Source organism: Lithobates pipiens, unplaced genomic scaffold, assembly GCF_037356315.1.
Source record: "Lithobates pipiens isolate NorthernLeopardFrog02 unplaced genomic scaffold, aLitPip1_a1.2 Scaffold_18, whole genome shotgun sequence".
Classification (NCBI taxonomy): domain Eukaryota; kingdom Metazoa; phylum Chordata; class Amphibia; order Anura; family Ranidae; genus Lithobates; species Lithobates pipiens.
In genome coordinates this window covers 456,072,415-456,216,593 of record NW_027507758.1, presented here as the reverse complement: position 1 = coordinate 456,216,593, position 144,179 = coordinate 456,072,415, and positions in this window count along the sequence as shown.

The window sequence follows — 144,179 nt, the reverse complement described above, 5'->3', positions numbered from 1 at the left end:
CTCAAAAGTCTGAGAACAAAACATTTGTCATAAGGGCAGACTTAACTAGTGGAAAGGGTCATTAATTATCAAACTGTATCAGTTTTTGAGCTTATTCAGTTAATTTGACAAAATATAAAGGGCTTCTATGTGCAAAAAAAGTCTTTTCTCTCCTGACTTTGTTCTTTTGATTTTTTATAGATCAAAGGGAAAATAAGGGTAAAGAAAAATTGGCAGGCAAAGATATACATTGTTCTAGTGACAAGATGACTATCCTGAGGAGAAAGCTTGCTCCATCGGAAGTGGCTGCACAGAGAGGCAAAAAACTCACTTACCCATCCTCCCTAGACATTGTCTTGGAGGCTCTAGCCATACAGTAGGTTGCCGTGGCAACGCAACCTGCTGCTGCTACAAAGTTTAAACACTGGCAGCTGAAGTGACTGGCGTTCGGCGCAGCAGAATAAACAATATTTTGATTCATTGGAGAAAAAGAAGGTTACAAAAAAAAACACAGAATGAATGCTGGCATTGTCCGGGCCTTTCTGAATCTGATTTACCATATCATAACCCCTAGGAAGAAGAAAACATCAATATCCCTAAGGAATGGAGATGTTTCTATGGAAAACCTAGGAATTTTAGCCCATAACAGATCTGGTGTAAAAATCAAAGAGATCAAAGGCAGAGCTCCCGGGAGTATAGATGCGTTTCTGAATAAAGATGGACTATGTAGACTACAAAGTACCACGCTCTTTATTCAGGGCTCTGTTCAATTTCAAGGGAGGCGCTGTCCCAACATCCTATCTGAAACAGACAGGCAGCATTGTACATGCCTGCAAAGGGTGATAAAATGAAAATGGCAACTCATTTTTTCTCGACCTAAAAAAAAAAAAAAAAAAAAAAAAAAACTAAAAAAAAAATAATGCGTATTTGTTTAGGAACTTATTTTAAGTAGTGTTACTTTCAATTCCAACCATAGTTATGGGATCTGCTGTGTGATGTCTAGGTGACATAGTTGGAAGAAGAACCCATCTAGAGGTTGAGAGGGATCTTCTGATCTTTACAGAGGTCAAAGCTTGTAAAGTGACATCTTCATATCTACAGGGAAAAAAAAAAAGGAGCTGGAAGGTGTGCTCACATCCAATATACAATTTACTGCCAATTTCCTCTTATTAAAGATGATTTAAAAAAAAAAAAAAAAAGAAATACATTCAAGAGTTTACATTTCACTGAGAACGTTTATGGCAAACCATTTGATGACTAACGTCTTCTAAAATAATTACATTTAGGTCTTCTATAGGAGGAAATAGAAAAAGGGTGAGTTTGTAATAGAATGTCAGCTCAAGGAGCTATTATATAAATTAAATACACATTATATACAAAAAAAAATGATCTTGGGAGAGGCTGCATCTCTATACTGCTAATTAAAAAATAAATATTTTGATAATATTTCACATACTTGATGTATGTTATTTACTTGTAAAAGCATCCCTTGTGTAGACATCCAAAATCCCAGAGACGGTTGTTGGACGCTACCATCTTAGATGCGATCACCGATGGGCAGTCCATAAGGAGCGCAGGGGCACCGCCTCCCTAATCTCCATGTGCTGCCACCTAATCTCCATGCTGGGCAGTGGCTCATAGGTTTCTATGTGTTTTGTTTTTGAAGCACACGATTAGAGCTTGAGGTTCTAATTGGCTTCAAAAAGGTTGATCACTGCGTCCCAAACCCACCCACATGTGACATTAGCAAATCAATATTCGCTATTGTCTTCTAGTTCTTCCAGGAGAAGCCAGGTAAACCATGACCTGGATGGGGTAAGTGCAGACCTGGCGGGGGGGGGGAGCACCAGCCGCCACTGGATGTGATGTCAGAAGTCTCAATAGACACAAGTGATGCTCTGTAGCAGTTATTCTCAACCAGGGTTCTGTGGAAACCTGGGGTTCCTCCAGAGGTTGCTAGGGGTTCCTTGAGCTGTGGCTGATGAACCACCTATTTGATGATGCCTACAGAGTTCATGGTTCATCACCACTTAGCAAAGCCAGCAGCATGACACCAAATATCTTTTTAGCTGTCTTTAACCACTTCAGCCCTGGACCATTTTGGTGGCCAAACACCAGAACACTTTTTGCGATTCAGCACTGCATCGCTTTAACAGACAATTGCGTGGTCATGCGACGTGAATTTTTTTCCCCACAAATAGAGCTTTCTTTTGGTGGTATTTGATCACCCCTGCGGTTTTTATTTTTTGCGCTATAAACAAAAATAGAGCGACAATTTTGAAAAAAAACGCATTATTTTTTACTTTTTGTTATAATAAATACCCCCCAAAAATATATAAAAAAACATTTTTCCCCTCAGTTTAGGCCGATACGTATTTTTCTACATATTTTTGGTAAAAAAAAATGCAATAAACGATTATTGATTGGTTTGCGCAAAAGTTTTTTTTTTTACTAGTTATGGTGGCGATCAGCGATTTTTATTGTGACTGCGACATTATGGCGGACACATCAGACATTTTTGACACATTTTTGGGACCATTGTCATTTATACAGCAATCACTGCTTTATAAATGCAGTGATTCCTGTGTAAATGACACTGGCAGTGAAGGGGTTAACCAGTGGGTGGCAGTGTAGGGGTTAAGTGTTCCTAGGGGTGTGTTATTAACTGTGGGGGGCTGGGCTTTCATTTAGTGAGCACTGATCTCTGCTCCAATCACATGGACCCGAAATCAGAGTCACTAGTTGCTAGGCAGAACGGGGAGATGCTGTTTACAATGGCATCTCTCCGTTCAGCCGCCCCGTGAGACGATCGTGGGTATGCCCGCTGCGATCAAGTCCGCGGGACCCGTAACCGGACTCACGGGGGTCCCGACCAGCACGCAGGGTGGCATTAAAGATTGGAAGTACCTGTACGCCAATATGCCTGCCCGTGCCATTCTGCCGACGTACATCGGCGTGTGCTGGTCGGGAACTGGTTAAGGGGGACATTCTTCCTATTGACCACTAATATAAGGAGCATTGTTCCTATTGATCCCTGATGATTTGGTTTAAGTAAGGGTTCCTCAAGACATGAAAAATATTTTTGGGGTTCCTCTAGGGTTGAAAGGTTGAGAAAGCCTGCTTTATAGTATTCACCCTTGCTCTTCCCCAGGCAGATATATAAAAGGTTATAAAGGGAGGAGAGGGGAGGGACAGAGGAGCTGGGTCAGCATAGAGTAATTAGACACTCTCAGAAGAGGAGAGGACTATGACAAGCAAGGCAGAAGGGTAGTCATGTTTTCTAGCAAGCTAAAAGGCACTTTGCAAATGAACAAAACATAATTTAAGGAAAGGAAAACATTGCAAATAAAAAAAATTATAACTTTTTTCTGCAATTTGTTAAGTTGGTCAGGGTCTCTTTAACTACTTGACGACTGAATATTGTACATATATGGTGGTAAGGTGGCTCTCCTGCACAGGATCACATATCTAGTACGTGATCCTGCACTTCCAGGTCTGGGGCGTGCATGCGCGCCACTGTCGACCCTCTCACGCTGTGATTACACACCGCAGGAGCTGATCTGCGGGCACCGCAGAGTCAGTGTCCGCTGGCACCCACCAATCATTCATTACAGAGCCAGAATGGCGATCTGCCTATGTAAACAAGGCAGATTACTGTTCTGTCAGCAGGTAAGGCTTTGAATCTGTGTTCCTTCAAAGCAGGGACATGGATATTTGCCTTCCTATAGTAAAAACACCTCCCCCACAGTGAGTAAGCACATGTTAGGAACACATTTAGTCCTTTGATTGTTCCTGATGTTAACCCCTTCCCTGCCACTATCATTAGTACAGTGACAGTGCATATTTTTAGCACTGATCACTGCATTAGTGTCACTGGTCCCCAAAAAAGCATTAAAAGTGTCAGTTAGTGTCTTGATTTATCCACCACAATAACACAGTCCCACTGTAAGTAACTGATCACCGCCATTACTAGTAAAAAAAAAAAAATCCATATATATATCCCATTGTTTATAAATGCTATAACTTTTGCGCAAACCAATCGATATACACGTATTGTTTTTTTTTTAACCAAAAATATATAGCAAAATACATATTGGCCTAAATTGATGAAAAAAATTAGATTTTTCACATTTTTTTTTATTGAATATGTTTTATAGCAGAAAGTAAAAAATGTATATTTCTTTTCAAAATTGTCAGTCTTTTTTTGTTTATAGCGCAAAAAATAAAAACCACAGAAGTAATCAAATACAACCAAAAGAAAGCTCTCTTTGTGGGGAAAAAAGAACATACATTTTATTTGAGTACAGTGTCGCACGACCGCGCAAGTGTCAGTTAAATTAACACAGTGCCGTATCGCAAAAAATGGCCTGGACATTAAGGGGGGTAAATTCTCCAGAGGTCAAGTGGTTAAATTTAAGAGTTGGGTTAAGCTTAGGGGAAGGCATAGGGTTAAGTAAATGATTAGAGTCATTGGTGAGAGGACTTAATTAAGTTAACTGTCGAAGGTTACACTTCAGACGTGGGTTAGGGAGTTACTTATCTTAGTGCCTAAGATATACAGAGAAGCTTAGGTTAGGGATTATCCTACAATGTTAGCAAAAGTCTAAAGGGATAAGCATGGAGGGTAGATTAAAGCTGGTTACACATAGAATTTTTTTTTAAACAGATTTACCTATCCATGCACAAATGGATGAATCTCCTGCTGTGGCTATTGTCTTCTGACAGCTGCAGCTAGTGTCTGGCAGAACACCCCAACAGTGGCTACATTTGATTGGATGCAGCTGCTGTTTTGGATGACAGTTTTACACCTAGCTCCTTGAAAGGCAGCAGATGGGAGGTGGCCAGCAGGGACACCCACATAACAAATTTTATCTGATTTTTAAAGCGTAACTTCAGTCATTTTTCAACTTTCCATCTATTAAATCTTCTGCCTTTGTTGTTTTAACTTTGCATAGTAAAACACTTCTTTTCTGCCAGTAAATACCTTATACAGCCCAATTCCTGTTTCTTGTCTGGTAAAAAGCCTATACTTATGAGGTCATACACAGCCCTCTCTCTCTCACTCTCATGAGTTTGTCAGGAAAGGAGGGGGGGGTAAGTCATAAGAGGACCAATGAAAGCTGCAGAGCTGGAGGTGTGAACAGGCAGCAGCTTCAGCTGTCCACAGTCAAAATAGATGCAGCCAGACTCAGTGGAGGGAGATTTCTGCAGCATATTTGGCAAGTACAGAATCATGGTATATATAAAATAATATGCAAAGTGATTGGAGGGAAGCATCAGAATGGCAAAGATGTTCCTATTACAAATTATGTGAGCAGACTGCAGTTCCTCTTTAAGGAAACAACTGAAATTCCAATAGAGTGTACCCAGAGTGTACCCAGCTTCAGGTTTAAAGTAATTGTAAAGTCTTGTTATTTTTGCACAGAGAAGCCCAGGTTCCCCTTTTCTTGGGTCCCTCTTCTGTGCTCCTGGCCCCTCCCTCCTGTTGCGTACACCCCCCACAGCAAGCAGCTTGCTATGGGGGCACCCAAGCCGAGTCACAGCTCTCTGTGTCCATTCAGACACGGAGCTGCAGTCCAGCCCATGCCCCTTTCTCTCCTGATTGGCTGACAGACTTTGATTGACAGAACCGGGAGACAATGGCATCGCTGTTGTGTCTCAGCCAATCAGGAGGGAGAGTCTCGCTTGACCAAAACACTCGTAGAAATCGCTGGACAGAGATGGGGCTCAGGTAAGTATAAGGGGGTGCTGAGGGGCTGCTGCATTGAGAAGGCTTTTTATCTTAATGCATGGAATGCATTAAGATAAAAAAAAACCTTCTGACCAATTCCTTTAAGGCTAGATAGAGAGAGACATTAAAGTGTATTAACCCTTTAACGTTCTGCTCCACCGTTTGGTAGCACACATTTTGAGGCACTCTAACTCATTGAAAAATGTGGACTTTAAAGAGTTAAAGCCCCAAAACAAAAATATTGCTATATTGCATCTTATCAGTTCTTAGTTGTGGTGTCTGTTTTAGTTTTTCTTTTTTATGCTTTTTATCTTTATGTCCATATAGCCATTAATAAACTTCCTTACCTTGTGTGATAATGCTCACTCACTGTACTGTATCTGATGAGGGAACGGGGTTCTCACCCTAGATTGCGCCTCTGATTTGGACTCAAACTCCTGCCCGTAAAATACAAAGGAGTTGTTTTGTCCTTCCTAGACAATAGCTTAGAAGGCTAATAACATTGTTTGGATGTCACTTCAGTGCATGAGAACTTACAAAGATGCAGAGAAGATCAACTGGTATTTTTCTGTACTTGCACAAAATGTAGAAAACTGATGCAGCCACCACATCTAAAGCCTTGTATATACAACTAGAATATTGGACGAATAATTATCAGTTTTTTTATTGCATGCTAGCCTCAATTCGAAAATGAAGAAGTTACTAAAATTATGACAATTCTCATATGACAGAATACAACTTTGGAAGTGATGTATTGTGTCGTATATTATTGTAATTTCTTTTGTTTCCTAGCATGCGTGGTCTTGCTTTTCTGATTTTTTTTGGACGAATACTGTACTGTTTAAACAAAAATCATACAATCTGGTATCATTTGAGAAAAATGTTTGTGTTTGTGCCTTTGGATAGTTTCGGATGAATTGTCGTTATTAGCTCTCGAAAGCTGTGTACAAATGAAACTGTATTTTTCGTCTGATTTTCTGATCGTGTGTACTAGGTATTAGGGCTGGTAAGCTGCAAAGCATTGCAATTTTATTCTTTAATTTAAATATCCTTTAATTGGAATGTGTGAAGACGATGCTTGGTATACTTTAGTGGTGCAACTACTCACATAGTGGATACACAAGAACATTCTTTGGGAACATGCTGTTACTAGTGGCAGATTTCCTTTGCCTTCTCCCTAGCTGTGAGTCGATGTATTGCATTAAGAGCTTCTGGTCAACCTAATCAGATCTTTTTAATATTAACCCTATATGTCTGACACAGTATTCCAAAGGCTAAGTCCCAGCGTGCCCCCTCAGCTAAAAAGTGATATGACATTTGAGGTTGTAATTCTGAAAATAAAAGCTACAGTTTAAAGAAGTTCACATTTAGTTTACAGAACAAAGTGTACATAGGGACACTAAGTAATATACTTTAATAAAAAAATAAAATAATATACTTTTTTTTTCCATGTTTACTGACTAATAAACAGAAATATTCAGCACTGGTGTGGCTGGGGTGATAGGGGCTTAGAATTTACACTAAAGCCCAAAGATTTTATACTCTTCGCAGATCGCTTGGTACTGAAAAATGCTGGTGAGCTACTGAGTAGCTAAAAATAAGATTAAATATCAGTTCTCTTCACTGCTTCCCTGAACATCTATACCCATAGCTCTGTTCCCTACCAGTTCAGTGACTAATGCCCCGTACGCACAATCAGAAATTCTGCCAGCAAAAGACCGATGAGAGCTTTTGGTCAGAAAATGTGATCGTGTGTATGCTCCATCTGACTTTTGCTGGTGGAATTTCGGCCAGCAAAAGATTGAGAGCATGTTCTCAATTTTTCGGTTGGAAAAAGTTCCTATCCAAAAATGCGTTCATGTGTATGCAATTACAACGCGCAAAAACTCACGCATGCTCATATTCAACTATGAGATGGAAGCTATTGGCTACTGGGTATTGAACTTCCTTTTGCTAGTCCCATCGTATGTGTTGTAAGTCACCACATTTTTGATGGTCAAAATTTGGTGTGACCGTGTGTATGCAAGACAGCTTGAGCGAAATCCTGTCTGGAAAACCATCAGAGCTTTTTTGGACCAAAATTTCCGATCGTGTGTATGTGCATTAGTTGTGAGCTCTCTGGCTGTCTGTCCTTAATTTAAATATACTTTATAGACCGTTTACATTATTGTCCCAATTGAAATTGCCCAGTGCTGGTACCCCATCACAATTTTTCTATGGAGCCTCATAAATTGTAGTTGAAACTCTGGTATAGCTAGCCAGAGTGATGGGTGATTACAATAAAATGTAGGGCTGGTATAAGCAAACCAAAAAGTCCATATTCAAATGTCCAGTTCCAGGTTTCTGGAAACCAAATGTACGATACCATTACATAAGATATGCTACCATTACAAAGTAATTAATGTGAATTAATATTACATTATAACATAAACCATGACATTGACTGATGCTGGTATGTCGGATTAGTGAATAGCTGCCCCTTTAAATGCTGTTTTTCAGTTGATGCATCAATGCTTATTTACTAAGGGAGTACAATTTTTCATTTAAATAAGTGAAGTTGCATTCACTTAAAATATCCCATTATTTACAAAGAAAACTTTCAAAATTCTTCAGTGTGTCATTGGATGTTCATAGTGGTTCATTTGGCTATATAAAAAAAAAATTACTTCTTTAGAAAATCACGAATCGATTCCTTAATATGGTATTTACAATACAATATATGGGCTTAAATACATGGATTCTAATTAGAAATGAATGGCCCAGTGATGCAATGTAATGTAAAGCAGCAGTAAAAATACATTTTTTCCCTCTTTGGTGTAACAAATTTACGTCTTTGTGTCGTATTGCATCACTTAGCATCTAGTTGCATTGGGTAGCTTTAACCTGCTTTAAATCATATAGAAGCCAATTTACTTGAATGCAAACTTTAATGCATTCTTTGAGATTTTCTTATTGTATTTGCATTGTTAATGTAACATTTAACTGAAACTCAGTTTCAAGGGGACTGTTATATTTACGAGCTTGAAGATCTTTATTTTGATGACTGTGTCATGAATAGATTTATATAATGTGTTTCTGGGGGATATGTCTTTATTATGTCTTTATTAGAAAGAGTTATTATCATTTACAAATAGAAAGGAACAGTATAGCGCACTTACTGAGATGAATTTATTAACAGAGTAGAGACACACACTTTTGTGAATATGGTGAAGCTGTGTTGGTTTTTAAAACCCAATCAAGGAAAAAATAAATCTTTTTGCTTCAACACGATTGGTTGATGATAAACCCTGTTTTACCCTGTTCTTTAAGCTACGGTATCATTACCTTTGGAAAAAGAAAATATTCTACCTCTGTGGTAAATCAATGCCATATTCACATGTAACTTGGCACTAGAGAGCAGTATTTTCTTCTTAAGTAATATGTAGTGATTTGGTATATATACATACATACATACATATATATATATATATATATATATATATATACATATATATATATATATATATATATATATATATATATATATTGATTACATTTAGTACTAAAAGTATTTTTTGGGTTATCAGGAAATATTTTAATTAATATTTCGTCATTCCTAATTCCAGCTAACAGGTGCAGCTCTAGACTCTTTTTCACATGTTTATGAGGCTAATCTTAACTGATTTGCTAAAAAAAAGTATGCTTATTAAACAACTGAATAGATGACATAGATAGATAGATGCATCCTTGCCTCCCTTCCAGCTCTAGGCAGCTCTGTATGGCATTCCAGGTTTAGAAGTCTCAAAATGTGGGACTATTACTTGACTTTCTCTTTCAAAAACCCTGACTGCTTTGTTTTGGTAATATAGGTGAATTCTGAATTACATTTTATTTTTTGAAGACTGTATACAAATACAATTGACTCCAGACCATTATAGTTTTCCTTTCTTTCATGCATATTTTATTTTAAAAAGTACCATGGCTGCACTTCCTTGCATAAATCTCCAAACCATGCCCAGGGAGGGGTATCTTAGAAGTGGAGTTTAACAAATATTTAAAGATAATCAATTGTCAAACATAGAACTTCACAGTTATCCCTTGTGAGAGAGAACAAGAAATTATGGTATGAGCATATTGCAGGGCTTCTTGCCTTCTTTGAGACAACAGCCATTGCAGAAGCTCTAATACCAAGGTGATGTCATTCCAAGTGATGTTTGGATCAATTCAAACAAACCAGCATCCAACCTGAATTGCAGATATGCTGGATAAATGAATGTGCTCTTGGTGAACTAGTAAAGGACTCTTTATCAGTTCACTTAGGGCAATGGTCTCCAAACTATGGCCCTCCAGTTGTTCAAGAACTACAATTCCCATCATGCCTAGTAGTCATGTGTGTGAATGTCAGAGTTCTACAATGCCTCATGGGATGTGTAGTTTCCCAACAGCTGGAGGGCCCTAGTTTGTCTTAAAGCGGGAGTAAACCCAGTTTCAAAAAACACTTACATTCCCGGCATGCCAGAAATGTTAACTTTCACATTGGTTGTTCTCTCAACCAAATGTTCAAACCATCCAATAGCTGGTGTCATAACTGATCACATGTACAGCATTATGGCAGTTGAAGAATTATTAGAAGCCAAGATGGCAGCTTCCTTGACTGAAAACGATAGGAGGGTTTACTTCCACTTTAAGTAAACTAGTAAGAGGTCTCTTGCACTGAATCTCTAGCTGCTAAATGTAAAAAAAATAACATAATTGAGCCTATAGTTGCTTATTGTGACTGAAGACTTCATCAGTAGGATTTTGTTGTAGCCAGTACAGGTAATGGCCCCTCCAGGAATACTAACATTATAGTGATACCCATTCTTTTCCCATGGTATATATAATAATGTGTTCTACTTAAAAAGAAAAAAAGTGAACAATATTCACATTTTAAATACTTTGAAAATGATTTCCATGTACGTTGTATGACAATAAATATATCAGTTTATGATCTCTGATGTCCCTTTCCACAAATTATCTTCACAGAACATACCCCACTTTAGCCTGTTTTTTTTTTAAATAGTTCTTTGTTTATAAGAGCAATCATGCAGAACATCAAAATCATATGACAAATGAACATTGCATGGAAGAGAGTTTAACCATAGTCTCTAAAACCTTTAAAACATCAATAATGACAGGTTATATTCTATATTGAGGTGGAGGGTTCCAAGTGTTTCTATACAAAATGCTTTCTTTATTATACATTTTCACAACCATGTTTAAAACCAAGAATAGCTTTTAAAATCTGAAATCTCATTTGGGAAAGTGAGTGATCTTTCTCCATAATATATGCAGGAGCTGCCCAATTAACCAATTTCTTCTGAAAAGCAGACTTATATGATCCTTAACAATTTTAGGTATTACTATAAAAAAATTAAAAAGTCATAGCAGTTCACTCAGTGAAAAGTGCATGTACATTTGTTCTGTGCAAATGGCGCAAATAGGCTATTTCTTATGCTTATCAGATGTTTTTCATTGTCTTAAATCAGAAAATACACATTTGGTTGCTAGATGGTGCTAAGTATCATAGGAATTCCCTATAATATTTAGCACTATCCAGGGGCCAAAGAAGGTATTTCTGGTTTAAATCAATGAACACTTGTCCAGCCCGGGAAATAGTCTAATAACATTTATTTCTTCCTCATTCACACACAACCCAATGTACATACACTATGTGTAAAGTCTTGCATTTTGTTTTATAAATACACCCCATTGTGTCAATTATTCAATTACAATATATTACATAACAACTTTTCAAATATGGAAACCCTTGATATTACTTGGAGAATGTTTCCATAAAAAATGTGATGATAAACTATGCATGTGCTCACTCTGACCAGACAATATCAAATAAATAAACCTAAAGCTAGTAAGTTCTTAGGTAAAATTTAGGGATTTTTTCACCAGAGTGCTAAGGGACACAGCAGCAACAGCAAAAATATTAACAGGCACTGAAGTTCATCAAAGTAGACAGGTACAATCCACAAATGACTATAACAAACAAGAAGAACATAGAGTGCACCAATCAAGGGCAATACCAAATTGTAACATTATTAAATAAAAATAGAGTAATTTCACTCAAAAAATATGCTGTTTATGAGCCTGCAAGCAGCACAAGAATGTGCAGGGCAAAGAAACAGGTTCACTTCAATGGCAGCCCCACCAGGTAAACCTTTCCTATTTGGAAGCTAGCCTTATGTTAAGGTGTGACACAGAGAACCAGCAGCTGCTTGGCTGCCATCAAACAAACAAACTGTATTAACAACTCTGATCTATTTATAATTAGTAAAACTAAAATGTGCATTGGTGGAGCAGTTTAGTGAACAGATAAATTCCCCAGCACACATACCAGCTACTCTAAATTGTTTCCATAAATTACATTATTAGCAAAAGTATTTGTTGTTGCAAATACACGTGAAGCAACACAGGTGTCCCAAAGTACCCAAAGTGTGGTCCCTAATTCTAGTTCAACAGAACATATATAACATGAATAAACTGAGAAATGTATGCCCTGAAGGAGTCGTTGCATTTTTTATTTTGCTTGTTGGCTTTGCTGCAGATACATGCTAGTGATCTTTGGATGGCATTAAGCAAGTGCGGACTTCCAATGTGTCCTTGCACCTTTAAGGATGAATGGGCTACCCTAAGGTACACCTGCTCTTAATTTTTTTTCATTGCTATGGATAGGTTGGAGCCCTGTTAGACTGGAATTAGAGATTACACTTTGCAGAGGCATCCTTGTACAACAGTGAGATTGTGTAAAAGTATTTTCAAAAGTTTGCAGCAAAAATCTCTTGTAACAATTTCCACTTTTGTGCTGAATAGCTGATAAGTGTGCCTGAGATTTTTTTTATATTGTTCTTTGACTAAAATGCACATGTTCAGTTTATAATGCAGACTTTAGAGAGTATAGTCAGATCTGATAATGTTTTTGTGTTTGAAGGCACCTTAATGACTCTGGTTGATGTTCCCTAGTAAAGCCTGCTTCATAGATGGATTTTCCTGGTTATTTGATAAAGCCGAGTACACACTGACTGTTTTTTTTCATTCAATCCCAAGGGTTGAAAGTAAAAAACTGTCTGCTCCTGTCAGAGTCACTGTACTAATCATGCATAGTTAGTTCAGCAATCTCCCCCGCTGAAAACTTTGATCAGCCGATGGCCGATAGCTGATGGCTGAGAGCGCTGATCAGGAGTTTGTCGGCTGGCTTCTGTCGGACAGACCAACATAAACAGGCCGAATGTCAGACATTTTTTTTAACTGCCCATTTTCTACCGACTTTCAGCCCATGTGTACCCGGCTTTAGAGAAAGGCTGGCACCTCCCCCCGAGCCCTCTTCTACCTATGTAGACACTAATATCTAATGATGCTCAATATGAATTTACTAGTTTTTAGCAAAATCTATTATTTGATTGCTAAGAGGCCAGCTTGTGCATTTATGGATACTGTCCATTTAATATTTTTAGGTGTTGCTCATAGTATTTTGCCTAGTAATCTGTTTGGTGTCCACATCATTTTATATTATTTTTTTTTTACATAAAGGTACCTTATTAAATCCAAAACTGGTTTAGAGGCACTCACGGGTGTTGCAGAAAAGAAAGATCAAAAACAGTAGTCTTTTTATTGTCAAAATTTCGATGAAGCTCAGTCCATCTTTCACAAGACACTACAATATGGAAGTAAACAGGCTTATAAACCCAAAGCTTCACCCACCAACAACACCCCCTAGTGATGACCTCACACAGCGCAAGGGTTAAAAGACACATGCAGAACCCTTAGCTGCAGCAATTAGACTACACTCAGACATTTAAGGATGAAAGTCAGGTAGCAAGAGTTTAAACTTTCACTCTTTGTGAATGACATCCTGCTAACACTTACAGAACCCCACACATCCTTACCGGTCTTGCACAACATCCTGAACACTTTTAGTTATTTATCAGGCTACAAAATCAATACTTCCAAAAGGTAAGCTCTACCACTAATCATTTCTTAGTTCTCTTTGCTGCAGAGCAACTATGCTTACCATTGGTGTACCCACTCCATCTTGGGCACACATATAACTCAAAGTTATTCCCTTCTGTAGATCCGGTGACGTCACTGACATCAATGTCACTGGACTCCTCCCCCCTTCCCCAAGTGCCTCTGTCTGCTAACGAAGGGAAGGGGGAGGAGTCCAGTGGCGTCAAAGTTCTGATTGAATGTAATGCGTACGGGGAGGAGCTATGCACAACGTGACCCACTGTTGCTTTACAGAACTAACATGATTGCCGGCTTTACATGCTGTGTTTTTATCATCTTTATGAGAGTAGTTTGTGTTTTATTTTTTTTTATTTTTTATTTAGTAGTATGCGACAAACAATGCAGAGGTAACTTCACAGGATGTATGATACATATGGGTACATACTGACAATCATAGTGTGTGGGAAACAGAGCCAACAGTAAGGAAACCGAGGGGAAGGACATATAGACAGTTGTGTGGGCTAAGTGAAATGGGATTACTGCATCATCCCCTGAGGAACCCCCTTTGCTTAAAAGGTCATAGATCGCAGCTCTGTAATCCCCGGAAAACCTGGATAACTGTAGATAGGGGAAGAGTATCGCGCAACAATCAACTGGGGTCGGAACATACCGTATTTTTCTTGTATTAAGATAGGAAAGAAAAAGCAGGATTGAAAAGCGGGAGAGGGGGAGAGAGCAGAGCGGGGGCTGAAATGGCAAGAAAGGATAAGAGGGGGTAAGGGAGTAGTGGGGTGTAGAGTGGGTAGGGCTGAGTCTCCTCTCAGGGAGCAAGAGACCTCCTCGGCCCGCTAGCTCAATAGCTGGACGTATTCTGGGGCTGCAATCTCCGACATTCATCATGAGCTTGCTAGACCCCGCTGAAAAACGAAACTGGGTCCAATAGAACCATCTGTTCCCATGCTCCTCCGTTTTGTCCCTCATTGTGGCAGTCAGGTCCTCCATGCATTCAATGTCATTCACCCTTGCGAACCACTGGGTCACCGTTGGAGCAGATTGTTGTTTCCACTGACTGGGAATGCAGGCCCTGGCTGCATTGAGGAGATGTTTAAGTAAAGACTTATGATAGCGCTTGCTCGACATGGGAGTTAGATTTAGAAGAACTGCTGCGGGATCGTTGTCTAGGGAAACATCTGTAAACCTGTGGATGAGTCTCAGTACCGATTGCCAGAAGGTTTGTAGTTTAGGGCAGTCCCAAAAAATGTGGAGAATGGTGCCAGCCTGTTGCGCACAGCGCCAACAGCGGTCAGATTGACCGGGGAAAATTTTGGCTAACACTACCGGTGTGCGATACCAGCGTGTGATCAGCTTATATGATATCTCCTGGTATTTGCTGCATAGCGACGATTTATGGGTGAAATAAAGTATTCTGTCCTGCTTTTCGGAGAATGTAGTTTGTAGGTCCCTTTCCCATTTAGCCAGGAAGGACGGATCCGTGCAGGAATGTGCTTCCGTCAGGATTTTGTAGGATCTAGAAAGGGACCCGCGAATTGGGCCGGCTTCTAGGCATAGGTCCTCGAGGGGATGGAGTTGTCTAGAAAAGAGCGAATAATTAGGTAAAGATCCGAGGAAGTGGGCCAGCTGTCGAGCTCTCCAGCTATTCAAAGCCACTGGTGCTTGCTCTCGCATTATGGTGCCCATGGGAATCCAGCCCATCGGTCCCATAAATAGGTAGTTTGTGTTTAAACACAAAAATTAAATCTTATACTTAAGCGGTGAGCACTTAGATATTTTCTTTCTACCCATGACCTGGCGTCCTTGCTGAGATCTAAGGAGACGTGAGAGAAATTTATGGTCTGTGTTAACCCTTTTGAAACCCACTTGCATGACCACCTGTTTGCACAGGGGTCCATGCCATAAGGTGAGAGTGATTAGTTAGACCGGAGGTGGAGGGATTGTCACGCTACTGCGGAAAAAAAATGTACTTACGTCAGTGCTACAGTTTGAATTTAAACATATTTGTGGGAACTGTGAAGTTAAGTCATGGATTGTGGAAACTAGTGTCGGGTGATTGTATATAGTGTATACCACATTTACCACTGACTAATGCAGAGTTGCAATGCAAGGAGATCAGCTAAAAGTAGTTGGATCATTATTTGCATTATAATTAATCAAAATTAGTCGATTAATTGATAAAAAAAATCGATTAAGCGAACACGAAAATTTTAATCAGTAACAGCGCTATTTTAAAGGACTAAGAACTCAGAGTCCTAGCCTTACTCTGAATCCTACATTAACTGTAGATCACCATACTGACTTTGAACACTTATGTATGCAAGGTCCAAATCAGCCACATTTAATATCCACGCTATACAAAATTCTTCAGGTCACTTCCACTCTGGAAGAAGATACACACCTGTATATGAGAAAATGGGCTGACTTGCTTCACCGGCCAATATCTCTAGTTTACTGCCGGATGATCTGGGAAGCGGCCTCCAAAACTTCTAGATGTGTAACTTATAAAGAGAATATATACAAAGTCTTGATGTATTAGAATAAGACTCCGGTAATTTTTCATGCTATAAACGCGCTATTCCTGTAACATGTTGGAGATGTTTAGGGGATATTGGTTCCATGGCTCACAATTTTTGGTACTGTCTCCGGATACAGAGGTTCTGGGTTACAGTACAGGAAGTACTAGAACAAGTCCTGGACACTACATTGCCCCTTGACCCTATACATTACCTCTTGGGTCTTCCTTTTAAAGGCATTAAAAAAAATTATAAAAAGTTGAGCTTAAATATTTTGACAGCTGCAAGACATCTGATCCCCAGGCATTTGAAATCGCTATCGATTCCCTCTCAAAATCACCTCATTACAGCTATATCTGAGATACAAGCTATGGAACACTTGACTGCCCTGAATGAGGAATAGCTTAAACAATTCAATTACATTTGGGACAATTCCAGTTTCGGTTCGGCCCCCATATCTAAACCTACCTTTACACAACCCTTCATTACATTCTAACGACATATATATTCTTAGCAGGTCATCTTTTATCATGCTGTGTGAGATACATGTTGGTAACCACTGGCTGGCACCTATATGTAGACTTAATCTTTCTCATTGTAACAAATTGATTCCTTTTGCAACTTTTCTCTCTTTTCCTGCTTTGCCTTAAATATGTCACATGTTTAAGTCCTGTATTCTATTGCATACTGATTTTTGAGCTAAACCTGCCTGTCTGTGCTACAGACAGGCCAAAATTTTGAATTGGAATGTGTGTATCAGAATATACGTAAACTTCTATATCACTATGACATGTGTAAGGTGGCATTAACCTTATGTATAATACCCATGTTATTATGTTGTGAATATCATGTATAAAATCTCATTATTCTTTAATAAAAAAAATTACAATAATTGAAAAAAAACACACATGCAGGGTTGAGGTCACAGAAAGATCACACAAGGAGCAAATCACAAAAGTTCACTGAAAAGCAAAATATACAAAATCCTAGCTTAAATCAAGTTATCAAAAATAGCTCCTACATAGCTTTATTTAAGCTAGGAGTTTGGATATTTTGCATGTAAAACAAATAAAATTGTAGGATGCATCACTAGATGGGTTACCAGCAGGAGGAAGCAGGTCCTAATTCCGTTATATAGATTTAAGCCTGGTATACACTAGATGTTTTTGTTCGCTGAACCCATCGGGTTGAACAAAAAAAACCCAGAGACATTGCTGTACTAATACAAGTGATGTTAGTGTGGCAATCTTGACTGCTCCACCTTTGTGTTCTAACAGGGAGACTACCCCCCTGCCAGAACACACTGGTCAGCGCTGGCAGCCATCGGCTGGCAGAGCTGATTGGATGCGGGTCAGATGCCGGTTTTCCAGCATGCATGTTCGACAGGAGCCAGTTGTGAGACCAGATTCTGTAGAACAGATAACTGTGCACATGGGCTGAAAGTAGGCTGGTTCCTGCCTAACTGGCCAACATCAGTTGCTTTTCGGCCTATGTGTACAAGGCTTTAGTTAGACCTTATTTAGAATACTGTGTCCAGTTCTGAGGACTCACTATTCTGATAAGATTGAACAAGGATGGGAAACATAAATGGTGAAAGATCTGAGGTAAAAAAACATATCAGGAGAGACTTCAGATATTTAAAATGTACAGTCTGCAGGAAAGAAAGAAAAGGGAGACACAATTAAAACATTTAAATACATCAAAGGGGTGAATAAAGGTCAGGAGGGCAGGATTTTCAATATGAATCCAAGATCAAGAACATGGGGACATGACTTCAAAATAGCAGGAGGAAAGTTCAAAACTAATCTTAGACTATTATTTTACTGAAAGAGTAGATGATGTTGTAATAGACTTCCAGCACAAGTAGTGAGTCAGTCAACAGTAAGTGGATTCAAACATGCTTGGGACAATGATAGATCTACACCGAGGCTAGCCTTTTCCAGATCTACACTTAGACAAAAAAGTTAAAAACAAAACAAAAACAAAAACATATATAAATAAAAGAAAACAGAAAATAAATGGGACAGACTTGATGGACCACTTGGTCTTTTTTCTGCCATCACTCTTCTATGTTTCTGTGTGAAGCAGTCTATACGTTTATAGATGTAAGGCTTGAACTTTCTATTTAGAATTTTTGAGATCAAAAACACATCAGAGCTGCTTCCAAACCACTTTCAACACACATCTGTTTTATTGCTTTAGAAATAATTTACAAAAGGGCATGAGTTTTACAAAAATTCAGTGAACCTCTTTTCACATAAGAGTCCCAAAAGGGTAAAAAAGAAGTATAATTTTTCTTGTAACATGACTAAAGGAAAGCATTGGTTCAAACACATACATCCAAGTTAAAATAAGCTCTAAACATCTTAGGAGCATCTTGCTCTCATCTTGTGTTCCTGAACAGAATTATAAATACAGCAGTCAGCTCACTAATCACATATGACTTATCAACCTATGTCGCTTCTGTGCATTTTTTATAGATTTACTTAAAAAACGGACAACGATGATTTCAGGGCAGTGAAACCATGAACTTTTAAAAGTAATATTTATTACCCATCTTGTTTCCATATCCCTGCACGGGTTCTGGAAGTAATCATTGTGCCATAATGGTGCCATGCATGCAAATTTTACTAACAGTAATAAAAGAAGTGGACACAGACTTCTCTGTTAAATGCAGGTATTGTTGTTTCCATAAAGGCAGATTACAAATTTCCTATAAAAATTCTCTTTTTACAGATATGGAAATATAGGTGAATGTCAAAATATGATTAAAAGAACAATTGTGGTAGATGACAGGAATTCCACTTTCCCTGGTTAGAGCTGGCAACACACATGCATGTTTGCCTAAATATGCCTCAATGTGTTTGTACATAGAAATGATTAGGAATGGGAATTGATGATTTCCTTTCAACTCCTGTGGTTTGCCAAGTCTCTATAAACCCATAACAATGTTTGCTGGCATGTGTGCTTCATATCACAGTGGTACCTTTAACTTAGCATTACAGCATAGACTGTGTATTTCCACTATAGCCTGAATTTTCAAATGATTTAGGATTTAAAAACCACCCAAAATAATTGGCACCTAAAAGTTTCTTAGATCAGCCTGTTTCATGTATATATAGTACATCATGTACATTCACCAAGACTTTAGCAAGTTGTAAAAATGTTACATTTTATTCATTTGTATGTCACTGTGTAGACAGAAAAACGAAAACATTTGTAAACTAGCAAAAGCAAATCTTTAGTAATTTATAATACCAATGACTAGTCACATGACAAAAAGATTGGTCTATCTCGATCTTAGTGTCAAAGTTAATCATATAGAGAGGATATCGTTTCCTAATGAACAGATCTTTTGAAAACAGTTTTTTTTATAGTTAATGCATGTTTGCTACTCAGCCAGGGCCATTTTCCCTAGACCATACAGGAAAGGAGGCCTACCATAACAATTACAAGTCAACTTGCCCCATAATTTTGTACAGGGTTCTCATCTCCAAGATGCTCTAGGAAGCCAAAAGATACGTATTTGGAGGAGTAGAATGACTTATTTTTAGCAATTTGTATTGAAATGTTTCAAACTTTAATTTGTATATATCATGTTTGTTCTGTGCATAATATTTAGATCCTAAAAATAGGGAAAGTAAACGGTATACTCCATATTTTTGTTATTGCATTACATTTTCATCTTGTAGGTTTCCCTTCAACCTAAACCTCAACATTGAACCCAAAAACGTAATATAAACTTAAGCAGATTTCATTTTAATAGAATAGATTTAATTCTAATAGATTCCTACAAAGATTCCTACATCCATGCTGAACATTATGATAGCTGACACACACCTGCTATGGTATTCGGACAGCCAGATTGGATGCAGGCACTGTTCGGCTGACAATTTTTCAATCCGCTCGTTTGACAAAAGTTGAATTGAAAAATCAACATTTATCACAAATGAGCAGCTTGGCAGCTTTTATGCTGACACCTAATACTTACCCCTACTTTAACTCTCACACTTAAAGCAGAGTTCCACCCAAAAGTGGAACTTCCACTCATTTGATTCCTCCCCCCCTCCGGTGCCATACTTGGCACCTTTTGGGGGTAGGAGGGATAGGATAACTGTCTTTGACAGGTATCCTTTCCCACTTCTGGGAGCCTCAGCCATGGCTATTGACGTCATGGCTGGGAATCACTCCTCCTTCCCCTGTCGCCGGGCCAGTAGGAGAGAGGAGTGGGCCTCATGCATGCTCAGTAGGGTTCCCAGCGTGAAGCCAAAACACTACACTGCCAAGTACCCTTACCTGCAATGGCGGCGGCAGCACCTGACAGCCGATAGAAACATCAGCTGCGGTGCCAACATCACTGGACTCCAGGACAGGTAAGTGTACTGCTGCAATATATGTAGCTGCTGATTTTTCTTTTTTTTTTTTTTTGGGCGGACCTCCACTTTAAAGTAGAACTATTGGCAAAACCTTTTTTTTATTTTGAATGGAGTAAAGTAAGGTTATAGTCTCTAACAGTTATTTTCTATGAATGTGCCAGTGGGGAGATTTACCTTCACTTACTGTCCCACAGCCAAAACAGAAAGGTGGGAGGAAATCCCTGCAAATTAGGGGAATCCATTGGGGCCCCCAGGTCACATAGACACATAGTAAAGTGACAGCAGAAAAGGGACCGAGTAGTCAATCAAGTTTTTTGTTTTTATTTTTATTTTTTTGTTAACTTTTTTGTCTGAGTATAGATCTATATTTTTCCCAAGTTGTCAGTTTTAGGCCATGTCTCTGTGTTTTTAATTTTGGTTTAAGATTGAAAAGACTGCCCTCCTGAACCTTATTCACCCCTTATTGTTGTTTAAAGGTTTCAATCAAGTCTCCCCTTTCCCCTCTTTCCTCCAGACTGTACATATTAATACAAAGAATTACCACTCTAAGGTAATGACTTCTCCCAAAACAGCTGTCTCCTCAATCCCACAGGGTGCTGGCTCTGTTTGCAACAGGAACTGAAGTAGAAAAGATGTAGCTGGATAGCCGCACTCTGAATTATTCAACTTTATTTAAAAAATAAAATTAAAATCATAGCATCTAGGCTGGTAAACAGACTAACTGCACAGCCGCTGACATGTTTCACACCGAACAGCTATGACTAAGCACCGTGTTCGGTGTGAAACATGTTAGCAGCTGTGCAGTTAGTCTGTTTACCAGCCTAGATGCTATCATTTTAATTATGTTTTTGAAATAAAGTTGAATAATTCGGAGTGCGGCTATGCAGCTACATCTTTTCTATTGTACATATTAAGTTCCTAAAGTCGCTCTCAATATGTTTTATCCCCCAGACCTTTCACCATTTTTGTTACCTGTCTTTGGACTCGTTCTAACCTATTAATATAATTTTGTAAATTAGGTCTCCAGAACTGGGCACAGTATTCTAAAGGAGGTCTCACTAAAGATCTATATAGGGGAATTCGAACCTCCTTCCTCCTGCTGGTGATCACTCTTGCTTTTGCCTGTTTGCTCATTTTGCAACTGTCTGAAATAAGTGCCCCCAAATATTTTTCTTCTGTAGTGCTGGCTAACACTGTACTCTCTCAATTCTATTTCCTCAGGTGCACAGTAGTTCACCAGAACTAGTGTTCCTATTGGAAGATTTCCCATATATTACTGTTGTGGGGACAGCCCAAAATTTGGGGATTTTTTATTATATTTACTTTTGATGATAATGGTAACAGGACAAATAGAGAGGGCGAATCCCCCTAACATGGGTAGAGGTAGCATTGAAAACCTAATAGATGTTCTTATCTGTCTTCACTCTGTCCAAAACTAAAAATAAAAAAGGTTTGCCTTTAGTTATACTTTAAAATTGAAGCTCAATTACTTATCACTTGAAGCAGAACTTCGGGCAATTGTTTTTACATTGGTTACTTGCTCATTTTGGTCTATGATTTTGGTCTACTGTGGTCTACTGTTTCTTTCAACCAGAATATGCAACTATGTTATGAGCAGAATTATCTTTTACATAGAAAAACATTTATCTTCCTTGTAATCTGTGAAGTTTTGTGGTTGTACTTAGATGCATTATGCTCATTAATTGCATTTAGCAACACCTGGGTTTGAATTTGTTGACTTTGCTCCAACTTTCGTAGTTGAACATCTATTGAGTTGACTTACACGCAGCATGCATTACCTTGAGATTCTGATGTTTAGTAAGGTCTAATTGATGGTTATCAGCTTCTCAGACAGTGAGGGATGTTAAAGCTCTGCAAATTGCTGTTGTGATGTAACAATGACCTAGGATATCCATTATTGTCCTACTTATTACAAAGGAGGCTGGCAGAGCATGCTGGGGCTTGTGGTTTACCTAAACCTGGGGAGTTTAGGTTCCTTAGCCTGAAATGATGACATTGGCCATATAATGATTCGTTTTGGAAGTGGTCTATGTTACCATTTTGTATTCAGTATATCAACAGGAGAGCAGTGTTTAAAATGATGTGTTTATAATGTGAATACTGGACTTCCTACTGTAAGATATTAGGATAGTAAAGATCGTAGAGGGGTGCCACAGTCATAAATAATTGTTGTATACATTTGTTATATACTGTAGAGTTTGGACATTACAGTGCAAATTAAGTAAAATATTGCCATATTTCTCAAAGCAAACTTTTGGGGCTTTAGTTCAGTATTAAAAAATGACACACAGTTACTGTTTTAATAATCACAGTTAAACCATATTAAACCATGATGAAAATAATAAAAAAATAACGCATTTATCAAGCAACAGAAATTCCAAGCAACAACTGCAGTACTGACAGTTTTCTTGTTATTCGTGGAAAAGGAAATTTCTGTAATGGACCTACAGCCATGGTCAAACATTTTAAGAATGGCTCAAATATACATTTTTACAAAGTCTGCTGCCTCAGTTTTTATGATGTCAATTTGCATATACTCCAGAATGTTATGAAGATTAATTTGCAAAGTCCCTCTTTGCCATGAAAATTAACTTAATACCATAAAAAAATAAAAATTCCACTGCATTTGTGAACAAGGCTTTAGGGAACCAAAGTAAGTCCAGCTAGTGCCAGGACCATGTCCTACAGTTGATTCAGCTGCAGGATTGGGGCATCCCCAGTGCAGAACTTGCTCAAGAATGGCAGCAGGCAGATATGAGTGCGTTCACATGTACAGAGAGGCAAAGGAGGATGGCCTGGTGTCACTTCTCTCCAGGAAAAACATCAGAGACAGACTGATATTCTGCAATAGGTACAGGGATTGGACTGTTGAGGACTGGGTAAAGTCATCTTCTCTGATGGTTCACCCAGTCATCCGGAAAAACCTTGTGTTTGGAGTTGCCAAGAGAGTGAGCTAACTCACAATTTTGCCTAAGAATACCATCATACACACGGTACAAAAACATCCTCCGAAAGCAATTTCTCCCAATCATCCAAGGACAGTTTGGTGAGGAACAATGCCTTTTCCAACATGATGGAGCACCTTGCCATAAGGAAAAAGTGATAACTAAGTGGCTTGGTGAACAAAACATCACGATTTGGGTCCATGACCAGGAAACTCCCCAGACCATTAGAACTTGTGAAACCTTGTCTCAATCCTCAAAATGCGGGTAAACAAAAAACCCACAAATTCGGACAAACTCCAAGCTTTGTTTACGCAAGAATGGCCTGCCATCAGTCAGGATGTGGCCCTGAAGTTGATTGACAGCATGCCAGGGCGAATGGCAGAGGTCTTGAAAAAGAAGGGTCAACACTGAAAATAATAACTTTTTGCATAAACTTCATGTCATTGTCAATAAAGGCCTTTTACAGGTATAAAATGTTTGTAATTATACTTCATGATACCATAGTAACATCTGACAAAAAGATCTAAAAACACTGAGGCATCAGACTTTGTGAAAATTAATATTTGTGTCATTCTCAAAACTTTTGGCCACAATTGTACTAGATGCTCATGCAGAATACAGTATGGTAGATTAGAAAAAGTAATGTAACAGAAATAGAAATACATCTGGATGGAGTACTATGGACTTATTTGTTAAATGGAGGATTTTTGAGGTATCAATACAATCATTATTACAATCACAATCAATGATAAAAAATCATATATCTTTTATTTATGATATTAACTCATGAAAAGTTTACTCCTTAACCACTTAACCACAGCCCCAGTGTCCCTTTACCTAGGCTATCATGCTCAGGGGTGGGAAGGTGCGCCTGATCACATGACCACTTTGATTGGCTGTCACAGTAAACTCTCTCTTTTCACTATTTATAGCCTTACTCAGTTTTGTAAAAGCCAGTTGTCCCAAATTGATATAAACTGATCCTGTATGTTAAAGTCAGACTCTGAGCAAACAGAAAAAATACATTGTTAAAACCATAAATTCCTTTCACATACTCCAGGGAGAAGGCTCTGGGAGGCAGGTAACATAGGAAACTGACACAGGAAGAGGAATTGCTTAATTAGGAACAGTGCATGCCACTTTTTAGGCAGACGGTGTAGAAAATGTCTGTAAATCCCAAAATTGACTGTACCGAACAACAAATCCCTTGGCTGGTATAACTGTAAACATCTACATAACAGCTGTTTATTTGTAGCTTTGCTTTAAGTTAAATGTGACTTTATTTAAATGTATTTTTGAAACCATTCACCATAATGTTTCAATAGAAACTGAAATATTAATCTTTTTATTAAGCTTTGTGAAGTTCCTGTTCCCTCTTACCAACCATTTTAAGTTAACTCAAGGTTATCCTCTGTTGACATGAAGTGTGTAAGAAAATGTAACACCCATTAAAACCAATTCAAGAAAAGCCTATTCAGATAAATACATGAAAAATAGGCATATAAAAACTGCAAAAGGCAGTAAAGCAACTCTTTTGCTATTTAAAAAAAGTAAGACTAAGCAATGCCTGCAAAGAAAATGTTTAATAATAACCCCTTCCTCTGCCTATACCACCAAACTCCACTGTTTTTGAGAGTGATCTTGAAAAATCCTAAGCATCTGACACACTTCCAGGTGTGCTGTATGCCTGGTCCCCTACAGCATTCTGTGGTTCCTTTTGTCAGACCCTACGTCACTGCTGTGTCCTAATACAATCAGAGATCAAAGTGGAGGGAGCAGGCATCTGACACCCCTGGAAAGGTTGGGCGCAAAAGATTTTTCAGCAAGCCTTTGATCTAAAAGACAATAGGGTTCCGCAGCCACAGTAATGGGAGTGGAAAGTATAAAACCCTTTCTTTTCAGGCACTGCTTAGTTTTACTTTTTTTGTCTAATGGTGACAGAATCTCTTAAATCAACTTATATTTTAGGGTTGCTTGCACTTTAATGATTTTACTCTTTTGTGACGGGGAATAATAACTGTATATGAGCAAAAAGTATATTTTTTTAGGCTAAAAGTGTATATTTTATTTTTCTTTATTATATATTGAGAGTGCTTGTATACAATGTACAAATGATAAAGTGTGATTGTTCAGCAAGCATTCAGGTTAGATCCGTTACTTAAAGGGACCAAAATATGTGAAGAAGCAATCCTTTCCTCACTGCTTCTGTGGTCGAATTCTGCTAGGTTTAGCTTGCTAAAATACCTCCAGAAACTTGCACTGGAGTGTCATATGCTGATATATTTACCTGCACTCTGAGGCTTCTGCATATTAACAGCACACAAGATTGATGTAGGGGCTAGGTGTAGGAACATTGGAAGATGCAGACTCTGACACTTTTGTGTGCTGGATGCTAAATATCGTTCAGCATGCTGCTTTCTTTAGGTTGAGTTTGGCAGCACAGGTAGTGGGACAGGTAAGTATGAATTGAATACTTTCCAGGAATTATGTCGTTTAATCTTTTTAAAACACTGATGGAGGCGATTTTTAAGAACAGCTAGTAATTACTCTATTATTTATACTAGCTTGATCTAATTTATAATGATACCGTGTTTTTTCTCCTACTAAAACTAGTAGAGGTGCCTATACATACCGGAAGCAGCCTCTATCACTTTGACTTTACAACTGAATGCTGACCTTCTGACAGGCAAATATCTAACACTTCAACATAGCTTTGAGCTTGCCTGCTTGCTCCCTCCTGCCCCTACTCTGCCATCTACCTATGGTAGGCCCAGTGGGATTATACGTGAGATAGGAAGGGGTGGGTAAATTTCATTAGTACAAGGAAGTTCCAAAGGCAGAATGGCCTAACGTGTAAATGCCTATGATTTCTACCAGGCAGCAGTATCTGTGTTTAAGCATAACAAGTTTTTTTTGATCACCTAAGAAATGATATTATATTCTTTTAAACTAAATTTTCATTACTGAAGATGTCTTGTCCAGTTTTTCCAATGCCAAGATTCAATTTAGGATGAAATCTGCTCCACAGAAATTTGATCTGCCATAACTTTAAAAGAAACTCAAAACTAGAGACGACTGAAAAATTTAGATATTACAATTTAAACATGATTGTCCTAAGTTTCACACTTGTAGGCCAGGATGACTTTTATTTTTAAATGTACTCATCAAAATCATTTAAATAAAAGATGTGGATACTAATGATGTATCAAGTCTTGACCTCTACTATGAGAAATATGTTTGTAAAAATAAATAAACATTTGTAGTAAAGAAAGCTTACATGAAGTAGAACAGTGAATGTAAAGAATGTCATATATAAGAGTTATTTACCTTACGTTTCATTTTTTCCCCCCTAAACTTTGGAGTCTTTCACATTCTTCTTACAGAGAAATACAGATCCTCTACACCTCTTATGGTTAAGGTGTGTTATGAAATATTCCAATAAATACCCATTATACCCTTGTACATAAAAGAATTAACTAATACTAATAAAAAATGTTTTGCCTAGTCTGCCAGAGTCCAGGTTAATTCTTTGCTGTAACACAAGTTAACTCTTTGTGCACTCACTTTGGTTAATATTCTCTAGTGTCCATTCCAGAACTCTCAGTTACATTCAGCTTTGGAATGGGGATTTAAATAAAAGATGCCAAAATCTAACTCTAACTGCATGTTTTCTGGCAATAGAAACATTCTTCACTGCTTTAGTTTGCTCTATAATATTATGATCCTGCTTCATTTGTACCAAATTTTCTTTAAAAAAAATTAAATATATTTTGAAATATGGTGTTTGATAAATACAAAAAGCTATTTCTGAACCAGGGTTTTTTGTCAGCCTAGCTAGGCTGACAAAAATACCCTGGTTCAGAAATAGATTTTTTAAATTTTAAGTTGGCTGTTAAAAATCATTACACATTTATTTAGCCAACATAAAACTCATTACCCATAGTAAATGACTCTTTGGTTAAATTTTTTTCCCCACAACTCAACTGTTAGAATTCATCAAAAGTTTGCTTAGATTGTAAAAAAAATTACTCTGAAAATAAAACTTTACATTTTAATTGAATTGACAAATCTTTATTTGTTATTTCTCACCTATATGAATACACAAACTATATACAATATACTGATATATTTTACATTTATCCTGATTTGTATGTGGAAAATGATACTCTTGTTGTCATTCACTCTTATTATTAGAGCTTAGAGCTAGAAAAAAACAAGAAGTAATATCGGAAAGTCAGTTATTTGTTTTGTATCAATGCAGAAATAGTGTACACTGTTAAAAAAGAAAAGCTAATTATAATGGTTTGATAAGCATATGTATTAGAAGCGAGTCTTACACAGGGGTCAGAAACAACACTAAGTAAACAGAACTGGCAGAAGAGTGAATCTTTTGTTGTGGGTCCCCAGCTGTCCAACCTCCTATTATCCAAATAAGACTAGCTGCATGTTCCCTGCTGCCCCCTCACCAACTCAATGCACAAAAACAGATTGGGATGTTCTGCATGCATGCTCAGCATTGCTGCCCCACTCCCCTTTTTACTGGTTCTTTTTCAGAAGACAAGAAACTCCAGACATTTTTTGTGGGTAACAAAGCATGGTTGTAAAACAGAATGGGGAAGAAAGGATACCAAGAGAAAAAAAAACTTGTCACGGACAAAAAAAGCATAGGAAGTAGAAAATAGAAATACGAATGAATGTAAGAATTATCCTGTTAAACACTGGCTCTTTTTGTTCATAGTAGTCTTTGTGCAGGGTTGTAAGTATCATGATGTGGAACAAGTGCCGTCTCACACACTCTTTAGCCAGGACACACTGGCTGGACACTGACAGCTTATTTTAACCATGAAAAATGGCAAGTTTTTTTTAAAGTAAACTTTAAAGTTTGCTTATTTATCACTAAAATATTTAGAAGCACATATATAATACAAACTCTGGTATAGGTAAAGCATCAAAACACTAAAATTTGCTTTTTTTTAGGCAATGCAACAAATAATTTCATTAAAACAACTTTTTTATGCAATAACATTTACAATTGTTTGCAACACATACACATGGCAATAGCAAATAATTTAAATAATACTAAGAAAGCATTTGCAAATTTAAAAAAAATATATATTTTTGAAGAAAAATATGAATGACACATAGTAAATAGTAATGATATTATTTTCTGCAATTGCAAAAGAAAAATCGAAAAATAATAATAATAATATTAGTAATAATAATGATAACAATAATACAATTTTCAATCAATCAAAGTATTTGATAAAATGTTTGCAGAAGGTGTTGCCATAATGAAATGTATATTATGTGCTATAGTAAAATGACAGGTGTTGTGCTTGCAGTTTGTGCAAACAATAATCATATTCCTAAATTCTGCTCCATAACACTTAATCTACAGTATATTATGACTGTTACTAAGCAATCAGATTTTTATAGTGTGCATAACAAGTGTTATATTCACACTATGCCAGTGATATTCTCGCCAATGAAACACGCAACATCATAGAAAAAAACAAGCAAAATAAATAACATTTCTGCAATACTGCAAAACTCTTTTTGACTAAAGGCATAACCATTGATTCTCTAGTAAGTTTGTTATATCACGTTGAGAGAGTCAGTGACATAAGAAAATAAGATACGTTGCCAAAAGGAATGACAAAAATGCATATATTTCCATTAAGTGTTTGCTGTTTACAATTATCTTCTTTTATTTCTAGGTTGTAAGAAAATATTGGTTGCTATTAAATCAATACATGCAATACCTTTTAAGTAGGATGCTGATTTAATAGGAAATGTATTCATTTTCAGGAGAATCTTTTAACTGCAAAAGAAAATTTGGTTATAAAGCAAATTCTCAATTAAAAAAATAAACATATTTTTGCTGGCCTGTCAATGTCCAGAGTGTAACAATACATTCATAATGCACTATTCAGTAGGGAAAAAAAGCTATGTTGATTAATAAGGAGTTTATCCAGAATGGACTAAACCACCTTTTTCACAGCTTATTTCTCAGAAATGGCAGTTTTCTGCAGTTGAAGATTAATAACTGTACTGTATCTAGAAGGAGCAGGATTGTCACTCTAAGCCCTTGTACACACGGTCGGACATTCCGACAACCAAATCCGACGGATTTTGTCCGAAACTGTTGCATGCACACAGTCGGACAAAGTTGTCGGAAAATCCGATTGTACATAACGTGATGATGTTATTTTGTTACGACGGGACTACGTTCAGGCTAGTAGCCAATAGCTAAACAGTCCGATGGAGACCACACACAGTCAGATTATCCGACAAAACGGGCCGATAGGACACATTCCGTCGGAATCTCCAACCGTGTGTACAAGGGCTTAGACAGAGAATGTGTTAGGACTACATAATTCCTTCCTCTCTCCTTTCCTTCATAACATAGAGGGATCTTTTTTGTAACTGATAAAAATCTACAGAGGCAGAGAGCACAGAAAGTTATCATCTCACAAGATCTATTGCTGAACTGTATGAACGATTATTTTTGCACATGTTGAACAGATATAATAAAATGGTTCACATTTTATATTTAACAGACCATGGGGGAGCAAACAAAGACATTTATTGTTAAAGTTTACATACACATTAATCATTGAAATTAACACCATAATAACAGCCAATGAAAAACATTCAATTGAGAGTCAATCTTTAAAATGCTGTAAATTTCACAAAAGCATGATTTGCAACAGACTAAGGTCTCCAGAAAAACTAGCTGGTGAAACTTGAACTTGTTGCCCGTTCTCCATCATATATTCTCACCTGTCCATTTTTTCGTATTTTACAAATCTGTTTTCCTGATTGTCAGATGTATAAAATCTAATGTGAGTTTAGTTGTAACACATATGACATTCTCCATACCTTGTTCTGCTATCTGGCCCCTTTACATATGATTTTGTAAACATTAGTCTTATTTAATATACAGGATACATATTACATGAAAAATATTGTGGGAAGAAATAGGCCACAAGTCTAGTATACAATTTTGTCTATATATAGTCAAAAAAATAAAATTGATTGAAACTTTTTCTCATTGAACATTTAAAGCAAAGGACAATCAAAGGCAGCATGAGCAAATTTTATTAACAACCGTCCAAAGGATTGCCATACCGCTTTTACAAATATACACTAATCCATTCCATGTTATGCTCAGGAAAAAAAATATAAAATACTACCTAGGTAGTATAAGGACCTAGCATCCATACACTGTATTTTCCTGGCTTCTTCTGACATATGGCGGGAATGTCCAAGGGTCAACATCTTTTGGACCAAAACATTTATAATAAAATTTCTCCACTGTCAAAATACAAAGGTTAGCGGCCACAGCTGATTTGCTATAGTCACTGATTGACAAAGGTTTTCCAACATTTCTGTTAAACATAATTTGATTGTGAGATTGACTTCTGTCGAGGATGAACGGTCTTAGATGGATTGAACTCCGGCCATCCAGCTATGACCAACTTTACAAGTGAGCCACTCAGACACACATTCAGGTAATATAAGTTCCTATGAACTGTCCCCTAAATGCTTTAAAGTAAAGCATATTTTTATAGGTACATAACACCTATATGTTTGCTACTGCTGATTTACATATACAGTATCTTGAAAAAGTATTCGTACCCCTTCACATTTTCCACATTTTGTCATGTTATAACCAAAAATGTCAATGTATTTTATTGGGATTTTATGTGATAGACCAACACAACGTGGCACATAATTGGGAAGTTGAAGGAAAATGATGAATGGTTTTCAACAATTTTTACAAATAAATATCTGAAAAGTGTGGTGTGCATTTGTATTCAGCTCTCTATTACTCTGATACCCCTAACTAAAATCTGGTGGAACCCATTGCCTTCAGAAGTCACCTAATTAATAAATAGAGTCTACCTGTGTATAATTTAATCTCAGCATAAATACAGCTGTTATGTGAAGCCCTCAGATATTTGTTAGAGAACCTTAGTGAACAAACAGCATCTTGAAGGCCAAGCAACACACCAGACAGGTCAGGGATAAAGTTGTGGCAGGGAGAGCACTAATCAGAGAAGCAGCCAAGAAGCCCATGGTAACTCTGGAGGAGCTGCAGAGATCCACAGCTCAGGTGGGAGCATCTGTCCGAGGGACAACTATTAGTCATGCACTCCACAAATCTGGCCTTTATGGAAGAGTGGCAAGAAGAAAGCCATTGTTGAAAGAAAGCCATAAGAAGTCCTGTTTGCAGCTTGCGAGAAACCAAGGTGGGAGACACAGCAAACATGTAGAAGAAGGTAATCTGGTCAAATGAGACCAAAACTGAACTTTTTTGGCCTAAAAGCAAAACACTATGTGTGGCAGGAAACTAACACTGCACATCACCCTGAACACGCCATCCCCACATGTTGGTGGCAGCATAATGTTGTGGTGGTGCTTTTCTTCAGCAGTGACAAGAAATCTGGTCAGAGTTGTTGGGAAGATGGAGAGAGCCAAATGGAGGGCACTCTTAGAAGAAAATATGTGGGGCGGAGGTTCACTTTCTAGCAGAACAATGACCCTAAACATATAGCCCGAGCTACAATTAAATGGTTTAGATCAAAGCATATTAATGTTTTAGAATGTCCCCGTCAAAGTCCAGACCTAAATCCAATTGAGTCTTGAAAATTGCTGTTCACAGACACTCTTCATCCAATCTGACAGAGCTTGAGCTATTTTTCAAAAAAGAATGGGCAAAAATGTCAATCTCTAGACATACAAAGCTGGTAGAGACATCCTAAAAAAGACTTGCAGCTGTAATTGCAGCGAAAGATGGTTCTACAAAGTGTTGACTCGGAGGGGCTGAATACAAATGCACGCCACATCCACTTTGTCTCCGACCTCTATTATAATAACCTCCTTATACCATTCACATCACTGCAAAAAGTCCTCATTTCCCCCTCATTGATGGACTACTACTAATACAAACAAATAACCCACTGTCTGGTTCGTAACACTCACCTGCATACAGATGTCCACCCGATCATGTGGAAATAACTTTCATCTTTCATTTGTCCACAACAAACATCAAGGCATTACACTATTCTACAACATGCTAGGGGACAAAACCTCATTCAGTAAATATTTACCATTACTTAAATGGGAAAAGGATATTGGAAAATCCTTCAGTGAATCCCAGTGGCAAACAGCCTTAAAAACCAACTTCAAAGCCACTAGGACCTTTAACCTTCAGGGGTTAGTTCACAAAATTACTCTTAGATGGTACATTACTCCATCTCTGATTCACACTTACAACACTACCACACCACCCCTGTGCTGGAGAAACTGCTGAGAAATAGTGAATCTATACCACCTTCTATGAAAATGCACCCAAATATCTAAATTCTGGCACGAGACATTCCAACTTATCACAGCAATGACAGAATTAAAGCTCACTCCCTCTCCAGAACTTGCCCTTTTAAGCATTGGTATGGAAAACATTCCCTACTGTTTCAACGCTATAATGACCCACATTCTCTTAGCTACAAGACTAACAATTGACCGCCACTGGAAAACTCCAGATATCTTAACCAAAAATTAAGTAATAACCTTGGTACACACCCATGGTTCTTACGAATGCATGTTTGCTGCATGCGAGGGTTGATTACCTTTAGTTTAAAAAAATGGTCAAACTGGCTAGACTGGCACGAAAAAATGAACACCACCTAATATACACAATGTAAACCCAAATGGGATTGGCAACACTGTATTTCTTGAGCCTTGAACCCTGGTACTCTATACACAACTGGAATCATCTTGTAACTCTCCATATATACCTCTATACCCCCATATACGCATATGTCAATATGCACACATACTAGGTAACCTTATATTGTTATAACATATTTACATTTATTTATATTATTGCATGTTTGTTTTAAATAAAACCTACTAGATACAGGATGTGTTCCCTTCCCTCCATGACGAAAAATGCTCCCAGATGGGGTGTCTGGAGGTGGAGGATAATATCACCCACCTCACAATTAGCATTTGAAATACTGTAGGTTCAATTGTTTTTCCGAGACTGTTACTTATGTTCTGCCATATATATCCTTGTACCTCCTTATTACGACTTGATGTCTGGCCATTGCTGTTATCCTTTTTTATGTATTATTTGATACACCCAAACCTTAATAAAAACATCGAACATTGAAAAAACAAAACAAAAATATTGCACATATATATATATATATATTTATTTGTAAAATCCCAATAAAATACATTTACGTTTTTGGCTGTAACATGACAAAATGTGGAATATTTCAAGGAGTATGAATACTTTTTCAAGGCACTGTAGTTGTTACATCCAGTTCAACCTGTGTGGGTGTGTGTGTAAGTATTATGTCCCTACCATTTCTCATATCTCTGAATAATCTGTTCAATAATATCTCCATCTAAGATTTTTTTTAAATTAGCTACATTTCCCTCTATAACCACTGATTGTGGAAGTAAATTTTACATCCTTACTGTTCTAAGGACTGATTTACACTTCGTAACATGGCTTCAGACAGGCTTTTTTAAAGCTCTCTGAACGCCAGTCAATGCACCTGTCACTGAATATAATGGTTAGCTTACAGTCCTGTTTACACCTTGTGTTTGCTTTGCTTCAAAATTTATACCCCATGTCACTTTAGTGGTGCTTCAAAGCATCGTCAAAGCCTCCATAGAAGTCTATGACGAATCTCAGTTGAAGCACCTGCAGCTTTTAAGAGGCTTTAATTCAGCTTTAGTTTCACTTTGTTTTGGAGGTATTGCAGGTATGAGGTAGCAACACACACACGTAGGGCACTTGTCAAGCTCCATTAAAGCTTTAAAACAGCACCACTGAAGCATCATCAAAGTACCCATGAAGCATCACAGAAGCATCTAAAACACATAAAAAAAAGCATAGTTTAAATGAGCTCCAACAGTAAATATCCCCTAACACAGTGTAAGGTTGAACCATTTCTTGGCCACGGCATACCCATATTTAGTATGATCTCCTGCTTTGTGTCTTTGAGGTACTTTGAGGTACTTCAACAAGAAGATCTACCATGGAAGAGCAGTGCAGGGAAGCAGCTGATATGTAACATCACAGATCAGATCACCTGACCAAGTACAGGGCACATGCTTTGAAGCATCCGTATTCTTTGTGCTAGTTGTGAAAACAAAAGTGGCAACTGCTCAATTTAATTAATTACTAACCTTTTAAAGTGAGGATCACACGGCCAGGCATTTCACATAACAATACCATACAAATATTGTCCAGCATAAGTGACAGCTAGTCAGCAAGAAAAAAAAAAATCTTCAGAATTTGCATTAAAACACAGTTTTTAGTTGCATATATTTTCTGATTCATGTGGAAGCCACATGTTCACTAAATGCTAAGTGTGCCAGGAAATGTTTGTATTTTATTGTTTGATGCTGGTCATCAACAGCTCTGCTGTGAGAGATGCTAAGACTGATGTGATACCTACTAATATGCCCCTGGTACCTCTTGTAAACGTCACCATGCACAGTATATAAACTGTAACCTTAACATGATTGCTATAATAAAAACAGACTTTTAATAGCATTTTATTGAAGAGATAATCTACCAAATACCCCATAAATGCATATATAGGAGTGCCTTGAACTGAGTAAATTTTGATTACATCAATACATATAACAGAATTACAAAATTACAAGTCAGAACCAGCTGTACATTAAAGTTTAAGGCTTGTCTCCAAAGCCCATTCTAATGGATCCTTTCTATATTATTGATCAATAAAAGAAAAAAGTCTGTTTTATAAAACATTGGCTTTTGGAGTTAGAATTCACCAAATATATATCTGGAAAATGATGAAAACGATTGTATATAAATATAATGATAAAGATCTAAATATTAATTAAACAAATATACTACAAAATAAATACATAATTTTGCATGAATTGAGGTTTATTATGGAGCAGATTATATACCTTAAATTAACTGTATTTTGACCACCATGTTGGTTATATCATAACTAATTGTAAAGCAAAAGAGCAAAAGGTATTGCAGAGGAAAAAGTAACAGCGCAAAACACAATGATTTCTTTGTAAGAGTTGAGACATGGTACATAGGCAGTCAGGATGCAATTGCTTTATCCAAGATTTAAGTGCACAAAAACACTCACTGGCCACATGAACATGGCTTGCAATTTACCCTTTAAATAATAGATGGGGTTAATAAATGAACTAGTTGGTAGCCTTGTACAACTGTGTTTAGAAACACCTGATACTGTCTACGAGGATTTAAACAATTCAAATTTTTACGAATCTAACTGGATTCCTAATAGACGAACACCAAACTAATGAAAAGCTGACCATACATATTGCAATCAGATTCTATAATATCTTTAGATTTACTAAAACTATTTACTATTAGAGCTTACAGAAGCAACACATTCAGCACTTTTCAAATCAGCTATGTCCTTGAAAGAAAGAGCTGGATGCACACCTCTCAAAGCCACCTGTTAGGATCTGATGAATCCAGGTGCCTGCCTGGTCCGCAGCCAGAGAAATCCAATCGAAACAGAGAAAAATGGTGACACATCCGTAAAAAAAAAAAAAAAAATGTAGTGAAAGTCCTTAAAATCAAGGGAACGTGACATACATCAATCCAATAAGGTGTTCAGTGGACGCGTTTCACACAAATGTGCTTACTCATCTTCTCTCAGGTCTGATCAAGTCCACCTAAAAAACTGACAGGTGGATCTGTCACAAGCCCGCCTGTGTGAAAGGGGCTTTACAACTACGAATCATGCGGAATAAGTAAAAATATTTACAATTTTTCAGAGTTTGCCCTGAGGAAAAGTATAGGAATACAATCTGTTAACTAACTCATATTTACTCCTTAACACAGTTAAAACTCTTTTATCTGATAACTGATATGTAGTGTATTTTTATCTAACTAGTCCTTACAATTACATGTACACATGCTTTTGTTTGCATCAGATATGCTTTTTTATTTATAATAGGAACTCAAAAGTAGCATGAAGCAGCTAAGAAGGAAGTCAAATGCAAGTCAGAAGGAGGTCAGGTTCAGAAATGTGATCCAAATGTTCGTAGAAGCATCTGAAACGGATCTTAACCACTTCAGCCCCGGAAGGATTTACCCCCTACCTCACCGGAGCACTTTTTGTGATTCGGCACCACGTTGCTTTAACTGACAATTGTGTGGTTGTGCGATGAAAAATTAAAAATTGACGTCCTTTTTTTCCCACAAATAGAGCTTTCTTTTGGTGGTATTTGATAACCCCTGGGATTTTTCATTTTTTGCGCTATAAACAAAATAAGGAGGGATAATTTTGAAAAAAACGCATTATTTTTTACTTTTTGCTATAATAAATATCCCCCAAAAATATATAAAAAAACGTTTTTCCCTCAGTTTAGGCCAATACGTATTCTTCTACATATTTTGGTAAAAAATTACAATAAGCGATTATTGATTGGTTTACGTAAAAGTTTTATGGCATTTTTATTAATATTTTTTTTTTAAATAGCGGCGATCAGCAATTTTTATCGTGACTGTGACATTATGGCGGACACGTCAGACATTTTTGACACATTTTTGGGACCACTGTTATTTATACAGCAATCAGTGCTATACAAATGCACTGATTCCTGTGTAAATTACACTGGCAGTGAATGGGTTAACCACTAGGTGGCAGTGTGGGGGTTAAGTGTGTCCTGGGGGCATGTTTCTAACTGTGGGGGGGCATGGCTGTGTGTGACATGTCACTGATCTCTGCTCCAATCACAGGGAGCAGAGATCAGTGACACTGTCACTAGGCAGAACGGGGAGATGCTTGTTTACATTAGTGGGTATCCCCATGGCGATCGAGTCCGCGGGACCTGTGACCTCACTCACGGAGCTTGCCGCTGGCTGCCTCTTAAAGGGCAATGTACAGGTACATGATTCTGCCTGTACGAGCCCTTCTGCCGATGTATATCGGCGTGAGGCGGTCGGCAAGCGGTTAAATGCAAACTAAATGGACCAGAATGAGTGCTGTATTTGCTCATCCACACAAACCCAATTAGAGGCTGAAATCAAGTCAAATTTAGATACTATACTAGGTATATTTTAAATTTTTTTTGAGGGATATATTTATAACGCATTTAATGAGGTATTAACCAAACATTCACTGTGTCTTTCTGATGCATGTGTTTTAAATTATAGTGACCTAATCACATTTACTGCATTATAAAAAACATTTTTTTTGAACGCCATGAAATGGGATTCAACTTTAGGCCCCATAAACATTGGCGCAATTTGACATGTCAAATCGCATGCCAAATTGCAGCCTATTGCCAGCAACGGCACTATCCCAATCGGTGTGACACCGACTGTGGCGCTGCACAGATTTAAAAACGTAGTTCCTGCACTACTTTAGATGACTTCAGGGGTGATTTCAATAGACATCTGTGCATGAACCCGCACAGGTGTCTTTCAATTCACCCCCAAACTTGCACTGAAATGTGGGTTTGAAATAGTGCGAGTTCAGCTGAACTAGCAGGATTTCATACCTGTGTCCAGTGTGCACAAGGGCTTAATTTGAATATATGTGAGACAATGTCATGTTTTTTTTTAAAACAGAGCAAAGTCCTGAAAGTGTATTTTTTACATTTCAAAATTATATTAACCCCTTCCCTCCTGAGGCTAAAACAAATGTTAATGCCTAAGCACAATTTTGCAACTTTGTGTTAGTAAATATGTACATATCATCATAACCACTTTGTGCATCCAGGGGGATTATAGCGTGTTTTCTTTTCAGGACAAACTTCATTTGGTGGTAAATGTATATTGCCTGAATTTTCTTATTATCAAAGGAAACCTGACCTAAAATAGTAAAAAATATTTTTATTAAATGTAGTTGTATATTTCTTGGTACTACCATAACCATCCCCAAAAGACAACCCAAAATAAATTCTCCTGTTCCCAATGATCGCAGCGATACCACACGTGTATGTTAGTTGTTGTTTGTACCTGTTGTATGGCCCAGAAACAATAGTGTCCATCTTGTTTTTTTTTTTTTATCCTACCTAAAATACCCTGGCACTTACACCAATGTATAAAATGCTTTTTTTTTTAAATCCTGCCCAATATATACTGGCCCTGACCTTTGACCCTTACTTGACCAAACACTAAGCCTGGCACATATCAAACCTTGATATAGCTATTTTTTTATTTTATTTTTCATTATTATTATTATTTTAACACACAGGTGTTTGTTTCCCTATCTCTCCCTCTCTCTCTGCAAGGAAAGAGAGAGAGAGAGAGAGAGAGAGAGAGAGAGAGAGAGAGAGAGAGAGAGAGAGAGAGAGAGAGAGGAGGGAGAGGGAGAGAGAGAGAGAGAGAGAGAGAGAGATACAATGTATCTTTCCTCTCCATGATCACTGTGATAGCCAATCAGAGGCTATCGCAGTGATCAGGTGACCAAGATCCTAGAGTTCTGGGTCCCGATCATTAGTATGAGACCCCAGTCTCTGTGCTGGGAGCGCCCTGTGTGGCATGCACCTAGCGCAAACGGAAATATGCATATATGCGGCCCCATGGAAGAAAGCCCAGTTCAGAGAGGCTGCATATCTGCTTACTGTCGGCATCAAGGAGTTAATATATTGCTTTAAATGACATATTCAGCATCAGATTTGCATCTTTTCTATTTGAACATTTGACATTTTTTGTAGAAAGCAGCATAAAAGCCACGGAGAACTGAAAGGGTTGGCACAGCCCAGTTTCTGGACATAGCATTTGATTGTTTGACATAGTTTTACCCAGAATGAAGTTTCTAGTGCATTTTATTGTGTATTCTGCATTGTTAAGCATTCATTTCAATCTAATAGGAGAGGATGATGTAATTTTTAAGAAGATCTGCACAGCTAGACGTATTGTACATTTACTATTAGTTATAAAGACAATAGGCTTTATTAACTACAGTTAGATAGTTAATCTGGTTGAAAAAAGACACAAGTCCATCCAGTTCAACCAACAGAGAAGAAAAGAAGGACTGACCATTGTGTGGAACTTTGAAAAACGCAAACTTGGCAGACTTTGTCAATGAGGATGATTTACTAAAGGATAAGAAGCAGCTTAAAGAGCAAAATGTATGTTCACTTAAGAATGGGAATTTTAGTAAATACAGTAAACCTATGTTTACCTTAAATACCAAATCCTGAGTGAGGGAAGTAAAAAATATTTTTTTTTTGCCAGCATGTGCTTGGGTATCATAAGTTTACACAGATTCACCTGCATTGCTAACATTCATTTTGCAAAGTGAACATGCACTTTGCAAAGTGAACACTCATTTTGAAAAGTGAACTGCCTCTATTATGCATGGCTTTGTAGGCAGTCATAGACAATAATGAAAGCTTTTAATGTAATTTCTAAGGGAAATTGTGGAAATATGGAAAAATATGGAAAAAATTACACAGAACTAAGGGCCCCCATGAGCAGTACACTTTAAATGTCATAGTAGGGCTGCCAACATTCTAAATGACAGCATTAGTTTCAAAAGAACTGCAAGATCACTACAATATTTACAAAAAATATTGAAATTTCAATAGTTGTCCATGTCAATCCAAAATAAATGCAATTTTTCTTCTATCATATGTTTAAAAACCTAAAAAAGAAAGTCACTAATAAAAAATGTAAATGCATTAATAGTACATTTGGTACATTTGGCCCCAGATCCCGGCTCCCCCATGTGAATAAGTATGGGGTACTTAGTACCCCTTACCCATTCACCAAAAAAAGTGTCAAAAAAGTAAAAATGATAGAAGACAGTTTTTGACAATTCCTTTATTTAAAAAAAAAATGTTCATCTTCAATCACTGCGTTCGATGGTCCCAGGAAAAAAAAAGAAACAGAAAAACTCTGGCTCCAAGGGAGGCGTCACTGTGGCTGACATGTTTTTGCTTTGGCAGCTGTTATATAGGCAAGGGCAGGGCCACCCGGTGACGTAACAAGGTGACCCCGCACTCTTCTGACATTATGGGATGTCACGTGATGTCAGAGGGGGCAAGTCACCCATTTTCATCACCAGGTGGCCCCGCCCTCTGCTATATAACAACTGTCATCGCGAAAAGGCTGCAGTCGGTGGGACGCCTCCCATGGAGGAAGAGTTTTTTCTGTCTCTTTTGTATCTTGGGACTATCGGCGATATGATTGAAGATGAATAGAGATTGTGGAACACTTTTTCTAAAAATAAAGAACTTGCCCAAAACTGTCTTTTTTGGTGAATGTGTAGGGGTACAATGTACCTGATACCCAATTACATAGGGGATGTGATCTTGGGGTCCCCTTGTTAAAGGGGGCTTCCAGATTCCAATAAGCTCCCTGCCCACAGACCCCCACAACCACTGGGCAAGGGTTGCTGGGAAGAGGCCCTTGTCCCCATCAACATGAGGACAAGGTGTTTTGGGGGGATCCCTAAGCACCCTCCTCATGTTGAGGGCATGTGGCCTGGTATGGTTCAGGAGGGGGGCGCTCTCTGGTCCCCCCTTTTCCTGTGGCCTGCCAGCTGGCTTTCGCAGACAAGGGTCTGGTATGGATTTTGGGGGGACCCACGTCAATTTTTTTATTTTGGTGCAGGGTTCTCCTTAAAATCCATACCAGACCTTAAGGGCCTGGTATGGATTTTAGGGAGGACTCCCATGCCACTTTTTTTTATTTTGGCACGCTGTTTTTTTCAATGATTTTTATGTGTATTACTGGGATCCAGCAATACATTACAGTCATGAGCAATTTTAAATTACATTTTTTCCTTTAGAAATGTCATTTTGCTGCTCATTCATAACACTATGTATGGCCCTCATGTAAGTAGTGTTATGAAATATGGCTTCCGGTGTCTCTCTCCTGCCATTTAGATATAAATAACGTAATGGGTGATGTCTGGTCCTGGCCTCCTTTCCCAGTCAAAGCCTTATACGGAGAAACGGGTCGGTGGGGCAATAGGACAAGATGTACGGTGCAGCTGGCTGGCTTGAGCAGCTGCAGTTTTTATATCAATACACTGCTTTTTTATACAATTTGGCTGTCAGTTATGTATGCAATCCCTTTTTTTAACATTGCAATAAAGAAGCTTCCATTTTAAGTAAGTACTGCACCATAAAGTTTTTTCTTTGCCCCATACGGTATATGTGAGAGGGATCCCAGCGTGCTCGTGGTTTCTGAAGCAGAGGGAGTGTGGTGGGCAGACATCACCTTACATCTGAGGAGCGGATGATCCATACCGAGGGATTGGAAGGAAATATCGCCTAGTGTGGAGGGTCTATCCTGATACATGCCAATACGATCTCTATTATTTGCAATCCTACAGATCTGGTAAGCGGCCACCTGATCAGACTTCACTTTTTTGGCTATTTGCTGGATAGAATCAATGTGTGGTGCTTCTATGTGAGGAAAGAAAGAGAATCTTTGCTACAGTGTTTTTTAATTGGCTACCTTTGCTACATTGGAAAGGATATTTTGAATCTTTTGACTCTTTGTGTCTTAAATATTGACTCTTTGCTACAATGGTTCAACCCTGCTATACTGCATGGTCTATGGATATTATGGACATTGGTTTGAATTTAATAGGAGATTGATTTTTTACCACTTTATTTTTATATTTAATTTTTATTTAGTGATTCGTTGATTCACTTTGAAGGTAACTAGATGTGCAGTACACTAGGTCTTTCATTAATTATCACTAAGAATATTCATTTATCTGATTATCCACTCAGGGTTGTGTGTACTCTGATTGTTCATTCAGTTAATTAATTAACACATTTAGGTTGCTCAATTGAAGTATTTTTACACTTACATTTACCCTCGTGTAAGTAGCCTTACATAGTGTAGGGCAGTGACTTAGCCCACTGAGCCATGATGCAGGGTGCCTTTGGCCAATCATGGCTCTCACAGCACACTGTGATTGGCCAAAGCATGCAGGCCAGGTGAATGTTTTGGACAATCAGCAGCCGTCAATGCACTGCGATCTTGCAGTTCATTGACAATCTCGCACTACATTATGGGGTGTTTTGCGGGTGCTCTAATTTCCTGCAAAGGCCCCATAATGTTCTAAATTCGGCGAACGGGCAAACACCCAATGTTCGTGTTGAACTTACGTTTGTCTCGAACATCGAGCCCATCCTTATTGACCACTTTAGAGGGTCAACGTGTTTTGGTAAGCAGATTGGCTCTTTCACTGTGGTGCCATATGAAATCTTTTATGCACTGAGGACGGTGTTGAGACTTCTCTCTAGAAGAAGATTATTTTTTACAGACTTTTAAGTGTTGTATGGACTATTATTGATTATTATGATTATTTATTAATTTTTAGTGCTGCATAATTATACATCACATATACTAGAGCCTGCATTCACCAAGGAGCTGCATGCAGTCCCTTGCATTCATAACAGAGGTTTATGGCCTATAGTCAGTGCTCTAGCACATTTCAGTGTATACAGACTGAACATATTCACCTGATCTGCATGTGCAATACTGCTTGCAATGACTGTAAACTGTAATGGGTACTTTAATGCATGTCACATTGCTGTTAGCAATGGGCACCAATACATACAGTATCTGCCGAGAGGCATCCTTTCATCTGTAAGTACAAGTCCTATCTTAACTGAATATTTTAATTAACATGCATTACTTATTTTATAAATCATTACCCTAAAATCCTAATACATAAAAAATATTCATAAAGAATGACTTATCTTTTATCTCTAAAACGTGAGAGAATATTGTGTGGTATCCAGAACCTTTGGACAAACAGAAAGTAAAAAAAAAAAAAAAAAAAAAAGAATACATGTCTAATTAAAGCAGACACTTTTCTTTTTCTCAAGTGTCACAGTCTGATAGTAATACCTCCTATGTAGCAATCTTCAAAGATCTCTGAATTTCCTTTGGCCTTCTCTGTTCCATGTCTCTACTGAGAGAGTAATTCTATATATGTTTTTGTGGTCTGGATCCTGCTATTCAAGGAAATGGGCAGCAGGGTCAGGAGCAGCAGGGATACGTTACATTTAAGCTTAGTGTAAATGTTTTTTACACATATAACAACATACTAAGTGCAAGTTCATGGGGGATAATGACCTATAGGTTAAGTGGAGAAACTGTTAAAATATTTATATTTTTCCATAAATACAATTGCTTCCATGAATTTAATGTAAAAATATGCTAAACCAGAACTTACTTCCTATTGGTAATAAATACTATAGTGCATGTAAGTATATTTAATGCAAATCATTTGTTGATAGAAGTTGACTTATCACAGAAATACTGCACTTTAACCCAAACCTTGTATTTACAGTAATATTTACTCCACGGCGCACTCTTCCAGGTTGTGACTTTGCACTCGTGCATATTGTAATCTTAGTGAACCAACTGTGAACTGTGAATTTGATTCACATGTATTGTGCATTGTAACTTACTATATATATATATATATATATATATATATATATATATATATATATAAAAAGTATTTTATTAATTTATAAATATATATATATATATATATATAATTACCTTGTTTTTTTTCTGTCTTTACTTCCTATATTTATTATTTATATTTAAATCCAAACTATCTTACATCTAGGCACCTTTGTACACATGGCCATGAACAAGATAGTAATAATACATTTCTTGAAACTTTTGTTACATTTAAAAAAATTTCACACTTTTTTTTTTTTATATTACACAGTCACACACTCACACATACAGTATACCGTCTATATTTGAAATCCCTAATAAATTACAGGTGACATCCACAGAGGTAGCTGTTTTTAAACTTTATATATCTTGTTCATCATTTTGCTCTTTTCTTTACTCTTTTAAAGTAAATGCTAGAATGCATATTTTGTAATTTACAGTTTAGCAAATGTGTAGTATAAGAAGGTATTTGTAATAGCACACAAGGACTAAAGTATGAGATCATGCTACATCACCCACACAATTATTATGTAATAATTATGTTATTTATTATTATTGATTCACATGTATTGTGCATTGTAACTTACTATATATATATATATATATATATATATATATATATATATATATATATGTATATATACACGCATATATATATATATATATATATATATATATATATATATATATTATTATTATTTCACAAAGGTAGTGCTTTTAACCAACAGTGTTACATAACTATTCTAAAAAAAATAAAAAAACAAAAAACAAAATAGATAAGAGGAATAATACTGCCTTTTGTTTATGTAAGATTACAATTTAAATGTATGATCTAAAGTCAGACAAGAAAAAAGGATAAGTTAAAAAGTTACACAAGTGTTCAGTGGTGATCTCAATCACATAAACAAATAATATTTATAAAAAAAAATTATTGTTGAATTTTAGTGTTACCTTTTCTTCTCGATGAGGAAAGATGAGGACCTTACGCATATCTTGTGTACTTTTTGAACAAAAGAAGAAACACTGGAGTCAATTTACTAAAGGAATTAAGTAATTCTCTATGTGATTAGTAAAATCTAATCTCCAATCCAATGCTATGGCCCAGGATTTGAGCTCCCCTCTGAACACTCTCTGTATGAAGTTATGTTCTTCCCATATTCTCCACTACAGTTACCTCTCACAACCTAAAAAGACACTTATGGGTTAATTGGATTCTACCTATACTGACTTTACAGTGTTTATGACTGAGAAAGTTAGACTGTGAGCTATTTTGAGAGTGGGGACTGGTATGAGTTATTTGTTGTGCTGAATAATTTTTGGTGCTGTGTAAATTTTTAAGATAAATAAATGTATAATTTTGTGTTTTTTAAGAAGCTTGAGGGCTAAAAAAAACTTTGATTTTGTGCCAACATTTAGCAAAGACATATCTGGGCATAATTTAATAAAATATGCATCTCAGTAGTGAGTCCATGAATGGATATGTGTGGATTATGTAACTATGAAAAAATAATATAAGGGTCAGACCAACTAGAACTGAAATTTCAATTGTGGTTCACTGCTGATGAATAAGGTAACTTAATGGTAACTTAATGTCATAGAAACACTGAGTTCTATATACTACATTGAACACCCGAATAAAGTTGTCTTTGTACCTTCTGTTCCTATAAGGTGCTCTGCTGAATGTGCATGCCAACATGTTTCTGAAAAATAAATTAAAATAACAAATATCAAAGTGACCTCATGCGTCAAGCTAAATGGCATGTCAAACGAAAAATGATAATGTACAGTATGTGCAGATATCTATTACTGAGATCTCTATGTTTGACAAAGCAAATTTGATAAACATAAAAAATATACAAAAGATACATGATTTTATGAATACCAAATTTTACATTTGAAGAAGCAAAACTTTAGCTCATGGCGGCCTAATAGCTGATTCTCAATAGAAAGTCATTGTAAAATTTGGACTGTGGGATTCTAGGAGATTCATATTCACATAATAAGGAAATGTATACTGTCAATGGTACAATGATAAGCTAATGAAATATGTTCCTAATTACAATATTTTACAGCTATTAATGGAGATTTTACATAAACTCATAAGGCAAAAAAGAGACAAATTTGGATGTAGGAAACAATTTTGTTAAAAGACAAAATAAGTGTTTACCTATTTATTTTACATTGAGTGAACTGGTATGGAGCCCAAAAAGATCCCATTTCTTGCTCAGCAATGCCTAAGAAAATAACTTGCTCAGCAGTGGCTGGGAAAACACCTTCTTTGGGAAAGGGTCAATCCACTCAGCACTTAGTTATCCCTTTGAGAAGAAGGTTTTTTTGGGTTTCCTCTTGAATGACCTACCTATGATTGAATAGAGCACATACTGGTAACTGCAGTATAGACTAGCTATCTATCTGCTAGAAGCAAGAGTAGAAATCTGACTATAAGATGTGGTGGATGGCCATTACATTTGAGGAAATATACATTAGTGAAATACTGTATACAAATGTTAAAAAAAACACAACTAGTAAGACAGTTTATGAAGCATATATGTGCTCATAATTGTTAATGATGAGTTATAGATATTGTGGCAAAATAAGGAATTCCACAAATAAAAAATACAAATCCAACTGCTATGAGGATAAAGTAGTTTTTTATTCAAAAGGGATAAACAAGATTTTAAAATGGAAATCTAGGAAATTAAGTATGTAAGATGAAAAAAACGAAATGATTTGAGGACAATATTAACCACTTCCATACCACTGAAATGTCATATGACGTCCTCGGGTTTGATTGGTGATATCTGAATGAAGCCTGCAGCTGCAGGCATCATCCACATATCATTTTTTTCAGCCAGTGATTCCCTACACTATAAGGATGATCATAGTGACAGTTCAGCCACTTGATCATTCTTACCAGTGATGGGAGGGGACAGGCTTCTCTTGGCTCTCCCATGCGATCGGGGACCTGGAAAAGGAATCCACCAGCTCCCTAAGGAAGTCATAGAGAAAGACTCTCGGAGGCCCGGGTATGATATTATGTGAGGTGAAAATTAAGCAAAAAGAATACTAAAACAGAAAACTAGTTCAAATATGACATCTAAGGATTGGCAAAGCTGCAATAAAGTACAATTTTATTTTTTTGCTTTTAGATACTCTTTAACCCACCCCACTTTTGGGAATGGGAATTCAAAGAAGCCCCTGACTGTATTATTGATTAACAGGGGAACAACTAAAAGAACACCTGATCATTGGTAAGCACCTAAGTCGACTTATGGAAAATTGCACACCTATTGATACCACATTATTGGATTCTGTAAATAAGCAACCATGCAAGTAAGGCATTAATGAAAATCTAACATATATGGACATGCATTATCTGGGATCTATATGTGCTGTAAAGCATTACTGGTGTGTGCACCCTTGTGGAGTCTGCTGCTATGCTAGCAAAAGCTGAAGTTGCTGGTGTCTGTCTTATGACCATCAATGGGAAAGAAAGAATGTTGGTAGTTCTATAGGTCTATGAAAAGTGTGAGGGCTTGTACTAGAGGGCACCATTAAGTATAATAGGGAACTTTGTAAAACATCTTATGGACTGTGTAGGTAGTTAAGAGGGAACCAGTACCTGGGTGTGTGAATACTGCAAGTGTAAAGTGAGAAAAGTGAGTTGCATTACTAGGCCTCAGGCCACCCACACACAGACAGACCCGAAGGCCTCCGGGATGGCATCATATGTCCCAGCCAGGAGGCTGATTTGGCCTTGCCCTCATGCTAGATATTTGAATATTCATACTTTGTATGACTGTAAGACCAGTAAATGCACATCTAATAGAGACATACAAGACCCCTTTTGCCATGCCATGGTTCATTTTAGGCATCAAAACTGTAACCGTGGTGTCAGAAAACTCAGACCTACTAGTATTATTAATTTAATAGTTAATGCTAACAAACAACAGTCAATTAATTGCACAGCATGTCTAAAGTAAAGCTTAAATAACTTTGACAGATATTAATTTATGGTAAAAAAGCATATTTAGTTGACAAGTAAACACGTGTCCTATTAATGCTGTTTGTTAGGACTGTAATAAAATGCATAGTACCTGCACTCATGCTGGACCTTCTAGTCAAAGTTTGACTCATTATCCACCTTCACAATGCATAGCGTGTATTTGCCAGAGTCCATTAGAGTTGGAGAATAATGTTCTTTCAAAGTGGACTTGAGTCTTGTTATTTCCCTTGGTAGAAAAAAATGCTCATATAGAGAGTACAGAGTTTCGGAGAGTTTCGGAAGGGTTAGCATTTTTTTCTGCCAGAAAGCTATCAAAAATGCAAACCAGAAGGTTTTTTTTCCCTGTGTCTGAATGCTGATCTCAAAAGTATGCCTCTAATTGTCCTAATTTGCATGACACATAGGATAACATTGAACTGCTTCTACAGGAAAAACACAAAAAACTCCTGTAGAAGCAGCTATTTTTAAGCCAGTGTACATGAACCCTAATGCCGCACAACTGATTTTTATTAAAGGTAACTTTTCCTTATGTATTTTTTTTTCATTGGGTCATTTCAAGTTTCCAAGATTTTGGTACTTTTTAATTGGAAAACTGAATTTTGTCTAGACTCTCTAAGCAACAGAAATATGTTCACCCATTTACATTTACCATAGTTGTTCAGTGGACAATGTCACTTTCGTAACAATATGTGTCACTTGTATAATGTTGACATTTTCTTTATTACTTTAGAACTTTTCTGCAGATCTACATGAAATTATTATTTACCGTATTTGCCGGCGTATAAGACGACTGGGCGTATAAGACGGCCCCCTATTTTTCAAGTGAAAACATAGGTTTTGGGCAATACTCGCGGTATAAGACTACTCCCCTTCTGAGGCAACACCATTTTAAAAAAACGTTAGAACGATTAAAAAATACAAAGCAAGAATGCCAACTACTCATACGCGATGCTGTGTTATGTCATAAAGTAAATCAAACAATAATAACACAAACAGAGATGTATAGTAGTAGGAGATCAGTGAATGGATTTACCCAGGGAAGTATGGTGAGCGGTGTATTATTTTAATGAATACAACGCCTGCTTGGATTGGCAGAGGCTGTAGCATCACCAGCCCTTGCCTCTCTCTCTCTCTCTCTCTCTCTCTCAAAGCCAATCCGAGAAGGCTACTCTATGTAGCCTGCTTGGATTGGCAGAGGTTGTTACTCCAATCCAAGCAGGCTCTGTATTCATTAATAGAATACATTGCTCGCCGGGATTGGCTCAACGGCGTATACTGTTTGTAGTTAAAACCACATACAGTATTAGCAGACATCTGGGGGCTGACATCCATCGGGCAGCATTGTATACCTGTATACCCGGCGTATAAGACGACCCCCGATTTTTGGGCATTTTTTTTAAGTGTAAAAGGTAGTCTTATACGCCAGCAAATACAGTAAGTCTATTTTTATTGAAATTTTATTTCAAATGAAGTATCATTAATATTCCTGACAATACTTTGCTCTAAGAGCATTTGCAGCCATGTGAAATGTTTTAATCCACAAACCACAACATTATTCAGGTTTGATTGAGTTTAACTTTAAATAACCTTTGCAAATCACAAATGTCTGAAATGAATGTTCATTTTTAATCAGTGAGTTTATAATTACATTTTTCTCAGAAGCTCTGAAGCTTTAAGAGTTCATTGTGTTAAAAGAAAAAAAAGAAAAGATTTTTGAGGAAGTTTGCAAACATTTCTGTGTTATGGAATTATGGAACAGGGGGAGATATTTATGTCAGATATTGCTTTCTGCAACAACAAATGTGTTATCTAAATCTTCTATGTTTCTACTATTTCTCTTTATTTTTATTTTTTATCAGTAGGGTTGCCACAGTTGACTAAAAGAATGGATTTATTCATGCATTTCCCTGTGTTTCTCAAAGAATGAGCCAAAATACCTAGGAGAAAATTATCCAACAATATAGATCACTGTACAGTTTATCTATGAAAATATAACAGAAATTGCTTTTTTTTTCTGTTTGATACTATGTGATTTCACATCCTCCCTGGTAGTCTTAAATTTCAAAGAATTATGGCCAAGAACTCTTTCGAACATCTAGAAATGGTGGTTTTATTTAGACCAAAATGATGGGTAAGCAGACCAATTGAAAGGCCCAACGGTTAGACAAAATCCTTGCCAATCTCCTGTCAGACTTATTAATCTTTTTTTTCTGTGGTTGATTGAGAAGGGGCTGAGCTCAGTTGAGACCTAACTATATCAATTGTAGAAAGCACAGTGGGGGAAAATGCACCACTGATATTCCTTCTTTTTGATGTAGACAATCTACAGCCAGCAAGCACATGCAGCAGCTTCAAATTGAACCTGGCAGCAAAGGCCTTGCTAAATGGACACATTAAATAGAAAACGCAACTAAGTGAGCACAAGACTTTGAAATAGTATGATGAAAATCTTGTTGTGGAACAATCACAAAATTGCTCAACATCTTTTTGTGCAATTTAACCAATCAATTTCACGATCTATATATATTTAAAAAATACATCAAAGACACTTGTCCCAAATCACAGTAGTAGCTCCCATTTTAGTATACATTGTGTAAAGACTGCTTAACGTTTATATGGTTTATATAGGGGATCTCATGGTCTCTGTATTTTAGGTGAAAATTGTGATGCTGTTTTGAAATGTGCTTTAGCCAGTTTATGAACTTCTCTCTGACAATTTTTTTTATCTCTTTGTAAATGTATGCATGCTGGAAAGTGCTAGTTCACTGTGTAATAGTCTGCTTGGCTATATCACAGCAAAAAGAGATTGCATTTTATCACTACCATGGGTTCAAGTTGAATGCCGCAAATGTAGATTTGCTGGGGATACATTTTTAAAGGCATAATGCATTGCACTGCTTTTGAATGATGCCCAGCAGAAAAAGCAGGGCCAATAAGGGGGCTTTTTGATGAGGCAATCCCCTCACTTTAAAAGGAGAGTGGGGCACAGAGCAGCCAAAGTGTCAGTAAATCGGAAGCTGTTGTAGGGAAATCATTGGTAACGTTGACAAACTGCACAGGAAAAGATTAGAGTCAGTTAGAAAACTGTACTTTAACACTATTTGCTAGCATTTTGGACAATATACCATTTTTTATTCTTATTATTGGGGGCATTTTGTTTTTATTTTAATTTGTGGTTGACTTGATATTGCTTTCACCTACTTTTCCTTCCATAGCTAGTTTTCAGAAAAATGTACTTTTAAAATAATGAGTTTTTGTTTAAGGGGTGATAGATTGAGGGGCATTGCGGGGTGGTGGCACTGTCAGTTTTTGTTTATATATTTTTTCACTGAAAGGTTTCCCTTTTAAAGGTGGGTGTTGGAACCCAGACTGGAACTACAACCTCTATGATGTCTGTCAGTATCTCTTTTTGCTGAGACACCTGAGATGCTGAACTCCCTTGACAATTCCTTAGAAAATCTTGCCTTGAACCTTATGTCTAGTGAACCTTGAACTTTTTTCTCCTCCCATGAACTTCCTATTTAAGACTTACCTTTGCACTCCTGTTTGCCTGATTATTGTGCTCTTCTCCAGCTAATATCTCACTCTTGTCACTCATGCTGCTGTTCCACTTTATCCAAACCTGCAACCACTTGTTACCAACCTTTAACTTGCTCCTCAACTATGCTTCTGCTTGATTCTTACATGCTTTATCTATCCTAAGGACGGCAACCTGGTATTAACACACAACAAAATCCATCTCCACTATCAGGGCTGCTGTTAAATACCCATTAGTGCTAAGACCCCACACCTTGGGTGAACACGCATCAGCCATCAAGGTAACCAGCTTGTATGGTTATCCTGATGGTCAGTGGGGGCCTCTTTACTTCTATAGATATTAGTCTCTGAGCCTGACCTTTGACCGTGACATTGGACTTTTGTTTTAGGGGTGGTATTTTGATGTCTTTTGTTGGTTTTTAAAATGCATATAATGTTTATAGGGTGTTTTTAAGTTTGGGGCCCAAAGTAGACCATTCACTTATATATATTTTGTATATGCTGCTTTTTGTTCGCAGCCACATGATTTGAAAGAAACAAAAACAAAGTGCAAAAGCAGTGTGCACCTGAATGGCCCCATAATATATTGTTCACATTCACACTACTCCACTTTCCCCCTAGATGAAATAAAAGTTCGACATACAGCAGTTAGACCTTTTATCTCCAATTAAAAAAAATCCTGCTGCTGGTCAATTTTGCCATTCTGTTTCCTCTGCAGTAACATAATTATTCCAGTAAAAGCCCCAAGCTTGTACTTTTTGATTTAATTTGGGCCTAGCTTTGATCATATCATACTCTTTGGGGTTGATCTACTAAAGGCAAATAGCTTGTTCATTTTGCAAGGGAACTTTCACTTTGCAGAAGAGTTTACCTCAGCTTAGTGAATGAGGTGAAACTCTGTTGACTTCCATCATCCAATTATGCACAAGTAAAAAATATTTTCTTACATGTGATTGAATATTCTTTGCAAAGCGAATTTTCATCATATTCACTAAGTTAAGGATGAATTCCATTGCAAATGGAAAATTTCCTTGCAAAGTGAACAGCCTCTTTGCCTTTAGTAAATCAACCCCTTTGTCTCTAGTACATTTTGGCCAATTGTACGTTGCTGTATCTTCTACAGTATCTTAGTTCTTGTAGTAAAACTCCCATCTGTGCTCTATTTCTTTAGTAAATTTAGGCGTAACTATTGTATTTAAAATTGATCTGCTGCTGGCCAATTTTACATTGCTGTGTCATCTACTGTCTTAATTCTTCCAGTAAAACATGTGTCTTTATTCCTTTTCTATAGCACATTTCTGTTTAAATACATTTTTATTGAGAAATTTTCAAAGAAGTTCATAACATAACGGTAAAGCATGGATATACAGAGCAATCCAAAGGTATGACCACGATGTTGTCAGCATATATCAAAAGGCAATAACCAGTGTAACATGCAATAATCTAAAACCATACTTGAAGTAAAGACTTTGTGAGTGCTCTGAAGTACAAGCAGATAGCACGTGCAAATAGGAAGGGAGAGTAAGAGATGGGTGAACAGTTAAAGTGGGAAGAAGAGTGAAGAGGAGGCATAGTACCTATGGGTATCACTTGGAAGTAATGTATTGGGGAATGGGGAAGTGGTGTGAGTACCAGTCCATGGTGCTCACTCTCAAGGAGACCATGCTCTATGGGAGCAGATATAAGCTGTCCTGGATGGGGACAGTATTGTTTCATACACATAGTGGGTGTGAGTTAATTGGACCATGGCCTCTGTGAATGGTGGAGTGGTGGATTTCCATAATCTGGTGATCGACAGTCTTGCTGACAAAAAGATGTGGGTTCTATAGTACATTTCTGACAATTCTCCCTCACGTTCAGTTGCTGGCCAGTTTTACACTGCTGTATCATCTGTACTCTCCCAATTCTTATGGAAAGCTTGGTGGAATTTGGACAGCAGCAAGATAGTTTTGCATGGGAGAAAACAGGAACAGCCACAGAGAACCACTAGCCATTTTCCATCTGCTGGTCAATGTTGGTCTACTATCGTTTGATAAAAAAGCATATTTTACTGCTAAAGCTACCTGGAAAAAAACATTTTATTTTATTTTAAATGTTTTATTGGAAAAAAGAAAATGTGTACAGTTTATCTCCACGTGTAAAGAAGTTACTATGGTACATATACTGACAGTACAATGTTCATTTGCATTGCGTCTTTCATAGCAGAACATATCCTCATCAGAAGCTAACCAACCCAACATCACAAAGAAATTGTACATCAGAATGTAATTTAAACTGATCAATGTAAATCAAAGTTTTTTTAAAACCATAAAGAGATATGAGAAAGGATCAGGAGGGAGGGTAAAGGGGGTGAGTTTTCTCAAGCTATAATGGAGAGTTTCATGTCCCAACATCAAAGATGGGGTAAGTCTGGTCCACCCCCTTTCTCCCCTCATTGGCTCACTGACTTTGATTAACAGCAGCGGGAGCCAATGGCACCACGCTGCTGTCTCAACCAACAAAAAGGGAATCCAGGACAGCCAAAACCCTCCTGCAACATTGTTGGGTCTAGATAGACATCAGGTGAGGGGGGTTGCTGCACGCAGAAGGCACACATAGATAAAAATATCTGAATGCTTTAAAATAAAAAAACCTTCTGCCTTTACAAACACTTTAATTTATTTTTATTCCTTTTGAATAAAATACAAAAACATTTTCAAAAAAGACAATTAAATAAAAACATTAAGAGAGAACTCATACACATAAGGTAGGGGATAACATACAAATATAAAAAAGGTGTATTCCAATAATTAAAAACAAGAGCAGAAGAAAAGCAGGAAATCCCTTAATTAAAAAAAAAAAAAACATATTGATCTTCCTAAGCCTCTCCAGGAGACTGATCAAACCTACCAGGCCTTACTTCCTAAACCCCACATCCCCTCTATCTCTCCCTTATCTCCTTCTTCTCCCGCTCCCACCACCCCCAAACCTCCGCCTACTTCATGAAATGTGACCAATCAAAATCATCTCAATCACAATCGTGATTATTATAAGGGAAAGTGATTTCTTCCTTCCCACCAATCCCTCTCTCCACCTTTCCTCAGGCCCATATGGGCATTCTGCCTGTGCATTCTGCACAGTGACATGTGAAAGCTACATACAGGATTAACGTTCAAATTAAATACCGTATTTGCCGGTGTATAAGACGACCCCCTAACTGTACAGGTTTTTAAAAATGTTTTGCCCGTACTCACCGTTTAAGACGACCCCCCCATTCTGAGGCTTCCGACGCTTCATATCCCTCTTCTTCGTTCTTGCTGGAGCCATTTCCTTCTTCCTTCTTGCTGGTGCTGGAGCCAATCACGGCGAGCAATGTATTCTATTAATGAATACAAAGCCTACTTGGATTGGCAGAGGCTGTAACATCATCAGCCCGCGCCTCTCTCACTCTCAAAGCCAATCTGAGCAGGCTACTGTGTGTAGCCTGCTCGGATTGGCAGAGATTGTTACTCCAATCCGAGCAGGCTCTGTATTCATTTGAATACATTGCTCACTGGGATTGGCTCAGTGGTATATACTGTATGTAGCCGAAGCTACAGACAGTATTACCGGACTTCCAGAAGGCATCCCAGCAGCTGACCCGGCGTATAAGACGACCCCTCCTTTTTGCCCAGTTTTTTTAAGTGTAAAAGGTTGTTTTATACGCCGGAAAATACGGTATGTGCCCCTCAAAATAAATTCTCCCCTATATCCTCAATATCATCCCCACCCTCCCACTTCACTCCACCCTTAAGATAGAAGACAGTAAAAAAAAGAGAGAGGGGGAGGAACTTTTTAGGCACTGCAGCAAGTATGAATAAAATTATTTTATTTGTACAAAAACCTTACAATTATATATAATCATAGGCTGACAGTATAACATCTCATATGTATAACTGTATGGTACCCGTTTCTATTTATTTATCTACATGATCTAATACAATTGTGAAAATATATCAAAAGATAAACCATCATACCAAGTATCAAACCATTATCACTTGACAAAAATGGCGATAGTCCATGTCTTATATAAAATGCTATGTGCAATAATCAAAAAGTGCTTGTATGCTGTGCTATAATTGCAATTAATTAGACATATGTTCCAGAATTTATGTGGTTAAAAATGTGCACCAACAAATACAACTAACAGGTGTTCCATAGTTCATATAATAAAAAGTGTACTCCAATAGTTCATATAATCTTTTTGCATAGAGTTAATATGTGGTTCCAAATTCCCAAATGCAAGATGAAGTAAAAAGTGTCCTTGTGCAAAAAATAAATCCAAAGAGCTTGTGCATTATCACTGTGCTCCAGATAAAAAAGGTTGGCCAATTACCAGACAAATTGATCCCACTAGGAATATTTTGCGCATATACAGGATCACATCTAAGGATGGTTGTCAGCTGCACCAAGAAGATTGGAATAGATCCAAGCTCAGGTGTCTCATAGCATGTTTTAATAAAAACAATGGAGAGGGCTCATAGTGCATTAACATATAAAAACATAATTTATTAAGAATAAAAATGCACCCTCAACATAGTTGCTTGTATGAGACAGATAAACATCAGTAATACACAGCCACCTGCCGAACAGTCCGTGCGTGTTGACGTCATGCTACTGGCTTCTACCCAGTGGGGTTTATTTACTATAAAAAAATAAACGAAAATGTGTGTAGCGCTAAGGCATATAGTAACCATGTGCAATTATGGACAGGAATCCCAAAAAACAAACAAAAGTGTACAGTGTACAAAATGGAGTCCAGTGGCCAGTGTGAAACTGGTGGGTGAGAATCTGACTGGAAAGCTTAAATCTAGATGAGAATCAGTAATAATGTCCCAAAGAAGGTGCCTACAAAGGGATATGTTGCTTTTGACACAGAGAACACCAGTACTTTAAACACTCAATGAGGTACTCTTACCAGCAGTGGTGGACACACATTCCATATTGCAGTGGGTCAGATGCGCGTGTGTTTCTCCCGTTAGGTGTAACAATGAAATCCTGGTCAAGGGGATATACCGTAGGACTGTGGGCTCGCAGCCGAAAATGATCTTTAGGCTAGCCTGAGACCTCAAAATCCAACTCGTCAGTAATCACAGATGACGGAATATCTTGCAGTTTGTTGTCCTCTCCACCGCTGGAAATATATTCTGTCAGTGCTGGGCTTTGTATGTGGCTATGTTACTTATAAATGCACTGATTATACTGATTATACTCTCATGTCAGACCTGATCTAATAATATAATAATAATGAGCCACATATTGGCCATTCCAGACAATCAAATTTGGTATACATGCAGCCAGATTTTGTACTGCCAGCTTGGAAGATGGAGTCATAAGTAAAGCCACGTCAGCTAATAGTTTGATTCTTGTAAATCATTGCTATTATTTCTATTTTATCTGGAGTTTGTTAGTTGACAGATACCCAGATTAGTTAGTCCAAGGCTAACTCAGCCCTTTTTCCATTGGGCAAACCCAATCTGCACATGGGTAGGCCACATCTATCATCAATTAACCAAGCCTTTAATGAATTATATTAATAAATTATTTGACGTATCTAAAAGTGTGTTTGTAACACATAAAGCACACAAGAAGAATGGCAGCTGATGAAAACCGTATCTAAGTAACCTGCATTCTCACCTAGATTCAAAAATTGTTGTGTTTATTTTACTACATTAACCAGTTGCCGACCGCCGCACGACGATGTACGTCGACAGCATGGCACGGGCAGGCATATGGGCGTACCTGTACGTCCCTGCCTTCCCGCGGGTCGGGGGCCCGATCGGGCCCCCGCCCGGTGCCTGCGGCGGTCGGTTTTCGTCCGGGAGCGATCCGGGACGAGGGGGCGGCCATTCATTCATGGCCACCCCCTCGCGATCGCTCCCGACGAATAGAAATCCCCCGTGACATCACTTCCTCTCCTGTAATGTAAACACAGGAGAGGAAGTGATGTATTCTCTCCTCCGTGTCGGTATTTTTCGTTCCGACACGGAGGAGAGCGGATCGGTGAGTTGCACCAACACTCTACACACACAGTAGAACATGCCAGGCACACTCACACCCCCCCAATTACCCCTGCCCCCCAGTCACAGTGACACCAATGTCATTTTTTTTTTTTTTTGCATTGGTGTCATTTGTGACTGTAATAACTGTTAGGGCAGTTAGGGTTAGCCCCCTTTAGTTCTAATGTACCCCCCTAACCCCCCCAATAAAGGTTTAACCCCGTGATCACCCCCCGTCGCCAGTGTCACTAAGGCTGGGTTCACATTGCAGCGGTTTATGAGAACGAATGTGATTCGCACCGCACTGCAGTGCAAATCACATCCGATCTCTGTGCGATTCGAGTTCAGCCATTCGCCGCACCCGCCACACCCGCCGCAAATTCGCACGGGACCCTTTTTTTGGCCCGCAGCAGAATCGGATCGCATGGGTGTTCACACCATGCGATCCGAGTTTGCAGATCGCACTGCGATATGCGAACTGATCTGGGGGTGTCAGTAACATTTCACTGACACTCCCAGCAGTTCGCATAGGGCAGTGTGAACTGCCGCCGGGAGGCATGCGATGCGGGAACCCGGCGCGGATTCGTGGCGTTTCCGCATCGCTCCAGTGTGAACCCAGCCTAATAAGCGATCATTTTTCTGATCGCCGTATTAGTGTCACAGGTGACGCTAGTTAGGCAGGTAGGTATTTAGGTTCGCCGCAGCTTTTTATAGCGCCAGGGACCCCCATATACTACCGCATAAAGCCCCCTGATTGCCCCCTAGTTAACCCTTTCACCAGTGATCACCATATAACTGTTACAGGTGACGCTGGTTGGTTAGTTATTTTTTTATAGTTTCAGGGCACCCGCCATTTATTACCTAATAAAGGTTTAACCCCCTGATCACCCGGCGGGTGTCATTTGTGACTAATAACTGTTAGGGCAGTTAGGGTTAGCCCCCTTTAGTTCTAAGGTACCCCCTAACCCCCCCAATAAAGGTTTAACCCCGTGATCACCCCCTGTCGCCAGTGTCACTAAGGCTGGGTTCACATTGCAGCGGTTTATGAGAACGGATGTGATTCGCACCGCACTGCAGTGCAAATCACATCCGATCTCTGTGCGATTCAAGTTCAGCTATACAGATAGTATGGCTGAATTCGTGTCGCACCCGCCGCACCCACCGCAAACTCGCACGGGACCCTTTTTTTGGTCCGCAGCAGAATTGGATCGCATGGGTGTTCACACCATGCGATCCAAGTTTGCAGATCGCACTGCGATATGCGAACTGATCTGGGGGTGTCATTAACATTTCACTGACACTCCCAGCAGTTCGCATAGGGCAGTGTGAACTGCCGCCGGGAGGCATGCGATGCGGGAACCCGCCGCGCATTCGTGGCGTTCCCGCATCGCTCCAGTGTGAACCCAGCCTAATAAGCGATCGTTTTTCTGATCGCTGTATTAGTGTCACAGGTGACGCTAGTTAGGCAGGTAGGTATTTAGGTTCGCCGCAGCTTTTTATAGCGCCAGGGACCCCCATATACTACCGCATAAAGCCCCCTGATTGCCCCCTAGTTAACCCTTTCACCAGTGATCACCATATAACTGTTACAGGTGACGCTGGTTGGTTAGTTATTTTTTTATAGTTTCAGGGCACCCGCCATTTATTACCTAGTCTCACTAGTGTACCCCTAAATTTAGGGGTGTCTACTTTCCAAAATGGGGTCATTTGGGGGGGGTTTGTGCCATCTTGGCATTTTATGGCCTTCAAAACTGTAACGCCCTTAGAAAGCCTGAAGGCGGTGCTTGGTTTTCGGGGCCCCGTACGCGGCTAGGCTCCCAAAAAGTCCCACATATGTGGTATCCCCGTACTCAGGAGAAGCAGCAGAATTTATTTTGGGGTGTTATTTCACATATGCCCATGGCATGCGTGAGCAATATATCATTTAGTGACAACTTTGTGAAAAAAAAAAAAAAGTTTGTAATTTTCCCGCAACTTGTGGCAAAATATAAAATATTCCATGGACTCAACATGCCTCTCAGCAAATAGCTTGGGGTGTCTACTTTCTAAAATGGGGTCATTTGTGGGGGTTTTGTGCCATCTTGGCATTTTATGGCCTTCAAAACTGTAATAGGTAGTGAGAAGTGAACTCAAAAATTTACGCCCTTAGAAAGCCTGAAGGCGGTGCTTGGTTTTCGGGGCCCCGTACGCGGCTAGGCTCCCAAAAAGTCCCACATATGTGGTATCCCCGTACTCAGGAGAAGCAGCAGAATTTATTTTGGGGTGTCATTTCACATATGCCCATGGCATGCATGAGCAATATATCATTTAGTGACAACTTTGTGAAAAAAAAAAAAAAAAAAAAGTTTGTAATTTTCCCGCAACTTGTGGCAAAATATAAAATATTCCATGAACTCAACATGCCTCTCAGCAAATAGCTTGGGGTGTCTTCTTTCTAAAATGGGGTCATTTGTGGGGGTTTTGTGCCATCTTGGCATTTTATGGCCTTCAAAACTGTAATAGGTAGTGAGAAGTGAACTCAAAAATTTACGCCCTTAGAAAGCCTAAAGGCGGTGCTTGGTTTTCGGGGCCCCGTACGCGGCTAGGCTCCCAAAAAGTCCCACATATGTGGTATCCCCGTACTCAAGAGAAGCAGCAGCATTTATTTTGGGGTGTCATTTCACATATGCCCATAGCATGTGTGAGCAATATATCATTTAGTGACAACTTTGTGTAAAAAAAAAAAAATATTTTTTTTTTTGTCATTATTCAATCGCTTGAGGCAAAAAAATAAAATATTCAATGGGCTCAACATGCCTCTTATCAATTTCCTTAGGGGGTCTACTTTCCAAAATGGGGTCATTTGGGGGGGGTTTTGTACTGCCCTGCCAATTTAGCACCTCAAGAAATGAGATAGGCAGTCGTAAACTAAAAGCTGCGTAAATTCCAGAAAACGTACCTTAGTTTGTAGATGTGACAACTTTTGCGCAAACCAATAAATATACAATTATTGACTTTTTTTTTTACCAAAGACATGTGGCTGAATACATTTTGGCCTAAATGTATGACTAAAATTGAGTTTATTGGATTTTTCTAATAACAAAAATTAGAAAATATCATTTTTTTTCAAAATTTGCGGTCTTTTTACGTTTATATCGCAAAAAATAAAAATCGCAGAGGCAATCAAATACCATCAAAAGAAAGCTCTATTTGTGGGAAGAAAAGGACGCAAATTTTGTTTGGGTACAACATTGCATGACCGCGCAATTACCAGTTAAAGCAGCGCAGTGCCAAAGTGTAAAAAGACCTCTGGTCATTTACCAGCAAAATGGTCCGGTCTGAAAGTGGTTAACCACTTGCCGAACAGCTCACATACTTATACTGCAGCAGGTTGGCAGCACTGCGTGAATCACGGTACCTGTATGGCGGCTCGTGCAGGCGCAGTTGAGAGTGGGAGCTCTTGTTCCAGCTGCACACTGCATGAGCGTGATTGTGGGTCGGGCAGACTCACTGTCCGCCGGTGACCCATGATCGCCTAGTACAGAGGCAGAACGGGGATCTGCCAGTCTAAACAAGATGATTCCCCATTCTGACAGATGACATGTCAGAGATCTTCTGTTCCCAGTGATTGGAACAGTGATCTCTTAAGTGTTGCAGTAAGCCCACCATCCTACAGTTAGAACACACCTAGGGAACACACTTAACCCCTTGATCGCCCCTAGTGTTAACCCCTTCCCTGCCAGTGTCATTTTTTCATTGAGAAGTGCCTTTTTATAGCACTGAACAATGTATAATGTCACTGGTCCCCAAAAAGTGTAATTTGGAGTCAATTTGTCCACCGCAATGTTGCAGTCCCACTAAAAATGGTAGATCACGCCATTACTAGTAAAAACTATAAAAAAAGTTCCTAAATCTATCCCATAGTTTGTAGACGTGATAACTTTTGCGCAAACCAATGAATATACGCCTATTGTGATTTTTTTACCAAAGATATGTAGAAGAATATATATTGGCCTAAACTGATCAATACATTTATTTTTTTACATTTTTTGGGATATGTATTATAGCAAAAAGTAAAAAAAAAATGTTTTGTTTTTTTCAAAATTGTCGCTGTTTGTTTGTTTATAACGCAAAAAATAAAAACAACAGAGGTGATAAAATACCACCAAAAGAAAGCTCTATTTGTGTGAAAAAAGGACGTGAATTTTGTTTCAGTACAGTATTGCACGACCGCACAATTGTCAGTTACCGTAAATTGACGCAGTACCATATCGCAAAAAATGGCCTGGGGACAAATCCTTCCGCTCCTGAGTGGTTATAATTATTTTACAATCTCAACAAGTTAAAAAAATAGGGAGGAACGGAAGGAGAAGGGCGGGACTGTTACGGTGCTAGTAATAGTTAGAAAAAAGTATATAGATGTTTAGATAAAAAAGAATATTTTATTAAATGTAGTAAAAGCGATCAAGAAAATACAAAAAGATCAAATTTAACACTATACGTATATTGGCTGGCATACAGAGCAATATATAAAATCCAACAATTAGTTTGAATAACCATAATCTTGGCAGTTCAGATGGAAAATTCCCGACATGTTTCGCCTATTGTTAGGCTTCTTCAGGGGAGCCAATAATTGGTGGAAGAGAAATTGTTTTGTTTAAAATACAAAAAAGGTTCACTACAAATAGAGAGAAAAAAAAACAAAACAGCATTAATGGAGACGGTCATATACAAAAGCACACTCTTAGTCCTCAGCATTGCCCAGGTGTCTCAGGGGACCAATCAATACAGAGTAAAACAAATAGTATATATGTGTCATTGGAAAGTGTAAATTAATAATACCTACCAAACTAAAACAGATGCGTCTAATCTCTAAGAGGAAGACCCCACCCGGGATTGGGAAGCGAACCGATCAGAGATAACCGCCAATGCGGTGACTGCAGGAGACAAAATAAGCGAACAGGCAAATCTAATATTTTACCATTTTTACAAGGAGCTTGAAAAAGCTTCCATAGAGATTAGGGTAATTAATAGATTGAAAAAGTCCATTACAATGAGGAATAAATTCAAAACATACCTGTGCTGAGTTAGGTGTATCATGTGTTACACATGGGGAACTGGAAATTGCACAGAAAAGGGTCCTTGAAATTATTTCTAGAAGCCCGTGAATTGATCTTGATTGTAATAGGATAAAGCACAAAAAGAAAAAAGAAAAATGTTCAGATATATAAAAAGGGCCCTAAAGTAGAGCAAGAGGAAGAAAGAAAAAGGGAATTGGTTGGGCATTGTGCTCAAAAAGTAGCTTTCAATCCATTAAAATGAATCTTGCTTACCAAAATCGCATAAAAATGCAGTCTCAATTGTAGCTGTATTGTGCAAACAACAACCCAAGCGTACCGCACAGCAGACAGCAATGGAGCCACACCATTCAGGTTCCAAACGGAACGGCCAGAAAAGATGGGGAAGTGAATCTAGGGTATAGAAATGACTAAATTAAATTTGAATGAATTGGACAAAAAGGGAAGGAGAGAAGGTTGGAACAGCTACGTTGTCTGTGTGGACAGACTCCGCACTCGTTCAATAAACTGACCTTACGGCGATGTCAACTCACAAGGGCTCGGCAGGGCGGACAGACCTGCAGTGTTGGCGAACGCCTTTTTATCTCCCTCATCATCCGGCGTCTAATTAGCGACGTCGGATGTGAGCGGACAGTAGATGCGGAACAGCGCATGCGCGCGCACCCGCGTCACACAAAAGGCCTACAGTCCCCATAATGCCCGGCGGCGGCGTCTCCGTAACCAAGGAGACCGGGACGCCGCGACAGGCAATAACGGGGAACAAGGGAGAGACAATCAAGAGGGCTCAAAAGAGCCCTGTGGAGATTGTCAATCCAGGGACCCAGTGCGGCGAATGTGCTCGCCCAGCAGTCCGCATATTGACAGGTCCGGCTCCCACATAGCTGGACCTGTGTGTCCATGCAGGCACCCATAATAGGCGGAAACAAAGTGATCGGACGCGCCCCCCCCCCCATAAGGAAGGCAACCTAGAAACAAATGACTAGGGGGAAACATCGAGACAGTATATAACACTGAAAACAGTGTGAATTGGTCTAACTGGTTGACAACCAAAAAATGGTTTTGTGGTCTGAGTTAAGCTAAATCCCCTGAGACATATGGACCAAAGTAGGAAGGAAGAACTGTGCCTGTCGGCCGACTCCATACGGATTCATAGATGTACAATGAAACAGTAAACAAGTTATAATAATGAATTTGAACAGATACATACGACAAAGCGTTAATGGGGACAACTATCTTATACATGAAACATAAACAAAAAATCAAAAATATTTAAAGTGTGAAATGAAAAAATGAAGAAAGATGCAGGTGGAATTTTTACATGGACTAAAATGAAAAAGTAAAGTTTAAAGATAAAGATAAAAAAAAAAAAAAAAAAAAAACAACAGTTGTTAAGTCGATCAATAAGGTTATTGTTTTAGACTGAAAACAAAAACTGAAATGTAGCCGAAATAGATGACACATAGCAACAGAAAAACAATAAACAGAAGATAAAAAAAAAAAAAAAAAAAAAAAAAAAAAGGGAAACCGTGTGAAATGTGAAAATACTGACAATTTTGCAGAGAATGGGTAGCCCTAGTTTCAAAGGAGCGGGCCCCCCATGGAAAATTCCATGGGTTCAGGATTAAACATATTAGTTATTGAGGGGTATGAGGAAGTAATAGTTTTTAGAGAAAGTGTTTGAATGTAATGTATTCATTTAAGCCTGGATACTTGGTGGCTTCTAAGGTATATATCCATTGGGTTTCCAATTGAAGTAAACGCGTGTCTATTTCACCACCCCGGACATGAATGGGCACATGTTCCAGAGCTGCGAAATACACACCGTTGGAATCAAAATTGTGGGAATTGCCTATATGTCTGTTTAATGCTGTAGTGCATAATCGTTTAGATAAAGGCAGCATGTGATCTCTGATTCTTTTATAAAATGGACGCTTAGTCTTTCCAATGTAGAAACATCCACAAGGGCAATTGGCAATGTAGATAATCCCCACAGTTTTACAAGTAACACAATGTCCAATGGTGCGAACAGAACCATTAGGCAGTGTGATTTGTGATGATCCTGAAATGAAGCGACAAATATCGCAATGGCCACAAGGATAGGTGCCAGTGCGATTGGGTTTAACAGGTCGGTGGGTATCAAAGTGACTTGTGACTAATCGGTCTCTCATGGACTGGGATCTGCGATATGTCAATTGGGGAAAAGGCTTGATGTATTTGTGAATAATTGGGTCGGCCGTTAGTAAGGGCCAATATTTATCAAGAATTGCTTTCATTTGATGATGTTGACGTGAATACTGTGTTATGATGCGTATAGGTGCATGGGAGGTAGGTTTGGGTTTGGGGTAAATTAAATGGCTTCTGTTCAATTTAGATACTTTATTGTAAGTGCGTTTTAGTAATGATTTACTGTATCCACGTTGACAGAGTCGTGTGGTGAGATCCCGCGCAGCTAATTCAAAATCCACGTCTTGAGAACAATTGCGACGTAAACGAAGGTACTGGCTGTACGGAATGCTGTCTATAAGTGATCTAGGGTGAGCACTTTCCGCATGAAGGATAGTGTTCCCCGCAGAGGGTTTGCGGTATAGGGCTGAGTCAATAACACCATTTTTATCCAATTTGATGTGTATATCCAGAAAATTAATCTGGGTCTGACTGAATTCCATCGTGAATTTGAGATTAAATTGATTGGTAGATAAGTTGTCAAAAAATTCATGTAATTCATCAAGGGAACCAGTCCATAGTAACAAAATGTCATCAATATAACGGTGCCAACCCAAAATGAACTGGCACCAATCCCGGGATTGGTCATCTGAGAAGATATGTCGCTCCCACCCCCCCAGGTACAGATTGGCGTAGGTAGGGGCACATTTGGTGCCCATAGCTACGCCCTGCACCTGGAGGTAGTGGGAGCGATCAAACATGAAATAATTGTGCGTGAGAATGAACTCCAAAAGTTGAAGCACGAATTTGTCATAATTCTGCGAAATAGAACCACGTTCCTGAAGGAAGGAGTGCATGACTTGGATGCCTATTGAGTGTGGGATGGAATTGTAAAGACACTCAACATCCAAGGCCACTAGCCATGTACCTGGGGGAAGTTGTTTCCCATCTAAAATCCGTAATAGATCGATGGTGTCCTTTACATAGGATGGCAGGGATAGTACATGTGGAAAAAGGTGCTTGTCAATGAGAGCACTAGCGTTCTCAGTCAGACATTGGCAACCTGATACTATAGGTCGACCCGGTGGATTAACCAGGGATTTATGCAATTTCGGTAATGAATAAAATGTGGGGGTCTGTGGGTTTTTCACATTTAGGTACTTCCAAGTATTGAGATCTATAGTGCCATGTCGGTATGCTTGAAAGATAAGATGGTAATACTTGGTGGTAGAATTCTCAATGATAAGTTGAGATATTGGACGATACCAGTCCCTATTATTAAGGATGTCAAGGCACATTTTCCTATATGCCCCCACATCCATAATACATACATTACCTCCCTTGTCAGCGGGTTTAATGATTATATCAGGATTATTCTGAAGGTTTTGAAGTGCCTGTCGATATTTAAACGGTAGATTGTGGGGTTCTTGTGTTTTCAAATTTAAATGCTTAACTTCAAGAGTTAACTGGCTCACAAAAGCCCAGATATTTGGATTGCTTTGAAGCAAGGGAAATGTTTTTGATTTGGGTTTAAACATAGCCGGAGCAGGAAATAATACTCCCGGAGCTGATACACGAGGGGTAATTAGCTCTGAAGACTGTTCCACATCTGTATTTCCCTCGTCCCATAGTGACATCAGGTCTTCCATGGCCCGAAGTTCACTGGACGATGGCTCTACAGGGGTGGTACTGGACTCAATTATGTGTTCAGTTTTGTCATAAAGTGCCTTAAAGAGGAGACGTCTGGCAAAAAGATGTATATCTTTTACAAATTGGAATTTGTCTAAATCAGTAGATGGGCAAAAAGATAAACCAAATTTCAAAACTTCAATTTGTTCCTTGGTTAGGGAGACCGAGGATAGGTTCACAACCTCGAGATTCAGTGCGTTTGTGTGTGGGGTAGTGAGGGTGGGTGTGTTTTGGGTTCCGGAGTCTGAACTAAAAAAATAGGTGCGATGCGGGGATCCGAGGGTTGTGAGTGAGGTGGAAACATAGAAGACAGTGCAGGTTCACTGGCTCTCCTCAATGAGGGTCCAGAGTGGGTAGGAGCTGGATGTGAACTAGGTGCAGGAGTGCTGGGTACATGGTGACTAGAGGGGTCTAATGAATTAGTCAAGCGTGAAAGGGTATTAGGCATAGGAGTGGAAACTTGTGCGCGATGTGTTTTAAGTGAAGCCGCAGTGAATTGGTGTACCGTTTCAGTGGATCTAGGTGTCGAAGCTGTGGACGTATCCAGACGGTCTCCCTTCCTTTTCTTAGGAATTCTGTCCTGGGTTAAATCTCGATAGGATGTAGAGCTGGAAGAGAAGGAGACAGCATTAGGTATCAAGGTATCTGTTTGAGAGACATTTGGAGTAAAAGGTTTTCTTTTGGGAGTAGTTTGATTAGGATTTTGCCATTTGTAGGCAAAGTGGTTTTCATATGCCAATTTATCTCTGAGAAATTTATTTTCCTTAGCGCTTATAATATTGCGTGTATATTGTTCAAGATAAGAACGTAAATTATTTTCGCGCTGTGTGAAACGAATGGGATTTTGTAATGAATTGTTATCCTCGTACCAAGAGGCAATCTGAGTATCAAGTTGTTCCAGTTCAAGTGTGTATTGGTCAATCAATATTGACATCATTTGAAAAGAGCAAGATTGAAGATTGCTCTCCCAAGAATTCTTAAGTGAATCACTGATCTTATTCATATTGGGAAAAATTTGAATTCTCAAACCCCATGGAACCACTTGATACTCAACATACCTTTCAAAGAAGACTTTGTGCCAATAAGTTCTAGCTTTTCGTTCCAACAGGCGTTGTAAGCGCATAAAAGATTGATTTAGCTCAGCATCTGTAATGTTAGCATCTTTTCTGGAGGCCTGGACTTTGTTCATAAGACCATCCCATGCATTTCCACAAAACGCAGTCATAATTGGACAAACGGAAAATAAATAAACAAAACAAGAGGAAAAAAGAAAGAAATGTGGTTTCGGCTACAGGCTTAATTACATATAATAAGTTGATATAATAAGCTAATTGACTGATAACTGAATAGCCAGTTCAATTGTCGTGACTGAGCATCTGATTTTTAAGAATAAGATTAGGAAATTTGAAGAAAGTTAATAGTACGGATCAGACAGTTAGTATATATAAGAGAGAAAAAACCTCAAAAGCCTTGCCTATAGGAGAGGTGTGTTTTAGACACCAAGAGTTTTGTATAGGGAAAGGAGAGCTAAGTAAGGCAAGGGATTAACAACGCACCTCATCCCAATTGTAACAGATAGGGAGGAACGGAAGGAGAAGGGCGGGACTGTTACGGTGCTAGTAATAGTTAGAAAAAAGTATATAGATGTTTAGATAAAAAAGAATATTTTATTAAATGTAGTAAAAGCGATCAAGAAAATACAAAAAGATCAAATTTAACACTATACGTATATTGGCTGGCATACAGAGCAATATATAAAATCCAACAATTAGTTTGAATAACCATAATCTTGGCAGTTCAGATGGAAAATTCCCGACATGTTTCGCCTATTGTTAGGCTTCTTCAGGGGAGCCAATAATTGGTGGAAGAGAAATTGTTTTGTTTAAAATACAAAAAAGGTTCACTACAAATAGAGAGAAAAAAAAACAAAACAGCATTAATGGAGACGGTCATATACAAAAGCACACTCTTAGTCCTCAGCATTGCCCAGGTGTCTCAGGGGACCAATCAATACAGAGTAAAACAAATAGTATATATGTGTCATTGGAAAGTGTAAATTAATAATACCTACCAAACTAAAACAGATGCGTCTAATCTCTAAGAGGAAGACCCCACCCGGGATTGGGAAGCGAACCGATCAGAGATAACCGCCAATGCGGTGACTGCAGGAGACAAAATAAGCGAACAGGCAAATCTAATATTTTACCATTTTTACAAGGAGCTTGAAAAAGCTTCCATAGAGATTAGGGTAATTAATAGATTGAAAAAGTCCATTACAATGAGGAATAAATTCAAAACATACCTGTGCTGAGTTAGGTGTATCATGTGTTACACATGGGGAACTGGAAATTGCACAGAAAAGGGTCCTTGAAATTATTTCTAGAAGCCCGTGAATTGATCTTGATTGTAATAGGATAAAGCACAAAAAGAAAAAAGAAAAATGTTCAGATATATAAAAAGGGCCCTAAAGTAGAGCAAGAGGAAGAAAGAAAAAGGGAATTGGTTGGGCATTGTGCTCAAAAAGTAGCTTTCAATCCATTAAAATGAATCTTGCTTACCAAAATCGCATAAAAATGCAGTCTCAATTGTAGCTGTATTGTGCAAACAACAACCCAAGCGTACCGCACAGCAGACAGCAATGGAGCCACACCATTCAGGTTCCAAACGGAACGGCCAGAAAAGATGGGGAAGTGAATCTAGGGTATAGAAATGACTAAATTAAATTTGAATGAATTGGACAAAAAGGGAAGGAGAGAAGGTTGGAACAGCTACGTTGTCTGTGTGGACAGACTCCGCACTCGTTCAATAAACTGACCTTACGGCGATGTCAACTCACAAGGGCTCGGCAGGGCGGACAGACCTGCAGTGTTGGCGAACGCCTTTTTATCTCCCTCATCATCCGGCGTCTAATTAGCGACGTCGGATGTGAGCGGACAGTAGATGCGGAACAGCGCATGCGCGCGCACCCGCGTCACACAAAAGGCCTACAGTCCCCATAATGCCCGGCGGCGGCGTCTCCGTAACCAAGGAGACCGGGACGCCGCGACAGGCAATAACGGGGAACAAGGGAGAGACAATCAAGAGGGCTCAAAAGAGCCCTGTGGAGATTGTCAATCCAGGGACCCAGTGCGGCGAATGTGCTCGCCCAGCAGTCCGCATATTGACAGGTCCGGCTCCCACATAGCTGGACCTGTGTGTCCATGCAGGCACCCATAATAGGCGGAAACAAAGTGATCGGACGCGCCCCCCCCCATAAGGAAGGCAACCTAGAAACAAATGACTAGGGGGAAACATCGAGACAGTATATAACACTGAAAACAGTGTGAATTGGTCTAACTGGTTGACAACCAAAAAATGGTTTTGTGGTCTGAGTTAAGCTAAATCCCCTGAGACATATGGACCAAAGTAGGAAGGAAGAACTGTGCCTGTCGGCCGACTCCATACGGATTCATAGATGTACAATGAAACAGTAAACAAGTTATAATAATGAATTTGAACAGATACATACGACAAAGCGTTAATGGGGACAACTATCTTATACATGAAACATAAACAAAAAATCAAAAATATTTAAAGTGTGAAATGAAAAAATGAAGAAAGATGCAGGTGGAATTTTTACATGGACTAAAATGAAAAAGTAAAGTTTAAAGATAAAGATAAAAAAAAAAAAAAAAAAAAAAACAACAGTTGTTAAGTCGATCAATAAGGTTATTGTTTTAGACTGAAAACAAAAACTGAAATGTATCCGAAATAGATGACACATAGCAACAGAAAAACAATAAACAGAAGATAAATAAAAAAAAAAAAAAAAAAAAAAGGGAAACCGTGTGAAATGTGAAAATACTGACAATTTTGCAGAGAATGGGTAGCCCTAGTTTCAAAGGAGCGGGCCCCCCATGGAAAATTCCATGGGTTCAGGATTAAACATATTAGTTATTGAGGGGTATGAGGAAGTAATAGTTTTTAGAGAAAGTGTTTGAATGTAAAAATACTAAAAAGGCTGTATAACTGATCATGCTTAGTAAGTCTGTACTGCAGCCCACGAAGCAGGAATAAAGTAGATTAAAAACCTTATGTGTTTTACTCGTGTAGCAGAGTAAGAATAAGCCCTGTAATGTTTTGATTGGTGTAGTAATGCTAAGGGTTGACACAAAGGTTAGAAGTCAGGAGAACAATCACCTATTTCATTATAGTAAAATCCTTAGAGATGTTAACACATTTGCTTCACAACCTTAATTGCCTCAGGATAAAGCAGTCCTACACATCTTTTTAGGAGCATTAATGGCCTACTTCACCTGATTGCCATAAGTGTTTCATCAGACGATTTGTCAAATTGTAAATTGAAGACTTTTATTCAGTGCTAACAAATGTTAGCCCGCCCTGAGCAAGGATTATATTTTTTACCCCAATTAATCATTTTTAGTCACAAAGGCAAATTGTCCTATTAATAGAACCTGTTTATTTAATTAACAAAATTAGTTATAGCATTAATTAAGACAGACACAACTATAGAATACTATACATTAAACTTTATCTAGGCTTCTCAGTTGTGTATGCTGTTATGATTGTAGTTTCTTGGCACAAACTATTTTCTATTGTTCAGGCCTTTTTTCATGACAACTTGAAGAAGACAGTTTATTAAAAATTCTGTGTTATTAATATTAATAATGGTAAATTGATATTTAGTATAGAATGTCTGGACCAAAATGTGCATTTTTTATCATGCAAATACATCTGTATAATGTACAATTGGATTTACAGTGGATCAGGAGTACAAAAAAACAAAACAATATATGAGTTTGTTAAATTGTCTTTTCCTTTTTCTATGACGTAACATAAAATTTATCTTTTTAAGAAAATGTGATCAACTGAAAACTAAAATGTCTTACTGCTTACACATGTGTTTATGCATATATCGTACACGTATGCTTGTGTGTGTATCCATGTATGTGTAGGTGTGGGTCTGCTATGTGTCGGTGTGTTTTACTGTTTAACCAAGGGTGTTTTTTTGCATTTTATGCATTTAGTATATGTATATTTTTTCTTATCTATCTATCTATCTATCTATCTATCTATCTATCTATCTATCTATCTATCTATCTATCTATCTATCTATCTATCTATGCTATTCAGAATTTGTGAGCTGAGGGTTCCTTAATCTTGCAAGATTTAAAAATGACTCTAAGGCCCCCTGGAGCTGGATTATCGTAGCAATACAGCTGGGGATATTTACAATATGCCTCAAGAAATGTAATTCACACACAACTATAGTGTTGGTCTGCCTCCTCCAGCCTTCTTTCTCTTTAAATTAGAAGTCTTTTGTGTCCCACTTCCTCCATGCTCTATTCAAATACACTTCTCATTGGGAGATTTAACATGATGTGCAGCTCAATCACACAAATATTTTAATCTCTTGTGTCTTTGACTAGCTGATGTGGTGGGCATCCTGGATCAGTCCCCACAAGGCATTCACAAGCATTTTTAGCCAACAATGACCTGTGGCAGACAAGTTTAGCTCAGCCTTAATTTGGCAGTTCATAATATGATCACTGGGGAAAAAAAATAACAGGGACTGCTTGTATCTACTATTAATATGCAGTAATAAATAGTTTTTGAATGCAGCCTTAAAGTAAAACAAATACAATTAATTGTTAGATATACATATTTACTAAATGCAATAAACAAATATGTAATGAACTTTCATATTCTAAATGAAATATCAAAAAGTGTACAGAAAAAAAAAAGAAAAAAAGGAGAAAAGCTGCAGAAAGACATCTGCAGATACATTTGATCAAAGGCAACTCCATAAAACCCCTGCCATTTGATTATGAGTAAACTTTTAGTGGCACAACCATCTAAATATATCCCAAGATGCCCTATTTGATGTAACTGCTCACACACAAATCTAGAGCTTCTAAAAGACAAAAGAGCTTGAAGTACCCAGTGGCATTAGAAATGGCTGGGCCCTTGATGGAAATTCTCAAAGCACATGAAAATGAAGGAAAAGCTATTTAAACAGTATTAATCTTCCTGGATATACGTATTGAGTTAATGGCATATAAATGGTTTACTTGCAAAATGAGTGTGTGTTGAGCTTATACATAAAGTGAAGCTGTGTTTATTTCAACGAACCAGTCATGTGCTAGGGAAAATCCTGTTTTTTTCATTTCATTTGCACTTGATTGGATATTAAATACAGATTGACCCTTTTACTAACATTGCAGTGTAACTCCTTCCCACCCACCCCTACATCTCCTTAGCCCGCCGTCCCTTTACCTTGTAACATGACAGGGAGCAAGTTTCACCAGTTCATGATCATTAGTACAGACGAAAAGATGTCTTTGAAAGCTCAGGCTCTGTGCAGGGAAGGTGCAATGAGTGCTCTCTCAGCACAGAAACCTCTGTCACCCATGGACGCATATGTGCAGCATATGGTTGTTAAAGCCCACCCTCTTTGCTACCGCTCATGTGTATTCCATGGATGGCAAGAGGTTTATACAGGCATACCCCACTTTTAAGTACACAATGGGGTTTATTTACTAAAACTAGAACGTACAAAATCAGGCTCACTTCTGCATAGAAACCAATGAGCTTCCAGGTTTTATTACCAAAGCTTAATTGAACAAGCTGGGGTTAGAAGCTCATTGGGTTCTATGCAGAAGTGAGCCTGATTGAGTGAGCATTGCTTTAGTAAATAAACCCCATTGTGTACTTAAAAGTGGGGTATGCCTGTATTTACTTTACCAATTGAACATTCACATTGCAAAGTCAACATATACTTTACTAAATTAGAATTTGTTTTGCAAAGTGACATATTTTACTAAGTGAACATTAGGGATGGGCAAGCGGTTCGGCCCGAGCATAATTTCGGGTCAAACTTTAGCTGTTCAGATGTTCGACTAACAGCCAAACAAACAGGTAGTTTGAGCGTTTGTTCGCCAGCCCCCCTCCCCCGAACCGACCACAATGCATTGCGGTGCTGAACAGTGCATTGCAAGCTCTGATTGACTGAAGCAGGGAAAGCTTCAGCAAATCAGGGCACAGAGCACTGTCAGAGTCATGATTGGACACTGTCATCATGACTTTATCCAATCATGGCTCATTCCCACCCCACAGTATAAAAGTATTCTTTCAATGGCAGACATTTTCAGTGCTAATGATGGTATAGTACAGGGTGTCCCAGGTCCTAGCAGCATATCTGCCAGCAGCACACCACCAGCTGTAGACTGTAGCCAGCAAATTTCTCTGCCCCATCTGCTGTAGTGGGAAAAGAAAATACAGTACCTGCCACCCACATGCGCAGCGTCTAAATGCAAGCTTGTCAAAGCTGATGGCTATCCAACTTCTGCCTTTCAGCCTGGTAGATTCTTCCCCCTTCCGTGAATTTGCACAATGTGCTGTACCACAATGGCAGGTTCCTAGTCGCTACTAATTTTCACGTAAGGCCGTTCCATCTCTCTACCATCACATGGAAGGGAATGTTCTGGCATTGTTGGACAAGGCAGTCAGCCATACAATCCACCTTAATGCTGACACGTGGTCCAGCAAGCATGGGCAGGGATGATATATTTCATTCACAGCACAATGGGGAACGCTGCTTAAAACTCAAAACGATGCAGGACAGGGCACGGTGCTGCAGCTTGTTGTTCCCCCACGTATGCATACAGCTGGTGGTGATGATACCAGACCTGTGAGCTCTAAGCATAATCAAGACGCCTCTGGTTTGGAATTTTGGGGTGTAGAGTGTCTTAAACCATGTTGGAGGGTATCTAATATTATCAGAGATCTATCAAAATGTGGAACCTATTGGATTTTCCTTAAAGACACTCTCTCACCCAGAGGGTTAAATATTGAGTTAGATATTAATTGTTTTATCAGCGATGCCTGATATAGGTACGGATAAAATGCTCTTTATTATTATGTATCTGAAACTTTAATTGTATGACACCCTGATTGGTCACCTTATATAATATATACATATGATAAAACAAATATAATATATATAAAATAAAATAAATCACTTTTTTATGAAAAATTGCGATTTTAAAAAAATCGCAGTATAAAAAATCGCATTATAAAATATTGCATCATTGAATATGCTCCTCGTTATAAACATCATCTATTTGAATGATTTATTTAGTCTCCCTTCCCTCCACAGCTGAGTGGTTTGAAAGGCAAAAAGTTTTTTACATTTAAAAAAAAAAAATTTTTTTTTTTAAAAACAAAGGTTTTTTGGGGAAATTGAAAAAACAAAAAACACGTTTCTTTTTCATAATAAGCTTGTATAAAAAGGTTTTAATCTTTATGGTATTTTTGCAATCTCTTAACCATAATTGTAATGTAGAAACGTGTCCTACTTCCTCTGTTTGTCTCATAGATTGGTTCACAATAATTTTACATATTTTTTATTGTTGACTGTTTTATTGATTTTGTCATAGTAGTATTTTATTAGAGGTGTGACAATCTCTGATGTGATTATGGTTAACACGTGATCTCGTCAGCGACGTATTTTATTTGTGTTCCCTAAAGAGTGACATAGTCATTCATTTTATTGCCTTCTGAGAATATATGCATATATATTTTTTTGAATTAATGAGATAGAGGACTTGTGTCTGCCTCTCGGTTGTAAACGCCATAGATTGTTCTTCCTCTGCATTCCCTCTTATTGGGGGAGGTACTCGGCGGAGTAAACACAAATGTTTAACTTGCTGAGGGGCGGACCTTGCCCTATTTAAGTCCGGGAGTCAGGTCATGAGATCACGCCCTTCGTTGAAGTCGGAAGAGACAAAGCGCATCAGAACGTGATCTCTACGACAAACTGGAAGTGACGTTTGCAGGTCATGGCCAGCTGGAATACCAGGAAGTGGACACTATGATTCAATTTATTAGGCGTCTTCCTCCACAGCATGACCGATGACTGGTGACTATGCTTTCAGTTCACTTTATATCTGCTCTTTTGATATTTTAAGCTAGTACGGATATCTTGTAAAGAGGGGCATTGGCAACAATAAATGTTTACAAACAGAATTACGCTACGTGGATATTTTTATTCCTTTATATGATCCTGCCATATTGAAGTCATGTATACCCAGTAAGATTAGCAGAGCTGGTGGATGTTCTTTTGAAGCGGCAACTAAAGGGTATCATAAAAGGCATTTACATTTTGGCTATCTGGTGAGTTCTTCCCCCAAAGGGGAGACATTTGCTTACACGTGGTGGTACCTGAGGTGTATGGTTCACGTGTGATAATGATTAGGATCACCGCTACATCAATCACAGTTCTTCAGAGGAATTTACTAATCACTTTATCTTTATTTGTGCTTTAATTATTTCATTGCTTCATCTTTATGTGGTTGAAATCATATAGTCATAACTGGACTATTTGACATGAGCGCTTCTATGACATTTTAAGGCACAAAATATGCTGGACTTTTTATTGTAATTTTCCTATTTAAGTTTCATTTAACACCAGCACCGGACATAAATATAGGAATTGCTAAGTTTATGTCCTATTCCCAAGAAAATTATACTGCATGTAGGTAACATCAATTACTTAAAAGGGTTTTTCCTTTTGGCGCTGAGCCTTGGGCCTTGTTTATAACATTTTTCTGAACATTCATTTTGCCATAGTATGCTGTATCTACATCTTTGGTAATTTAACCCCAATGTACATATTAAGAGAATAGAATGTACATAACAATGACATAGAATAATATCATTATAGAACAAAATAGGAGACTGTGATGACATATAACGACAGGTACTATCTAATCCAATTATCATGCTTCTTTGCTGTCAGTCATGGTTTCCTTTAAACAAGAAGTAACTGTCTGTTTTCCTAAAACTGGCTGAATGGCCTGGGAAAAGAAAAAAAAAAAGAAAACTACAGCCACACACGACATTTAAATATTGTTAACCACAATATATAAAATGTTTGTTTTTTGGGTTTAATACCACTTTACGTTTTTGGCAATTTCACCTGTAATAAGGTAAGTACCGAAATATAAGAATTAGCTTTGTGTTATGGAGTAGGTCTGGTAATAGGTTAAAGGTTAAAGCATTTGCTAACCTATTTTTTCTTTTTTCTTATTTCCAGCTCCCCAATGTACCAATATAGTACTTATTTTGAAAGATAAAACAGTGTTCCATTAATTACACACAGGCTTACCTCACTTTCTTCATGGCTGTATAAACACACTGCTTGATTGCTTCTGCCTTACTTCCTTGTCAGACTTTAGGTCATGACACAGGAAGGAGTTGACCAGCTCCAGAGGATAGATGATGCAGGGTGTGTGCTACTGAGATCAGCTGGTCAACTCCTTTCTGTGTCTTGACCTAAAATCTGACCAGAAAGTAGGGCAGAAGTAATATGCAGTGTGTTTAACCGCTTGCTGACCAGCCGCCGCAGATGTACTGTGGCAACATGGCTCGGCTACGCGAGTCGCCATCATGTTACATTTGTTTCGCTGCTGTCCACTAGGGGCACACACTGCCGCAGGAACGCACCCCCTGCTCACCCACGGAGCCGATGTGAGTGCACGGTGGTCGCAATCACTGCCAGGCTCCCGCGATCGCTCGGGGCACACAGAGAACCGGGATCTGTGTGTGTAAACACAGTTTCCGGTTCTCTGAGGTGAGAAGTGACAGATCGTCTGTTCATACAGAGTATGAACAGTGATCTATCTCTTCCCCTACACAGTCCACTCCCCCCTTCAGTTAGAACACACATTAGGGAACACATTAACCCCTTGATCGCCCCCTAGTGGTTAACCTATTCACTGCCAGTGACATTTTTACAGTAATCAGTGCATTTTTATAGCACTGAACGCTGTAAAAATGCCAACGTTCCCAAAAATGTGTCAAAATTGTCCGACATGTCTGCCATAATGTCACAGTCCCAATAAAAATCGCAGATTGCTGCCATTACTAGTAAAAAAATAATAATAAAAATGCCATAAAACTTGTAGAAGCTATAACTTGTGCGCAAACCAATCAATATACGCTTATCGTGATTTTTTATTTTTTTTACCAAAAATATGTAGAAGAATACATATCAGCCTAAACTGAGGAACAATTTGTTTTTGTTATATAATTTTGGGGGATATTTATTATAGCAAAAAGTAAACAATAATGCATTTTTTTCAAAATTGTCGCTCTTTTTTTGTTTATAGCGCAAGAAAAAATGCAGAAGTGATCAAATACCACCAAAAGAAAGCTCTATTTGTGGGAAAAAAATAATATCAATTTTGTTTGGGTGCAATAACACATGACCATGTAATTGTCAGTTAAAGCGACGTAGTGCCGAATTGCAAAAAGTGCTCTGGTCAGGAAGGGGGTAAAATCTTCTGGGGCTGAAGTGGTTAAACAGCTATGAATAGAGTAAGGTATGCCTGTGTAAAATTAATGGAAAGCTGTTTTATTTTTGCAAAATAAGTACAATAATGCTATATTGGTACATAGGGGAGCTGGAATTTAGAAAAAAAAATGGTGAACAAAGGTGAAGCTAGCCTTTAAAGCAAGCCATTCTTCTATCTGAAAGAGCTACAACCACCTGAAACCCCCCACATTGAATACCACTAGTGGAAGAAGCTTAGCAGGGGACCAGGAATCTGAAACACCTGGGTGTGTTGAATGCAAAGAGGCTGTTGTTTTGCAAATTACTAGAGGAATGAGAGGCAGGACAGGTGATTATAAACACCTACACACTTTTGTAGGTTATGCTTTTTGACAGTAGTCATCCTGGCTGTACGATTATGCCAGATTTTTGCGTCTCAATGTGGTACATTGTTTGGCATGGAAATTTGGCGTTTTATATTGTAGGCCTGTAATTCTTAGTAATAACACACTTAAATCTGTCCAAACACGAGTCTAGTAGACATCTCAGGTATGATAAATTTTAAAACACAAAAAAATTTATCATACCTGAGATGTTTACTAGACTCGTGTTTGGACAGATTTAAGTGTGTTATTACTAAGAATTACAGGCCTACAATATAAAATGCCAAATTTCCATGCCAAACAATGTTCCCGACCAGCACACGACGATGTACGTCGACAGAATGGCAGGGGCAGGCATATTGGCGTACAGGTACGTCCAATCTTCAATACCGCCCTGGCATCGGGAGCGTGCCGGCGGCGGTGCGCTCCCGTGCTGGTCGGGACCCCCGTGAGTCCGTTCGCGGGATCCGCGGACTCGATCGCCGCGGGCATACCCGCGATCGTCTCACGGGATGGCTGAATGGAGGAAATGCAGTGTAAACAGCATTTCTCCATTCTGCCTAGCAACTAGTGACGCTGATCTCTGCTCCATGTGATTGGAGCAGAGATCAGTGTTCACTAAATGAAAGCCCAACCCCCCCACAGTTAGTAACACACCCCAAGGAACACTTAACCCCTACACTGCCACCCACTGGTTAACCCCTTCACTGCCAGTGTCATTTACACAGGAATCACTGCATTTATATAGCAGTGATTACTGTATAAATGACAATGGTCCCAAAAATGTGTCAAAAATGTCCGATGGGTCCCCCACAATGTCGCAGTCACAATAAAAATTGCTGATCGCCGACATTACTAGTAAAAAAAAAAATAATAAAAAATTATCAATAAAAATGCTATAAAACTATCCCTATTTTGTAAACGCTATAACTTTTGCACAAACCAATCAATAATCGCTTATTGCGATTTTTTTTACCAAAAATATGTAGAAGAATACATATCGGCCTAAACTGAGGGAAAAAAATGTTTTTTTATATATTTTTGGGGATATTTATTATAACAAAAAGTTAAAAAAAAATAGTTTTTTTCAAAATTGTTGCTCTATTTTTGTTTGTAGCGCAAAAAATAAAAACCGCAGGGGTGATCAAATACCACCAAAAGAAAGCTCTATTTGTGGGAAAAAAAGGACATCAATTTTGTTTGGGAGCCACGTCGCACAACCGCGCAATTGTCAGTTAAAGCGACGCAGTGCCGAATCGCAAAAAGTGGTCTGGTCTTTGACCAGCAAAATGGTCCGGTCTGTAAGTGGTTATAATAGAATAAATAACTATAAATAATTATAAAAAATAATAATATAATAATAATAAAATGTATTTCCTCACAATTCACTATTGCTCTATTCTGCAAGTGTTCTAATTTACTATCGCTGTTTTCTAGCTGGTCTAAAACCACTTTTGACATAAAGAGACAATCTAAATTTTCCAGGCAGAAAAAACAGTATATATAATATAAAACCGCATGCAGGACACTGGACAAAGCACTGGGGACAAAAGGGATGTGAAATGATTTGACACAGTAATGTAATCTGTAAGATTACAGTGTACTGTATGTGTTATGTTTTGTGTACTTTTTGAATTTGTCGCTGGGCTCCACCCCCATGCATCGCGACGCTCACAGGGAATGAAGCCCGGCACACATCGGGCAGAGGACACAGCCTGCAGACACAGCGGGGGAACATTGCAGATTCCTGGTGACAAAGTAAGTACACTTTACCAGGATTCTGCAATGCAGTCCTGAGTGTGGCCCTGGGTTACCGCTAATGGTACTAAAATTTAACCACATTCGGGATTGCTGCCAGGAAGGTTAAGCTGGAGCTGGAATTTAGAGAAAAAAAAAGGTGAACAAAGGTGAACTTGGCACTAAAGAGATTCTCAGCCATGTGTAATCTTCAGCTAAAGAACTTACTAAAGCCTACACAGGACTTGCTTTACTCACTCCTAGCAGGTGAACTAAGTAGTGAGCAAACAAAGTAAATGCTTAAAATGAACTGTTGCTTTGCCCTCTATGGGAAATAGACCGGTTTTCTTCAAAATCAAGAGTTATAAGATTAATTTACTTAATTTAAGAATAGTTCAAATGTTCATCTTTTGGTAAAGGTTTATTTTTTTCATTTAGTACATGAGCGCTCTCTTTTTTTAAGGCATGCTATGTTCTTTTTTTTACAATTTTCTTAGGATTTTCTTTGGTCCATGACATCATCAAAGTGGCACCTTGGGTACTTCATTCAGCATCTCCTGGAGGAGGGATCACATTGAGTACTCTTGTCAATTTCACTACATGCAGGGAGCCCCTAGGACTTCATTTCCATCCTGGAATTGTTAACAGTGCTACTTTTGCTAACGTTTGCAAACTATTTTGTATATATTTCATTATACATGGACAATAAGAGCCGGTTCACACAGGGGCAACATGACTTCCAGCGTGACTTTTGGAGGCAAATTGGACACGACTTGAGCATGAATAACAGCGCGACTTGGGCTGACTTCAACGCGACTTGGGGCGACTTACCACAGGATTTTAAGTCGCCCTAGGCCAGGCAACTTTTGGCTATGGCCAATCAGAGAATAATCAGCTCTCGAGGGAGAACTCCCCGCCAAATTTTAAATAAAAAACCGCCATGGGTTCCCCCTCCAAGAGCATACCAGGCCCTTAGGTCTGGAATGGATTTTAAGGGGAACCCCCTATACTGAAAAAACGGCGTGGGGGTCCCACCAAAATTCATACCAGACCCTTATCCGAGCATGCAGCCCGGCCGGTCAGGAAAGGGGGTGGGGAAGAGCGAGCGTCCCCCGTCCTGAACCGTAACAGACCACATACCCTCAACATGGGGGGGTGGGTGCTTTGGGGAAGGGGGGCGTCCTGTGCCCCCCACCCCAAAGCACCTTGTCCCCATGTTCATGAGGAAAAGGGCCTCTTCCCGACAACCCTGGCTGTTGGTTGTCAGTGTCTGCGGGCGGGGGCCTTATCAGAATCTGGGAGCCCCCTTTTAATAAGTGGGCCCCCAGATCCCTGCCCCCCACCCTATGTGAATGAGTATGGGGTACATCGTATCCCTATCCATTCATCTGGGGAAAAAGAGTCAATAAAAAAAAAACACTACACAGGTTTTTAAAGTAATTTATTAGGCAGCTCCTGTGGTCTTCTTCCAACTTTGGTGGTCTCTTCTGACTCCTTCGCGCTCTCCGGTTCTTCTCCGCTCTCTCTGGTTCTTCTGCTGGGCTCCTCCGCTATCTTCTTCCAGCTCTATTACTAGTGGTGGCCCAGTCTTCTCTGTCCTTCTTCCCTCTTCTCTCTTTTTCCGATGTTGACACGACGCTCACTCCTGCTGCAATGGCTTGTGTGACGTGTGCAGCGACTTATATAGACATGGGGCGTGTTCACCGAGTGATGTCAAACGGTGACCCCACCCCTTATGACGTCAAGTCCCGGGGCATGCTGGGACTGGGACTGTTTTTTTATCGACTCTTTTTCCCCAGGTGAATGTGTAGGGGTACATTATTAAAGGGGGCTCCCGGATTCCGATAAGCCCCCCGTCCGCAGACCCCGACAACCAATGGCCAGGGTTGTCAGGAAGAGACCCTTGTCCTCATCAACATGGGGACAAGGTGGTTTGGGGTGGGGGGGTCGCAGGGCGCCCCCTTCCCCAAAGCACCCACCCCCACGTTGAGGGCATGCGGCCTTGTACAGTTCGGGGGGTGCTCGCTCGTCCACACCCCCTTTCCTGACCGGCCGGGATGCGTGCTCGGATAAGGGTCTGGTATGGATTTTGGGGGGGACCCCCGCCATTTTTTTTGGCATAGGGGGTTTCCCTTAAAATCCATACCAGACCTAAGGGCCTGGTATGCTCTTGGAGGGGGAACCCATGCAGTTTTTTATTTAAAATATGGTGTAGAGTTCCCCCTCAAGAGCTGATTATTCTGTGAGAGAGGAGACATTGTCATTTCAATATAGATGGAGATCCAACTTGGAGATGACTTCCATTGAAATCAATGGGTACAAGTCGCCTAGAAGTCAGATTGAAGTAGTACAGGAACCTTTTTTGAAGTTGGAGTGACTGCTTTAGTGTACATTAAAACGGCTCCATTAACTAAGATTGATTTTCTCAACAGAGCGACTTAGGGCGACTTGGGGCGACCTGAAGTCGGATCCCGAGGTGCCCCTGTGTGAACCTGCTCTAACCTGTATACTACTGTCCCATGTAATTGTCCTTTTGCTCAAGTCCATGGGTTGACAACAGGTTTATCGTGCTCTACCTGTAAATTGCAGCCATCCGACAGACAGCTTGTGTTTCCCGCTGTGAGGATTTTCAATCAGAAATGCTTTGCTCTATATATGCAAAGTATCTCAGGGAAGCAATGGAACTACTAACTTCAGCACTCAGTGTTACCTACTCCAGACCCCTTCATACTGCATTACATACTAGTGACCTCTGAACTCTGTATTACATAATACTGACCTCTAAACTCTTTATCAGCTATCTGCTCTGCCACACTGGTCCCCTTCTCCAGACCCCTTCACTCTGCACTATATACTAGTGATTTCTAGACATGTGCAGAGTAAAATATTTTGTTTCGGAATTTCGTTTTCGTCCGAAAAATTAATTTATTTAGTTAAACTAAGTAACCTGACCCCCTCCCCCCTCTGACGCAAGGGGAAACCCGGGATTCCCTGTGACGTATGGGTGACCCCGCCCCCCTCTGATGTAACGGAAACCTGCCTGTGTTACATCAGAGGGGCGGCGGGGTCACCCATACGTCACAGGGAACCCCGGGTTTCCCCTTGCGTCAGAGGGGGGCGGGGTCAGGTGACGGGTGGCCCTGCCCTCCGCATATAACAAACATCAGGCCACCGGGATCCCCGCAGTGTCTCCTCCGTGGAGACAGAAGATGGATGGATTCACTGCGCTGGATCAGATCAAGTATCGCTGGAGAGATATCATCCGTCGCTGGATAGTAAGAGTGGATTACCACCGCTGGAATCTTTATGTTATTTATTTTTTATTTTTAATAAAGGAATTTTTCAAAAGTGTGTTTGTCTTATTTAACTATTTTTTACACTTTCTTTGTAAAATGGTACAAAGAAACCTTACCATTTCAAACGGGGGGGGGGCTGGGATCTGGGGGTCCCCTTGTTAAAGGGGGCTTCCAGATTCTGATAAGCCCCCCGCTCGCAGACCGGCCAGGGTTGTGGGGATGAGGCCCTTCTCCACTTCAACATGGGGACAAGGTGCTTTGAGGGGTCACAGACCCCCAAAGCATCCTCCCAATGTTGAGAGCATGTGGCCTGGTACAATTCAGGAGGGAGGGGGGGCGCTCTCTCGTCCCCCCTCTTTTCCTGCGGCCTGCCAGGTTGCGTGCTCGGATAAAGGGTCTGGTATGGATTTTTAGGGGGACACCCACGTCAATTTTTTTTTAATTTGACGCGGGGTTCCCCTTAATATCCATGCCAGACCTGAAGGGTTTGGTATGGATATTTAGGGGGAACCCCACGTCAATTTTTTTTTATTTGACGCAGGGTTCCCCTTAATATCCATACCAGACCTGAAGGACCTGGTAATTGAATTTGAGGGACACCCACGCTTTTTATTTATTTATTTATTTTATCAATGACTTTTAATGAGTGTTCTCTGTATTACGGAGCCGACAATTCATAATAGCTGCGAATGATTTTAAAGGACTTTTTTTCCTGCATAAATGACACTTTGTGCAGGGACAGTTCTAAGCACCAGAAACATGCGCCCCTTCACAGGCATACTATAGACACACCCCCCCCCCACGAAATTTAAAGGAATATTACACTTTTATTGTTTCACTTTAATCATTATTAAAATCACTGCTTCCGAAAAAACTTCAGTTTTTAAAACTTTTTTTTGCATTGATACATGTCCCCTGGGGCAGGACCCAGGTCCCCAAACACTTTTTAGAACAGTAACTTGCAGAATCTTTTCTCTCTGTCAAATCTTTTTTCTCTGTCGAATATTTTCTCTATATAATCTTGGACTAATAGAGGTAAGGTTAGGCACATTCGACCACAGGTTCTATAGACACAGATTGTTATTGTCAGAGTCACGTCGAACCTACTATTCTATATCGAACTGTTGTAACAAGGAAAACAAAAAGAAAGCATTTATTTATGTCAGATCTTTTGTTTTTCGGATTCTGTGCTTTCGTTATCGTTTGTCAAAACGAAAACGAAAATACCTGAAATTCAGACGAAAATGCATTCGGACGAAAACGAATGCACATGTCTAGTGATTTCTGAATTCTGTATTACCTACTCCTTACCCCTTCAATATATATTACATGCTACGGACCTCTGAACTCTATGTTACTTCTGACCTCTGTGTTTTGCTAACCAAAATACACACTGCTTTTGACAGGCTGGATGCAGCCCAGCCAGCCAAGCCAAACTCAGCCAACTTGTCCAGAATTAAAACAAGCCAGTCATGCCAAAACTCAGCTCCACCAGCGAGACTAGAACTCATCCCAACCAGGCCAGAAATCAGCGCAGCTAGCCAGACCAGAACATAAACCAGCTGAGCAGACCAGAGCTCTGTCAGGCCAGTCAGGCCAGTCAGGCCAGTCAGGCCAGAACTTAGCCAAGTTATACAGTCCAGATCTCAACCCAGCCAGAACTAAGCCCAGGCAGCCAGGCCAGAACCTAGCCTAGCCAGCCGGGCCACAGCTCAGCTCAGCCAACCAGGCCAGAACTCAGTACAGCCATCCAAACCAAAAGTTAAAGCGCCTAACCAGACCATAACTTTGTCAAGCCAGTCAGGCCAGAACTCAGTCAAGTCAGACAGTCTAGATCTCTGCCCAGCCACAATGCAGTCCAGCCAACCAGACCAGAACTTAGCTCAGCCAGACAGGCATGATCACAGCCTAGCCAGGTCAGACTATAGCTAAGCCATCCAGGCTAGACCTCTGTTCAGCCTGTAAGGGGGGTAGGGGCATCTTCTAATGTACAGAAGATATATAGTCTCCATGTGATCCTCATTAGCCCATTGGGCACCAAGTGTGGGTCGCACAGGAGGCCTAAACTGGGGTTGGTTCTTCTGGGCTACATCAGGCGACCAGGAGGATCATATGTGGTAACACCAGGCTTACACCTTGCCTGAGGGCATACTCATCATTGCCGGGACCCGACAAGGGCTGCAGTAATGTGAAAGTCAAACATTAAGGCAATCTTCCAACTCAAAGATGAGCCACTTGTGTGCAGAGTTATGTGGAGTTATTTCAAGCCCCACCAGATTTTCTACTGATTTTTTCCTTTCCGATTTACCAAAACCATGTAGTGCAAGGTTCTGCCTGATTGCATACAAATTGAAACTCCTAAAGTTTGACCTCATATTATATGGTTTTGGTAAATCTGAAGGAAAAAATAAGCATAAAATCTGATGTGTATGGGGCTTAATAGAATGTGGTCCCGTACGCCACACATTTGTACAGGTGTATATGATGCATTAGTTGGAACATGCAGAGCCTATGCCCACTTCACCAGTCAGTGTACTCTGCTACCTCACTCCCAGCAGAATGGGATCCTGCTGAGCACATAGCATGGACCCCATGCGTGCTCACTTAACCCTTGCTTCTCCATACCCATTGATTAGGCTGAAACTTCCCATAGCTCTAGTCTGCTCCTGGGAACTTACAGACAGACGGCTAGGGAAGGAATCGTAATACTGGTCTCCCTCACTACCAGAGAACCTGTCACCTTACCAGGTACCGCACCAACAACTGGTTGCAGTTAACCTTTTGTTGCTGCAATGTTACTAGAACCCTTTGTGTGCTGTTACAGGCTGTTGCAGACTCTTGTTGAGGTTAACAACCTTTACTAAAAGGGCAGCATGATAATAATAACACTAATAGTGGATCCTCCAGAGTATCTGTATAAGTCAAGTCCTTGTGGGAGCAGATCATAGCTGGTATGACTCAGTGGGAAAAGTTCAAAACTTGGGTAAATTCCAAACATCGGTGCTCCATATAAGAACTGCCTTTTGGACGCTAACTTGATACCCTGAGAGCAGGACCTCTGTGTTTTAATATCACAGGACAGGAGGCTGGACCCTAAAAGCCTGTGGGATGTGAGCATAACAGAGTTAACCCCGAAACCTGGACAGCCACACTAGTCTGGACTATTAGTAACCTGCCTACAAGCTGGGCTAGATCTCTGTGCAGCCAGCCAGACCACAATTTAATCCAACCAGCCAGGCCAGAGCTCTATCAGGCCAGCCAGTCCAGTACTCAAACCAGCCAACCTGACACAACTAGTAAATAAAAGCATACTCTAACTCATATAACTAGAGTCCAAAATGATATAAATACCATGACCAAAACAAAATTGACAGCAAATACATGTAAACATCAAATAATGTCCTCCAATTAATTTAGGGGTTGGGGTCATGATTATAATGCATACAATATTGATGAGTATTACTGTCAATACTGGATGATGTACAGGCCCCCTTCTACATCTGATCCAGATAACACCTGCATCAGAGAGTGGTATGAGGAGGTAGGCAAAGCTTCATGCATACTGACGCTCACATGCCATTGGGAAACAATCCTTCAGCATATAAATGCACACCACTCTTTCACATGGACAGTCCACCACAAGCGACACTGAAGGCAGTAGAATATAAAAAGTATAAAATGGATTGCAGTCAACTTGTCATGTATGGTTGCTTAAAAACATCTTCAGCTTAACAAAGCTATTGTCACCGCACCGATCAATAACTCTATCATTCACTCTATTTGGAGCTAATTGTTAGTATGTACTTGAACTTTGAGGTGATGTTTTATGGTACAGTTATTCCAGCCTTGCTTTAAGGTATCATTGTGATCACAATCACTGCAGGGTTACCAATGATTTGTGCAACCGTTTGTAATTGGCTAAAGAGCTCTTGTTTCTCTGATTCAATATATAACATACTGTATATGTTCACCAATCCACACCTCTAGCCCCATTTGGTCTTACTAACGTATATGTTGTTACATGATCATATATGCAAGGTTATAGTTTTTTTTTTTTTTTTTTTTAAAGCTACACTTTTTCAAGCATTTTGAGCTTAGTGTACAAAACAAAGCCGATTGCGTATACCAAGGCTTACAGTATGATATACAGAAAGACAATAAAAACACGAACTAAAGGAAATAACAAAACAACAAAAACAATGACAAAACTATCCACTTGGCAATGAAAATGGCAGATTTGGATAAAGCTCAATGGAACAGGCATAACTAAAAATGATATCTGCCAATCAGTCTCTACCCTGCAGATGCTCTCATTAGTTCAGTAGAATGAAATCAGGGAAGGGGAGCAGATCCCTAGAGCAGGGGTATCCAAACTTTTTTCAAAGATGGCCAGGTTTGATGAAGTGAACATGTGGGAGGTCTGACCATTTTGCCTGACATTCTTTGAACCATTAAAATTTGGTCTAATGCCGCGTACACACGATCAGACATTCCGACAACGAAATCCTGGGATTCTATTGAATTCTTCAATAGTGCAAATGTGATTTCTTCAATACATGAGGAGACAATCTCTTCTTCAGCTAACTATTATGTTGTAGTGCTGTTACACACACACCTTGTTTTTGTTGATAATGTATGTAATGCATTAATGATAAAAATATTCATAATTTTCAACACCCTGAATAAATTTTTTGGAGTGACGAAAATGGCCTGATTGATGCAAATTATAAAGCACTGTGGGTGTTATTTACTAAAGAAAACACCACTTTGTACTACAAGTGCACTGCAAAAGTACACTTGGAAGTGCACTGAAAGTGCACTGAAAGTGCACTTGTAGTGCAAAGTGGATTTGCCTTTAGGAAATAACCCCCATTCTCACTGTAAACACTAAGTTAAGCAATAAACTGCTATTGAGCATTGAAAGAAGAAGCCACGCATTGTTGAGTAGAAACATCTTTACTCTGTGCACATTCACATGTGCATTTAGAAAGGGGTTTTTGAACAAACCAACCTTTTTTTTAATAAATTTTTTTTGCTCAGTAGAAATATAATTTTTTGTGGTAAACAGGCATGTTTTTAAAAAACAATACACAACTCAGGAACTTACAAAGTTCAACTTTGATAAATTGAAAGCAATATCAGACATTAGTATGTCCAAACTGTGTTGATCTTGCCTTCATCAGATGGGGTGATGTCACCCCTGTGAAAGCCAAATTTTGAAGATGCACACAAATTGGTAGTCAAAATGGGGATTTCCCTCCTGATCGCATGCCTAATATCAACATGTGCTAGCTTCCATCATGGGGGATCAATACACGTGTTTTCAGAGTGCAATCCCTTCCTTTCAGCTACTTTAGTTGTGAGTAAGGGGTTGCACCCACAAACAAAATGCGTACCTTGATATCCCGTGATGCCAGATATCACATGTTGACACACTGTGTGCATCTTCAAAATTTGGCTTCAACATTTTTTAGAAAAGTTATAATAAAAAAATTCAAAGATTTTGGTGTGTTTTAGATTCTGCCTAAAACAGCAATGATGTTTTTGAGTCTTTTTTCATTCATTCATACATTTTTTTATTGATGTCTTCTTTGATCTTGATGTGTGCACTTGCACTTGTGAAATTAGATTCTTCTTCCACAACATCCACATCACCTAAAAGAAAAAAAACACACCATGTATTATAAATATGCAGGCATACATCTATTACCTGAAGCAATGGTCTCAGACACTCACCTGTTGTGGTCACTATTTCACCCACTTCATAAACCTCTCCTTCCTCCACATCCTGAGGTTGTGGTTTTGGGATTTCCCCTTCTTTAGGAGGTTGTGGATCCCTGGTGTCCTCTGATGTCCCGATTATTTTCTCCTCTTTGTGAATAAAAAAAGGTATACTTAGCACACAGATATTTGAGGCAAGAAATAGGAATATGAAACATTGCTTGGAAGTGTCATACAATTGTCTGTTTTGGCAGAGTTCCAAGCTGAAGACATGATTTTTTCCCTTTATTAAAGCTGGAATACTTAACTTTTTGGGTAAAGTTTCACACATGCAGACACCCCTAGTATCCAGTGGAACAAAAAGTTTGTTCTGATGTCCCACACTAGTGGTCCTGCATCCAGATGTGTAAACAGCTGCTGAGTGTCCTATCCTTACACTGAATCAAGTTTGCATTTCATTCTAGTTACAAACCCATCTAGACAACAATGTCCTAAACTTCTTCTTTCTTTTCAAAATTTTTATTATCAATTGACATATGAATTACACAGTACGTTACAATCAGCATTCAGGTAGAACAGTGGATAAAGAACAAACGATCACGAAACTTGCGACTTATACGTAACATAGCAGTTACAAGGAGTACATATGGACATGTCGCATAGATCAGGATGGAAAGTAATTGTTTAGCCAAACAATCAGGAACCCAAACATTCCGGTGTCACCGGGGTCGGAGAGGTAGATTACTCCCAATAGCGAAAAATATATTGGTTAGGGGAGCACTGGTACTGCGTGGGCAAAGTTTTCAAATATGGGAAAGAGGAAGGGAAAGAACAGTTAGATCAGGTACACGAGTAAAAGTAGTGAAATAAGAAGGAAAGGGAAGTGTGGAGCGAGAGAAAGAGAGAGAGAGAGACTGGTCGATCGGCCCGCACGGGCCCAGGCCGCCGCATGTAGGAGATGATTTCTAACAAACGGGTATATCAGGGCTCTAAAAGATTGGGGTCTAAATCAGGGGGCAAAAAGTGTTGTATCCAAGGCTGCCAGACCTTATAAAATTGAGGCATACGATCTAAGAGTTTCGCTTCAATCTTGCAATGGATCATGGCCTGTGTAACCCTGTTTTTCAGTTCCGCCACCGGGAGCGTCAGAGTTTTCCAGGCTCTGGCTATCGTTTGCTTAGCCGCCGTGGTAAGTTGGAGGAATAGGGATAGCTGATTGTGGGTATAATTGTGGGGTGTTAAATTGAGTAGGGCTAGAGATGGGTCCGGTGAGAGGGTGTCTCCTATAAGGGTTAATGCTATCTGGAAGGTCGATATCCAAAAACGTTGGGCCACAGGGCACGTCCACCAGATGTGGAAATGTGTGCCTGCTTCATTACAACCTCTAAAGCATGTAGCGGGGTACCCAGGTACAAACTTAACTATTCTGGCTGGGACCAGATACCAACGCATAAGAACTTTAATGTTAGCTTCAGAGGCGATAACATTTTGGGAGGCTTTACTGGTGTTGGTCCAGATCGTAGTCCATGCATCGCTGTCTAGGTCTAAGTTGAGGTCTGTGGACCAACTAGTGGTATAAGGTGGAAGGGATGCAGGGGAAGAGGAGAAATGGGAGTATAATTGGGAGATAATGCCTGGAGCATGCGGATCAGTGTCACATATTTCCTCATAGATTGACATATTGTCATGTACGCTAATGTTTTTGTGTATCGAATTGACAAAATGGGCAATTTGTAGGTAACGGAAACATTCGCTATTGGGGATGTGAGATTGGGCTTGCAATATGGGGAAAGCTTTGATACGTCCATTTTTCGTTAAGGTGCAAATTCGGTCTAGGCCTGCCCTAGACCAAGCCGCAAATAGGCCGGGCTCAGAGAAGGCCGGGCCAAACGATGGGTGACCAAAAATGGATAGTAAAGGTAAGTGCTGGGATTTGAGTCGAAAGGATTTGTGGGTTTTGTCCCAGATTTTAAGGGAATGCAGTGTGACCGGGTTATTAGGTTTGCTTCTCTGCGTGGGGGGAAGCCACAGGAGATTGGATATATTCACAGGGAAAGTGTCTACGGCCTCGAGACTGACCCATATAGGTACTTCCGTTTTTGCATGGTACAGGGTGAGTTGAGCAAGCTGGGCTGCATAGTAATAGTTGCGAAAGTTGGGTACTCCTAGCCCGCCTTGTGTTTTGTGGCGATAAAGGGTAGATTTAGAGACTCTGGGTCTGACAGCTCCCCAAATGTATTTAAATACTTTGCCTTGCACTAGGCGGTGGTAATAGGGTGGGACTTGGATCGGGAGGACCCGGTATAGATAAAGTAATTTTGGTAGCAACGACATTTTGACTGCCACGATTTGACCCAGCCACGAAACACAAAGTGGTTGCCAGGTGGCCAGGAGATTGGTTAATTTCCGTAATAGTGGGAGATAATTATATTGGAACAGGTGCGAAGGGTCTTTAGTTATGTAAATGCCTAAGTAGGGGATAGAGGATGTGGACCATTGGAAAGAGAAATTGTTACGGAGGAGGTTAAGCTCATCCCTCGGCAGAGACACTTCCAGGGCTCTAGACTTGGCCTGATTGACCTCTAAACCTGAAATATCAGTAAACCTCTCCAGCAACTTACATAAGTTAGGCAAGGTTGTGTGGGGTGCCATAATGAACAGCAGGGCATCGTCCGCAAACATGCATATCTTATGAGTTGTGCTTGCTACTTCCAATCCCTTAATGTTCGGGTCCGCTCTAATTAGTGCAGCCAAGGGTTCGATAGCTAACGCAAACAATAGGGGGGAGAGGGGACAACCCTGTCTTGTTCCTCACTGGATGGGGAAGTATTCTGATCTATAGCCTGCATATCGCACGTAAGCACGAGGTTGGGTATATAGGGCGTCTATCCAATTAAGGAAGTGAGGACCAAACCCCCAATGACGAAGTATATATTGGAGGTACGACCAAGATACTGTGTCGAATGCTTTACGTATATCCAACGAGAGCAAGTGCATGGGGATTTTACGGGTTCTAGCAACATGCTGCAATAAGATGACCCTCCGAACATTATCACTATCTTGTCTCTTGGGGATGAACCCCACCTGGTCCTTGTGTATCAGTTTCCCTGTGATTGGGTTCAGGCGAAGTGCCAAAACCTTGGCCAAAATTTTGACAATGTTGAGTAATGATATCGGCCTAAAATTGGACCATAAAGTGGAATCTGAATTTGGCTTAGGGATCATCGATATAATGGCCGTTAACGCATCTCTGCCAAGGGATTGCTGTCGAAGGAGGGAATTAAAGGAGCTAGTAAGGAGGGGGAGAGAGTGTATGGGCAAATTTCTTATAGTAAGTCGCCAGGAGGCCATCCGGGCCGGGTCTTTTATGGGGTTTGAGGGATTTAATAGCCGCTAGAATTTCTATATTGGAAATAGGTGCTTCCATCGCCGCACGGTCAGTGGCTGAAAGATGAGGGAAGGGTATCGTGTGAAGAAGAGAGTCAGCTTGAGTGCTAGAGAAGGGGACGCCGGGGTCGTACAACTTAGACAAACGGGTGCTAAATTCTGATCGAATTTTTATGGGATTGCTAGTCAGGCCACCTTGTGCCAACCGAAGCTTAATAGGTTTGAAGGATCTGTCAGGTTGCCGCAGGCGCATAGCTAAGAAGGTATCTGGCTTATTTGCTTTGGTGTAAAGTGTATGCGCCGATTTGCGGATTATCTTATCTGCCTCCTCAGCTAGCACGAGATCTAAGGCAAGCCTAGCTTTATCTAAGGCAAGTCTATTGGCTTCTGTGGGTTCGGACTGAAATAGAGTAAAGTAGTGCTGAAGATCATCTTCCAATTGTTGTAACTGAGCTTGTCTATCTTTTTTAAGGTGGGAAGAGACCGATATACATGTACCCCGTATAACTGGTTTATGGGCCTCCCAGAGAAGAGTAGGGGATATACCCGGGGTGTCATTATGAGATATATAATCATTAAGAGCTGTTTGGATGTCTAAGCAGTAAGACTGGTTTGAGAGTAGGGTTTCATTCAGACACCATCTTCTGTCTGAGTTCCGTGGGACTATTGATGAAACAGTCGTGATCAGTGCGCTATGATCCGACCAGGTTATCGGATGAATACGAGAATGCAAAAGAGTGGGTGCAGCGGTTAGTGGGATAAAGATGTGATCGATCCTTGAGAAGGATTTATGTGGGTTTGAATAAAAAGTGTAATTTTTCTTGAGGGGATTACATTCTCTCCATGTGTCAATAAGCGTTGCCTGTGCGAGTTGAGTGCATAGACGTTTAGAGAGGGAAAAGTGTTCCGATGTGTATGGGGACCTGTCTAAATGTGGATGTAGAACTAGATTGGTATCACCACATACAAACAGCGCTCCCTTGGCATGTGTTTTGATTATCTGCAATAAGTGCGAAAAGAAAGGGTTAGGATTTGTGTTGGGGGCACAATAGGACACAAAAGTAACCGCCGTGTCCTGAATATGTCCCATGACTAATAGGTAGCGGCCTTCAGGGTCTCTAATTTCAGACGTTAAAGAGAATAGTAGGGAGTGGTGGAAGGCTAAAAGGACTCCCCTGTGTTTTGTAGCGGAGGAAGCGGTATATACTTGGGGGAATTTGGCATAAAAAAATTTAGGTGTGGTGTTAGCAGCGAAATGGGTTTCTTGCAGGGCAACTACCTGGGCTTTCAGTGAAAAAAAGGTTCTAAAAGCCTTGACCCGTTTATTAGGGGAGTTGAGTCCCTTCACATTTAGCGATAAAATGTTCAAGGGGGCCATAGAGTTTGTTGAGGGGAAGCGAGCGACAGCGGTCCCAGGGCCGCGCGCACCGACCGACCATAGCAAAAGAGAAGAGTAGAAGAGAAAAGACAAAAAATGATTAGGGATAGAAAAGGGAACAGAAGTGAGAGGAAAAGAAAAAAGAAGGTAAGAGGCGTTGTACGGAGCGGAATAATCCAAACCGTCCAATCAGTAGGTACGACAAGCAACCCGTCAACTAGCCAGTCAACCGGAGGTCGCACCATCAACGGGGGGAGCAGTGACAGCTCACCGCTGCGAACCGGACAAGTACACAAGAACATTTGTAAACAGAAAACAGTTTCTATAACATAACACGATTCTATTATAAATCAGATTAAGTATATCCAAAGGGAAAAACAGTAAAACATTGAGAGTACCAAGTAAAGGAGAACCATTAAACCTTGCTATAAGTAAACAGGGTTTGGGGGGTAATGAGACATCAAATGAAAAGGAAGAAGGATAAGGGGTGAGGGCATGAATAGGGGTAGGGACGAGGATAGGGGGAGGGAAAAAATAGAAAGGGAAAAATGGGATGGGAATGGGGATGGATTGTTCAGGAGGACAGGTATAAAGATAGGCAACATAAGCATCATAGTCAATTGTCATAGTATGAATGACTAACTCATGTGGGAATGATCTGGCCCCGAATCGCTAACTCGCAAGTCCGGGCCAGACCATCAGCACAAGGAAAGATGTCTAGAGCATTTAGAAAACATAGCATTAACTGTTTCAATGTGGTTGCTATCCAACGTACTGGGAAAGTACAAAATGTTTCAAAATTAGCATATAGTATAGTAGGCCTATGTCGTAGAAAGGTAAAGGGTACATGGGGGAAGAGAGGAATAGGGTAGTAGGGCCACAATGCAGAGTGACACGCAACATAGTTAACCGTGCCAACAAATAAGCTATGGTAAGGCGTGTCTCAGAAAAATGACCAATATTAGATAAAAAAAAAAAAAAGGGGGGGGGGAAGAGGGGGAAAGCTAGTATCAAAAATAAGAAAATAGACAAGGTTCTCTGAGAAAAAAATTGGAACATCCAGGTAAAGACAAAATCAACGTCCAATAGGGACAGTTGTGTAGTTGTATTCTTGACGGCAATCATTGTAAATCCTGAGACAAGTCAGGGTATGGCTCGGAAGGCGAGGGGAACAAAAATATAAGCAACTGGGTGAAAAGGTTCAGCGAGGTACGAATACCTTGGGGCTAGGAAAGCCCAGACCAGATGAGCGTTTAGGTGTGCCTCGCCGGAGTGAGGATGAACCCAAAAGGTCACGTTGATTCCTCTTCGGAGTAGCCATGTAGGGGTGAGGTGCAGCTCGCGCCGGGATTCGAGGTATCACAGTGTCGGCCTGGATAGGCGGGGCTGACGGAGCAAGTTGAAGGTTTTCCAAGAGGGTCTGGAGCGTCGCTGGTGTAGAGCAAATATGCTGCTGTCCCTGGTAGGAGAAGAAGAGAGCAAATGGGAACTGCCAAGCATATTTAATTTGGTGCTGCTGAAGGATTTGCAATTGAGGCTTCATGGCACGCCGTTTCGCTATGGTCAGCGGGGCCAAATCTGTGAATAGCTGGTATGCATGGCCTTGAAACTGAAGATTAGTCTTATTGCGAGCTGCAGCTATGAGTTGTTCCTTAGATCGAAAGTAATGTAATTTAATGATTATGTCTCGAGGCGGACCGTCTGCTTGGCGTCTGGTAAGTGCTCTGTGGATTAGATCAAATTCCAATCTTTCGATTGGTATAGAGGGGGACAACTCCTGGAAAAGGGCTGTCGAAAAGGACTGAAGATCATCAATCGATTCTGGGATTCCCCGCAGGCGTAGATTCGACCTCCGCGAACGATTCTCGGCGTCTTCTAATCGGGAGAGCAGAGCGGCATTCTCTTCTCTGAGAGCCTCCTGCTCTTGTGCTAATTCCCGCAGACTGAGTTCAGTGTCATCGGCCCTAGTTTCTAGATCCGCTGTACGTTGGCCCAGTTCGCGTATTTCACGAGTCAGTCTATCAGTTATCTGATCTGATGTGGCTTTTAACGCCTTTTTGAGCATTAAATCCATATGTGCCAGAAAGTCAGCCTGTGACATACCTGAGGCTGGTAGTGTAGGGGAAGCCGGTGGTTCTGGTCCCTCTTCGTCCTCCTCGCCACTGCTTTCATGGTCCTGGGGGAGGCTGTGCTGTTGTGAGGCAGCGAGGGCCTTCGCCGCCATTTTGGTGGAAGCGCGCGCCAAGGCTTCTTTAATGGGTTTCGACTTCTGCTTCCCTCTCTGTCCCGTTAGAACCATCCCGGGTGAGGGGCAAAAGGATGCCCGAGGTTCTCAGCCAGATGTTGAACCGGTTGTAGCGGGATTAGTGCTATATAGATCCCGGAATCGCAGCGGTGAGTACGGAGCTCTAGCGGATTGCGTCCGCCATGATGAGCTCCGCGCATGCGCCCTCCCTAAACTTCTTCTAATCCAAATGGGCATGAACAAATGTAGTTAACCTGCATCTGTCAAAAACATTGTATTAGTGGGCGAACAAACAGTGTTTACTATGAATGATTTACTGTGCCCACAAACCTGAAACTTGGCATTTTAAACTGTACAACAGTAAAGAAAAGCATATGGAGCAGCACAAATGTAATAAGAATAATAGAAACACACTACAAATACTTACTTTTTTTCAGCACTCTCTTGATTCTTCTGTACTGATCCTGCTCCCTCAATTTGAGGTCTGACCCATGTTTCCTCAGCCATCCTTGGATCGTCATATCCCCAAATTCCTGTGCGGACTTTTCACAACTTTAGTCATGATCTTGGCCTTTCTGACAGTTGGGTTTGGGTAAGGTCCATGCTTCCCATCATAGTTGGCCCTCTTCAAGATGTCCACCATCTCTACAAAGAACATATTAGAGGCCTTAAATCTCCTCCAGGATCGTGGCTCTGGGCTTTCGTCATTGCTGCTGTCTTCATGCACTTGTTCTTTCTCCACCATGTGCTCTCCCACTGTGCCGAAAGAGAAGAGGTGGGGAATATATTATAAAGAAAGTAAGGGACGGGTGGAGTTTCACGCATGCGCAGTGTATATAAAGTGTAACACACGTGCGTCGTATGTACTATCTGTAAGTGGAGAACGGAGTAGCGGAAGTGCCGATCGTTCTAATGAAGGTACAATTTTAACTTGGGGCATCAGTGGCCTACACTGCTTATAGTTAGAGGCCTATATTGGGACAAGATTATGCGCATTTAGCCTGACATTAGGGTTTGTCTTGTGTTGTATCTTACAGATAAAATGGATCGATTCAATGATCATGACTTCCTCCCCCAATTCATTGATTTGTACAGAGAACTGCCCTGTCTGTGGCAGACAAAACACCCCTTTTATACAAATCGACTAAAGAGGAAGGCAGCACTGGATACATTTCTGGAATTTGTGAAACCTCAGATCCCCATGGCAGACTTCAACTATTTGAAGTGCAAAATTGGTGGCCTGAGGAGCACATATAATAAGGAGCGCAAGAAGGTCCAGGATACCCAGAGATCAGGAGCAGCAGCAGATGACATTTATGTCCCTAGGCTGTGGTACTATGTCAGACTGCGAACCCAGCTTGAGTCAGGTATAGCATTGTTCAACATATTTCTTAAAATTGTGTGTGATTGATGAACAATACACTAAAACCAATTTCTTTTTCATACACAGGAAATTCTCAGCCAGGAAGAGGTTGTATAAAGTGGCAGCCAGGAGGTGGCAGGGGAAAGTGGCAGCCAGCAGGTGGCACGGGTAAGTGGCAGCCAGGAGGTGACGGGGTAAGTGGCAGCCAGGAGGTGGCCAGGCCCAGTAGCCTGACCAAATCCCAGGTCCCTCCCCTCCGCCTTCAACAAAAAAGGCCCAGGAAGGAAAGAGGGTGAAGGAGTCAGCACTTGGGTTAATTCGGCAGGCTTCTGCAGCCCTCAGAACCCCCTAGTCTTCTTGAGGCCTATGCCTGCTTGGCTGCCAACAAAATGCAGGAAATGGAGGTGGGCCAACGCCTCTTTTCTGAGGAAGTAATATATATGGCCCTAAATAAGGGATTAAGGGGCAAACTCACACGCAAAACCCACCTGTGTGAATTGGACCATCCTCCTCCTCTTCCACTTCCTCCACCTCCTGACACAACTCCAACACCAGAGCTACAGCCTGGAAGCAAGCATGGAAGGAATTGTGTAAGGAAGGCAAGAGTGTGATGTCCTGGGTTTGGTCTGGCAAAAGATGCAGGCTGTTGTAAGGCCACAGCCCAGAGACATATATGTCACCTGCTGCTATTCCTGATCTCTTGGAGTCCTGGACCGGATTGTGCTCCCTATTAACTGGATTCCTTAGGCTCCCAATTTTGCCTGTCAAATGGTTGATGTGTGCCCTGTGGTACAAAGGCTTCGCTAATTTCAACAGTTTATCCAGCGTTGCCTTCCTCTTTATTTTGTTATGACCCCTAATAAATGTATATTTTTTTATTAAATCATTGGCTATGTGTTATAATTAAAAATGGACAGTTTGTTTGTGAGTAGGTAGTTACATTTCAAAACTACAATGTCAAATTAACAAGGGACACCAAAACCAACCAATCTCTTTGAGGTTAAAAAATACAAGATAATAATGGTGTTGTGGTAACTTGACACACAAAATGGGAAAAAATATTATTGAGATCACTATAAAAAAATAAAAAAACAGGAGATCTTGATTTAAAAAAAGGAGATCACTACAAAAAATATAAACATTATTCTGGAGATCTGGCAAAAAATAAAAAAATATTATTCATGAGATCACACGAAATAATAAAGAAATCAGTTTGCTAGAACTCTGTGTTCAGCAGCAAAACAACTTCATAATTCTAGCATTATAAAGAAGAAGAGAATGCGCTGCATTGAAAGATTTCAAAATTTGCAGAGTGACGAATGTGCTATCTCCATTAAGAATAATAGTTTTACCAGACCGATCGGTTCCATCTCGTACTTGATTCAGAGCATGCGTGGAATTTTGTGCATCAGAATTGTCCACACGCTTGGAATTTATGAAGAATTTTGTTGTCGGAAAATTTGAGAACCAGCTCTCAATTTTTTGTTGTCGGAAAATGGAGCCTACACATGGTTGGAATTTCCAACAACAAGCTCCCATCAAACATTTGTTGTTGGAATGTCCGATCATGTGTACACGGCATAAGTGTGTTCATCCGAGCACTAATACACTGCCCAACAAGTCTTCTGTCTTTGTGGCTGTGCGTTGTGAAGAGATGAGCTTGGGCGTGTTATTGGGATATAACATATTTATCGGCAAATAACACGCAACTTCACTTTAAGAGGGAAATTTCAGGAAAAAACGTTTTAAACATAAAAATAAAGAACTTTGAAGCAAAATAAGAGTCAGTGGCCATCTGCAGCCTCACAAGTGCCAGGAACGCAGAAGCCCCATCAGTGCCATGAATGCAGCAGCCCCACCATTCCCATAAATGCAATAGCCCCACCATTGCCATGAATGCAGCAGACCCACCATTGCCATGAATGCAGCAGTCCCACCATTGTCATGAATGCAGCAGCACCACCATTGGCATGAATGCAGCAGTACCCACCATTTCCATGACTGCAGCAGCACTACCATTGCCATGAATGTAGCAGCCCCACCATTGCCATGAATTCAGCAGCCCCACCATTGCCACGAATGCAGCAGCCCCACCATTGCCATGAAGGCAGTAGCACCCACCATTGACATGAATGCAGCAGCACCCACCATTGACATGAATGCAGCAGCACCACCATTGCCATGAATGCAGCAGACCCACCATTGCCATGAATGCAGCAGCACCCATCATTGTCATGAATGCAGCAGACCCACCATTGCCATGAATGCAGCAGCACTCACTATTGCCATGAATGCAGCAGCTCTCACCATTTCCATGACTGTAGACTCACCATTGCCATCAGTGCAGCCTCTGAGGGGACAGGGAGGGAGGGGCGCTATGAGCGCCAACAGATTACATACAGGAGAACCTCCTGTTTTGTCTATGGAATCTTTAATAGAAAACCACACCTCCTTTGATGGACAGAACAGTCATCAAGTGGCAGTGCAGGCGACGAGACTTCCTATTACAGATGTTGCTGTGTAAACAGGAAATACTCCTGTCTGTATGGCACTCGTTCTGCCCCCCCCCCCTTCTCTCCAGGGGAACAGCATATATATCTTTTGTAGCCCGGTCCAAAAATATATATATATGTCCAAATTACTAAGTGGGCCTTTCTAAACCGGTACGTGGGCCGCAATTGGCCCGAGGGCCAGACTTTGGACATGCCTGCCCTAGCGGTATCTCCAGGGTTATTTTCAACAGAATTAACCCAGATATCCCATGTTTTGTTGAATTTCCCAGGACAGCCCCAAACCCATAAGTTAACTTATACAGCAGTATTGCTGAGCTGACAAAAGTTTTCCAAAAAGCAAGTGTAGGTGCCATTGAAGACTTCCATGTAAGCAGTATGGCCTTGCGGGCATAAAATAATGATAACCCTATCAGTGTTCTCATTGCCCTGAACATGGCTAATATGTGGACCAGACCAAGTATACAAACATCCACTGACAATGATACAGAGATCAGAGTATACTTTCAAATACACTCAGTGACATCCTTCCAAAGGGATTGAACCATTGAACACAGCCAGATTACATGCATAAACAATGCTGGGTAAAGGGGTAATATATACCCTGTGAAGTATTTTAAATTGAATCAAAATGCTAGAGGTGTTTACAATTAATAAATGATCTGATGTCAAAAGAAAGTGTGTGGTCACTGTCCCAAAATACTCTTTGGCCAAACTTTTTAAACTGCCACATAAATCATCAATAGAAAAATTATAGTTCTGTGGTATATGCCACCTAAATTTACTTTTCATAATATACTTTTCCAAAATACTTTTCCAAAATTAGAATCCTTTTCATAATATAGTGGTGTTTAAATCTTATAAACAAGTTGCATAGCGCTGTCACTTAAAAATAAAACAACCAGTGTCCGTCAGCCAAAGTCCAACAGAATCTAATAATTGTGTACAATCATTTCCAGTGTCTAAACACAAAGTGCATAAAATATTGATCTTGTCCAGCCTGAATACATCACTGACATCATGATATAAAAGGTCTTACCATATGGTAATCAGTTGGCAAGTTTTGGTTATGGACAAGATAATTATTTCACACACTTTGTGCTGAGATACTGGAAGTGATTATACACAAGCTTACGATTCTGCTAAACTTTATTTGACAGATACTGGTTGTTTTATTTTTAAGTGACAGCGCTATACAGTTTGTGACATAATAATAGTAGATGTCAGTTTGTGGGTATCTTGGAGAGCTGAAGTCACCTAGAAGTATTAATATTTACACAGTATTGAGTTTGTTAATTGTGGTAGACACCAAGTGAACAATGTTTTGTCATTTTCTGAATTTATACCTTATTGATAAACTAAATTGTACATGCATCTGAAAGCATCTGTTTGTCAGAAGAGATGACCATTTCATCATACAGCACAATATGTATATGTACACATGGTAATTGTTAAATTTAACTGCCTCCTCCTACAGCAAAATATTCAAAATTTATATTTTTATTGGAGGAAGTCTTTAAGTGGTATCCAAGTCCACTACTTATTATCTAATATATTTTTTTATTGTAGTTTATACTGGGAATACCAGCCCAAAAAAAGAAGTGGGAGAACTCTGATATTTTATACACATGTCTGTATCCCAGTTTTAGTTTTTAGAGTACATTTATTTGGTGATGTAATATTACTCACAAATAGAGACTTTAGTAGTTACTTTTAGGCTGATATCAGGCAGATTGGAGACCCTAGGAAAAGATTGTCCATAGTCTGCATTTTGCAGAAAAGGGTAACACACCGTCTGTGGAAAGGCAAGGTCTAGGTAAATCACAACTCCAAAGAACAGGTCTTCCCTGTTTGTCTGCCTTTGTAGAACTCCTCTCCAACTCAGCAACCAGCATTCTTCTCCCGAAGGGAACAAATGGAACATTTCCTCCAATCATAGAACTAGACAACAGTTACACACTAGTAAATTTGACAACAGTGTCCTTTGGACCTTTACCAATATACTTGTATCTTCTCCATTTGGGAAAATGTGTCTCGCACTCACACATGCTCATTTCAAAAGCTCTGATGCAAACCCCACTGCTGCAAGCAAATTGACTAATAAGTAATCATTTACCATGTAATAATGTCCCTATGGATGTACTATGATATTATAATGCAGAAGTTCTAAAGAGTCCAAATAACACCAATTAGAACTTGGTTACACTTATATGGAACCCCCTTTTGTGTTTAATTTATTTACATGTTTACTACCTGGATAATTTTCTTCATTGGAATAAATCAATCATCTGCAGCAAACACCGAATTGGACTGGATTTCCCTGACTCACTATGAATCTACTACTCATTAGTTATAAGATCTTGGGAAAAAATGGATGGGCCAGACAACAGTTCCCTTCACACCACATGAAGACATGTGCTGTCCATAACATTATACTTGGACAAAGGCTAAATCCTTCAAAGGAATATCCTCTGACCTTTAAACTAAAAACAGAGATATCTTTGATCATCCCATGTTGGTAGTTTTTTTTCAGTCTCCAGCTGACTGTTTTGTTTAGAGAAATTTTTGGTGTCTTTGTGGTCAGTCTTTTGCACTGTACTGCAGCTGGTCTCACCTCTATCCAAAGCTATATTTAGGAGTCTTTAGTGGAACCAGGCTCCACTACAACATATTAATAATTTATAATGACATCTTACTGCTGAAGACCCCGAAAAAAAATAAAGACATTTAAGACATACTACTAATACCAGCCTTTGATCAGTTATATATTATATTCAGCTTTGTCTTGTATTTATTTTAACAAATGTTTTGATAGTTTAATAAAGATACTTACATTAATTTACATTAATTATTAGATATGCTTGAATTGTATTAGAGAAAACAAATCATTAATGTACTATTCAAAAGGTATTTACTACCTATAAGACATCTGTAAATACTTAGCAAATAGGTAATGTAGGCAACATAGAACATTTTATTACTAGCTTAAAACCTATTGCAAATATAACTGAGTAGCAAGATGAGTTTTGGCATTGTTTGAATTTACAGCGATTAGTAATATTTTTGGGGTTTTGTATGCATTATTGTAGTTCACTATATGAATAGTTTCAAGCCCTCAAAAATTTACTGCTTTGTCTTATTTGTATAGCGACCATTTACAATCCATTAAGTAAGAATATGAAAGATAGAAAAATATTACAGTTTTTGCTATTATTTTTCTTTTGGCTTAGATTTGTATTTTTTATTGAACACCCTACATATTATTTATATTGTATATTGCATTATTTCTGTTTTATATACATTATTCAGACATTTGAAGGGTCGTGCTAATTTTGATCTTTCATTTGGGCAATCAGAATTCCAAAATGATTGCTTATTAGTGAGACTGCAGAAGATTTTTCAGATAATTACTTAAAGACTCAGGAGAGATAGAAAAAAAAAAACAGGCCTTTCAAGGCAAAGACATTTTTTGATATCAAAATATTACTGCAACCTGACTAAATTGCACTATTGTGAGAGCATATGTAATCTATTTTTTAAATCTTTGAAATAAAAATTCCCAGTGAGTTACAACAGATTGCATGGCTTTGTTTAAATGAACAAGGTTTATCTTGTTCGGTTTTAATTGCGCAAGCAGTCTACTGCATCAAGCAATAAAAAATCTGCGGCTGAGAATAAAAACCAGACAAACCCACACAAACATGCAAAAATGTACACACAAACATACGTATATACACACACGCTACAAACATTCACACACAGCTTGTTTAGATAGCGTCTATGGCATTTTTTCTATCGTTTTTTTTATTTTTCAATAAATAATATGCTAATTACTGTATCAGTCTTGTTGTTGGAACATATCTGTAAGCATAATTTCTGTAACACACATCTAGGATTTTTTTTTGTTACTTATTAAGAATAATTTCATAAACTGGTGATCTTTTTTCATGTGTGGTGCGTGTGCATATATTTGATGGACTGGACACTTAAAGTGATTAACCATCTTAAAGGATAATGATCCTGGTGAACAGGACAAATGTGATCTGTGATCAAGGACATCCATGCAGAACACCTAATGGAACATATATCTTTTTTTTTATAATAATCCAAACTGGTTAAGTCAGAACATAACATAGTGTTGGCCTGTCTGTGAAGGCCATAATAAGGAATAATGTCCCATATGTGCAGACAATATTATCCAAACTGTAGATTAAAAGTGTTATTTGTGCGGTAGATTTTAAAGGTAGATGAACAAGGAGAGGGGAAGATAATAGTGACAGATCCTTTTTACCTTTGCGCTGGAAAAGATCATTACCAGCCTGAAACATATTTTCATGACAACAAAGGCATCTTAATCTAGATATTCCACTTTCTAGCTACAGTAATTTCCCTGATTCGTTCCTCCACTACAGATTGTTATAACTTATAGCAGAAGCACAGAAGCAGCAGAGCTCATTAGGCCCCCTCGAATTTTCAGAATTCTACATTGACTAATTGTAATATCCTTTCTATAACACAACCGTCAAACTCTGCAAGGCAAAATATGACATAAACAAGCTGGGAAAGCATCATATAATTTTCTCTTTGGAGAAATATGTGCTTTGTTAACTATCAACTTGCAAACATGCATTGGATCATTTTTTTAATTATATACCTTTTCTATATGATAACGTTTAATCTCAGTGGGTTTCCCTGCTGGTAAAAAAAAACTGCAGAATCACTTCAGATAACAAGTTCAGCTGCTTTTCTGCCAAGGCTATATAAGGAAACTCCATAAGGTAACAAGATTTATCCAGTTCTAATGTCCTAACCAGTTCTGCAGGACACTTTCAAACTTATTTGAAGTTATTAAAAGGTGATGACATTACTTGAAGACCACATGCACAGTCCCATTCCCATCATGACAACTGCTGCTCAGATGAGTTTTTCAGGAGGGCTTCAGAGCACAGACTTGCACTGCCTGGCAGGGGTCCAGCATGTTAACAATTGTTAGGACACCCAGCACTTCAAAGGGGCCACTGTATGGTTAAACTGTTAATAAGCTGAACCTCTTTCAAACATTTGCAACAGTTTAATTGATATTAGCTTAGTTAAAAATATAAGCATTTTCCCCTAGAGGGTGTCCAGAAGAGTCTTACTTGGATTGATATAAACCATTCATATGTACTTTAAATTAATAATGGCTGTTAATATCCTAAGTGTGTTAAAATACTGTGACATACTGGAAATGTAAACTGGCTGTGATAAAATAACACAAAAGTAATTTAGGAATTTAGGTACTGACATAGCAAAGTATATATATATATATATATATATATATATATATATATATATACATACCTTTATATATGTAAATATATATAGATTGTTATATTTACAATATATATATATATATATCTATATATATATATATATATATATATATATATATATATACACAGTTGCGCTCATAAGTTTACATACCCAGGCAGAATTTATGATTTATTGGCCATTTTTCAGAGAATATGATTGATAACACACAAAAACTTTTCTTTCACTCATGGTTAGTGTTTGGCTGAAGCCATTTATTATCAATCACCTGTGTTTACTCTTTTTAAATCATAATGGCAACAGAAACTCCCCATATTACCCTGATCAAAAATTTACATACCCTGGTGATTTTGGCCTGATAACATACAAGTTGACGCAAAGAGGCTTTAATCGCTATTAAAGGTAACCATCATCACCTGTGATCTGTTTGCTTGTAATTAGTGTGTGTGTGTGTGTGTGTGTGTGTATAAAATGCCAATGAGTGTCTGGACTCCTGACAGACCCTTGCATCTTTCATCCAGTGCTGCACTGACATTTCTGGATTCTGAGTCATGGGGAAAGCAAAAGAATTGTCAAAGGATCTGTGGGAAAAGGTAGTGGAACTGTATAGTAGAATTTGTATGTTTTTCAGGAGTTGAGTTTGGCCCCTTAGTTTTAGTGTAGGCAACTCTTAAGGTGTCAGCATACCAAGACATTTTGGACAATTTCATGCTCTTCACTTTGTGGAAACAATTTGAGGATGGCCTCTTCCTGTTCCAACATAACTGAGCACCAGTGCACAAAGCTAGGTCCATAAAGAGATGGGTGAGTGAGTTTGGGGTGGAGGAACTTGACTGGCTTGCACAGAGTTCTAATCTCAACCCGAAAGAACACCTTTGTGATTAATTAGAGTGGAGACTGCGAGCTAGGCCTTCTTGTCCAACTTTAGGGCCTGACCTCATAAATGAGCAAATGGATTCAGACAGCGCAAAACCACAATATAAATCCTAACCTGAGCAGTTTAACACTTAAGGCCAATATAGTGCAATCCTTAAATAAATATAAAATACAAAATAGCGCAGTGTTAAAAATTAATCAAAATACAGAGCAATGATAACTAGCTGTTTATAAAATGCATAAAGAGTACCAGAATATGAAGTATGAAAGCCAGGGATGACATAAGTGAAGACACCAGCAGACAAGGGTACAATCCCCAATAGTGATCAGGGTGCCCATGACGATAGTAATTAGTGTACATCCTTATCAGGGCTTCCGCTACTGTAGATTCAGGCCACTCACCTTAATCTATGGACCTCTGAATTAACAGAAAGGTCACTCAAGCAGTCCCCACTGGGGCAATAATGAGATGGAAATCTATCTTTCAGCCGATCCAATGATGGAAATCCAACCTCAGTGGTGCAGTCGCAGTATAAAAACTCTCTTATATAGTCGTAGTTCACGTAAAATCAATGAGACATATAAAGTGTTCTCTGTTTTAACTAACACTGCCTTTTATTGAAAGTAAATATGCTACTTATAAGCATAGCACTGAATCCCCAGTGCTAAGATGTGAGGAATACAGCATAACACATGAAAAACCAGGAAGGACAGGAAGTGTATCTTCCCTGGGGGTGGGACTTTCTCAGCGAATTCTAATAAATACACTTCTGGGAGAATGATCAAACATTCCCATAGACACACTCCTTCTAAACCTTGTGGACAGCCTTCCAAGAAGAGTTGAAGCTGTTATAGCTACAAAGGATGGGTCAACTCAATATTCAACCCTATAAACTAAGACTGGGATGACATTAAAGTTCATGTATGTGAAGTCACCATTTGCTTGTCTGGAGTTTCAGTTTCATCTGAAAATGTTTGGATGTTATGCTTATCCAAAGTCTTCACATTTTTCCCCAAGATCGGGTATTTGGCTTCAATTTGATTTCTGCTGTTGTTATCAGCGAATAGGACCATGCTATCTTGTTCCTACTATTCAAAGATTTGGTAAGGCCCTTTTTGCTCTTTAGTGGTTTTTGCCACATTCTAATTGTGGCCCATAGTTACCCTTTTTTTGTGTATATTTTATTTTTAGATCTATATATATATAAAACTGTCTGGGAATGCTTGGCCATTTAAACAAAGGGATGGCATTAGCATTAAATCCCTGACCAACTATGGCCATGTGTCCATATTTGGCCAATGACATAAATGACTAAATATGGCTGTGCCAAAATTTTCTCAATGAGGTCAGTTGCTTTGCCAGGGGCATCGTAGCATGTTGAGGGCATGTGGTCTGGTATAATTCAGGGGGGAACTCTATTTCTGCTAGACAGCATGCTCAGATAAGGGTCTAATATGGATTTGAGGGCTACACTCTTTTTCTGTTCACTCTTAAAATTTATACTAGGTTGAAGGGTTTGGCATGGAATGTGTAAGGGACCTCACACTATTTTTTTGTGTGAAGTCCCCCATTGACATCTATATCCCAAAAATTTTTTACAAACATATGTAAAGCAGATGAATCTGTCATTTTCTGGAAATTTAAATGGCATTTTTTTCCTTGTTCACCTATGAAAAGTGGGAAGCCTTCATTGAAATAATAATTGTTCTTTTGGTACATTTATTCTTCAAACATACCCCTTTTCCCCCACCCTCAGCAATTCCCCCAAGTGTTATACTTACCTGCCCATGCTTCTCCATTAGCTTTATAGCATGTTCGGCTAGGTATTGCATAGCCTCTGCTTTAGAAATCTAATACCTACGAAAGGCCATCTACCATTGGGATGTACTGAATAACAAATGGCCTTTCCATAGAGAGAAATAAAAATTGAACAGAGCTGGTCATGATGGTTAAGTTGTTGGACACTTTCAAGTAAAACCATGATATGTCTGGTTTGGGCCCCGAACCACTGCACATAAAAGTCGTAATCCATAGTGATAATTTCAGACTCTGTATCTATAAGACAATGAATCTGCTGCTCATTCACTAAGGTGGTGACCACAGGACCTGGAGCAACCATTGAATCATGTGACTTGGGACATTTGTTGGGAGTTCCCAGAGATTGTCCTTTCTTTTCAGGGACCTTTAGTTAAGTGGCTGGTAAGGGGTTCCCTTATTCTCAAGGTGCCGGCTATTTCTGGCCAGATGTTCAAAGTGCCCACACTTCAGGGCTACTGAAAAATGAGTAAGAACAGATGAGCTGTTTTCTGTATTATGGGGAGCCAACAATTCATTATAGCCGCGAGTGATTTTAAATGACTTTTTTTCCTGCAGAAATGACACTTTGTGCAGGGACAGTTCTAAGCACGGGAAACATGCGCCCCTTTACAGGCATACTATAGACACCCCCCAGGTATGAAATATAAAGGAATATTACACTTTTATTCTTTCACTTTAAGCATTATTAAAATCACTGCTCCCGAAAAAACTTCAGTTTTTAAAACTTTTTTTGCATTGATACATGTCCCCAGGGGCAGGACCCAGGCCCCCAAACACTTTTTAGGACAATAACTTGCATATTAACCTTTAAAATTAGCACTTTAGATTTTGAACGTTCAAGTCCCATAGACTTTAATAGAGTTCTAAAGTTCACACGAAGTTTAGGTCTGTTCGCAGGTTCTGGTGCGAACCGAACCGGGGGGGGGGGGGGGGGGGGTGTGTTCGGCTCATCCTTACATAGAATGATACCCTAATACAAATCTCAGCATCTTCTGAGCACCTTATTAGTCATGCATAGGATATACTGTATGCCAGTGCCTTGGGCACAAAACCATGAGGCTAGTTTAAGGATCAGCTTGATGCATTATGAATAAAAGAGCTGAGAGGAACTGAACAACAGATTCCAACAGTGGAAATTTTGGACATGAGAATTCCAGATCAATTATATATCAACATAAACATTTCCCCCCAGCTTACTTAGAAAGAGTTGTAGGTGTCGACCCTAACATGAAGGGTGATGAGAGAGGTTATTGAACAATGGGCTCTATATTGCCCAGATTGGCTGGCATATCAAAGGTGATTAGAAAGTGTTTTCCCAGGGCTGTGTTGTGCTTTTGGAGAGTAGGAGACATGGGATTTTGGAGAAGATAGATCTCTGGCAGAAGTATCATTTTGCTCCTGAATAATGTTAGGAAGGAATTACAGAAACTTTTCTGCCTCCAAAGGTGTTTTAAAGGTGTGCTTTTCGCCATCAGGTGCCTGAAGGTATAGAATCACTGGGGAGGCAGGGGTGAATTTGATATATGTCTGGTATAAAGCAGATCAGAGCAAAAGCTTTATGTTGGCATGTAACGTCTGCTGAGTACAGGCATACCCCGCTTTAAGTAACTCACTCTACTTACAGTCACGAGTGCGCACATACTTGCAAGTGTATGTAAAGTGTCTCTCAAGCTAAAACTTCAGCTGAGAAATCCATGCACATATAGTTCAGATTCCCCGCTGCTTGGAAACACACTCACTGACCCCCCACTACCGCCCCTGACATCCCCACTACATCCTTTGACCCCTCCTGCTACAGCCCCTGATCCCCCCACTACAGCCCTTGACACCCCCACTACAGCCCCTGATCCCCCCACTATAGCGCCTGACACCCCCAGTACAGCCCCTAACACCCCAGAAGTGAAAAAAGGTATTGTTTCACTTTAAGTACATTTTTGTTTTACATACATGCTCTGGTCCCATTGTGTACTTAAAAGTGGGGTATACCCATAATCTACAAAAATCAGCAGTTTGTGTCTGTCTTGTGAAAGTATGTGAGCTTTTCTATAACTTTGTAGGATAGCTTGTCTGCATAATTGAGAAAGCATACTATCACAGGTCTTGGTGAAGCTCTGTCATCTGCCTGCATCCCCATTTGGTGTGCTCTTTCCACCACTCGCAATGGGGATTATTTACTAAAACTGAAGAGTGCAAAATCTGGTGCAACTCTGCATAGAAACCAGTCTGCATCCAGGTTTTATATTCAAAAGCTTAATTGAGCAAGCTCACCTTAGAAGCTGATTGACTACCATGAGCAACTTTACTAGATTCTGAGTGCTCCAGCTTTAGTAAATCAATCCCACTGCGTTCAGTCCCAGAACCTCTAAAATGCATTTAGAGCAGATATCCATGAGGGAGTTAACTCTATAGAACTCAGGGAGACCAACCACAGTCAAGGTCCTCCATCTTGTCTAGCAAAGTTTTTTGTAACCTAGTGTGCAGAACTGCTCTAAGTCATGTGAAATTGCTCTGACCAAAACCAGGAAAGCATGTTAAAGAAGTAGCAGAGATATTCATTTATTTGTTGAAGTGATCTTTTAGTTATCAATTCTTGTTCTCTTTAAATAGCAAAGGCTATCTGTACTTTTTATTTTTTTTTAGCACTAAAATAATGTATCACTATATTGAGCAGTTGCCTATACCTTATTTTAGTGTGTTGAATGCTTGTCTATAATAGTTAGAACGTTTTTATACTACCCCAAAGTAAACCATGATTGATCTTTGGAATGTGAAATTTTGTGTAAAAATTCATAGTACATCGATATAATAGAGAGAGCACAGGCATAATTTCAGATAAGTGACACTATAACAGATTATCTCATGCCTCATAAACATGTTAATGCATGACATTCTATACATGCCTCCAATACTTACTGGTTTTAGTGCACATTAGAAAGAATACATTCACACGGATTTCTCCTCTCCAAAGCATACATGCTCTAATCTCTTTTGGTGTCCAAATAAGACAATATTCCGGATATCTGATGCTCATAAAATTTTAGCCATGTAAATCATCAATTTTTTAAGCCAATTACATCAATGCAGTGGAACACTAAGGAGGATTTATATTCTTTTTGTTTGCTAACTACGGTATATACAATTTTAAGCATGCATGGAGAAAGTAACAGATGTTAAAGAATAATGACAATGTAAAAATAACTATTTAGCTTTAATTTCAGCTTTCCCTTACATTATTTTGCTGAGAATGAAAAGATTTTTGTATTAAAGATATTCATTTGGGGCAGATAGTCCCTTGTCAAAACCCATTATGGCTTAAGTGAGACAATGGGGGCTATTTAAGAAAGGCAAATCCACTTTGCACTACAAGTGCAAACTACAAGTGCAAAGTGCACTTGAAATTACACTGAAAGTGCACTTGGAAGTGCAGTCACTGTAAAGCTAAGGGGTAGATCTGAAATGAGTGGAAGCTCTGCTGATTTTATCATCCAATCATGTGCAAGCTAAAATGCTGTTTTTTATTTTCCTTGCAAGTCCCCCTCAGATCTGCAGCGACTTTACTTCCAAGTGCACTTTCAGGGCAAAGTGGATTTTCCTAATAAATAACCCCCAAAATCTCCTCAAATTATAGATCAATATTTTTGTCTGTTTTGTCTCACAAATGCTCTAAAATATGGCAATCTTCTTAAAAAGTATTGACCCATTCGTATTTCACAACTAATAAGTTCAACAAGAGTCATCCTTCAACTTCACTTTAATGCTGGAGACATGCCAAAGTGAGGGGCATCATCTTCTACATAGGGTGGACATGGGATATGACCCTTACTGGAAATCAATTATACCTTTAAAGTGGTTGTAATGGCACAAGGATTTTTACCTTCGTGCAGTCTATGCATGAAGGTAAAAACCTTCTGTGTGCAGCAGCCCCCCCATCCCTCCTAATACTTACCTGAGCCTGTGTCTCCGAGAGCCTTGCCTCTCCGTTGACTTGCACTTCTGATTGGCTTTTGGCAGCAGTGGGAACCATTTGCTCCTCCTGTCAATCACAGCCAGTGAGCCGATAAGGAGACCAAGGGGGTGGCTCCATGTGTAAATAGACACACAGAGCTGTGGCTCAGGAGAGTTCCAGCTTGGGTGCCCCCACAGCAAGCTGCAAGGCTTTAATCTCGCTTTAATTTATGACATTACAGGAGAAAGGTTTTTTTTTACCCCAAAATTGTGCCTTTTACAAATCTGCCCAAATATAAAAATTCTGCTGGCGTGCAAATACTTAATGTTTCCAGAGAATTAATACCAGTATATTTGAAATTGCCTGCACCTCCCACATTTAGAAACTGGATAATAAGAAAAAAACAATATGTAAAATGGACGTAGCCCAAGTAATGGCTGCTAACTCTTACAATTTCAAATGCCTCTTGGACACCACTGACTGTTTTCCTTTCTACAATCACTTAGCAGGTCATTATGGAAAATGCTTGATTATTATTAGACATACTCTCCTGATGGTGAAAATCATACATTTTCATAAATTGTGAAAATGTTGTAATGCATGGAATCGCATCTATTCATCTCCTTGTCTTGTCCCTTGCCTCCCTGTCCACCTTTTCCTTAAATATACATGCACCCAGCTTTGCCAACCCTTCCCTTTGCCCTTGACCTCTTCCTTTTTTTTCATTACCCTTAAAATTGCTAATACACTAATTTCATTTTTTTATATACAGTATATACTTCTCTCATGATTATTTCTCCTTCTTTTTCTAATGACTCACCTATACCCTTTATCACAGCGACATTTAGTTGTACACCCCGATATGGGTTGCTTAGGCACCCAAGACCTCAATGAACACATCATCTTCAAACATATAACACTCTGGGTACCATACCTCAACATGGTTTAGTGGTTCGACCCTGGAATGATCTATAAGCACCCACCTGATCTATTTTCACCTTTTCTGCTAGTATATTAATATCTAACATGAATTAGAAGCAGTGAACTTCTATCTTTTTGCACAGTTTAGTCACAGTTACCTAATTGAACAATTTATTTGTACATCTTTGTAACCATATCTTTGTAATCACATTTGAGACTTTTGAGTCATTCTTTAATTGCACCTCTGTACATGAAAATTGTAATGTATATTTCTTAATGTATCACACATGTTTGTAATTGTACTCTATTCAATAAAAATTGAATAATAAATCCAACAACTTAACCACCAATTGTTCTACATTTAGACAGTAGACATATTATACTCGCGTCTAGGCCTTTCTTGAAATAGAAATATATTAGTTCATAAAAAATCATGAATAATAAATTCTACTCTATACAAACATTTAAAACATATTTTTATGAATAGGGATGAGCTTTGAGTTCAAAGCGACACAGGATTTGCTGGGAACTCTTGCTGTTAGCCAATTGTCAAATGAGTGAACAAATAGCCAATTTATAAAGGGTTAGGACTGAACTTTGCTTGTTTGGAGGTTCAGCAAATAGCCAAACTAAATGGGTGTTCAGTCAAGCTGATCTTCCAACTGCAGCTGAAAGTGATACATTTAGCAGAAGCAATTGTGACAGCTTCCCATTCAGTCCTCCCTCTGGAAAGGTACCTCCCACTCTCATATGGTCTGCTATGGTTCATGGGGGAGGCACATGCTAGATTAAGGGTCTGATATAGATGAAGGGAATATCTAGCTGTTTGTTTACAAACAGAAGTAAGCAGATGGGTTATGTTATTCATCAGCTACTTAATTATCGTTTTTGTAATTTGAAAATGGCAGCTTTTCTGTACTAGGTTGTATACATCATTCAAATTTGCCATGTTGGGGGAATATGTGCAAGTGACAAGCTCAGACATATAAGAAACTATATAAGAGCGGTCTCAGAGAACCACAGCCCCGCTGGATGGTATGTGTAGGTAAAACAGTAGAACAGACAACACAGCTATCAACAGGTGTCGCCGCCCCTATGTCTCACAGTCCCAAAGGAATGTGAGATATGACAAATAAAAAATAAGAAAAAGAAAGAGAGAGGCCCAGGCGCTACCTGACGTAGCTAAATGAAGTATGTAGATTATGAACTATATAAAACGTATGTATGTGAGCAAGCTAGTTCCCCCAACAAAAGGAGAAAAACTCCAGGTAAGTAATAGTTGTATTCCCTCAATCACCACACACAGGAGATAAAAGTGAAGAAATCTTATAGAGAATATCTCTTATAGAAAATGTCCAAAGAGGGCTACACAGAGGTACTACAGACGTGTAACTCTCACACAGGGGGGAATTATGCCCAAATCATGCGTAAGTATATAACCAGTGGGTAAATATTAAATATAAAAATAAGAGTTCCAGAGAAAAAAAGATAGAGATTTACAATACTGACTAAGCAGTGTATAAGCACAATCTAAGTACCACTATGAGAGGTCATAGATGTGTATAGATAACAGTATGTACCTGTACTCAATTTACCATAAGTGCTAAAATTAAACAAAACTATATGAGAAATGTGCAGAAGTTATATAAAATATATATGTGCAAAAGATATAAAAATGTGCAAAATTGTAAATGTATATATGTGCAAAATAGCAAGCGGTGTGCAAAAATGTGCAAAAAGTGCAAAAAAATTTGCAAAAAATGTGCAACGATTATAGCTGGTTATATTAAATACATAAACAAGTGCATTAATTGATCAGAGAAACGTCCTACGCAGACAATGGATGCAGTCCTTATAAAAAACAAAAAACTGAAAAAACACCAGAGGCCAAAAATTATTATTATATAGGACCTGAACCAAAACCAGGAGCGATAACAAAAAACAGAAACAAAAAACAAAAAAACAAAAAATGAATAAAACAAAAATGCAGTCCAAATAAAGTTATAAAATTCTTTTTCAAATTCTTCCAATGATTGCAGATAAAGGTGACTGGTGCTCAAACATGAAAAGATTCAGGTGACTTCCGTGCTCGCCCCCTCAGGTCCCCACTCACCAAATCTCTATGCCCACACGGGGTGATCAGGCCTCTTATAATGCACAATGCAGGATCTGGTTACTCCACGAGTGAGCACATCCGAAGGGAGCACGTCCAGGGAAAAGAACGACTTTCCAGCTTTATCTCCTTCCTTGGTATGTGGAATAATTTCCACTCAATAAGTAGTGCTGTATCAGGGTGTCCTCAGGAAAACAAAAAGCATCTCATAGTGAAGTATCTCCAGGATTTCAAAAAATTACAGAAATTACAAAAATAAGTTCAAAAAATTGTAAACTTTATTACAGCAGCAAAAATTAAAAAAAAAAAAAAAAAAATATATATATATATAATAAAAAATATATATAAATAAAAATCTTATTAAAAAAACAATCAGTACCACAACAGAAGATAAAAAACAAAAGCAAAAACAAAAACAAAAGATTTTGTACAATGTACCAGGAGTCACAGTCCCAAACAGGTAACTCAAAACATGAAAACATTTTTAAATTATTAGAAAAGGTTGTTTATTCTCATAGACCAGGGCAGGAGCATTTGCACACCCCTCTAAATGACCAGTGTAACCAAAGGAGCCCTTGAGTGAGGTAACCCCAGACCCTTGGGGTCACTATATAACTGCAGAGCGTGACACCCTGGGGGAGGGGGAGTTTGCTCACCGCTGGTCTAAGCCGAGAATACAACCAGAAAAACCGACCTAGACGGTCTACAAATGCCGGTAAGCGAGCGAGGAACGAGCGGGGATCTGGACGCAGAACTGGCGTGCGTTCCAGCCTGCGCTCCGTCTCAGCTCGTCAACCCGGAAGTGGTGTGTGTGGTACGTCAGACGCGTTTCGTCATAGGACGTCTTCAGCGACGATACCACGCAACCACACACACAACTTAAATATTCATAAGCAAAGCCGCCCATTGGCTCAGGGGAACAGAACAGGGGGATGGATCAGCAACTAGAGGGTTCCCCACCTACCCGATGGGGTTATAAAGAGATATGGTTCCCTTTCCATTCTCGTCTATAATGATATGTGGGCTTTGCACCATCTCCCATATAGTTACATTCATGTGGGCGTAAACACATTATAAGTCTAGGAGACGGCCCCATATTGTGTATCGAGTAGGTGGGGAACCCTCTAGTTGCTGATCCATCCCCCTGTTCTGTTCCCTTGAGCCAATGGACGGCTTTGCTTATGAATATTTAAGTTGTGTGTGGGGTTGCGTGGTATCGTCGCTGAAGACGTCCTATGACGAAACGTGTCTGACGTACCACGCACACCACTTCCGGGTTGACGAGCTGAGACGGAGCGTAGGCTGGAACGCACGCCAGTTCCGCGTCCAGATCCTCGCTCGTTCCTCGCTCGCTTACCGGCATTTGTAGACCGTCTAGGTCTGTTTTTCTGGTTGTATTCTCGGCTTAGACCAGCGGTGAGCAAACTCCCCCTCCCCCAGGGTGTCACGCTCTGCAGTTATATAGTGACCCCAAGGGTCTGGGGTTACCTCACTCAAGGGCTCCTTTGGTTACACTGGTCATTTAGAGGGGTGTGCAAATGCTCCTGCCCTGGTCTATGAGAATAAACAACCTTTTCTAATAATTTAAAAATGTTTTCATGTTTTGAGTTACCTGTTTGGGACTGTGACTCCTGGTACATTGTACAAAATCTTTTGTTTTTGTTTTTGCTTTTGTTTTTTATCTTCTGTTGTGGTACTGATTGTTTTTTTAATAAGATTTTTATTTATATATATTTTTTATTATATATATATATTTTTATTTTAATTTTTGCTGCTGTAATAAAGTTTACAATTTTTTGAACTTATTTTTGTAATTTCTGTAATTTTTTGAAATCCTGGAGATACTTCACTATGAGATGCTTTTTGTTTTCCTGAGGACACCCTGATACAGCACTACTTATTGAGTGGAAATTATTCCACATACCAAGGAAGGAGATAAAGCTGGAAAGTCGTTCTTTTCCCTGGACGTGCTCCCTTCGGATGTGCTCACTCGTGGAGTAACCAGATCCTGCATTGTGCATTATAAGAGGCCTGATCACCCCGTGTGGGCATAGAGATTTGGTGAGTGGGGACCTGAGGGGGCGAGCACGGAAGTCACCTGAATCTTTTCATGTTTGAGCACCAGTCACCTTTATCTGCAATCATTGGAAGAATTTGAAAAAAAAATGTATAACTTTATTTGGACTGCATTTTTGTTTTATTAATTTTTTGTTTTTTTGTTTCTGTTTTTTGTTATCGCTCCTGGTTTTGGTTCAGGTCCTATATAATAATAATTTTTGGCCTCTGGTGTTTTTTCTGTTTTTTGTTTTTTATAAGGACTGCATCCATTGTCTGCGTAGGACGTTTCTCTGATCAATTAATGCACTTGTTTATGCATTTTATATAACCAGCTATAATCGTTGCACATTTTTTTGCAAATTTTTTTGCACTTTTTGCACATTTTTGCACACCGCTTGCTATTTTGCACATATATACATTTACAATTTTGCACATTTTTATATCTTTTGCACATATATATTTTATATAACTTCTGCACATTTCTCATATAGTTTTGTTTAATTTTAGCACTTATGGTAAATTGAGTACAGGTACATACTGTTAACTATACACATCTATGACCTCTCATAGTGGTACTTAGATTGTGCTTATACACTGCTTAGTCAGTATTGTAAATCTCTATCTTTTTTTCTCTGGAACTCTTATTTTTATATTTAATATTTACCCACTGGTTATATACTTATGCATGATTTAGGCATAATTCCCCCCTGTGTGAGAGTTACACGTCTGTAGTACCTCTGTGTAGCCCTCTTTGGACATTTTCTATAAGAGATATTCTCTATAAGATTTCTTCACTTTTATCTCCTGTGTGTGGTGATTGAGGGATTACAACTATTACTTACCTGGAGTTTTTCTCCTTTTGTTGGGGGCACTAGCTTGCTCACATACATACGTTTTATATAGTTCATAATCTACATACTTCATTTAGCTACGTCAGGTAGCGCCTGGGCCTCTCTTTTTCTTTTTCTTATTTTTTATTTGTCACAAGCTCAGACATGGCAGCCCTAGATGTCACTGCTGCCCAGCTGAGAGAGCAACCCATCTATTAAGAGTGTTGAGAGTAATGCAAGGCCTAGACAGTTGGAGGCAATTCAGGATTCTATCAAAAGGGCTAATAACGTAAGTTGTCACCAGGATTGCCTCAATCAAATGATTTGCTGTCTCTCTAGTGCCAGGGTTTGGCATGCGGTGGAAAAAGTAGACAGATTACTTGGAGGGTATGGACATGACCCAGCTGTCTTGATTCATGTTGGGACCATTGGCAGAATACATTGAAGATGGAGGATCCTTAAGAATCAATTTAAAGAACTAGGTTGCAAGTTGAAGGGAAGAACCTCCAAGGTTATATTCTCCTGCCTGTGCCATGCGCACTACAGGAAAAGGAACGGGGGCTTAGAGAACTGAATGCATGGCTAAAGTCTAGGTGCAAGAGGAAGGTATTTGCATTTTTTAGAGCACCGGGCTGACTTCACCTTGGGGTACAACTTTTGTGCTAAAGATGATTTGTCCATAAAGTGTTTCTAAACCCACAACAGTAAAATGAGTCTGTATATGTAGCAAAGCATGCTTGTTATACTCACTGTGGAACCTTTGGGGTTAATCCTCTGCATTGTGTAAAAAGGCTGTTCGATTCCGTCTCCTATCATCATCTCCTTCTTCCACTGTCTCCAAAAAAATAACCTAATATTTATAGAGCCAGGGGTCAGGCTGCACATGCTCAGTTTGGTGTGTATTGATAAATAGTTTTTGTTTTCTTCTTGGGAGAGTGCATGTGGTCAGCACAGGGCCAATCAGCACTGTCCAGACAGAGGGCCGGGGTCCTGCATTCTCATAGGACAATCATTGTAGAATTAAAACTCCTCCTACAAGCTTTAACCAGACACTCATATAAGTCACAAGACTGCTCTAACTGCTGATGAAAAAAGTTATTTAGCAGTTTATATTTACTAAGACAATTGCATTTGCATGTTGTGTGCAATGTGGGAGACCACATATAGTGAATGCAGGGTCCTGGATTTAGTAACACTTTAAATGTATGGGGTCGTCTGTGCTAGGAGAGAGATTTATAGGAAGGTTGTAGGACTATTTAAACTAGAAATAAAGTTGGAGGGAGCTTTAGAATATAATGGGGCAGATAAGTCAGACGGGGATCAGACACTAATGGAAGACAGAATGACAGAAAATGAGGGGAGGGCTAGAGCAGGCGATAAGGAGATTCCCATGTTACAAACTACCATTGGCAATTATGGTACTATTTGTATTACAAAACAAGATATACAAAACACAAGTGCAAAATGCAATAATGGATCTAACTGTTTGTTCGCCAATAAGAAAGTTGCCAGCTATAGTGCATTAGTGCTGAATCTTGGCTTCATTCTTTACACAACTGGGCTATTAGTATTTCTGCTTAATTTCATTACCCATACTGTAAGTGATCTCAAATTAAATGTAAAAAGAGGACCTTGTTGATGGAGATTGAGATGGTGCTGAGATATTGCTTGAAGCTGCATATGAATGTGCATACCTCAAAGTTATTGCAGTTTGTCAGGCCTCCTAGTATTAATGAGGAGATGGAGACTCAGTTCCTTGCATAGTTATAAAGGGCTGGGACAGTGTAAAAAAATGGAGATAGTAACTACCCTGAAAATGACTGGAGTAGAAGCATTGTTCAAACTTTAAAAAGATGGACATTTATAAACCCATTACAAGACAATTGTATGGTACATTTTATAGCAGTCCCAACGAGAAATGATGCTCTGCTGGACCTGGCAATCTCAGAGCACATGACCCTTATTTTAATGTTTAAATATTGGAACATCTAGTTAGCAGAGACTATAGCATGATTTGATTTAATGTAAGCCGTAAACAACAAGCACATAGTTGAATTATAAAAAAAAACCTTAATAAATTATATTAATAAATGATACAAGGCAAGCGTGCCCTCTTTCTCCTATTATTTTCATATTAACCCTAGAGCCATTCCTCTCTATGATACATTCCAATCCAGATATTGCGGGTTATGAGAAACCTTTGGGAATCAACAAGATTGCTGCTTTTGCTGATGATTTCATCTTTGACTATGCTTAATATACTGTATGTGTGCATTGAAGGACTATGGATCTCTCATCAATTAAAAATTTTTTTTTTTCCAAATCCTCAGGCCTCAACTCCTCCAGCCACCATACAATTTCTTCATTCCCAGTTTTCATTGCACTGGGCTAACTGCAATTATCACATTGGAGCCTAACAAGTCCTCTATATGTCCTCTATATGATGGCATATTGGGGTTTACTAGACCCCTGATGTCCCCCCTGCCCTCCAACAAATCTAAGGGAGCACAAATAATGCTCCATTTGCAAATTTTCTGGCCACATTGACTAGCGAAAGTAACATCTGAAACTGGAAGTGATGTAACATATATTGCTTCTAGGTTCTTACTAGCTAGGAGAGGTCATCAAACAGATGTCCACAAATCCCCCCTCCACTACCTGATATGACCCCAACATGCTTTCCCTGGGCCAACACATGGAAGAGTGGAGACTGTGAAACATGGCTAGAATAGTGTCCCATGGGGGGTAGCTTGTTTGCAGCTTTTGGTTTTCTTCTTTTTGCAAAACCTCACTATACACACTGACACAATTTACATGCAATGAGATTATGAGAACTTAAAGCAGAACTAAAGTCAGCAAACTTTCCTACTCTCTATTAAGACCCCTTTCACACCAGGGCGTTTTTCAGGCGCTATAGCGTTAGAAATAGCGCCTGAAAAACGCCCTAAAGAAGCTGCACCATTGTCTGTAGTGTGAAAGCCCTGAGGGCTTTCACACTACAGCGGTGCGCTGGCAGGACGTCAGAAAAAAGTCCTGCCAGCAGCTTCTTTGGAGCGGTGAAGGAGCGGTGTGTTTACCGCTCCTCCACCGCTGCTGCCCATTGAAATCAATGGGGCAGCGCTGTATTGCCGCCGGCAAAACGCCGCTATTGCGGCGTATTGCCGGCGGTTTTAACCCTTTCGCGGCCGCTAGCGGGGGGTAAAAGCGCCCCGCTAGCGGCCGAAATCCGCCGCAATTCCGGCGGTAAAACGCCGCTAAACATAGCGGCGTTTTACCGCCGCCGCTATCAGCGGTGTGGTGTGAAAGCAATGTTAGACCCCTTTCACACCAGGGCGTTTTTCAGGCGCTATAGCGTTAGAAATAGCGCCTGAAAAATGCCCTAAAGAAGCTGCACCATTGTCTGTAGTGTGAAAGCCCTGAGGGCTTTCACACTACAGCGGTGCGCTGGCAGGACGTCAGAAAAAAGTCCTGCCAGCAGCTTCTTTGGAGCGGTGAAGGAGCGGTGTGTTTACCGCTCCTCCACCGCTGCTGCCCATTGAAATCAATGGGGCAGCGCTGTATTGCCGCCGGCAAAACGCCGCTATTGCGGCGTATTGCCGGCGGTTTTAACCCTTTCGCGGCCGCTAGCGGGGGGTAAAAGCGCCCCGCTAGCGGCCGAAATCCGCCGCAAATCCGCCGCAATTCCGGCGGTAAAACGCCGCTAAACATAGCGCCGTTTTACCGCCGCCGCTATCAGCGGTGTGGTGTGAAAGCAATGTTATAGTCCAAATCCCTTGCCAGTGAAAGAATTTTCTCACTGGGTGACAGTTTTCTGAAATCTGAATTGGCTGGCTCAGGATAATGTAACTTCTCTGCATATGCAGGAGTCAGTTATCCTGGCACACAAAGATGGGGGCGGCACTGTAAGTTGAGCTGCGCATGCACAGCTCTTTTTTACTTGTCATACAAAACTGTGAGCAGACAGGTAGGTGTTTATTGCAGAAGAGACATTGCATGACTTTTCTGTGATAAGAGCCTGCTCACAGGCTGTTAATAGAGGACTTTAGTTCTGCTTTAACTAAGAAAAACAATTTTCATATTGTGTCCTGTTTTGATATAATTTTCCCCATAAACTCATATTTTACTTAAACGTCAGTGTCCAAAAATTTCAATTACAAGAATATAATTACAGCCTTTTGCATTCCATTATTTTAAAATGGAAGGTAGCTGGGCCCCACTCATTACAAATGCATAGTTAAAGGTCATCTTTGTTGTTGATGAACAACCACTAATACAGTAATACGGCACATCAACATCGCAAAAAAAAAAAGAAAAAGATGATAAAGCTTGGAACTTAATAGGTGTAAAGCTGTTTATTAGATCTCACAGAAGGAAGATAAGTTCTGGAAACGCAACAAGACATTTTTAAGAGCAAATATTTGGCACCTGTTCACTTTTCAATAACGTCTGTCAAGCCTGCAGCTGACTATAAAAAGTTATGATAGTAAATTATGACAGAGAAGCTTTTTAAATGTTGGTAAATTGCAAAAAGAAAAAAAACAAAACAAGCAGAAACAAAGTTTGGAGAGGATTGGATTAAGACTGAGTCAGAAAGAGAGAAAAAGAGATAGAGAGAGAGAGGGAGGCAGATGTTTGAGATGAATTTTTTACAGATAGATGTTAAAACACTATTAAACCCAAAACCAAAAATATAATATATCGCAGCTTCCAATCATTGGATGTGGTGGCTGCATCAGTTTTCTTTTCGTAGGCTTTTTTTCCCATCTGTTTTAACCTGCTAATCTGGCCGCTAACACACCTCCTATATTAGAGTGCTCCCACTCTGGATGAAGGAGCACATGGGCACGTTTGGGCAGCGGCATTAACAGTTTGGGGGGAGAGGAGTGTTAGATGTACTAGTAGATTTCAACATACTAACAAATTGAAGCCAAACCCCAACTATTACTTTACAGGCAGTCAAAGCAAACAGTTTTTTATCTTTTGAGATAAAGGTTTTACATAAAGAAATAAAAGCTAATCATTGTAAGCACCCCTGCTATTGTTAAAGTGGTTGTAAAGTCAGATGTTTTTTTTTTTAACTTAATGCATTCTATTAACATAAAAAAAACTTCTGTGTGTAGCAGCCCCCCTCAGCTCCCTAATACTTACCTGAGCCCCATCTGTATCCAGTGATGTGCACGAGTTCCCCGGTGGTCTTGGACACTCCCTCCTGATTGGTTGAGACAATCAAAGTCAGTTAGCCCTTCAGGAGAGAGAGAGCTTGGCTCGGGTGCCCCATAGCAAGCTGCTTGCTGTGGGGCACTCGGCAGGAGGGAGGGGCCAGAAGCACCGAAGAGGGACCTGAAAAGAGGAGAATCCCGGATGCTCTGTGCAAAACCACTGCACAGAGAAGGTAGGTATAACATGTTTGTTATTTTTAAAGAAAAAAAAAACAGACAGACAATCACTTTAAATAGTTTGTCTCGTCTCTTTAACTGATACAGTACATTCTGCTGGAGAGCTTGTTTGATTAAACAACAGATTTACTGGCTGAATTACCAGATAAAAATAGAAGGAATAAATCCTTAAAAAGAAAAAAAAAAACAGAATGCAGCCATCACATCTAAGAAATGGCAAGCTGCAATATAACAAATGTTTGCTTTTGGGGTTAATCAGGGCTGTCTTTACCACAGGGCAAATGGGGCAGCTGCCCTGGGCCTTGTCTTTATTGTGGGGCCCGCAAATTTTTTTCCCAGTGTAGCCGAGCAGTCGATTCCAGGGATGGACTGACCGTTTGAACACTGTTTGTGGCCAGCAGCCAGCCGTGTCCTTCCTACCTGCCTCACCACCATTAACAGCCCAGACTTGCTCCCGAGGTCCCCACCTGTGTGCATTATGGCAGTCTTGTGACCAGTGGTGAACCGGACTCTGCGAATGGTACACATGGATGTGACTTGCAGGGAAAAGGTCACTGGACTCGCATTACAGGTGGCTGTCTGAGGGTTGCAGGAAGATGGCGGCCTGCAGGTGAGATGTGTGCTGTCATTGCTGTTTAGAGAGAGAGACACACAGCTGGTGAGTGTCACCCAACCCCCATCACACCCTGTGTACACCCAGCCTGCATCTGTCACCACCCATCATATGCCTGCATTGTGTACAGTCACACTCAGGGCTCTGTCACCCTTCTGCCAGCAGCGTGCTCTGTGTTATCATTGCTTGTTCTTCCCCCTCCTTGGGTTGCTTCTAGCTACAGGGGCCTGTGTGGCCCTCCTGTGTGTGGCCCGGCTGTGCTATGATAGGGGAGAAGTGCAGTTGAGGGATCTCTGTGTACTCACAATCCTCTTGCCACCCCCACCTCCTCCTGTCAGTAGCCAACTCTGTCTAAATGCTGCTTGTTTTTCCCCCTCCCCCTGTCTGAGCAGAACAAGTAGCCAATCAGAAGAGATTTGAGGGACATGATGGGACATGTAGTCCCAAGGAATGAACTATTCACTAGTGCCTGAATATACCTTGCTTTTAAGGAAGGAGGGAGCAATATTTAATCAGGCAAAAGTTCACAGATCCCCCAGAGAGACTGATCTGCTGAAAAACAAGCAAGCAAGTACTATGTGGGGTTGACTGCAAGAGCGAGAGGACTGTGTTGATGAGCCAAATACAAATAGACTGTGCACTTTGCAAGTACAGTTGCACTCTGCAAAGGCATTTGTTCTAGAGCTTGGTAAATGAGAAGGGGCTCTGTTGATTTCCATCATACAATCATGTTAAGCAAAAATCCATTGTTGTAAAACTTTCTTTGCATGTGATTGGGTTTATCTCTTTGAAAAAATGAAGCTTAATTACATTCAATAAGCACTGGAGCAAATGTGCTTGCAGAGTGCACCGACAGTTGCAAAGTACACAGTCTGTTTGCCTTTAGTAAATCAACCCCAAAGTGTTGTAATGCAAATAGGATTTCAAAGCATATTATATTTCTTGCATATAAACAGTTTTTTTTCTTTACTTGACGTATATTTGAAGCCATAAAAATCAGAAACTTTCCATGTATATTTAGAGATGTGTGAAATATATTGTTTCCAATTTTGCCTTGATGTGCTTTAATAATGCCATGCCCTAAATTTTTTTAATTGAATGATGTAGCATTTGCATATGCTGCAATGCCACAGTAAAGAGATATAAATCTTTGGGAGAAGAGGCAATGCTTCACTTGAATATAGCCTGACACATTTATAATACATTGCCCAGCATTTCAAACACTTTGGGGGGGGTCCACTATAAGAGTGTCAGGGCTGGGCTCAGCCCTTCTTTCTCTGAGCTGGCTGCTCAGCTGGCTCTCTCCACAGTGACTCATGTGTTGATGATATCCTGCTCGTCAGTCCTGCCTACTTAAGCTGTCCAGTCCAGATGATCTCTGCCTTTCGCCTTGGTCACATCTCTAGAGATGCACCCTCTTGTGTTCCTGTTAAAGACTTGCTTGGCTGACATTCCTTCTGGCTCCAGATCCTGCGCTGTTCTCTGCATTCCTGATGTTTTGGCTTGTCTGACTATCCATTACGGTTCCTGAACTCTGGCTATGTTTTGACTATGTTTACTCTGTTTATCTTTTTTTATTATTATTAAACAAATGTGATTTAACTGTACTTCTGTCTCAGTCTGATTGGTTTCTGACAGTAGGCGAAGGTCATGAATTCAGAAGATGCAGTCAATCCACTTGTTGGTAATATTTATTCAAGATTGGATGAGCAGGATCACTGCATGAATTCGTTTTTCATGGCGTTACAAACGCTCCTGAGTCGCACGGCTCACCTGGAATCTCCCACTGTGGCTTCTCTGGTACAACTTTTGTTGCAGGCTGTCCCTGCTGCTGCTCCAGTCTCTGTGCATGCACCTGCCTCGAGTATTACCTCTATAAGAGGTATGTCTGGTTCCGCTTCACTTCCCCAGCGATTTGGGGACAATCCAGCCCAATGCAGAGGTTTTCTCAACCAGGTTGAGATATATTTTGAGATGCTGCCCTAGGTGTTTCCCACAGATAGAAGAAAAGTAGGTTTTGTGATATCTTTACTTTCTGAGAGAGCCTTGGCCTGGGCAAACCCTCTATGGGAAACGCAAAAACCTGTTGTCTTGAGTTACCCTGAGTTTTTGCCTTCTTTTAAAAGGATATTTCCCAGGCACTACGCTTCTACTGCCAAGTGCCTCATTTCCATCAAACAGAGTACAAGAACTGTACTCTGGCAGCAGAGGTTGCATGTAACAATGAGACCCTCATGGTTGATTTTCCTCATGGTCTCTCAGATACCATCAAGGATGAGATAGCAGCCTGAGATATACCCACTGAACTGGAGAAGTTGATCAAGTTTGCCATCATTATTGACTCCAGACTCAGAGACAGACTCTCTTTTAAGGAGCATTTGCGGAAGCCTTCTGTACATTTGTCTCTGAGCTTTGCAGTCCCTCCTTTACCTCCCATGCCTCCTGGTATTGAGTCGGTCAGTGAGGATGAACCCATTCACTTTGGCTTCACTCATCTCTCTGTGGATGAGAGAACCCTTAGGAGGAGGGAGAGATTGTGCCCTTATTGTGGCCAGACAGGTCACTTTTTGAAGCCTTGTCCTACCCATCCAGGGAACGCCCGAACCTTGAGGTCCTGTCATGGACAAACCTTAGGTGGCATTGTTTCATCCCCAGTTATCCTGAAGGATAAGCCCCTGGTTTCGGTTACCCTTTCTTCGGCTGAGTCATCCGTCGAGATACAGGCTCTAATCAACTCTGGGACTGCAGACCTGTTCTTTGATACTGCCTTTTCAAAGTACTCGATTCCACTGATTCTTGACAGGAGACCTCTACAGCCTGCCCATGTGACTCATGAGACTGTTCTGTTGTCCATGGCCATATGGCCATAGGGGCTCTTCACTATGAGACAATCCAATTCCAAGTTATTTCCTCACCTAAGTTTCTGCTGGTTATTGGTTAACCTTTGTTACAAAGGCACAACCCCTCTTTTGATTTACTGAGGTTCTCTCCTGGTCCCCACAATGCAGTAAGACATGCTTCCACAAGGTAGCCAAGGTCCTGTGCACCTCTTCACTCTCCTACCTACCAGAGGAGTACCGCACTTTTAGCAATGTCTTTGACAAAGTTCAAGCCAGTAGTTTGCCTCCACACCGGTCATATGATTGCACAATTGACTTTCAACCTGGTGCCATACCCCCTCATGGCTGAGTTTACCCTTTGTTGGTCTTGGAGGATAAGGCCATGGAGGAGTATGTTGCAGAAACACTTTCTTGAGGTTTTATCTCCAAATCCTCATCTCCTGCTGGTGCTGGTTTCTTCTTTGTGAAGAATAAGAGTGGTAAACTGAGACCTTGTATTGATTATAGGGGTGTCAATCATTTCATGATTAAGAATGCCTATCCGATTCCGTTGATTTTGGAGTTATTTGACCGCCTCAAAGGAGCAACAGCTTTCAAAAAGCTTGATTTGAGAGGGCCATATAATCTTGTGAGGATTAAGGGGGGCAACGAGTGGAAAACTGCGTTTAATACCAGAACAGGCCATTATGAGTACCTTGTAATGCATTTTGGCCTTTGTGATGCCCCCGGCAGTTTTCCAAGAATTTATTAACGATGTCCTCCAAGATTTGTTGCAGTGTGGTGGATTATCTCAACGATATTCTCATATTTTTCAAATCCCTGGAGAACCACCACACAGATGTCTGTCGTGTGCTTCAGAAATTAAGAGAGAACAATCTCTATTGTTAATTGGAGAAGTGTGAATTCCATTGTGAATAGGTTCAATTCCTGGGTTATGTTATTTCCACTGCTAGTTTTTCGATTGACTCAGAGAAACTTTCAGCAGTCCTACAGTGGCCCCGATTCATGGGTTTACATCCTCTGCAATGTTTTCTTGGCTTTGCCAACTATTATCGGAACTTTATTCAGAACTTCTCGTCTCTGGTCAAGCCCCTGTCTGATATGACCAGAAAGGACGGTAAGCCACGAAGTTGGTCTCTGGAGTCCATTAAGGCCTTTGAGAGTCTCAAAGTTGCCTTTGCCTCTGCTCCTGTGTTGGCACATTCTGATCCTATGTTACCTTTTATCTTTGAGGTTGATGCTTCTGAGACTGGAATTGGCACCCTTCTGTCTCAACGTCCTACCTCTGAGAGTGCTATGCATCCTTGTGGCTACTCTTCCAGAAATTGTCACCTACGGAGTGCAATTATGAGATTGATGACAGAGAGCTGTTAGCGATCATTTTAGCCCTGAAAGAATGGAGACATCTCCTCAAAGGTACCACTATCCCGGTTCTCATTCTTACTGATCATAAGAATCTCACATTCTTGTCTGAGGCTAAATGCCTCTCTCCCAGAAGGGTGCAATAGGCTCTTTTCTTATCTAGCTTCAATTACATTGTCTCATTCTTACCTGCTACTAAGAATGTAAGGGCTGACACTTTGTCACAACAATTTTCCTCCACTTCCAAGATGGAGTCTGTTCTGGTTCCTATGATTCCTCCTGATCGTATTCTGGATACGGTTTGCACCAGTCTCACTTCGTAGCTGCCTGTTCCATATGTGCTCAGAGTAAGACTCCACAACACCTTCCAGTGGGCCTCCTACTACTTATACCCAATGGAGAGAGGCCCTGGACCCACCTGTGTATGGATTTAATTGTGGACTTACCCAACTCCCAGGGCAACATAGTTATCCTTATGCAGTTGACCGTTTTTTGAAAATATCTCAATGTATTCCACTGAAGAAGTTGCCCACTTCTAAGGAACTGGCTTCCATCTTTGCTTGGGAGATCTTTCGCTTACATGGGCTACCCAAAGTGATTGTCTCGGACACAGGTAGTCAGTTTGTGTCCCGATTCTGGTGAGCCTTTTGTGCACAGTTGGGTATTCAGCTTGCTTTCTTCTCTGCGTATCATCCGCAGTCTAATGGGGCAGCAGAATGAGCCAATCAGTCCTTGGAGCAATTCCTATATTGCTATATTTCTGACCATCATAACAACTGGTCAGACCTCTTACCGTGGGCATAGTTCACTCACAATAGTGCCTTGAATTCTGCTTCCCGATTCTGCCCATTTATGGCGAACTATGGTTTCCAACCTTTCATGTTGCCTGACTAATTTCTTCCTCAGAGTATTCCTGCATTAGAGGAGCATCTCTGTGGTCTTAGTTCCACTTGGGCACAAGTCCTGGAGGCTTTGCGACATGCTAATGATAGGTACAGACTCCATGCTGACCGCAGACACCTGCCTGTGCCTCTCTACCAGGTTGGGTCAGGGTCTGACTGTCATCTCACAACCTCCAACTTCATATTCCCTCTCTGAAGTTCGCAACTCAGTTTATTGGGCCTTTCCATATTCTTTGCAGGATTAACTCAATGGCTTATGCATTAGACCTTCCTTTTAATATGTGTATCTCAAATGTATTTCATGTCTCCTTATTAAAACCTTTGGTCTGCAACTGCTTTACAACCTCTGTGCCTCGTCCTCACACTGAACAGGTTGAGAACCATGGGGAGTATGAAGTACAGTCCATTGTTGACTACCGTAGGTTCCATGAGTGCATACAGTACCTGGCGCATTGGAAAGGGTATGGTCTGGAGGCACGCTCTTGTGTCTCATCCTTGGACGTACATACCCCTGTCTTCTTCCATGATTTCCATAGACATTTTCTCCTCAAGCCTGGTGGTCTCCTGAGGGGGAGGGGTCATTGAGGAGGGGAACTGTCAGGGCTTTCTTCTTCTTCTTCTGACTCACCTGTTGATGATATCCTACTCGGCATTCCTACCTACTTAAGCCATCCAGTCTAGATGATCTCTGCCTTTGCCTTGGTAATATATAAAGTCTTTAACAGGAACTCTACTGTGTTCCTGTTAAAGACTTGCTTGGCGGACATTCCTTCTGGCTCCAGATCCTGCTTGCTGTTCTACTATGCTGTTCTCTGGCTCCCTGACGCTTTGGCTTGTCTGACTACCCATTCTGGTTCCTAAACTCTGGCTATGTTTTGACTACGTTTACTCTGTTTACCTTTTTTTTATTATTATTAAACAAGTGTGATTTAACTGTACTTCTGTCTCAGTCTTATTCATGGTTTCTGTCAAAGAGTTTTTATCAACTTTTTATAAAGTATTTGCCTCTTTGTTTAAACCATTGTCCATCAAGGACCTCTAGTGCATGTTTGCTTTTATCAAGCCACTTTCACACTCTGACATTTATTACATGTACTCCTTTACCCCCTTGATCACCTGTGAATGTTTTATATCTATTGTATCTATTGTATTTTGAACAAATAGAATATTTTTGGGATTTTTTGAAAACATGTTTCATTGATTTATAAAACTTAAAACTGTTATGATGAATTTATCTAATCAAGCATGAGTACTCTCTAAACTGAGGATGAAAATTGACGCATTATTATTATTATAATACAAGATTTATATAGCATCAACAGTTTGTCCAACACTTTACAAAATGAAGGAAGACAATATTCATTCGATGGGTGAACGGAAGTCAGTGGAGGGTTTGACAGAGAGGGGTAGCAGACACTGAGCGGTTGGTAAGGTGGTTGAGCCTGGCAGCAACATTATTGACAGACTGAAGGGGGGATAATCTATGTAAAAGTAATCCAGTGAGGAGGGAGTTGCAGTAGTAAAGGAGAGCGATGACCAGGGAGGGAATTAGAAGCTTTTTGGTGTCATTGGTTAAAAAGGGGTGTATTCTGGAGATATGCGGAGGTTGAGGCGGCATGATTTGGACAGGGATTGGATGTGGGCCTATAAGTACTATAAATATTTAAGTTATGTACAATAATAATTTATAATCCTACCCATTTATATACTTTATGGTTAGTTATGTTTCATCACCTGATAAGAGTGTTAAATAACTGTATTAGCAGTAGTGTGTAGAAGAGACATCAAGCCTCAATGATTTCATGCTTCCACAGCATGGAGGCTTTGTGATCACATCCCTTACTCTCATACACATCTGTGCAACAGAACTCTAATCTACATTGTGTTAGGAGCCATATCTTCTACAATGCATTTCAATGCTTTGTACTCAGATATATACAAAATTAGTATATTCACCAGGATAAGAAACCAGAAGCCTAAAATGAACCTAAAGGCTAAAAGCCCTGAAATATGCACAATTCCTAGACTGTCTTATAGCTTTATCTTTGCATTAGCACTTCATGCATATAACAACACAAATACACATGCAAACACAAATACACATGCAATCTCATAATACACATTATCTAAAAGCACCAAGTGTAAAATCTGAGATTAGGCCAGAGTTTAAATATGATTTATTGCAGAACTGCAACAAAGACATAAATATATATATATACCGGCCTCAAGCCAAGTGCTTATCTGCAGCTTTCTGGGCTGTATACCCATAGATTAGTTAATGATTATTAGGAGGAAATTCATAGTTAAATTAGAAATTTAACATTAGAGGACACTGTAAGGTAATTAGAGCCACAGCAAAAACACTGGAAGACTAAATCATCATATATAATAATATAAATAATCCCAAGGTTTGTGAGATTATTGGTTTGATTGGTTTAAATTTCCCGCAGATATTGGTCCTTGGTCTGCTTACTGTAGAGATGTGTGTCTGTCCAAAACCAAATGCATATCTATGTACTAACTTGAAGAGATTAAAAAAAATGTTCAGCCATCCAACTGGGATTGAACATCTCTCTCATGCCTCAAGTCCTTCTAAAATTGGTAATCATTAAAGTGGTTAAAAGGCATTATCTTAACACATTATCTGTATTAGATTAAAAGTTGCTCCCTCCAGCCCCCTTTAAACAATTATCTGAGCCTGATCTTGATCTAGCGATGTACCCATCTGGCGCAGTTCTTCTCCTCTATCTTTCTTCTCACAGGGGACTTGGCAGCAGTGGAAGCCATTGGCTCCTGCTGCTGTTAGGTAAATCCAGCATGAAGTAAGTGAAGGGCAAGGCTGAGCCAGGCTATGTGCGTCTATGGACACACGTAGCTTGGCTCAGGATTGAGCCTGCATGTCTGCCCCCATAGCAAATGGTTTGCTACTGGAGCAGATGTAGAAAAGGCAGAGTGGACAATGCTCCTGGTTGACACAGAAGAGGAGGTTTGGGGCTGCTCTGTGGAAAACCATTGCACAGAGCAAGTAAGTATGACTTGTTTGTTATTAAAAAAAAATCTTCTGTGAATTCTGTGGATTAAGGTTGCCTTAAATCCGTCTGTTTTTCTTGTAATCCCAGACAGATTCAATGATGTTAAGATCAGGGCTCTGTGGGGGCCAAACCATTATTTCCAGGTCTGTTGTTTTTTCTTTGTACTGAAGATAGTTTTTAATGACATTGGCTGTATGCTTGGGGTCGTTGTCCTTCTGCAGAATAAATTTGGGGCCAATCACAAGATACTCAGATGGTATGGTGCAATGGATAAGTATCTGCCTGTATATCTTGTCATTGAAGACACCATTAATCCTGACCCAGTCCCCAACTTCATTTGCACAAATGCAGCCCCAAACTTGCAAGGAACCTCTACTATGCTTTACTATTGCCTGAAAACACTCATAATTTTACTGCTCTCCAGCCTTTTGATTAGCAAACTGCCTCCTGCTACAGCCAAATATTTCAGATTTTGACGAACCAGTCAAGAGCACCTGCTGATATTTTTCTGCACCACAGTTCCTATGTTTTCATGTATAGTTGAGTCACTTAGCCTTGTTTCCACATCAGAGGTACAGCTTTTTGCCTGTTATTCTTCCATGAAGACCACTTCTGACCAGACTTCTGAGTGTACCTGAGTCCCATTGGTTTCCTTCAGTTCTGTGCTGATGGCACTGCTGGACATCTTGAGATGTCAAAGGGAAATTAGCATGACGTATCCTTCATCTGATGCATTAAGTTTCCTTGGCCGACCACTGCTTCTATCTACAGTCCTCTATGTTGCCATTTTTTTGTGCTTCTTCTCATCATCTATTTAATTCAGTCAGCCATTGCTGAACAGATTGAAAGGATCAAATACTCAGTATAAACAGATGTATTCTTCAGGGCCTGCACGTATCTTTATATATGTTCCCTTTGGCTTCCTAAAATCCCTCTTTAGTCCTTCAATGTAATGGTTTTCCCAAATGGTTGACAGTTGCATTAGGTGGACAGGTCTTTGAAATTAACTTAACTGAAGGTATATGATGGCATGTATAAGCTCCTGGTTTTTATTTATGATGCCATAGTATCCTTTTTTTGTATTAAAGGCTTTGCTTTTGGAACCATTAAAGGGAAGATCTGCTCAATAAAGAAAAATAAATCTGTATGTGATAGCAAGCCTAAAATATAATTGCAGGTGGTAACATAATCATGTTTTTGAACTAACACCCTATATTAACTGCATTCTTCTTATATTTCTGTAACATCAAACTATTTCAAAAACAAATTCAAATATATGGGGATCAGGAATGGGATAAGAAACGTCAACATTTCATCGAAAAAGTTAGATTTCTATAGTACTGTTTCATCAGTTAGAAAGACTATCATTTTACAAGGAGAACAGTAATTAAAGGCTTGCTTTATAAATAGTCATTCTTAGAACCCTAAAATAATTTTGGCAGCTTAAAAGTACTTGTGAAATCCCCTTAAAAGTGTAGAGTCCTAAGGTTTTTTTTGTTTTATCTATAGCAAATCTACTGTACAAATGTTAATGAATTTAATTGCAGCTGTAATTTAACTAATTGATTAAAGAAATACCCTTATCATGCACATGCTTGTCATTAAATAGCATGACCATTTTATTCTGGACTGGCTATGTTTACAAATGGGACCAAAGAAGTTGACTCTCATGGAAGATAAGCATATATATTGTGCTTTATTTCAGCTGCTCATGATTAAAAGAACATTACCTGTGCCTTGAGAACCACTGAATGAGCTATGCTAAATTGGTTGTTTTCAGTTATGTGATTAATTGTACTTCTAAACCATATTTTAGTGTGCTTTGTTTTTCTGTCCCCAGTCATCTCATATTATTAAAGAGAAATTCTGCATATCTCTCCTGGAGTCCAATTAAGGATTTGCATCATGACTAGATTTTTCACTTTAATTACTGTATATAAAGTAGGTTTTGACTTATCTCCTTATTTATCAAACTATGCAGAAGGAGCAAAATTCATCAAATAAACAGATATCTGTGGTTATAATTGCAGCTTGCATCAAGCGTGTAGAAAGAAAATATGAGGGTCCAAAATTCATTATGTAGAGCATAATAAACACGTGAATAATTAAACTGTGTGTAAATCATTGGAGTGGCAGTAGTAAGACTAGTAAAGATAACTGCATTTGATTCCAGAATCCTTTTTATTGTACATACAAGCAAAGAAAAAAGTAGGAAAACTTACTAAAGAAATAATAAAATGCAGAAAAACGAGACTAAAAATAAGTCCTTTATTGCTGATCTGTGCTGGAATCAGAAATGCTTTTTTTTTATCTTTAATGATATTTTTCTAGGGTTTGCTTAGAAATAACTTCATATAAAATAGTTGTTTTTTTAAGCAGTGTGTCATTATATGAGCATCACATTTTGTTTGTCAGTCTCCCTATTTTTTTTTTTTTTTATAATATAGCCTTGAAGCCTGGAGTGGCTGATTTCTATTGCATTGGTGCACAATATATTAACATTGTCTCAAGAGCCTTGTTATATTTTCTGTGATGTTTGTTTTTGTAACTTACAAATTAGACGACTTTGATTTACTAGTTTTTTTTTAACCTTAGCATAATTTCTATTAGCCGTTTAAAAAAAAAAAATTTAAGTTAGGGTTTAATGGGGTAAAAATGCTTAGCGCTCTTAGTCATGTCCTTAATGGCATGAAAATAGATGAAAAATATACTCTCTACCTAATATAGAACATCATTAGAGCTACATTTTAAACTATGACAAAACAACTTGGCAATATTTTTTTTCTAGCTAATCAAAAATGTCTTTGCATTTTTTAGGAAACTAGAAAGCAATATTAACCTACACCCTACTGTGATTTACAAGAATTCTTTGTGTTAAATCTTCTGGGCCACCCTGCTGTGCCCACAACTGGTTTCATTTAGAATACATGTAAATATTTTTGTAATAATCTAAGCCCAAGAATGTATCTATTGAATCACTTTAAGAGCCTGTGGAACATAAGGACTGCATGCCAAAATCAATTTTTCCCTAACATTGCAGCTGTTTTTTCTTTTTTTTAATAAATGGACAAAATTGGGGAATTGTCTAGTCAGAATGCAACAAAAGACAAAACTTGTTTTGAATCCCCAATGATATACTGTATATAAGCAAAAGGCAACAGTCTCAAGAATTTTGAGAAACATTTTGCACAAAAAATCTAAAATGTCATTACCTGGGAACTGATATTTTTCTGTTTTACCTTAAGATGAAATTAAACCCTATTTTTACAGTTATACCTACAGGTAAGCCTATACTAAGGCTTACCTGTAGGTGCTGTGAATATCACCTAAACATGCACTGTTTAACAAATATTCACACTGCATGCAGCGGGCCATGTCATCGTACATGTGCTCTGAAGGGACGGCATACCTGTGCTGTCCTTCATAGTTCCATGCTGCAGACCATGACTCCTGCACGGAGTGATGGCGCAGGCAATAAGATGGCCGGAGGATGCAAACCCGGAAGGAAGACCTGGTGAAGATGGAAGCGCCTTCAGCGGTCACAGCGCACCGCTGGAAGGCTTCATTCTAAGATATGCAATGCATACAAGAAGATTATGCAATTGTCTTACAGGGTTTAAAATTAAATGTGGTGTACTATCGCTTTAATTTAATGAATAACTCCACTATGTATTTTTTGTATAACAATTACCATGCAACACATCATTTAGCCTTATGTATGTCTAGCCTAGTGCTATACCTTTTGATCCAGACATGTGCTGGATATAGATTCTTCAGGACAAATAAACAAATGAGCAGCATTTTATAAATATGCAGGGCTTATTTTCACACAGCACCACCACAGTACATCTTAACCCCTTGTTTCAGGGTTCAAATAAAAAATGTATGTCGTCCTTCTCACAGGTAATAGGAAATGACATGTGAGAACACCATATAGGTAATTACACTTTTTGAGGTCTGCTAATGAACCTGTGTTTTGGAAATTGGGGGTTATCATTAGCTGCTGTACTGTTAACTAATGCTAATTATTTAGGTGACAGTCCTTTCCAAAACATTCCAAGAACTTTCTGTGCAGAAACCTTAAATAGTTTACATCGTTGGTCTATTACTTGTATTATACACTAAAAAACTGAGCTCAGTGGCAATCACTTTATTAATTCAGAGATTGTGGGACTGCATACAGCAGCAGAAAAAAGTAGATTCACAAATCTAAATAAAGACATTTTTAATGTTACAACTCCTTGGTATGTAGCTATATAGACGTGAATAGAGACAAAGAGTTTAATATTAGACACATGCATAATAGTAGTTAGTCGTATTCAACTAGACATGATCATTACTCATCCAGGTAGCTTCCTAAATTTGGAAAGTGATGAAAGTGTCAGCAACATAGCCTAACATTTATAGTTCCACAGGTAATGTAGTAATGGAGAGTTCACCCTAATCCAATCACCAAGGAGTGTGTCAGAGCATATGTTGAGTGACCAAGAACATACATTTAAAATGGTTCTATACAGTCTGTGACAGGTTTACATTATTATATGGCTGGGTGGGAACTGTTGTGAATTTGCAGAGTAAAGATGTTTGAATACTCTAAATGTAGTGGTGTAGTCTGCCTCAGCCCTCAGTTTGATGTAGGTGGCCTACCTCATGCTTCTTGTGAGCTAGATGCCCCTTGCCTTTCTGTTCAAAAAGTATGCCTTGCTGTTCTTGAAAAATATGTTCTTTCTCATTTAAATGTATGTAAACCCTAAAAATGAACATGCTATGCCTTGCAAAAGTATTCACCCCCTTGGCTTTTTACCTATTTTGTTACATTACGGCCTTTAGTTCAATGTTATTTTAATCTGAATTATATGTGGATTAGGTTATAAAAAATATATCCAAATCTTTGATGATCCCTAGGAGCACCATCAAATCTATCATAACCAAATGGAAAGAATATGGCACAACAGCAAACCTGCCAAGACACGGCCGCATACCAAAACTCTCCGACCAGGCAAGGAGGGCATTAATTAGAGAGGCAGCACAGAGACCAAAGGTAACCCTGGAGGAGCTGCATAGTTCCACAGCAGAGAATGGAGTATCTGAACATAGGATGACAATAAGCCGTACGGTCCATAGAGTTGGGCTTTATGGCAGAAGAAAGCCATTACTTTCAGCAAAAAACAAATTGGCACATTTTGAGTTTGCGAAAAAGGGATGTGGGAGACCCCCAAAATGTATGGAGGAAGGTGCTCTGGTCTGGTGAGACTAAAATTGAATTTTTTGGCCATCAAAAAAAAACACTATGTCTGGCGCAAACGCAACATATCACATTACCCAAAGCACATCATCATTTCAGCAGTCAGAACTGGGAAACTGGTCAGAGTTGAGAGAAAGATGGATGGTGCTAAATACAGGGATATTCTTGAGCAAAAACTGTATCACTGTGAGGGCTTACCTAGGTTGCAGTCCATGGCGCAGAGATGTACGCTCACCCTTGCAAATAAACACAGCCCATGGTAACAAAGAGATAAGCTACCTGGGCTGTGAATCTGTGCACAGGGGCTTGACAGGAATAGCCAAAGGATAGTCAAGGTAAAGCCGCAGTCAGAGATTCCATAAGTCAGGATAACGATAAACAAAGCCGGGGGTCTGAAGCCGGGGTCAGTCTTGGAACACTGGAACTCTGCAACAGAAGACAGGAGCACAAGACCACTTGGCAAACATGACAAAATGAACTGCCAAAGCCCTCAGAGTGAGACAGGGTTTTATACCCAGCTAATTAGGTAACCTGCCTCAGCTGATCCAGGAGTGACAGGTACAGAGAATTGCCCACAGTACTTTATGCTAAACTAGGCATGGCTGGAAAGCAGGCTGAATAGAACTGACAGTGTTCCACCCAGAGCCACTTGGGGCATGACCACGCCTGGCCGTCTGCATGGCACGGTAGGGACCGTGACAATCACTCTGTGTGTAATTTGAGGCTAGGATGGAGGTTCACCTTCCAGCAGGACAATGACCACAAACACACAGCTAAAGCAACACTTAAGTGGTTTAAGGGGAAATATATAAATGTGTTGTAATGGCCTAGTCAAAGCCCAGACCTCAATCCAATAGAAAATTTGTGGTCAGACTTAAAGATTGCTGTTCACAAGTGCAAACCATCCAAATTGAAGGAGCTGGAAAAGTTTTGCAAGGAGGAATGGGCAAAAATCCAATGGTAAGATGTGGCAAGCTCATAGAGACTTATCCAAAGCGACTTAAAGCTGTGATAGCCACAAAAGGTGGCTCTACAAAGTAATGACTTTAGGGGGGTGAATAGTTGACTTTTTCAGTTATTTTTTCCTATTTGTTATTTGTTTCACAATAAAAAAAAAACTTCAAAGTTGTGAGCATGTTTTTGTAAATTAAATGGTGCAAATCCTCAAACAATCCATGTTAATTCCAGGTTGTGAGGCAACAAAACACGAAAAAAGTGAATACTTTTGCAAGGCACACACTGTACCTGTTGATTCTGGTAGAAATATTATGAGTTGATTACTGTTATCAGTTACAATGTTCCCAGCTATCTATGTAAACTATAAAGCATTTCTCCTTGTTATGCACATGAGGGGAGTGGAAGGTGCTCTGTAGTCCTGTATCAGGGTGACAACAATTGTCCTCCATAGATTTTGTACTGTATGTGAGCATTATCTTCCTGGGAGAGAAGTGCTACTGGTAGAACCAACAGGTAAAGGTTATTACTTCAATACAGTACACTTTCATCCCCTTCTTACCCAGACCAATTTTTAACTTTCAGCGCTCTCACAATTTAAATCACAATTTCTCAGTCATGCTACACTGTACCCAAACAATTTTTTTATCATTATTTTCACATAAATAGAGCTTTCTTTTGGGGTATTTAATCACCACTGGGTTTTTTTTTAAAATAAAATCACTTTTTTTATTTTCTATTATAAAACTGTGCAAATAAGTAATTTTTCTTCATAAATTGGAGCCAGAATGTATACTGCTACATATCTTTGGTAAAAATATATGTGAAAGTTATAGAGTCTACAAGCTATGGTATCAATCATTGAAAATTGATCACACCTGATGTACTTACTGCCTATTTCATTTCTTGAGGCATTTAAATGTCAGGACAGTACAAATCCCCCCCCCCCCCCCCAAATGACCCCTTTTTGGAAAGTAAGCAGACCAAGATATTTAGTAAGAGACATGGTGAGTTTTTTTGAAGGTGTAATTTTTTTCCCACAATTCTTGGAAAAATTAAAAAAAAATATATTTTTTACACAAAATTGTCATATTAGCAAGTTATTTCTCACACACACAGTATAGGCATACTTGCAATTAAATCCCAAAACACTTTGTGCTGAATATGACAATACCACATGTGTGAGAATTTTTCACAGCATGGCCACATAGATAGGTTCAACATCCAAGTAACACCTCCATGCATTCAAGGAGCATAAATGACACATAGAATTTTCTGACTACCACTTTCACCCTTGAAGGCCCTAGAGCAGTGGTTCTCAACCCTGCCCTCAAATGCCCCAAACAGACCACGTTTTGTGAATTTCTCTTAGATAAAATAGTTGTCCAAAATTGTAAGCCATTGACTCTGATTTAAAGCACCTGTACAAGATAAAGGAAAACCTGAAAACATGGTCTGTTTGGGGTACTTGAGGACAGGGTTGAGAACCACTGCCCTAGAGCACAAAAACAATGGGAATGCCCACAAAATGTCCCCATTCTGGAAAGCAAACACCCCAATGTATATTCTATGAGCCATTATGACTCTTTTAAACATGTCATATATTTAACACATAGAATGCACATGACACCACAAAATACATTCTGCTACTCCTGAGTATGGAGATACCACATGTGTGAGACTTTTTCACAGCCTAGCCACATAAAGAGGCCCAACATCCATGGAGCCTCATCGGGTGTTCTAGGGACATAAATTACACACATAAATTCCTGAAAACCTATCACATTTTTGAAGGCCCATCACATTTCTAACACATTGTGAGTACACACCAATTACACCCCACAATACATTCTGCTGAGCAAAGGTTAAACAATAAATTGTGTAAAATAAAGGTAAAAACCTCTAAGCCACGCATCCTGGACACCCCAATTATCAATATAACCACATGTAGAGCAACTCGTAGTATAACCAAAGGTCAAATAATAAAAAGAAAAATGTATAATTAATTTCATACCGTGCTCAAATTTACAAATAGTATTAAAAATAAATGCAAATGAATATAAAAAAATCTGTGATCAATAATGTTTAAATGTTGATATAAATTATACAAAAACAACCACCACTGATGATTCTTCAATCAAGTGCACAGTGATGAAATAAATTCAGTGACAGGAATGGAAAGTGCTTCTCCCACCAGTTTAGGCAGCTTCATTATTATTATACAGGATTTATATAGCGCCAACAGTTTACGCAGTGCTTTACAATATAAAAGGGAGACAATACAGTTATAATACAATAAAATACAAGAGGATTAAGCTCAGAAGATCTTACCATCTAATAGGGTGGGGCAGGTGGTACAAAAGATGTAAATGTGGGGAATGAGCTGATGGAAGTGGAAAAAATATTAGTTGGAGACGCAATAGGCTTTCCTGAAGAGATGAGTTTTCAGGGATCGCCTGAAGGTAGCAAGAGTATGGGATAGCCAGACGAGTTCCAGAGGATGGGAAAGGCTATGGAAAAATCCTGGAGATGAGCATGGGAGGAGGAGAGCTTGAGAGTTGGAGGTCTTGAGCAGAGTGGAGAGGACAATTTGGGTGATATTTGGAGACAAGATTGGTGATGTAGCTCGGGGCAGAGTTGTGAATGACTTTGTATGTTGTGGTTAGTATTTTGAATTTAATTTGCTGGGAGATTGGGAGCCAGTGTAGGGATTGGAGGAGAGGGCTTGCAGACACTGAGCGGTTGGTAAGGTGAATAAGTCTGGCAGCAGCATTCATGATAGACTGAAGAGGGGATATTCTATGGAGAGGCAGGTCAATGAGAAGGGAGTCGCAATAGTCAAGGCGAGAGATGACAAAGGAGTGAATGAGGAGCTTGGTGGTTTCATTTGTTAAAAATGGGCAAATTTTAGAGATGTTCCGGAGGTGAATTCTATAAACTTTTGACAACGAATGGACTTGAGGCTGAAATGACAAGTCAGAGTCTAGGATTACACCTAGTTCTCTGGCGTGAGGGGAGGGACTGATAGTTGCATTGTTGATTTTGATGGAAATGTCACGGAGGGGGACACGAGTGGGGGGAATATTAATAGCTCAGTTTTAGAGAGATTTAGTTTAAGGAAGTCGTGCGACATCCATGCTGATATGTCAGTTAGTAAGTTAGTAATGTGAGAGGAGACTGAAGGAATGAGGTGAGGAGTAGACAGATAGATTTGGGTGTCATTGGCATATAAGTGGTATTGGAAGCCATGGGTGGTTATCAAGTGACCAAGGGAGGAGGTGTATATAGAGAAGAGAAGGGGTCCAAGAACAGAGCCTTAGGGGACCCCCACAGAAAGGGGCAATGGAGAGGAGGAGACAGAGTTGTAGGTGACACTGAAGGAGCGCTATGATAGATAGGCAGAGAACCAGGATAGAGCAGAATCTCAGAGGCCAAGAGAATGTCGTTTATTGAGAAGGAGCGGGTGGTCAACAGTATCAAAGGCCACAGAGAGCTCAAGTAGTAGGAGCATGGAGTACTGGCTTTTGGTTTTAGCAGTTAGTAAATCGTTAGTGAGTTTTCGTAAGGCAGTTTCTGTGGAGTGCTGCAAGTGAAAGCCAGACTGTAAGGGGTGAAGAAGGTTATTTTCACTGAGGCAGGAGCTAAGACGGTTGTAGACTAAAGCCCTATACACACTATCAGATTTTCTGCTGATTTTTGTCTTCAGATTTACCAAAACCATGTAGTGCAAGGGCCTGCCTGATTGCATACAAAGTGAAACTCCTAAGGTTTGACCTCATATTATATGGTTTTGGTAAATCTGAAGGAAAAACTCAGCAGAAAAACTGATAGTGTATATGGGGCTTAAGGTGTAGGAAGATTTCTGATTCACCCACTCACATGTTGGGCTATGCATTTGCTGAGTGGTTCTTCCATCTCCCCTCTTGTAAAGTTCTTTGCATCCAGCCATGTACATAATAACTGTGTATTACTTTTTGTGTGTTGTGATTTTCCTCTATGTTGTATGACTCTGTATTTTACTTGATTTCATGTTTGTTTTAAAGTGACTTTTTTTTTTTTTTGCTAAAGTAAATGTGCAAAATAAAGTTCCCTCTGCAAAGAAAACAGTTAAAATTCACCTCACCTGAAACTTCAGAATCTGACGCATCCCGGAGGATTGGATGCCTAGTATCCCTTTCCTCCCTCCTCCAGGACACAAAAGTGACAGAGAGGCTAGCAGATTGAACCACTGAATTCAGTGGATGATCAGGAATATAACACTCCTAGAAGTGTTAGATCCTTAGATGTGAGCGGTTAGTGCTTTCTTTTCATTACAGCAGAGAGTGGTGAAGCAGGAAGTAGAAAAGGTGATCATTAAAGGGGTTGTAAACCCTCATTTTTTAATAACAAACATGTCATACTTACCTTCATTGTGTAGTTTGCTTTTCACAGAGTGGCTCTGGTCCTCCTCTTCTGGGGTCCCTCAACAGCACTGGTGGCTCCTCCCGGCATTGAGTGTCCCTGTTGGGGAAGGCTCTCCTATGGCGGACACCTGTCCTGCATCTGTATCCATTCATGCAGAACGCAGGACTCATCCCCCTTGGCACCACATCATTGGATTGGATTGACAGCAGCGGGGGACCACTGGCTGCACTTCTGTCAATCTATCCAATCAGGACACAAGACACCAGCTAGAGCTAGTGTGCTCATTCACAGCTGGAGGATGGTAAAACCGGGGGTGGGGGGGGGAGGCTACAACACTACAGAAGGTTTTACACCTTGATGCAAGGGCTGATACCTTCTGCCTATGCCAACGGACGCAGCAGCAGGACTCTGGAGCATGCCCATGCAGGTGCCCCCATGGAAATCGGCTCTCCGTGGGGGCGCTCACCGAAGAGGAGGAGCCAGGAGCACCGCCAGGGAACCCCAGAAAAGGAGGATTGGGGCTGCTCTGTGCAAAACCCTTGCACAGAGCAAGTAAGTATAACAAAAATACAAACAAACCTTTACAATCACTTTAAGACAAAGGTCTAGCAAGGAAAATATTTGATCTAGTGTGAGATCTATTCAGCTCCCAAGAGTATTTTCTAGTTTTGGATACTTCCTTATGGAATAAATGGTCTATGCAGCAGGTATACAAGTGAAAAGGGGTGTTTCATTGTTTGTTAACAAAGTTTCCTCTGCCCCATATTTTAACCCCTTGCCGCCGAGCGTACACAGATGTGCGTACTCGGCTTCGGGGGGTTATACTGGGATGATGCCCGCACCTGCAGGCATCATCCTAGTATTGATTTTTAGAGCGGGCGATTGGCTTTCCAGCCATAACAACCATTGTGGCTAAAAGCTGCTCAGCTGTTAATAAATTGTTTTAAAAAAAAAAATGTATTAATTTTAAAATAAATAAGACATTTTTTTTTAAAGCGCCCCCATCCCCACGAGCTTACCTGGTAACTGGAATTTTTTTTTAAAGTGTCGCCTATTGAGATTTTTAGGTACTGTAGTTTGTCGTCATTCCACGAGTGCGTGCAATTATAAAGTGTGACATGTTTGGTATCTATTTACTCAGCATAACATCATCTTTCACATTATGTAAAAAAATTGGGCTAATTTTACTCTTTTGTTTTTTTTAAATTCATGAAAGTGTCACTTTTCCCCAAAAGTTGCGTTTAAAACACTGCTGTGCAAATATCGTGTGACATAAAATATTGCAACAATCGCCATTTTATTCTCTAGAGTCTCTGCTAAAATATATATATATATATATATATATATATATATATATATATATAATGTTTGGGGTTTCCAAGTAATTTTCTAGCAAAAAATATGGATTTTAACTTGTAAAACCAAATGTCAAAAATAGGCTCAGTCATGAAAGCATTAAACCACAGAACTTATTGAAAAATAAGTTACCATTTTGTTGTGTTGTAATATTGATTTTTTTCATAACACTATAGTGGTTGGTTTAAGGAGTAAACCCCTGAGTTGCTTGTTTGGCCATAAGCTCTATGGAAAGTTCCTGACACTCATTAGAACCGAGGGAGCCACATGGATGAATGGAGAAATGTTTTCAATATTGCAGAACAAAACTATCAGAATATTTGTAACTACTACTAGCTTTACCATAGATGTCATCGTCTTTGGTTAATGAAAACC